This window comes from Solea solea, chromosome 21 (genome assembly GCF_958295425.1).
Source record: "Solea solea chromosome 21, fSolSol10.1, whole genome shotgun sequence".
Taxonomy (NCBI): Eukaryota; Metazoa; Chordata; class Actinopteri; order Pleuronectiformes; family Soleidae; genus Solea; species Solea solea.
This window is the reverse complement of record NC_081154.1, coordinates 22,048,568-22,192,746: the sequence shown is the minus strand read 5'-3', so window position 1 is coordinate 22,192,746 and position 144,179 is coordinate 22,048,568.

Sequence of the window (144,179 nt, the reverse complement as noted above, 5' to 3'; positions counted from 1 at the left end):
TCCGCGTCCAGTGGAAATCCAGGGTTAGACCCTTTTGGCCAGAGTGAAAGAGGAACTGTGAAATATTTGCATAATTAAACACTGAGGGTAAAGAAGTATATCTTATAAGATGTTAAGTTCATTTGTTAGGTTTATATTATGGGAAAGTAGAAAAATTAAAAAAATCCGAAAACAGCCTTATCTCAGCTGTATGCGCACACAAACAGACACCAATAGAAAAACACATCCAAACAGTGAAATCAATGCAAAATCAAACAGTAAGGGTACAGAACTAAATATTTTAAGATGTTAACTTCATTTGTGAGGTTTATGTTATGGGACAGCAGAAAAATGAAAAAAATCCGGAAACAGCCTTATCTCAGCTGAATGCGCACACAAACAGACACCAATAGAAAAACACATCCAAACAGTGAAATCATTGCAAAACTAAACAGTGAGTGTACAGAACTAAATCTTTTTAAGATGTTAACTTCATTTGTGAGGTTTATGTTATGGGACAGCAGAAAAATTAAAAAAATCCGTAAACAGCCTTATCTCAGCTGAATGCGCACACAAACAGACACTTGTAGAAAAACACATCCAAACAGTGAAATCAATGCAAAATCAAACAGTGAGTGTACAGAACTAAATCTTTTAAGATGTTAACTTCATTTGTGAGGTTTATGTTATGGGACAGCAGAAAAATTAAAAAAATCCGTAAACAGCCTTATCTCAGCTGAATGCGCACACAAACAGACACCAATAGTGAAATCCAAACAGTGAAATCATTGCAAAATCAAACAGTGAGTGTACAGAACTAAATCTTTTAAGATGTTAACTTCATTTGTGAGGTTTATGTTATGGGACAGCAGAAAAATGAAAAAAATCCGGAAACAGCCTTATCTCAGCTGAATGCGCACACAAAACAGACACCAATAGAAAAACACATCCAAACAGTGAAATCAATGCAAAATCAAACAGTAAGTGTACAGAACTAAATCTTTTAAGATGTTAACTTCATTTGTGAGGTTTATGTTATGGGACAGCAGAAAAATTAAAAAAATCCGGAAACAGCCTTATCTCAGCTGAATGCGCACACAAACAGACACCAATAGAAAAACACATCCAAACAGTGAAATCTTTGCAAAATTAAACACTGAGGGTAAAGAAGTATATCTTATAAGATGTTAAGTTCATTTGTTAGGTTTATATTATGGGAAAGTAGAAAAATGAAAACATTTCGAAAATAGCCTTATCTCAGCTCAATGGGGCACAAACAGACTTCAATAGAAAAACACATCCAAACAGTGAAATCATTGCAAAATCAAACACTGAGGGTACAGAACTAAATCTTTTAAGATGTTAACTTCATTTGTGAGGTTTATGTTATGGGACAGCAGAAAAATAAAAAAAATCCGTAAACAGCCTTATCTCAGCTGAATGCGCACACAAACAGACACCAACAGAAAAACACATCCAAACAGTGAAATCTTTGCAAAATTAAACACTGAGGGTAAAGAAGTAAATCTTATAAGATGTTAAGTTCATTTGTTAGGTTTATATTATGGGAAAGTAGAAAAATGAAAAAAATCCGAAAACAGCCTTATCTCAGCTCAATGGGGCACAAACAGACACTTGTAGAAAAACACATCCAAACAGTGAAATCATTGCAAAATCAAACACTGAGGGTACAGAACTAAATATTTTAAGATGTTAACTTCATTTGTGAGGTTTATGTTATGGGACAGCAGAAAAATGAAAAAAATCCGGAAACAGCCTTATCTCAGCTGAATGCGCACACAAACAGACTTCAATAGAAAAACACATCCAAACAGTGAAATCTTTGCAAAATCAAACACTGAGGGTACAGAAATAAATCTTTTAAGATGTTAACTTCATTTGTGAGGTTTATGTTATGGGACAGTAGAAAAATTAAAAAAATCCGGAAACAGCCTTATCTCAGCTGAATGCGCACACAAAACAGACACCAATAGAAAAACACATCCAAACAGTGAAATCAATGCAAAATCAAACAGTGAGTGTACAGAACTAAATATTTTAAGATGTTAACTTCATTTGTGAGGTTTATGTTATGGGACAGCAGAAAAATTAAAAAAATCCGATAACAGCCTTATCTCAGCTGAATGCGCACACAAGCAGACACTTGTAGAAAAACACATCCCAACAGTGAAATCAATGCAAAATCAAACAGTAAGGGTACAGAACTGAATCTTTTAAGATGTTAACTTCATTTGTGAGGTTTATGTTATGGGACAGCAGAAAAATGAAAAAAATCCGGAAACAACCTTATCTCAGCTGAATGCGCACACAAACAGACACCAATAGAAAAACACATCCAAACAGTGAAATCATTGCAAAATCAAACAGTGAGTGTACAGAACTAAATCTTTTAAGATGTTAACTTCATTTGTGAGGTTTATGTTATGGGACAGCAGAAAAATTAAAAAAATCCGTAAACAGCCTTATCTCAGCTGAATGCGCACACAAACAGACACTTGTAGAAAAACACATCCAAACAGTGAAATCTTTGCAAAATTAAACACTGAGGGTTAAGAAGTATATCTTATAAGATGTTAAGTTCATTTGTTAGGTTTATATTATGGGAAAGTAGAAAAATGAAAAAAATCCGGAAACAGCCTTATCTCAGCTGTATGCGCACACAAACAGACACCAATAGAAAAACACATCCAAACAGTGAAATCATTGCAAAATCAAACACTGAGGGTAAAGAAGTATATCTTATAAGATGTTAAGTTCATTTGTGAGGTTTATGTTATGGGACAGCAGAAAAATGAAAAAAATCCGTAAACAGCCTTATCTCAGCCGAATGCGCACACAAACAGACACTTGTAGAAAAACACATCCAAACAGTGAAATCTTTGCAAAATTAAACAGTGAGTGTACAGAACTAAATCTTTTAAGATGTTAACTTCATTTGTGAGGTTTATGTTATGGGACAGCAGAAAAATGAAAAAAATCCGTAAACAGCCTTATCTCAGCTGAATGCGCACACAAACAGACACTTGTAGAAAAACACATCCCAACAGTGAAATCATTGCAAAATCAAACACTGAGGGTACAGAACTAAATCTTTTAAGATGTTAACTTCATTTGTGAGGTTTATGTTATGGGACAGCAGAAAAATTAAAAAAATCCGTAAACAGCCTTATCTCAGCTGAATGCGCACACAAACAGACACCAACAGAAAAACACATCCAAACAGTGAAATCTTTGCAAAATTAAACACTGAGGGTAAAGAAGTAAATCTTATAAGATGTTAAGTTCATTTGTTAGGTTTATATTATGGGAAAGTAGAAAAATGAAAAAAATCCGAAAACAGCCTTATCTCAGCTCAATGGGGCACAAACAGACACTTGTAGAAAAACACATCCAAACAGTGAAATCATTGCAAAATCAAACACTGAGGGTACAGAACTAAATATTTTAAGATGTTAACTTCATTTGTGAGGTTTATGTTATGGGACAGCAGAAAAATGAAAAAAATCCGGAAACAGCCTTATCTCAGCTGAATGCGCACACAAACAGACTTCAATAGAAAAACACATCCAAACAGTGAAATCTTTGCAAAATCAAACACTGAGGGTACAGAACTAAATCTTTTAAGATGTTAACTTCATTTGTGAGGTTTATGTTATGGGACAGCAGAAAAATGAAAAAAATCCGTAAACAGCCTTATCTCAGCTGAATGCGCACACAAACAGACACTTGTAGAAAAACACATCCAAACAGTGAAATCATTGCAAAATCAAACACTGAGGGTACAGAACTAAATATTTTAAGATGTTAACTTCATTTGTGAGGTTTATGTTATGGGACAGCAGAAAAATGAAAAAAATCCGGAAACAGCCTTATCTCAGCTGAATGCGCACACAAACAGACTTCAATAGAAAAACACATCCAAACAGTGAAATCTTTGCAAAATCAAACACTGAGGGTACAGAACTAAATCTTTTAAGATGTTAACTTCATTTGTGAGGTTTATGTTATGGGACAGCAGAAAAATTAAAAAAATCCGGAAACAGCCTTATCTCAGCTGAATGCGCACACAAAACAGACACCAATAGAAAAACACATCCAAACAGTGAAATCAATGCAAAATCAAACAGTGAGTGTACAGAACTAAATATTTTAAGATGTTAACTTCATTTGTGAGGTTTATGTTATGGGACAGCAGAAAAATTAAAAAAATCCGATAACAGCCTTATCTCAGCTGAATGCGCACACAAGCAGACACTTGTAGAAAAACACATCCCAACAGTGAAATCAATGCAAAATCAAACAGTAAGGGTACAGAACTAAATCTTTTAAGATGTTAACTTCATTTGTGAGGTTTATGTTATGGGACAGCAGAAAAATTAAAAAAATCCGTAAACAGCCTTATCTCAGCTGAATGCGCACACAAGCAGACACTTGTAGAAAAACACATCCCAACAGTGAAATCAATGCAAAATCAAACAGTAAGGGTACAGAACTGAATCTTTTAAGATGTTAACTTCATTTGTGAGGTTTATGTTATGGGACAGCAGAAAAATGAAAAAAATCCGGAAACAACCTTATCTCAGCTGAATGCGCACACAAACAGACACCAATAGAAAAACACATCCAAACAGTGAAATCATTGCAAAATCAAACAGTGAGTGTACAGAACTAAATCTTTTAAGATGTTAACTTCATTTGTGAGGTTTATGTTATGGGACAGCAGAAAAATTAAAAAAATCCGTAAACAGCCTTATCTCAGCTGAATGCGCACACAAACAGACACTTGTAGAAAAACACATCCAAACAGTGAAATCTTTGCAAAATTAAACACTGAGGGTTAAGAAGTATATCTTATAAGATGTTAAGTTCATTTGTTAGGTTTATATTATGGGAAAGTAGAAAAATGAAAAAAATCCGGAAACAGCCTTATCTCAGCTGTATGCGCACACAAACAGACACCAATAGAAAAACACATCCAAACAGTGAAATCATTGCAAAATCAAACACTGAGGGTAAAGAAGTATATCTTATAAGATGTTAAGTTCATTTGTGAGGTTTATGTTATGGGACAGCAGAAAAATGAAAAAAATCCGTAAACAGCCTTATCTCAGCCGAATGCGCACACAAACAGACACTTGTAGAAAAACACATCCAAACAGTGAAATCTTTGCAAAATTAAACAGTGAGTGTACAGAACTAAATCTTTTAAGATGTTAACTTCATTTGTGAGGTTTATGTTATGGGACAGCAGAAAAATGAAAAAAATCCGTAAACAGCCTTATCTCAGCTGAATGCGCACACAAACAGACACTTGTAGAAAAACACATCCCAACAGTGAAATCATTGCAAAATCAAACACTGAGGGTACAGAACTAAATCTTTTAAGATGTTAACTTCATTTGTGAGGTTTATGTTATGGGACAGCAGAAAAATTAAAAAAATCCGTAAACAGCCTTATCTCAGCTGAATGCGCACACAAACAGACACCAACAGAAAAACACATCCAAACAGTGAAATCTTTGCAAAATTAAACACTGAGGGTAAAGAAGTAAATCTTATAAGATGTTAAGTTCATTTGTTAGGTTTATATTATGGGAAAGTAGAAAAATGAAAAAAATCCGAAAACAGCCTTATCTCAGCTCAATGGGGCACAAACAGACACTTGTAGAAAAACACATCCAAACAGTGAAATCATTGCAAAATCAAACACTGAGGGTACAGAACTAAATATTTTAAGATGTTAACTTCATTTGTGAGGTTTATGTTATGGGACAGCAGAAAAATGATAAAAATCCGGAAACAGCCTTATCTCAGCTGAATGCGCACACAAACAGACTTCAATAGAAAAACACATCCAAACAGTGAAATCTTTGCAAAATCAAACACTGAGGGTACAGAACTAAATCTTTTAAGATGTTAACTTCATTTGTGAGGTTTATGTTATGGGACAGCAGAAAAATGAAAAAAATCCGTAAACAGCCTTATCTCAGCTGAATGCGCACACAAACAGACACTTGTAGAAAAACACATCCAAACAGTGAAATCATTGCAAAATCAAACACTGAGGGTACAGAACTAAATATTTTAAGATGTTAACTTCATTTGTGAGGTTAATGTTATGGGACAGCAGAAAAATGAAAAAAATCCGGAAACAGCCTTATCTCAGCTGAATGCGCACACAAACAGACTTCAATAGAAAAACACATCCAAACAGTGAAATCTTTGCAAAATCAAACACTGAGGGTACAGAACTAAATCTTTTAAGATGTTAACTTCATTTGTGAGGTTTATGTTATGGGACAGCAGAAAAATTAAAAAAATCCGGAAACAGCCTTATCTCAGCTGAATGCGCACACAAAACAGACACCAATAGAAAAACACATCCAAACAGTGAAATCAATGCAAAATCAAACAGTGAGTGTACAGAACTAAATATTTTAAGATGTTAACTTCATTTGTGAGGTTTATGTTATGGGACAGCAGAAAAATTAAAAAAATCCGATAACAGCCTTATCTCAGCTGAATGCGCACACAAGCAGACACTTGTAGAAAAACACATCCCAACAGTGAAATCAATGCAAAATCAAACAGTAAGGGTACAGAACTAAATCTTTTAAGATGTTAACTTCATTTGTGAGGTTTATGTTATGGGACAGCAGAAAAATTAAAAAAATCCGTAAACAGCCTTATCTCAGCTGAATGCGCACACAAACAGACACTTGTAGAAAAACACATCCAAACAGTGAAATCTTTGCAAAATTAAACACTGAGGGTTAAGAAGTATATCTTATAAGATGTTAAGTTCATTTGTTAGGTTTATATTATGGGAAAGTAGAAAAATGAAAAAAATCCGAAAACAGCCTTATCTCAGCTGTATGCGCACACAAACAGACACCAATAGAAAAACACATCCAAACAGTGAAATCATTGCAAAATCAAACACTGAGGGTAAAGAAGTATATCTTATAAGATGTTAAGTTCATTTGTTAGGTTTATATTATGGGAAAGTAGAAAAATGAAAAAAATCCGAAAACAGCCTTATCTCAGCTGTATGCGCACACAAACAGACACCAATAGAAAAACACATCCAAACAGTGAAATCAATGCAAAATCAAACAGTGAGTGTACAGAACTAAATCTTTTAAGATGTTAACTTCATTTGTGAGGTTTATGTTATGGGACAGCAGAAAAATGAAAAAAATCCGTAAACAGCCTTATCTCAGCTGAATGCGCACACAAACAGACACTTGTAGAAAAACACATCCCAACAGTGAAATCATTGCAAAATCAAACACTGAGGGTACAGAACTAAATCTTTTAAGATGTTAACTTCATTTGTGAGGTTTATGTTATGGGACAGAAGAAAAATAAAAAAAATCCGTAAACAGCCTTATCTCAGCTGAATGCGCACACAAACAGACACCAACAGAAAAACACATCCAAACAGTGAAATCTTTGCAAAATTAAACACTGAGGGTAAAAAAGTAAATCTTATAAGATGTTAAGTTCATTTGTTAGGTTTATATTATGGGAAAGTAGAAAAATGAAAAAAATCCGAAAACAGCCTTATCTCAGCTCAATGGGGCACAAACAGACACTTGTAGAAAAACACATCCAAACAGTGAAATCATTGCAAAATCAAACACTGAGGGTACAGAACTAAATATTTTAAGATGTTAACTTCATTTGTGAGGTTTATGTTATGGGACAGCAGAAAAATGAAAAAAATCCGGAAACAGCCTTATCTCAGCTGAATGCGCACACAAACAGACTTCAATAGAAAAACACATCCAAACAGTGAAATCTTTGCAAAATCAAACACTGAGGGTACAGAACTAAATCTTTTAAGATGTTAACTTCATTTGTGAGGTTTATGTTATGGGACAGCAGAAAAATGAGAAAAATCCGTAAACAGCCTTATCTCAGCTGAATGCGCACACAAGCAGACACTTGTAGAAAAACACATCCCAACAGTGAAATCAATGCAAAATCAAACAGTAAGGGTACAGAACTAAATCTTTTAAGATGTTAACTTCATTTGTGAGGTTTATGTTATGGGACAGCAGAAAAATGAAAAAAATCCGGAAACAACCTTATCTCAGCTGAATGCGCACACAAACAGACACCAATAGAAAAACACATCCAAACAGTGAAATCATTGCAAAATCAAACAGTGAGTGTACAGAACTAAATCTTTTAAGATGTTAACTTCATTTGTGAGGTTTATGTTATGGGACAGCAGAAAAATTAAAAAAATCCGTAAACAGCCTTATCTCAGCTGAATGCGCACACAAACAGACACTTGTAGAAAAACACATCCAAACAGTGAAATCTTTGCAAAATTAAACACTGAGGGTTAAGAAGTATATCTTATAAGATGTTAAGTTCATTTGTTAGGTTTATATTATGGGAAAGTAGAAAAATGAAAAAAATCCGAAAACAGCCTTATCTCAGCTGTATGCGCACACAAACAGACACCAATAGAAAAACACATCCAAACAGTGAAATCATTGCTAAATCAAACACTGAGGGTAAAGAAGTATATCTTATAAGATGTTAAGTTCATTTGTGAGGTTTATGTTATGGGACAGCAGAAAAATTAAAAAAATCCGTAAACAGCCTTATCTCAGCTGAATGCGCACACAAACAGACACTTGTAGAAAAACACATCCAAACAGTGAAATCTTTGCAAAATTAAACACTGAGGGTAAAGAAGTATATCTTATAAGATGTTAAGTTCATTTGTTAGGTTTATATTATGGGAAAGTAGAAAAATGAAAAAAATCCGAAAACAGCCTTATCTCAGCTGTATGCGCACACAAACAGACACCAATAGAAAAACACATCCAAACAGTGAAATCAATGCAAAATCAAACAGTGAGTGTACAGAACTAAATCTTTTAAGATGTTAACTTCATTTGTGAGGTTTATGTTATGGGACAGCAGAAAAATGAAAAAAATCCGTAAACAGCCTTATCTCAGCTGAATGCGCACACAAACAGACACTTGTAGAAAAACACATCCCAACAGTGAAATCATTGCAAAATCAAACACTGAGGGTACAGAACTAAATCTTTTAAGATGTTAACTTCATTTGTGAGGTTTATGTTATGGGACAGAAGAAAAATAAAAAAAATCCGTAAACAGCCTTATCTCAGCTGAATGCGCACACAAACAGACACCAACAGAAAAACACATCCAAACAGTGAAATCTTTGCAAAATTAAACACTGAGGGTAAAGAAGTAAATCTTATAAGATGTTAAGTTCATTTGTTAGGTTTATATTATGGGAAAGTAGAAAAATGAAAAAAATCCGAAAACAGCCTTATCTCAGCTCAATGGGGCACAAACAGACACTTGTAGAAAAACACATCCAAACAGTGAAATCATTGCAAAATCAAACACTGAGGGTACAGAACTAAATATTTTAAGATGTTAACTTCATTTGTGAGGTTTATGTTATGGGACAGCAGAAAAATGAAAAAAATCCGGAAACAGCCTTATCTCAGCTGAATGCGCACACAAACAGACACTTGTAGAAAAACACATCCAAACAGTGAAATCTTTGCAAAATTAAACACTGAGGGTTAAGAAGTATATCTTATAAGATGTTAAGTTCATTTGTTAGGTTTATATTATGGGAAAGTAGAAAAATGAAAAAAATCCGAAAACAGCCTTATCTCAGCTGTATGCGCACACAAACAGACACCAATAGAAAAACACATCCAAACAGTGAAATCATTGCAAAATCAAACACTGAGGGTAAAGAAGTATATCTTATAAGATGTTAAGTTCATTTGTGAGGTTTATGTTATGGGACAGCAGAAAAATTAAAAAAATCCGTAAACAGCCTTATCTCAGCTGAATGCGCACACAAACAGACACTTGTAGAAAAACACATCCAAACAGTGAAATCTTTGCAAAATTAAACACTGAGGGTAAAGAAGTATATCTTATAAGATGTTAAGTTCATTTGTTAGGTTTATATTATGGGAAAGTAGAAAAATGAAAAAAATCCGAAAACAGCCTTATCTCAGCTGTATGCGCACACAAACAGACACCAATAGAAAAACACATCCAAACAGTGAAATCAATGCAAAATCAAACAGTGAGTGTACAGAACTAAATCTTTTAAGATGTTAACTTCATTTGTGAGGTTTATGTTATGGGACAGCAGAAAAATGAAAAAAATCCGTAAACAGCCTTATCTCAGCTGAATGCGCACACAAACAGACACTTGTAGAAAAACACATCCCAACAGTGAAATCATTGCAAAATCAAACACTGAGGGTACAGAACTAAATCTTTTAAGATGTTAACTTCATTTGTGAGGTTTATGTTATGGGACAGAAGAAAAATAAAAAAAATCCGTAAACAGCCTTATCTCAGCTGAATGCGCACACAAACAGACACCAACAGAAAAACACATCCAAACAGTGAAATCTTTGCAAAATTAAACACTGAGGGTAAAGAAGTAAATCTTATAAGATGTTAAGTTCATTTGTTAGGTTTATATTATGGGAAAGTAGAAAAATGAAAAAAATCCGAAAACAGCCTTATCTCAGCTCAATGGGGCACAAACAGACACTTGTAGAAAAACACATCCAAACAGTGAAATCATTGCAAAATCAAACACTGAGGGTACAGAACTAAATATTTTAAGATGTTAACTTCATTTGTGAGGTTTATGTTATGGGACAGCAGAAAAATGAAAAAAATCCGGAAACAGCCTTATCTCAGCTGAATGCGCACACAAACAGACTTCAATAGAAAAACACATCCAAACAGTGAAATCTTTGCAAAATCAAACACTGAGGGTACAGAACTAAATATTTTAAGATGTTAAGTTCATTTGTGAGGTTTATGTTATGGGACAGCAGAAAAATTAAAAAAATCCGGAAACAGCCTTATCTCAGCTGAATGCGCACACAAACAGACTTCAATAGAAAAACACATCCAAACAGTGAAATCATTGCAAAATCAAACACTGAGGGTAAAGAAGTATATCTTATAAGATGTTAAGTTCATTTGTGAGGTTTATGTTATGGGACAGCAGAAAAATTAAAAAAATCCGTAAACAGCCTTATCTCAGCTGAATGCGCACACAAACAGACACTTGTAGAAAAACACATCCCAACAGTGAAATCATTGCAAAATCAAACACTGAGGGTACAGAACTAAATCTTTTAAGATGTTAACTTCATTTGTGAGGTTTATGTTATGGGACAGCAGAAAAATTAAAAAAATCCGTAAACAGCCTTATCTCAGCTGAATGCGCACACAAACAGACACCAATAGAAAAACACATCCAAACAGTGAAATCTTTGCAAAATTAAACACTGAGGGTAAAGAAGTATATCTTATAAGATGTTAAGTTCATTTGTTAGGTTTATATTATGGGAAAGTAGAAAAATTAAAAAAATCCGGAAACAGCCTTATCTCAGCTGAATGCGCACACAAAACAGACACCAATAGAAAAACACATCCAAACAGTGAAATCAATGCAAAATCAAACAGTGAGTGTACAGAACTAAATATTTTAAGATGTTAACTTCATTTGTGAGGTTTATGTTATGGGACAGCAGAAAAATTAAAAAAATCCGGAAACAGCCTTATCTCAGCTGAATGCGCACACAAACAGACACCAATAGAAAAACACATCCAAACAGTGAAATCGTTGCAAAATCAAACAGTGAGTGTACAGAACTAAATATTTTAAGATGTTAAGTTCATTTGTGAGGTTTATGTTATGGGACAGCAGAAAAATTAAAAAAATCCGGAAACAGCCTTATCTCAGCTGAATGCGCACACAAACAGACTTCAATAGAAAAACACATCCAAACAGTGAAATCATTGCAAAATCAAACACTGAGGGTAAAGAAGTATATCTTATAAGATGTTAAGTTCATTTGTGAGGTTTATGTTATGGGACAGCAGAAAAATTAAAAAAATCCGTAAACAGCCTTATCTCAGCTGAAATGCGCACACAAACAGACACTTGTAGAAAAACACATCCGTGAAATCATTGCAAAATCAAACACTGAGAGTACAGAAGTATATCTTATAAGATGTACATTTCATTTGTTCAGTTAACTGTATGGTTATTTGTCATAATCAAACTTCCAAAAAATATTTCTACACTGTTTTTTTCAACAAATGTTGCTTTCACAGCACACATTATTGTTGTAATCATATCATTATTATTAATATTATTATTATTATCGCTGTTAATATTATTATTGTTATCATCACCATCATTATATTTATATCATTAATACATTGACATTATATTAACATAAAAAAACAAAAACTCGCGCACTCATTCTATTGGGAACAATGACATGATGATGCTGTAGGGCCACCTTCAGCATTCGCTTCCGATTTTCATTAAGTTTCGATTCCACCTTAAAAAAAATGCACGTTTCGGCCAGTAGGGAGAAGTGCAAATTCAGGAATGGTTGCAATAGAATTCAGTCAGCATTCATATTTGAGATGGACTTTCTCCTATAGTCCAAAGTAGATATGGACATATAGGGGATCACTGGAAAAATAAGGAGCTGTAGCATGCAAAGCAGGTGACATATTTCATGTGAAATCATATTAGGCCACTAGAGGGCAGTGCAAAGTCACAAATTGTTGCAAAATAATTGTCAAAATCTTGACTTTTGAGCTTGATTTTCTCCAAAATTCTCAAACCAGGAAAATTCATCACAAATACCCGATCACGATATGACAATATCAAAATTCTAAGATCATATCTTGTCTCATGTCATGATATAGCTATAATATTGTCATGCCTTCCTCATCATAGTTCACATTCCATTTGTCAGAGATAAAATATGAATCCATAACCCATTTTGAGAGGCAGGTTCTCATAAGGTTGGGATGTGTCAACTATTTGGGTTGCCACTAGACTCCCCTGTTTAAATGTAGGAGTTTAGTATTTTGGGCAACACCATGTTAGTTTTTGAAACCAGAAACAACCATAGTTATAAGAGAAGGGATGGATACTGATAGCTTGTCCACTACAAATCCACCTATAACTGCAACTTTGCAAACATGAAATGCAGAGCTGTCAATCACACACTGACAGCTCTGCATTTAAATGTAAAATTAAATTTACATTGTGGACATGCAGCTCTACTGAAGAGGAACTAAGACCATAAACCCTTTAGAACAATGTATGCAGGGCACCAGACTAACTTTTTACTAGGAGCACAGTAGCCCCCCTTATAACTGAATGTTTTAGGAGAGCAAGCAGAACATTTAGGGGCGCACACCTTAAACATTTCCTCTCATTTTCACTGTATTACTGATCAATACTCTGATAATAATTGAATAAATTGCAATGTGCTGTTTAGAATTCCCAGTGAATTTTTATTGTGCACTTGTTTGTTAAAGAATAACATCACATAAGAGACATTAAGTGTACATAAAATACCATCACTGTCACTACAGTACAATTATTAACTAGAAGTGGCCCGGTACTGTCCAGTACACAGAAACGGCACTTTTATTTGTGTACTGGCACATTTCACAAGATGCCGGTAATCTCTTATCAGTCCACTTGATTATGGTCCAGAGCAATAATGTCTCAGGGTACACTATGTGACGTTCACCTGTTCTCGCAAAAGTCAAAGTGTTTATTCCTTGAGTTTGGAGTTTTTATTTTCTATCTAATCTCTATCTGGAAGACGACCGCTGTGGCGACCATCATCATGCTTCAAAAGCATGAGTTAGCTCATCCACACACTCATACTTTCTGATATAATAAAAATAAACATGGAGCTGGCAAGTTGAGGCTTGAAAATATCAGAGGAAGATGCACAGAAGGGATTAAGCTGGGCAATAGCCCGGTATCCTGGACTCTTGCTCAAAAATTAATAAATTGATAAAGTTGAACCTGAATTTTCCTTAACACTAAAACAAGGCCAGACCAAAAGTTTCACTCCCAGGGCTGGAGTATGCCAGGTGTAATATTATTAGATATTAATGTAGATGTGATGCAATAATTTGATGCACAAGCCTGTTTTCTTTGTGTATTACCTTAATGACTCTGTCCTGGCAGTGCTGGATGATCTTACACAGCTCCTCTGTACCCTGAGACTCGAGACTCTGATGAAGGATCTGCTCAAACATCTAGTAAAACACAATTTGTAGTTTTGTACCTAACTTTGTGACATACATGCATGTAACACCAGACAAACTGACTCATATAGGAATATCCCATGAAATAATGTGATAATGTTATTTATCACATGTGGACCCAGGTCCATAGTCTGTATTGTGGCATGTTTAACTGTTTAACTGTCCACTGAGTTATCAAACCGCCAAAAGATGTTCGCCTTTAGTTCTACTGTGTCCTTGATCAATGCCACAGTCAGAACCTCATCATTCAACTATTTGACAAACTCTAGTCAAACAAGAGCTACAGTGTAGGAAAATGATCAAGCAATATAATGAGTGTCAATAAAATGATTAGCTCTCATAGAAACTTCCTATTGTGTTAACCAGTTAACCAATAACCTATATCAGACTGGTTAGTCAGTAGTTGAGGTTTCACCTCTCTCATGGGGATCTGGGCCCTTTGGACAAACACTGACGGGCTGCTCACGTCAAACTGTTGCTGCAGACCCTCAAGGCTCAGGTTCACCACCTTCTCATAGCAGCTGTGCATCTTAACTGGATGGAAAGCCAGCATGGAGATCTTCTCCATGTGCTGAGGAGGAAGACAAGAAGGGAGAGGAAGAGATGGATGAGGCATGGACAGATTTGGGAAAAATGTATAATTGTGTCTCACAATAAATATACTACTGCAAAAGTATCACTAATGTTACACTAGACAAATGCTGTTTAAATCACAAACATATTTGGAATAGGAGTATAGGAATTGCGGATAGATAACATTTGTTTTGTAAAGATCCAGATTCTTGTGCTTCAACTGCGAAAATCAGAGTGCATTTTCTATACATAATCATTATATATTGTGCTTCAATTTAAGCACATTCTCATGTTATGGGTTTTATTTAAAGCAACACAATTTTCAACCTTCACGTAATGTCTCTAAGCAGGGATGGGAAGTATTTCTGATACATGTATTAAAAAAAATACATATTTAAAATACGAAATATGCTCTTTTCTGGAGATGATGAAAAATTCCTTCAGATTTTGTACCAATATATTTCCATTATGTGTATTTTATTTAAAATACTGTAACATACATCCTTTGAAAAAAAGTGATGACATAAGAAGACAAATTGCAGGATGCTGCTTCAGATTGGACGTCATGGTGCTTGTGCCTACTTTAATTTGCCAGGACTTGTTAAGATCACAATTAGTCTACATAAGAATTGAATTGAGTCAAGCGATTACCATCAGAGCTGAGTTTCAAGACTTTAGAGCTCACTCTGTCGTTTACATCGATGACAGTGTTAAAGTCGCCACATAAAATAATTTTGTATCCGACCAATAGGGGTTCTTTAAGTCTTTTAAAAAGTTGAAAAATGTTTGTTCTCTCATGAGAGGTGTACACGTGTATCGTTCGTATTTTTTCTCCTCGGTAAAAACAATCCAACATGAGCAATCTACAAGGAATTAAATTAGGAAATCATTCGTTTTACGAATAATAGTGACATCACCAGTTTTAGAAAAAAGATCCCACCATCAGCTTTACTTTCGCCAATAGAAATTACACTTAGACCTTTGTTCCACATGCTGGATACCGTTACTCTTTACTTGTGTTCAGTCTCAGTTCTTGACAACATAATATGTCAAAGTCAGTTTTCAACAAGAATTTAATTTGTTGGGCTCTAAAAGAATTTGATTGGAAGCCATGGGCATTCCAAGATGAAACTTTGGGGAAGGTCATAAATGTTTGGGGGGTTATGGTGTGGGTTTGTCGTGATTTTATAATATATATATATATATATATATATATATATATATATATTTATATATATTTATTTTAAAATAAGTTGTTGCCAAAGTTGTTGCTGTAAGGGGGGCTCTCTGCTACAGCCTGCGGGTAAAGCGGGGTGCTGCCAACTCGCTGACCCTGACCCTTATACCTATTCCAAGCCCTACCAGTAGAGGTCCCCCAAGCCCCAATTTATGAGCTGGAATAAAATGATATCAAAGTTTAGTTGGGGTGGCAAAAGACCCACGATAAGACTGGAAACTCTCCAGCTGCCAAAAGAAGAAGGAGGGATGAGACTTCCAAAATTAAAGGAATACTACCATGCGGCCCAATTGAGATATATTGTAGGTTGGTGCAAACCAGACACAGTGAAATGAAATAGAAAAAGAGTTTGGAGAAAACCCAGTACAGAATATAATTGGGGATAAAGAAACATACAAGAAGATTCAAAACCAAATAGACACAATCACGATGTTCATATACAAAATATGGTTCAGCATAATAAAAAAATATAAGATACAGAAAGACACTAATTTATTGAATATGATAGCAATTTTACACCGACTAGGTACGATATAGGATTTAAACAGTGGACAACCAAGGGAATCACAGCATGGTGTGTTTTGGTGAAAGATGGACAGCTTGAGAGTTTCCAAAATATGACAGAAAAAAAGGATTTAGATAATCAATCATGAATTCTGTGGATTCCTGCAACTTAGAGACTACTATATGAAAGAGATCAGGATGGACCCCTCCTGAGAAGTGAATAGTGTGATCCAGATCATCATAATCAACGCATACAAAGAAACCACAATTAGAATTATATTGGGACTATATAAAAAAAATGCTACAAAATACATAAAAAAAAAGATGGGAATCAGGATTTAACATAAAACTTAGTGATGAAGATTGGCTAAGATTGGTATAATCTGCCAGACATTAGCCTCATGTATGAAACAAAGTGATTTTGAAGCAGAAACATATTTAGGTTACAAGGTCAGAGCTGCAGTGACTTCCTGACAAGTACAAATGAGCATTTCATGGGTTGTACTGGCAACAGATATGACAAATGTTGGGTGGCTGGGAGATTTTTTTTTAATCAGTCTTGAATATGTCAAAGATTACCCACAATATTAACTTTGAAGCATTGTTAGTTTTGTGTAGCATCAGCTAAAACATGTACTCCCTCCCCTCTTAATTTGAAAAGAGGACATTTGTAATATGGAAATGATTGAATATTTGGTGGTTTTGAGGAGGACTGATGCAGGACAAAAGTATTAATCTTTTATGACAACAATTCTTGGGAGTGAACATTCCTGCCATATACTCAAGTGTATGGTGAAAACAATGTTCAGTGTTCTATTGATCTATTAATAAAATGTTTTCATTTGAATTCCAATTTGCCAAGAGACCTTCTTACAAGAAAGTGTGCCATATGCACTAACACAGTGGAAATGAATCATAATGAAGCCTGAGGGTTAAGGAAACAGTTTGTCATCAACTAAATACTGTAGGTGTCCAAAGCCTCTTTCCCCGGATGAAGCAGAATCCAGTCACGTTAACTGTGCGTTGTAAGAATGGAAAAGACTGTCATAAAAAAAAAATAATAATTACAACACCCACACTGTATCAACATTCAGAGTGGACCTAATTTTTAAGAATAGAGGGATAGATTTAGTGTATAGCCTACTTGTTAAATAGACAGGACAGTGCAGCAGCAGCACCAGCGAAGCTCTCTGAACAGATCAGCAATGTGACCCACAGTCCTCACAACCGAAGACGCAGCCGAAACACAGCAAGCGGTTCCGCGAAAACGGGAGCTTTGCAGCTGCGGGTCCGGGTGAGAGGACATCGGTTCTCACAGTGGAACTGTTCAGACAGCAAGTCTGGCTCCCGTGTAACGTCGCAGACAACACCATCTCAGAGATAGGATACTGACTGCATTTAAACACTAAACTTTCGAAAAAAACAGCAAAGCGAAAAAGAAAAAAAAGAGCATGGAACATTTACATGTGCATATATTAGTATTAACTATATTTCGATTAATGCGTGTGTGTTTAAATGCATGTGTATGTATGTAGTGAAAAGACGTAGTTACTGTAATTAACGAACACATTTTAGCAATGGCCTGCTGTTTAGCTCATTATAATAATGTAAAATTTCACTTACCTCTACATTTTTGAGCATCTTCCTGTGACATGTCAATAGCCTCCCTCTACCACCAACTTCCCCAGTAATTCCTTGGTCAGCGACTGATGCTGCAACTCCATTACATGTTCATCCACCTGCTGAGCAGACACTAACCTGTTCACGTTTTGGATATTAATCCGCTGCTGCTGTGGTGGGGAACTACGTTGCGTTGGAGTGTGACGATGGTCGATAATTATCTTAAAGCTACAGTAGTAGTTGAAATAAACTGCCCCTTTGTTTCACCACACATGCATGGCAGAAATGTTCGCTTCCAAGATTTTTTGTAATAAAAACATAACAGATTAATCCTCTGCATTCTTTGTGCGTTTGGATTTTTTTTTGAGGATATCTTACACCAAATTGCTTCAAATTTGGTGTAGGTGAAGTTATTTTCCACTGTCAGGGAATATCAACATTTTTCATTATCATATAACACACTATTCAATCAATATCTGAAGCTAAAATGATGTGGGTGTATTTTAGGGATATCATAGTATGGTGTGAATGTGGGTTTAGGAATAAATGTGTGTGTGTGTGTCTGTGTCTGTGTGTCTGTGTGTATGTGCAACTCCAGGCACTTCTTGTTCTCACATCAAGTTCAAATCGACATGATACACAGGCACCTACACCTACAAAGAGGCTCATACACACATTCACTCCTTTGAGTAAAAAAAAGAAACAGGCATCTTGAGGGACTTCAAAGACTTGCCCTCTACGTGAACCCAAACAAAAGTCTGGTTTTGTTTACACAGGTGCAATTACAGGTAAACACAATGTTTCACTTTGTTTGGGGCTCAATTCATCCTGACTGTCAAAGACACAGCCTCAGACGCTGAAGACCTCGACCTCATCAACATCAGTCACAATGTACTGAAAAAGAAAAAGGTTAAATAATTTATCAAAACTAACCCTAACCCTATCATATTATAGTGATTACATGTAAAATAATTACATCAAATCAAACATAAGCTAGATGTTTTGTATGACCTGTGTGATCATCCGTTTTTGATGAAGTTTAAAATCCATAATTTGTATTAGTAGTGTATGATTTCACTTTCACTGAACTCAGTACCACTTATACTTCATATACTAGTAGTATGGAGTACTTTTACTGTATACGTTTTGGAGGAATATAGGGTCAAAGTTCACTTTTTGCAACAAACAATAGGGTAACATTTTTTGATGAAGTATAAAATCCTTATTTTTTATCAGTAGTTTATGATTTAACTTTCACTGGACGTATTCAGCTGAGGTTAGGCTGTTTTCGGATTTTTTTCTTTTTTCTACTGTCCCATAATATAAACCTCACTAATGAAGTTAACATCATATAAGATATACTTCTGTACCCTCAGTGTTTGATTTTGCAATGATTTCACTGTTGGGATGTGTTTTTCTATTGGTGTCTGTTTGTGTGCGCATCCAGCCGAGATAAGGCTGTTTTCGGATTTTTTTCTACTGTCCACAGTACTGTGCAAAGGTTTTAGGCAGTTGTGAAAAAAATGAATCAATCATCAATCAACAAAATGCAGTGAATAAACAAAAGAGAAATCTAAATCACCCTTTGTGAGGTTTATGTTATGGGACAGTAGAAAAATGAAAAAAATCAGAAAACAGCCGTATCCCTGCTGAATGCGCACAAAAACAGAGACAAATAGAAAAACACATCCAAACAGTGAAATCATTGCAAAATCAAACACTGAAGGTATATAACTATATCTTATGAGATGTTAACTTTATTTGTGAGGTTTATGTTATGGGACAGTAGAAAAATGAAAAAAATTGCGAAAACAGCCGTATCCATGCTGAATGCGCACAAAAACAGAGACAAATAGAAAAACACATCCAAACAGTGAAATCATTGCAAAATCAAACACTGAGGGTACATCAATATACCTTATAAGATGTTAACTTCATATTATAGGACGGTAGAAAAAAGATTAAAATACCCTCGATCAGCCTTAGTCCCTGATACACATACGGAAAAATCAGACTCCTGGCTTAATGCCTTTAGGAATTATTACAAAAAACACACCCGAACGGCTGACCAATGACCTTTTCCGAACGTTGCACAGGTCTGAAACTCGGCAACCGGGATAAGCTTTAGTCCCTGATACACATACGGAAAAATCAGACTCCTGGCTTAATGCCTTTAGGAATTATTACAAAAAACACACCCGAACGGCTGACCAATGACCTTTTCCGAACGTTGCACAGGTCTGAAACTCGGCAACCGGGATAAGCTTTAGTCCCTGATACACATACGGAAAAATCAGACTCCTGACTCAATGCCTTTAGGAATTATTACAAAAAACACACCACAGCGGCTGACCTTTGACCTTTCCAAAGGTTGCACGGGTCTGAAACTCGGCACCCTGGATCAGCCAGGAGTCCCTGATACACATACGGAGAAATCAGCATCCGGGCTCATTGCCTTTAGGAATTATTGAAGAAAAGACAGTTTCCCACCTTTCTTACGTTTGAATTTACAGACTGTGTTTTTGGCAGTTTTTTTTGGCCAGGGGGAAAAAAGCCCAAAGTCCTGTGACCAAAAACTGAAAATCAGGTCATGTCAGACTCTATACAGTCTTAGACTCTTTGGCCAGAGTGGAAGTTTTGGAGGAACTACATTTCTACAGGTCGCAGGAGTGTGAATATTTCATATGTCGTTTGGGGTCCCAAGACGAGCGGAACGACCAGGGTACTTAGTATATCTTATAAGATGTTAACTTTATTTGTGAGGTTTATGTTATGGGACAGTAGAAAAATGAAAAAAAATCAGAAAAAAGTCGTATTCCAGCTGAATGCGCACAAAAACAGACAAAAATAGAAAAACACATTCAAACAGTGAAATCATTGCAAAATCAAACACTGAAGGTATATAACAATATCTTATAAGATGTTAACTTTATTTCTGAGGTTTATGTTATGGGACAGTAGAAAAATGAAAAAAAATCAGAAAACAGTCGTACTCCAGCTGAATGCGCACAAAAACAGACAAAAATAGAAAAACACATTCAAACAGTGAAATCATTGCAAAATCAAACACTGAAGGTATATAACTATATCTTATAAGATTTTAACTTTATTTGTGAGGTTTATGTTATGGGACAGTAGAAAAATGAAAAAAATTGCGAAAACAGCCGTATTCCTTCTGAATGCGCACAAAAACAGACACAAATAGAAAAACACATCCAAACAGTGAAATCATTATAAATTTAAACACTGAGGGTACATCAATATACCTTATAAGATGTTAACTTCATATTATAGGACAGTAGAAAAAAGATTAAAATACCCTCGATCAGCCTTAGTCCCTGATACACATACGGAAAAATCAGACTCCTGGCTTAATGCCTTTAGGAATTATTCCAAAAAACACACCCAAATGGCTGACCTTTGACCTTTCCAAAGGTTGCACGGGTCTTAAACTCGGCACCCTAGATACACATACGGAAAAATCAGACTCCTGGCTCAATGCCTTTAGGAATTATTACAAAAAACACACCCGAACGGCTAACCATTGACCTTTTCCGAAAGTTGCACAGGTCTGAAACTCGGCAACCGGGATAAGCTTTAGTCCCTGATACACATACGGAAAAATCAGACTCCTGACTCACTGCCTTTAGGAATTATTACAAAAAATACACCACAGTGGCTGACCTTTGACCTTTCCAAAGGTTGCACAGATCTGAAACTCAGCACCCTGGATCAGCCAGGAGTCCCTGATACACATACGGAGAAATCAGCATCCGGGCTCATTGCCTTTAGGAATTATTGAAGAAAAGACAGTTTCCCACCTTTCTTACATTTGAATTTTACAGACTGTGTTTTTGGCAGTTTTTTTTGGCCAGGGGGAAAAAAGCCCAAAGTCCTGTGTCCAAAAACTGAAAATCAGGTCATGTCAGACTCTATACAGTCTTAGTCTCTTTGGCCAGACTCCTGGCTTAATGCCTTTAGGAATTATTACAAAAAACACACCCGAACGGCTGACCTTTGACCTTTCCAAAGGTTGCACGGGTCTGAAACTCGGCACCCTGGATTAGCCTTAGTCCCTGATACACATACAGAAAAATCAGACTCCTGGCTTAATGCCTTTAGGAATTATTACAAAAAACACACCCGAACGGCTAACCATTGACCTTTTCCGAAAGTTGCACAGGTCTGAAACTCGGCAACCGGGATAAGCTTTAGTCCCTGATACATATACGGAAAAATCAGACTCCTGACTCAATGCCTTTAGGAATTATTACAAAAAATACACCACAGTGGCTGACCTTTGACCTTTCCAAAGGTTGCACAGATCTGAAACTCAGCACCCTGGATCAGCCAGGAGTCCCTGATACACATACGGAGAAATCAGCATCCGGGCTCATTGCCTTTAGGAATTATTGAAGAAAAGACAGTTTCCCACCTTTCTTACGTTTGAATTTTACAGACTGTGTTTTTGGCAGTTTTTTTTGGCCAGGGGGAAAAAAAGCCCAAAGTCCTGTGTCCAAAAACTGAAAATCAGGTCATGTCAGACTCTATACAGTCTTAGACTCTTTGGCCAGAGTGGAAGTTTTGGAGGAACTACATTTCTACAGGTCGCAGGAGTGTGAATATTTCATATGTCGTTTGGGGTCCCAAGATGAGCGGAACGACGAGGGTACATTAGTATATCTTATAAGATGTTAACTTTATTTGTGAGGTTTATGTTATGGGACAGTAGAAAATGAAAAAAAATCAGAAAACAGTCGTATTCCAGCTGAATGCGCACAAAAACAGACACAAATAGAAAAACACATCCAAACAGTGAAATCATTGCAAAATCAAACACTGAGGGTACCGAAGAATATCTTATAAGATGTTAACTTTATTTGTGAGGTTTATGTTATGGGACAGTAGAAAAATGAAAAAAAAATCAGAAAACAGTCGTATTCCAGCTTACTGCACACAAAAACAGACAAAAATAGAAAAACACATTCAAACAGTGAAATCATTGCAAAATCAAACACTGAAGGTATATAACTATATCTTATAAGATGTTACATTTATTTGTGAGGTTTATGTTATGGGACAGTAGAAAAATGAAAAAAAATCAGAAAACAGCCGTATCCCTGCTGAATGCACACAAAAACAGAGACAAATAGAAAAACACATCCAAACAGTGAAATCATTGCAAAATCAAACACTGAAGGTATATAACTATATCTTATAAGATTTTAACTTTATTTGTGAGGTTTATGTTATGGGACAGTAGAAAAATGAAAAAAATTGCGAAAACAGCCGTATCCCTGCTGAATGCGCACAAAAACAGACACAAATAGAAAAACAGATCCAAACAGTAAAATCATTATAAATTCAAACACTGAGGGTACATCAATATACCTTATAAGATGTTAACTTCATATTATAGGACAGTAGAAAAAAGATTAAAATACCCTCGATCAGCCTTAGTCCCTGATACACATACGGAAAAATCAGACTCCTGGCTTAATGCCTTTAGGAATTATTACAAAAAACACACCTAAACGGCTGACCTTTGACCTATCCGAAGGTTACACAGGTCTGAAACTCGGCACCCTAGATTAGCCTTAGTCCCTGATACACATACGGAAAAATCAGACTCCTGGCTCAATGCCTTTAGGAATTATTACAAAAAACACACCCGAACGGCTGACCATTGACCTTTCCGAAGGTTGCACAGGTCTGAAACTCGGCACCCTGGATCAACCTTAGTCCCTGATACACACACGGAAAAATCAGACTCCTGGCTCAATGCCTTTAGGAATTATTACAAAAAACACACCCGAACGGCTGACCTTTGACCTTTCAAAAGGTTGCACGGGTCTGAAACTCGGCACCCTGGATAAGCCTTAGTCCCTGATACACATACGGAAAAATCAGACTCCTGGCTTAATGCCTTTAGGAATTATTACAAAAAACACACCCGAACAGCTGACCTTTGACCTTTCCAAAGCTTGCACGGGTCTGAAACTCGGCACCCTGGATTAGCCTTAGTCCCTGATACACATACGGAAAAATCAGACTCCTGGCTTAATGCCTTTAGGAATTATTACAAAAAACACACCCGAACGGCTGACCATTGACCTTTTCCGAAAGTTGCACAAGTCTGAAACTCGGCAACCGGGATAAGCTTTAGTCCCTGATACACATACGGAAAAATCAGACTCCTGACTCAATGCCTTTAGGAATTATTACAAAAACACACCACAGCGGCTGACCTTTGACCTTTCCAAAGGTTGCACGGGTCTGAAACTCGGCACCCTGGATCAGCCAGGAGTCCCTGATACACATACGGAGAAATCAGCATCCGGGCTCATTGCCTTTAGGAATTATTGAAGAAAAGACAGTTTCCCACCTTTCTTACATTTGAATTTTACAGACTGTGTTTTTGGCAGTTTTTTTTGGCCAGGGGGAAAAAAGCCCACAGTCCTGTGTCCAAAAACTGAAGACTCTATACAGTCTTAGACTCTTTGGCCAGAGTGGAAGTTTTGGAGGAACTACATTTCTACAGGTCGCAGGAGTGTGAATATTTCATATGTCGTTTGGGGTCCCAAGACGAGCGGAACGACGAGGGTACATTAGTATATCTTATAAGATGTTAACTTTATTTGTGAGGTTTATGTTATGGGACAGTAGAAAAATGAAAAAAAAATCAGAAAACAGTCGTATTCCAGCTGAATGCGCACAAAAACAGACAAAAATAGAAAAACACATCCAAACAGTGAAATCAATATAAATTTAAACACTGAGGGTACATCAATATACCTAATAAGATGTTAACTTCATATTATAGGACAGTAGAAAAAAGATTAAAATACCCTCGATCAGCCTTAGTCCCTGATACACATACGGAAAAATCAGACTCCTGGCTTAATGCCTTTAGGAATTATTACAAAAAACACACCCGAACGGTTGACCTTTGACCTTTCGAAGGTTGCACAGGTCTGAAACTCGGCACCCTAGATCAGCCTTAGTCCCTGATACACACACGGAAAAATCAGACTCCTGGCTCAATGCCTTTAGGAATTATTACAAAAAACACACCCGAACGGCTGACCTTTGACCTTTCCAAAGGTTGCACGGGTCTGAAACTCGACACCCTGGATTAGCCTTAGTCCCTGATACACATACGGAAAAATCAGACTCCTGGCTTAATGCCTTTAGGAATTATTACAAAAAACACACCCGAACGGCTGACCTTTGACCTTTCCAAAGGTTGCACGGGTCTGAAACTCGGCATCCTGGATTAGCCTTAGTCCCTGATACACATACAGAAAAATCAGACTCCTGGCTAAATGCCTTAAGGAATTATTACAAAAAACACACCCGAACGGCTGACCATTGACCTTTTCCGAAAGTTGCACAGGTCTGAAACTCTGCAACCGGGATAAGCTTTAGTCCCTGATACACATACGGAAAAATCAGACTCCTGACTCAATGCCTTTAGGAATATTACAAAAAACACACCACAGCGGCTGACCTTTGACCTTTCCAAAGGTTGCACGGGTCTGAAACTCGGCACCCTGGATTAGCCTTAGTCCCTGATACACATACAGAAAAATCAGACTCCTGGCTTAATGCCTTTAGGAATTATTACAAAAAACACACCCGAACGGCTGACCATTGACCTTTTCCGAAAGTTGCACAGGTCTGTAACTCGGCAACCGGGATAAGCTTTAGTCCCTGATACACATACGGAAAAATCAGACTCCTGACTCAATGCCTTTAGGAATTATTACAAAAAACACACCACAGCGGCTGACCTTTGACCTTTCCAAAGGTTGCACAGGTCTGAAACTCAGCACCTTGGATCAGCCAGGAGTCCCTGATACACATACGGAGAAATCAGCATCCGGGCTCATTGCCTTTAGGAATTATTGAAGAAAAGACAGTTTCCCACCTTTCTTACGTTTGAATTTTACAGACTGTGTTTTTGGCAGTTTTTTTTGGCCAGGGGGAAAAAAGCCCAAAGTCCTGTGTCCAAAAACTGAAAATCAGGTCATGTCAGACTCTATACAGTCTTAGACTCTTTGGCCAGAGTGGAAGTTTTGGAGGAACTACATTTCTACAGGTCGCAGGAGTGTGAATATTTCATATGTCGTTTGGGGTCCCAAGACGAGCGGAACGACGAGGGTACATTAGTATATCTTATAAGATGTTAACTTTATTTGTGAGGTTTATGTTATGGGACAGTAGAAAAATGAAAAAAAATCAGAAAACAGTCGTATTCCAGCTGAATGCGCACAAAAACAGACAAAAATAGAAAAACACATTCAAACAGTGAAATCATTGCAAAATCAAACACTGAAGGTATATAACTATATCTTATAAGATGTTAACTTTATTTGTGAGGTTTATGTTATGGGACAGTAGAAAAATGAAAAAAAATCAGAAAACAGTCGTATTCCAGCTGAATGCGCACAAAAACAGACAAAAATAGAAAAACACATTCAAACAGTGAAATCATTGCAAAATCAAACACTGAAGGTATATAACTATATCTTATAAGATGTTAACTTTATTTGTGAGGTTTATGTTATGGGACAGTAGAAAAATGAAAAGAAATCAGAAAACAGTCGTATTCCAGCTGAATGCGCACAAAAACAGACAAAAATAGAAAAACACATTCAAACAGTGAGATCATTGCAAAATCAAACACTGAAGGTATATAACTATATCTTATGAGATGTTAACTTCATTTGTGAGGTTTATGTTATGGGAAAGTAGAAAAATGAAAGAAATCCGGAAACAGCCTTATCTCAGCTGAATGCGCACACAAACAGACACCAATAGAAAAACACATCCCAACAGTGAAATCTTTGCAAAATCAAACACTGAGGGTACAGAACTAAATCTTTTAAGAAGTTAACTTCATTTGTGAGGTTTATGTTATGGGACAGTAGAAAAATGAAAAAAAATCAGAAAACAGTCGTATTCCAGCTGAATGCGCACAAAAACAGACAAAAATAGAAAAACACATTCAAACAGTGAGATCATTGCAAAATCAAACACTGAAGGTATATAACTATATCTTATGAGATGTTAACTTTATTTGTGAGGTTTATGTTATGGGACAATAAAAAAATGAAAAAACATCAGAAAACAGCCGTATCCCTGCTGAATGCACACAAAAACAGAGACAAATAGAAAAACACATCCAAACAGTGAAATCATTATAAATTCAAACACTGAGGGTACATCAATATACCTTATAAGATGTTAACTTCATATTATAGGACAGTAGAAAAAAGATTAAAATACCCTCGATCAGCCTTAGTCCCTGATACACATACGGAAAAATCAGACTCCTGGCTTAATGCCTTTAGGAATTATTACAAAAAACACACCCGAACGGCTGACCTTTGACCTTTCCGAAGGTTGCACAGGTCTGAAACTCGGCACCCTAGATCAGCCTTAGTCCCTGATACACACACGGAAAAATCAGACTCCTGGCTTAATGCCTTTAGGAATTATTACAAAAAACACACCACAGCGGCTGACCTTTGACCTTTCCAAAGGTTGCATGGGTCTGAAACTCGGCACCCTGGATTAGCCTTAGTCCCTGATACACATACAGAAAAACCAGACTCCTGGCTTAATGCCTTTAGGAATTATTACAAAAAACACACCCGAACGGCTGACCATTGACCTTTTCCGAAAGTTGCACAGGTCTGTAACTCGGCAACCGGGATAAGCTTTAGTCCCTGATACAAATACGGAAAAATCAGACTCCTGACTCAATGCCTTTAGGAATTATTACAAAAAACACACCACAGCGGCTGACCTTTGACCTTTCCAAAGGTTGCACAGGTCTGAAACTCAGCACCCTGGATCAGCCAGGAGTCCCTGATACACATACGGAGAAATCAGCATCCGGGCTCATTGCCTTTAGGAATTATTGAAGAAAAGACAGTTTCCCACCTTTCTTACGTTTGAATTTTACAGACTGTGTTTTTGGCAGTTTTTTTTGGCCAGGGGGAAAAAAGCCCAAAGTCCTGTGTCCAAAAACTGAAAATCAGGTCATGTCAGCCTCTATACAGTCTTAGACTCTTTGGCCAGAGTGGAAGTTTTGGAGGAACTACATTTCTACAGGTCGCAGGAGTGTGAATATTTCATATGTCGTTTGGGGTCCCAAGACGAGCGGAACGACGAGGGTACATTAGTATATCTTATAAGATGTTAACTTTATTTGTGAGGTGTATGTTATGGGACAGTAGAAAAATGAAAAAAAATCAGAAAACAGTCGTATTCCAGCTGAATGCGCACAAAAACAGACAAAAATAGAAAAACACATTCAAACAGTGAAATCACTGCAAAATCAAACACTGAAGGTATATAACTATATCTTATGAGATGTTAATTTTATTTGTGAGGTTTATGTTATGGGACAATAAAAAAATGAAAAAAATCAGAAAACAGTCGTATCCCTGCTGAATGCACACAAAAACAGAGACAAATAGAAAAACACATCCAAACAGTGAAATCATTGCAAAATCAAACACTGAAGGTATATAACTATATCCTATAAGATTTTAACTTTATTTGTGAGGTTTATGTTATGGGACAGTAGAAAAATGAAAAAAATTCCGAAAACAGCCGTATCCCTGCTGAATGCGCACAAAAACAGACACAAATAGAAAAACACATCCAAACAGTGAAATCATTATAAATTCAAACACTGAGGGTACATCAATATACCTTATAAGATGTTAACTTCATATTATAGGACAGTAGAAAAAAGATTAAAATACCCTCGATCAGCCTTAGTCCCTGAAACACATACGGAAAAATCAGACTCCTGGCTTAATGCCTTTAGGAATTATTACAAAAAACACACCACAGCGGCTGACCTTTGACCTTTCCAAAGGTTGCATGGGTCTGAAACTCGGCACCCTGGATTAGCCTTAGTCCCTGATACACATACAGAAAAACCAGACTCCTGGCTTAATGCCTTTAGGAATTATTACAAAAAACACACCCGAACGGCTGACCATTGACCTTTTCCGAAAGTTGCACAGGTCTGTAACTCGGCAACCGGGATAAGCTTTAGTCCCTGATACAAATACGGAAAAATCAGACTCCTGACTCAATGCCTTTAGGAATTATTACAAAAAACACACCACAGCGGCTGACCTTTGACCTTTCCAAAGGTTGCACAGGTCTGAAACTCAGCACCCTGGATCAGCCAGGAGTCCCTGATACACATACGGAGAAATCAGCATCCGGGCTCATTGCCTTTAGGAATTATTGAAGAAAAGACAGTTTCCCACCTTTCTTACGTTTGAATTTTACAGACTGTGTTTTTGGCAGTTTTTTTTGGCCAGGGGGAAAAAAGCCCAAAGTCCTGTGTCCAAAAACTGAAAATCAGGTCATGTCAGCCTCTATACAGTCTTAGACTCTTTGGCCAGAGTGGAAGTTTTGGAGGAACTACATTTCTACAGGTCGCAGGAGTGTGAATATTTCATATGTCGTTTGGGGTCCCAAGACGAGCGGAACGACGAGGGTACATTAGTATATCTTATAAGATGTTAACTTTATTTGTGAGGTGTATGTTATGGGACAGTAGAAAAATGAAAAAAAATCAGAAAACAGTCGTATTCCAGCTGAATGCGCACAAAAACAGACAAAAATAGAAAAACACATTCAAACAGTGAAATCACTGCAAAATCAAACACTGAAGGTATATAACTATATCTTATGAGATGTTAATTTTATTTGTGAGGTTTATGTTATGGGACAATAAAAAAATGAAAAAAATCAGAAAACAGTCGTATCCCTGCTGAATGCACACAAAAACAGAGACAAATAGAAAAACACATCCAAACAGTGAAATCATTGCAAAATCAAACACTGAAGGTATATAACTATATCCTATAAGATTTTAACTTTATTTGTGAGGTTTATGTTATGGGACAGTAGAAAAATGAAAAAAATTCCGAAAACAGCCGTATCCCTGCTGAATGCGCACAAAAACAGACACAAATAGAAAAACACATCCAAACAGTGAAATCATTATAAATTCAAACACTGAGGGTACATCAATATACCTTATAAGATGTTAACTTCATATTATAGGACAGTAGAAAAAAGATTAAAATACCCTCGATCAGCCTTAGTCCCTGATACACATACGGAAAAATCAGACTCCTGGCTTAATGCCTTTAGGAATTATTACAAAAAACACACCACAGCGGCTGACCTTTGACCTTTCCAAAGGTTGCATGGGTCTGAAACTCGGCACCCTGGATTAGCCTTAGTCCCTGATACACATACAGAAAAATCAGACTCCTGGCTTAATGCCTTTAGGAATTATTACAAAAAACACACCCGAACGGCTGACCATTGACCTTTTCCGAAAGTTGCACAGGTCTGTAACTCGGCAACCGGGATAAGCTTTAGTCCCTGATACAAATACGGAAAAATCAGACTCCTGACTCAATGCCTTTAGGAATTATTACAAAAAACACACCACAGTGGCTGACCTTTGACCTTTCCAAAGGTTGCACAGGTCTGAAACTCAGCACCCTGGATCAGCCAGGAGTCCCTGATACACATACGGAGAAATCAGCATCCGTGCTCATTGCCTTTAGGAATTATTGAAGAAAAGACAGTTTCCCACCTTTCTTACGTTTGAATTTTACAGACTGTGTTTTTGGCAGTTTTTTTTGGCCAGGGGGAAAAAAGCCCAAAGTCCTGTGTCCAAAAACTGAAAATCAGGTCATGTCAGACTCTATACAGTCTTAGACTCTTTGGCCAGAGTGGAAGTTTTGGAGGAACTACATTTCTACAGGTCGCAGGAGTGTGAATATTTCATATGTCGTTTGGGGTCCCAAGACGAGCGGAACGACGAGGGTACATTAGTATATCTTATAAGATGTTAACTTTATTTGTGAGGTGTATGTTATGGGACAGTAGAAAATGAAAAAAAATCAGAAAACAGTCGTATTCCAGCTGAATGCGCACAAAAACAGACACAAATAGAAAAACACATCCAAACAGTGAAATCATTGCAAAATCAAACACTGAGGGTACCGAAGAATATCTTATAAGATGTTAACTTTATTTGTGAGGTTTATGTTATGGGACAGTAGAAAAATGAAAAAAAAATCAGAAAACAGTCGTATTCCAGCTTACTGCGCACAAAAACAGACAAAAATAGAAAAACACATTCAAACAGTGAAATCATTGCAAAATCAAACACTGAAGGTATATAACTATATCTTATAAGATTTTAACTTTATTTGTGAGGTTTATGTTATGGGACAGTAGAAAAATGAAAAAATTTCCGAAAACAGCCGTATCCCTGCTGAATGCGCACAAAAACAGACACAAATAGACAAACACATCCAAACAGTAAAATCATTATAAATTCAAACACTGAGGGTACATCAATATACCTTATAAGATGTTAACTTCATATTATAGGACAGTAGAAAAAAGATTAAAATACCCTCGATCAGCCTTAGTCCCTGATACACATACGGAAAAATCAGACTCCTGGCTTAATGCCTTTAGGAATTATTACAAAAAACACACCCTTTGACCTTTCCAAAGGTTGCACGGGTCTGAAACTCGGCACCCTAGATACACATACGGAAAAATCAGACTTCTGGCTTAATGCCTTTAGGAATTATTACAAAAAACACATCCGAACGGCTGACCTTTGACCTTTCCTAAGATTGCACAGATCTGAAACTCGGCACCCTAGATCAGCCTTAGTCCCTGATACACATAAGGAAAAATCAGACTCCTGGCTCAATGCCTTTAGGAATTATTACAAAAAACACACCCGAACGGCTGACCTTTGACCTTTCCAAAGGTTGCACGGGTCTGAAACTCGGCACCCTGGATTAGCCTTAGTCCCTGATACACATACGGAAAAATCAGACTCCTGGCTTAATGCCTTTAGGAATTATTACAAAAAACACACCCGAACAGCTGACCATTGACCTTTTCCGAAAGTTGCACAGGTCTGTAACTCGGCAACCGGGATAAGCTTTAGTCCCTGATACAAATACGGAAAAATCAGACTCCTGACTCAATGCCTTTAGGAATTATTACAAAAAACACACCACAGCGGCTGACCTTTGACCTTTCCAAAGGTTGCACAGGTCTGAAACTCAGCACCCTGGATCAGCCAGGAGTCCCTGATACACATACGGAGAAATCAGCATCCGGGCTCATTGCCTTTAGGAATTATTGAAGAAAAGACAGTTTCCCACCTTTCTTACGTTTGAATTTTACAGACTGTGTTTTTGGCAGTTTTTTTTGGCCAGGGGGAAAAAAGCCCAAAGTCCTGTGTCCAAAAACTGAAAATCAGGTCATGTCAGCCTCTATACAGTCTTAGACTCTTTGGCCAGAGTGGAAGTTTTGGAGGAACTACATTTCTACAGGTCGCAGGAGTGTGAATATTTCATATGTCGTTTGGGGTCCCAAGACGAGCGGAACGACGAGGGTACATTAGTATATCTTATAAGATGTTAACTTTATTTGTGAGGTGTATGTTATGGGACAGTAGAAAATGAAAAAAAATCAGAAAACAGTCGTATTCCAGCTGAATGCGCACAAAAACAGACACAAATAGAAAAACACATCCAAACAGTGAAATCATTGCAAAATCAAACACTGAGGGTACCGAAGAATATCTTATAAGATGTTAACTTTATTTGTGAGGTTTATGTTATGGGACAGTAGAAAAATGAAAAAAAAATCAGAAAACAGTCGTATTCCAGCTTACTGCGCACAAAAACAGACAAAAATAGAAAAACACATTCAAACAGTGAAATCATTGCAAAATCAAACACTGAAGGTATATAACTATATCTTATAAGATTTTAACTTTATTTGTGAGGTTTATGTTATGGGACAGTAGAAAAATTAAAAAATTTCCGAAAACAGCCGTATCCCTGCTGAATGCGCACAAAAACAGACACAAATAGACAAACACATCCAAACAGTAAAATCATTATAAATTCAAACACTGAGGGTACATCAATATACCTTATAAGATGTTAACTTCATATTATAGGACAGTAGAAAAAAGATTAAAATACCCTCGATCAGCCTTAGTCCCTGATACACATACGGAAAAATCAGACTCCTGGCTTAATGCCTTTAGGAATTATTACAAAAAACACACCCTTTGACCTTTCCAAAGGTTGCACGGGTCTGAAACTCGGCACCCTAGATACACATACGGAAAAATCAGACTTCTGGCTTAATGCCTTTAGGAATTATTACTAAAAACACACCCGAACGGCTGACCTTTGACCTTTCCTAAGATTGCACAGATCTGAAACTCGGCACCCTAGATCAGCCTTAGTCCCTGATACACATAAGGAAAAATCAGACTCCTGGCTCAATGCCTTTAGGAATTATTACAAAAAACACACCCGAACGGCTGACCTTTGACCTTTCCAAAGGTTGCACGGGTCTGAAACTCGGCACCCTGGATTAGCCTTAGTCCCTGATACACATACGGAAAAATCAGACTCCTGGCTTAATGCCTTTAGGAATTATTACAAAAAACACACCCGAACAGCTGACCATTGACCTTTTCCGAAAGTTGCACAGGTCTGAAACTTGGCAACCGGGATAAGCTTTAGTCCCTGATACACATACGGAAAAATCAGACTCCTGACTCAATGCCTTTAGGAATTATTACAAAAAACACACCACAGCGGCTGACCTTTGACCTTTCCAAAGGTTGCACGGGTCTGAAACTCGGCACCCTGGATCAGCCAGGAGTCCCTGATACACATACAGAGAAATCAGCATCCGGGCTCATTGCCTTTAGGAATTATTGAAGAAAAGACAGTTTCCCACCTTTCTTACATTTGAATTTTACAGACTGTGTTTTTGGCAGTTTTTTTTGGCCAGGGGGAAAAAAGCCCAAAGTCCTGTGTCCAAAAACTGAAAATCAGGTCATGTCAGACTCTATACAGTCTTAGACTCTTTGGCCAGAGTGGAAGTTTTGGAGGAACCACATTTCTACAGGTCGCAGGAGTGTGAATATTTCATATGTCGTTTGGGGTCCCAAGACGAGCGGAACGACGAGGGTACATTAGTATATCTTATAAGATGTTAACTATATTTGTGAGGTTTTCTTATGGGACAGTAGAAAAATGAAAAAAAATCAGAAAACAGTCGTATTCCAGCTGAATGCGCACAAAAACAGACAAAAATAGAAAAACACATTCAAACAGTGAAATCACTGCAAAATCAAACACTGAAGGTATATAACTATATCTTATGAGATGTTAATTTTATTTGTGAGGTTTATGTTATGGGACAATAAAAAAATGAAAAAAATCAGAAAACAGCCGTATCCCTGCTGAATGCACACAAAAACAGAGACAAATAGAAAAACACATCCAAACAGTGAAATCATTGCAAAATCAAACACTGAAGGTATATAACTATATCCTATAAGATTTTAACTTTATTTGTGAGGTTTATGTTATGGGACAGTAGAAAAATGAAAAAAATTCCGAAAACAGCCGTATCCCTGCTGAATGCGCACAAAAACAGACACAAATAGAAAAACACATCCAAACAGTGAAATCATTATAAATTCAAACACTGAGGGTACATCAATATACCTTATAAGATGTTAACTTCATATTATAGGACAGTAGAAAAAAGATTAAAATACCCTCGATCAGCCTTAGTCCCTGATACACATACGGAAAAATCAGACTCCTGGCTTAATGCCTTTAGGAATTATTACAAAAAACACACCTAAACGGCTGACCTTTGACCTTTCCGAAGGTTGCACAGGTCTGAAACTCGGCACCCTAGATTAGCCTTAGTCCCTGATACACACACGGAAAAATCAGACTCCTGGCTTAATGCCTTTAGGAATTATTACAAAAAAAACACCCGAACGGCTGACCTTTGACCTTTCCAAAGGTTGCACGGGTATGAAACTCGGCAACCTGGATTAGCCTTATTCCCTGATACACATACGGAAAAATCAGACTCCGGGCTCATTGCCTTTAGGAATTATTGAAGAAAAGACAGTTTCCCACCTTTCTTATGTTTGAATTTTACAGACTGTGTTTTTGGCAGTTTTTTTTGGCCAGGGGGAAAAAAGCCCAAAGTCCTGTGTCCAAAAACTGAAAATCAGGTCATGTCAGACTCTATACAGTCTTAGACTCTTTGGCCAGAGTGGAAGTTTTGGAGGAACTACATTTCTACAGGTCGCAGGAGTGTGAATATTTCATATGTCGTTTGGGGTCCCAAGACGAGCGGAACGACGAGGGTACATTAGTATATCTTATAAGATGTTAACTTTATTTGTGAGGTTGATGTTATGGGACAGTAGAAAATGAAAAAAAATCAGAAAACAGTCGTATTCCAGCTGAATGCGCACAAAAACAGACACAAATAGAAAAACACATCCAAACAGTGAAATCATTGCAAAATCAAACACTGAGGGTACCGAAGAATATCTTATAAGATGTTAACTTTATTTGTGAGGTTTATGTTATGGGACAGTAGAAAAATGAAAAAAAATCCGAAAACAGTCGTATTCCAGCTGAATGCGCACAAAAACAGACAAAAATAGAAAAACACATTCAAACAGTGAAATCATTGCAAAATCAAACACTGAAGGTATATAACTATATCTTATACGATGTTAACTTTATTTGTGAGGTTTATGTTATGGGACAGTAGAAAAATGAAAAAAAATCAGAAAACAGTCGTATTCCAGCTGAATGCGCACAAAAACAGACAAAAATAGAAAAACACATTCAAACAGTGAAATCATTGCAAAATCAAACACTGAAGGTATATAACTATATCTTATACGATGTTAACTTTATTTGTGAGGTTTATGTTATGGGACAGTAGAAAAATGAAAAAAAATCAGAAAACAGTCGTATTCCAGCTGAATGCGCACAAAAACAGACAAAAATAGAAAAACACATTCAAACAGTGAAATCATTGCAAAATCAAACACTGAAGGTATATAACTACATCTTATGAGATGTTAACTTTATTTGTGAGGTTTATGTTATGGGACAATAAAAAAATGAAAAAAAATCAGAAAACAGCCGTATCCCTGCTGAATGCACACAAAAACAGAGACAAATAGAAAAACACATCCAAACAGTGAAATCATTGCAAAATCAAACACTGAAGGTATATAACTATATCCTATAAGATTTTAACTTTATTTGTGAGGTTTATGTTATGGGACAGTAGAAAATTGAAAAAAATTCCGAAAACAGCCGTATCCCTGCTGAATGCGCACAAAAACAGACACAAATAGAAAAACACATCCAAACAGTGAAATCATTATAAATTCAAACACTGAGGGTACATCAATATACCTTATAAGATGTTAACTTCATATTATAGGACAGTAGAAAAAAGATTAAAATACCCTCGATCAGCCATAGTCCCTGATACACATACGGAAAAATCAAACTCCTGGCTTAATGCCTTTAGGAATTATTACAAAAAACACACCTAAACGGCTGACCTTTGACCTTTCCGAAGGTTACACAGGTCTGAAACTCGGCACCCTAGATTAGCCTTAGTCCCTGATACACATACGGAAAAATCAGACTCCTGGCTCAATGCCTTTAGGAATTATTACAAAAAACACACCTGAACGGCTGACCTTTGACCTTTCCAAAGGTTGCACGGGTCTGAAACTCGGCACCCTGGATTAGCCTTAGTCCCTGATACACATACGGAAAAAAATCAGACTCCTGGCTTAATGCCTTTAGGAATTATTACAAAAAACACACCCGAACGGCTGACCATTGACCTTTTCCGAAAGTTGCACAGGTCTGAAACTCGGCAACCGGGATAAGCTTTAGTCCCTGATACACATACGGAAAAATCAGACTCCTGACTCAATGCCTTTAGGAATTATTACAAAAAACACACCACAGCGGCTGACCTTTGACCTTTCCAAAAGTTGCACGGGTCTGAAACTCGGCACCCTGGATCAGCCAGGAGTCCCTGATACACATACAGAGAAATCAGCATCCGGGCTCATTGCCTTTAGGAATTATTGAAGAAAAGACAGTTTCCCACCTTTCTTACGTTTGAATTTTACAGACTGTGTTTTTGGCAGTTTTTTTTGGCCAGGGGGAAAAAAGCCCAAAGTCCTGTGTCCAAAAACTGAAAATCAGGTCATGTCAGACTCTATACAGTCTTAGACTCTTTGGCCAGAGTGGAAGTTTTGGAGGAACTACATTTCTACAGGTCGCAGGAGTGTGAATATTTCATATGTCGTTTGGGGTCCCAAGACGAGCGGAACGACGAGGGTACATTAGTATATCTTATAAGATGTTAACTTTATTTGTGAGGTTGATGTTATGGGACAGTAGAAAATGAAAAAAAATCAGAAAACAGTCGTATTCCAGCTGAATGCGCACAAAAACAGACACAAATAGAAAAACACATCCAAACAGTGAAATCATTGCAAAATCAAACACTGAGGGTACCGAAGAATATCTTATAAGATGTTAACTTTATTTGTGAGGTTTATGTTATGGGACAGTAGAAAAATGAAAAAAAATCTGAAAACAGTCGTATTCCAGCTGAATGCGCACAAAAACAGACAAAAATAGAAAAACACATTCAAACAGTGAAATCATTGCAAAATCAAACACTGAAGGTAAATAACTATATCTTATACGATGTTAACTTTATTTGTGAGGTTTATGTTATGGGACAGTAGAAAAATGAAAAAAATCAGAAAACAGCCGTATCCCTGCTGAATGCACACAAAAACAGAGACAAATAGAAAAACACATCCAAACAGTGAAATCATTATAAATTCAAACACTGAGGGTACATCAATATACCTTATAAGATGTTAACTTCATATTATAGGACAGTAGAAAAAAGATTAAAATACCCTCGATCAGCCTTAGTCCCTGATACACATACGGAAAAATCAGACTCCTGGCTTAATGCCTTTAGGAATTATTACAAAAAACACACCTAAACGGCTGACCTTTGACCTTTCCGAAGGTTGCACAGGTCTGAAACTCGGCACCCTAGATTAGCCTTAGTCCCTGATACACATACGGAAAAATCAGACTCCTGGCTTAATGCCTTTAGGAATTATTACAAAAAAAACACCCGAACGGCTGACCTTTGACCTTTCCAAAGGTTGCACGGGTATGAAACTCGGCAACCTGGATTAGCCTTATTCCCTGATACACATACGGAAAAATCAGACTCCGGGCTCATTGCCTTTAGGAATTATTGAAGAAAAGACAGTTTCCCACCTTTCTTATGTTTGAATTTTACAGACTGTGTTTTTGGCAGTTTTTTTTGGCCAGGGGGAAAAAAGCCCAAAGTCCTGTGTCCAAAAACTGAAAATCAGGTCATGTCAGACTCTATACAGTCTTAGACTCTTTGGCCAGAGTGGAAGTTTTGGAGGAACTACATTTCTACAGGTCGCAGGAGTGTGAATATTTCATATGTCGTTTGGGGTCCCAAGACGAGCGGAACGACGAGGGTACATTAGTATATCTTATAAGATGTTAACTTTATTTGTGAGGTTGATGTTATGGGACAGTAGAAAATGAAAAAAAATCAGAAAACAGTCGTATTCCAGCTGAATGCGCACAAAAACAGACACAAATAGAAAAACACATCCAAACAGTGAAATCATTGCAAAATCAAACACTGAGGGTACCGAAGAATATCTTATAAGATGTTAACTTTATTTGTGAGGTTTATGTTATGGGACAGTAGAAAAATGAAAAAAAATCCGAAAACAGTCGTATTCCAGCTGAATGCGCACAAAAACAGACAAAAATAGAAAAACACATTCAAACAGTGAAATCATTGCAAAATCAAACACTGAAGGTATATAACTATATCTTATACGATGTTAACTTTATTTGTGAGGTTTATGTTATGGGACAGTAGAAAAATGAAAAAAAATCAGAAAACAGTCGTATTCCAGCTGAATGCGCACAAAAACAGACAAAAATAGAAAAACACATTCAAACAGTGAAATCATTGCAAAATCAAACACTGAAGGTATATAACTATATCTTATAAGATTTTAACTTTATTTGTGAGGTTTATGTTATGGGACAGTAGAAAATTGAAAAAAATTCCGAAAACAGCCGTATCCCTGCTGAATGCGCACAAAAACAGACACAAATAGAAAAACACATCCAAACAGTGAAATCATTATAAATTCAAACACTGAGGGTACATCAATATACCTTATAAGATGTTAACTTCATATTATAGGACAGTAGAAAAAAGATTAAAATACCCTCGATCAGCCATAGTCCCTGATACACATACGGAAAAATCAAACTCCTGGCTTAATGCCTTTAGGAATTATTACAAAAAACACACCTAAACGGCTGACCTTTGACCTTTCCGAAGGTTACACAGGTCTGAAACTCGGCACCCTAGATTAGCCTTAGTCCCTGATACACATACGGAAAAATCAGACTCCTGGCTCAATGCCTTTAGGAATTATTACAAAAAACACACCTGAACGGCTGACCTTTGACCTTTCCAAAGGTTGCACGGGTCTGAAACTCGGCACCCTGGATTAGCCTTAGTCCCTGATACACATACGGAAAAAAATCAGACTCCTGGCTTAATGCCTTTAGGAATTATTACAAAAAACACACCCGAACGGCTGACCATTGACCTTTTCCGAAAGTTGCACAGGTCTGAAACTCGGCAACCGGGATAAGCTTTAGTCCCTGATACACATACGGAAAAATCAGACTCCTGACTCAATGCCTTTAGGAATTATTACAAAAAACACACCACAGCGGCTGACCTTTGACCTTTCCAAAAGTTGCACGGGTCTGAAACTCGGCACCCTGGATCAGCCAGGAGTCCCTGATACACATACGGAGAAATCAGACTCCTGGCTTAATGCCTTTAGGAATTATTACAAAAAAAACACCCGAACGGCTGACCTTTGACCTTTCCGAAGGTTGCACAGGTCTGAAACTCGGCACCCTGGATCAGCCTTAGTCCCTATACACACACGGAAAAATCAGACTCCTGGCTCAATGCCTTTAGGAATTATTACAAAAAACACACCACAGCGGCTGACCTTTGACCTTTCCAAAGGTTGCACGGGTCTGAAACTCGGCACCCTGGATCAGCCAGGAGTCCCTGATACACATACGGAGAAATCAGCATCCGGGCTCATTGCCTTTAGGAATTATTGAAGAAAAGACAGTTTCCCACCTTTCTTACGTTTGAATTTTACAGACTGTGTTTTTGGCAGTTTTTTTTGGCCAGGGGGAAAAAAGCCCAAAGTCCTGTGTCCAAAAACTGAAAATCAGGTCATGTCAGACTCTATACAGTCTTAGACTCTTTGGCCAGAGTGGAAGTTTTGGAGGAACTACATTTCTACAGGTCGCAGGAGTGTGAATATTTCATATGTCGTTTGGGGTCCCAAGACGAGCGGAACGACGAGGGTACATTAGTATATCTTATAAGATGTTAACTTTATTTGTGAGGTTGATGTTATGGGACAGTAGAAAATGAAAAAAAATCAGAAAACAGTCGTATTCCAGCTGAATGCGCACAAAAACAGACACAAATAGAAAAACACATCCAAACAGTGAAATCATTGCAAAATCAAACACTGAGGGTACCGAAGAATATCTTATAAGATGTTAACTTTATTTGTGAGGTTTATGTTATGGGACAGTAGAAAAATGAAAAAAAATCTGAAAACAGTCGTATTCCAGCTGAATGCGCACAAAAACAGACAAAAATAGAAAAACACATTCAAACAGTGAAATCATTGCAAAATCAAACACTGAAGGTAAATAACTATATCTTATACGATGTTAACTTTATTTGTGAGGTTTATGTTATGGGACAGTAGAAAAATGAAAAAAATCAGAAAACAGCCGTATCCCTGCTGAATGCACACAAAAACAGAGACAAATAGAAAAACACATCCAAACAGTGAAATCATTGCAAAATCAAACACTGAAGGTATATAACTATATCCTATAAGATTTTAACTTTATTTGTGAGGTTTATGTTATGGGACAGTAGAAAAATGAAAAAAATTCCGAAAACAGCTGTATCCCTGCTGAATGCGCACAAAAACAGACACAAATAGAAAAACACATCCAAACAGTGAAATCATTATAAATTCAAACACTGAGGGTACATCAATATACCTTATAAGATGTTAACTTCATATTATAGGACAGTAGAAAAAAGATTAAAATACCCTCGATCAGCCTTAGTCCCTGATACACATACGGAAAAATCAGACTCCTGGCTCGATGCCTTTAGGAATTATTACAAAAAACACACCCGAACGGCTGACCATTGACCTTTCCGAAGGTTGCACAGGTCTGAAACTCGGCACCCTGGATCAGCCTTAGTCCCTATACACACACGGAAAAATCAGACTCCTGGCTCAATGCCTTTAGGAATTATTACAAAAAACACACCCGAACGGCTGACCTTTGACCTTTCCAAAGCTTGCACGGGTCTGAAACTCGGCACCCTGGATTAGCCTTAGTCCCTGATACACATACGGAAAAATCAGACTCCTGGCTTAATGCCTTTAGGAATTATTACAAAAAACACACCCGAACGGCTGACCTTTGACCTTTCCAAAGGTTGCACGGGTCTGAAACTTGGCATCCTGGATAAGCCTTAGTCCCTGATACAGATACGGAAAAATCGTCCGGTGATGCAGCTGAGCTAGGAAGACGTGTGCTCCGGAGCTCTTCAGGAAAACTCGGTTTTAATTTATAAATAACGCCCGCTGTACCTGAAACTTTATCCAACTGGTGAAATATGGACTTGAGATCTCGAAATAAGATGCAAAGCTCAATTATCGACCATTTTTCTTCTCAAGCCGCAACACGTGAAACGAGCACCGAGCACAACATGGCTGCGGAAGAGCAACGTGAAGTGGAAGGAAGCCACGCCATACTACAAGAAATAAAACGCGGTAATGAAGCACTCTCACAGAAGCTCGATGCCAAAACTGCCGAGATTAATCATTCTATTTCGGGGTTGAAAACTGTGGTAGACGGGATGTGCTCACGCATCACGGAGGCAGAGGAGCGAATTAGCACAGCTGAAGATAAGCTAACTGAATTAGACTCCCATGTCCTCCGTCTGATGAAGGAGAAGGACTTTCTCGTGGACAAAGTAGACCAACTAGAGAATCAAAGCCGACGCAATAATGTCCGCATCGTTAACCTGCAGGAGGGCGGAGAGGGAAACGACCCGGTGCGGTTCTTTACAGATTGGATCCCCTCTGTGCTGGGACGACAGCACTTTCCCGAGCCGCTGATTATTGAAAGAGCGCATCGGTCCGCGACATTCCGCACGCCAGGAGATAAGCGACCCAGACCCATTCTCACCCGCCTACTCAAGTACCAGGACCGGGATAAAATCCTCCGAATGGCTGCTAAGACATCCAGAGAAAAAGGTGGGCCGATCACTTTCAAGGGAGAGGCAGTGATGTTTTTCCCAGATCTGAGTGCAAACCTGGTGAAGCAAAGAGAGGAATACAATCATGTTAAGAAGGAGTTGCACGCAAAGAAGCTCCAATTCAGCCTCCTCCACCCAGCGACCTTGAGAGTCATCCTACCTAATGGAGAGAAAAAGTTCTTCAAATCACCAGAAGCAGCGGCATCTTTTCTCCGAGACTTCCCGGGAGGTGATTAATCCTGCGTCTCACAGGTGACTACAGGTGCAGCACCACAACTCCTCTAACTCTGAGGGAGAGCGATTCCTGCATATCCTTGAACTATCCAGTGACTCTTATGTAAGTGCAACGATCCCCCGCCATATTTATTTATTTTTTCTTTTCACGTATTTTTTCATTTATTTTTATTTTATTTTTACTTTTATTTTATTTTGAAATAATTTATTTTTGGACATTATGGACAAAAAGCTAACTTATCCTATTGCTGTGAGGTTGCACTTGAACTTTCATTTACTTCTGGTTAAAGCAGGTGTTAACAATGTTTACATTTGAGGTTGTTTATATACCGAGTGATTACAAACTTATATACAAGAGAGCTCCGGGCCCAAGGTATTAGTTGGGTATGATAGTTTTAGGGAGCATTCAACGGAGGTCCCGATTGGTGTTTTTGGATGGCGCCGAGTGTTCAGGGGGTCGGTGCCTGGGGGAACGGGGAGGTTTTGTTTTATTTGTTTTTTTTCTGTTTGTTTCCAGAGAGGCATTTTCTTTAAGCTTATTGTTGAAAGACTACTAAGTCACTGTCAAATCCTTAATCTTTTTACATGAATAAGGTGTTGAAATTTGTCAGTTTTAATGTCAATGGTCTTAACGGACCCGTTAAAAGGAAGAGGGTGTTAACATATTTAAAAAAGATTCAAACAGATATAGCCTTTATCCAGGAGACTCATCTGACAGCGCAGGAACATAATAAATTAAAAAGAGGATGGATCGGCCAAGTCTTCTCTTCATCTCTCAGCTCTAAAGCCAGAGGAGTTGCTATTTTGATAAACAAAAACATTCCCATCACTGTTCAGGAAACAATAAGTGATCCACTAGGCCGCTATGTCTTAATAAACTGTCTAATTTACTCTGAACAATGGACCTTGCTAAACCTTTACGCCCCTAATTATGATGACACTTCCTTTATTCAAGACATTTTTCTTAAAGTATCAGGGGGTCGTGAACATATTCTTATGGGAGGAGATTTTAATTTCTGTTTAGACCCGATTTTGGATAAATCAGTAACCTCCACTGCAAAGTCTAAGTCAGCCTCAACTACTCTATCATTTATGAAAGATTTAAATCTAACAGATGTTTGGAGGCAAATACATCCCCAAACCATAGACTATTCTTTTTATTCAAACCGTCATAATTCACATACTAGAATTGATCTTTTCTTACTGTCAACACATGTGGCTTACAGAGCATTAGAGTCTGATTATCTGCCAAGGATACTTTCTGATCATTCTCCACTCACTCTATCTATATAGTAATGCCTGAGAAAATGGCCAGCATGTACAGGTGACGTTTGAATCCGACCCTCCTTAAAAAAAGTGACTTCTGTAAATTTGTCAGGGATCAAATCAAACTATTCTGTGAAACAAACTGTCCTTCTTCCCCTAATAGTTTCATACTATGGGATACATTAAAAGCTTATTTAAGAGGACAAATAATCTCATATACAAAAGGACTTAAAAAATCATATGTAGCAGAAGTGGAAAAATTTGAAAAAGAAATTCTTGGGCTGGAAAAAGACTTTCAGCAACATAGGGATAAGAAGATATACAGTTTATTGGTAAAAAGAAAACTCAAGTATAATACACTATGCACTTATAGGGCTGAGAAAGACATTTTGAGAACGAAACAAAGGTACTACGAACTGGGGGAGAAGGCTCATAAAGTCCTATCCTGGCAATTAAAGAAAGAGGAGAGTTCAAAAACAATTAACCAAATTGAAGACGAACATGGCTGTATTACACAGAACCCAAAAGAAATAAATGAAACTTTTAAAAAGTTTTATGTTAATTTATACAAGTCGGAATCACCAGAAGATCTGTCCACAATAGATACATTCTTAAATAATATTGATTTGCCTAAACTGAGTCAAGACGACCAGAGGTATTTAGATTCACCATTTACCTCCAAAGAGATCGAAAACGCTCTAGCAACGCTGCAATCTAATAAATCACCAGGGGAGGATGGGTTTCCCCCTGAATTTTATAAAGAGTTTAAGGATTTGCTTATACCTCTCCTTATGGATGTAATTAATCTAGCATCTAAAACACAAAGCCTCCCTGATTCATTTTCAATGGCTATAATTACAGTGATCCATAAAAAAAACAAAGACCCCTTAAAATGCTCCTCTTTCCGACCAATTTCACTCTTGAATGCGGATTATAAATTGTTTTCTAAAGCTATAGCAAACAGGTTGAGTGAATTCTTACCAAAATTGATAAACCGAGACCAGGTTGGCTTTATCCAGAAGAGATCCTCTGCCAATAACATGTGTAGGTTACTTAACGTTATTCATATGGCAACCTCCAGTACTGAACCTAGTATAGCCGTTACGCTGGACGCGGAAAAGGCCTTTGATAGGCTTGAGTGGCCCTATCTATTCAAGGTTCTATCTAAATTTGGATTTGGCTCCTATTTTATTAATTGGGTCAGAATGCTGTATAAGAATCCACAGGCCAGAATAATTACTAATGGACAAATGTCCACTGTCTTCCCCCTCAGTAGATCGAGCAGACAAGGGTGTCCCTTATCCCCTGGGCTTTTCGTTATAGCTATTGAACCTCTGGCCGAGACAATCAGACACGATTCAGAGATAAAAGGTGTGAAAGTGGACCAGACGATACATAAAATCAATCTGATGGCAGATGATATAATTCTGTATTTAACAAAACCATCTGATTCCCTTGCTAAATTGAAAACCGTTTTGCATGCATTTGGATATGTCTCTGGATATAAGGTAAATTACGATAAATGTGAAATTCTTCCACTTTCAAATTTTGACTACACTGAACATCAGCAAAGAGGTCCATTTAAATGGTCTCCAAGCGGGATAAGATACCTTGGAATTATGGTGGATAACAACCTTAAAAATGTGTACAAACTCAACTACTCACCACTAGTTAGTCGAATAATAGAGGATTTACAGAAATGGATGAGCTTACCTATCACTTTGATCGGCCGAATAAATTGCATTAAAATGAATATATTACCAAGGCTGCAGTACCTCTTTCAGTCCTTACCAATCCCAGTGCCATCCAGCTTTTTTAAAAACCTGAATAAACATATTAGACAATTCATATGGAATGGTAAGACTCCAAGGGTTTCAATGGAAAAACTTACATGGGATTATAAACTGGGGGGTCTTCGACTGCCTAACCTTGAAAAGCATTATTTGGCTGCCCAGATGCGACTTGTTTCTTTTTTATTTGAAAGGGAAAATGTCCCACCTTGGGTTTCAATTGGAATGTATGCTGTTAAAGAAAAGGTTCCTGCAGACTTCAGCTATAAATGGACACCTACAACCATCTCCAGAAGAACTGACAACCCTGTTTTGACCCATATCATCAAAACATGGCATGAAGTCCGGAAAAATACTGGACTAAAAAATATATTTTCACCCAGGACACCATTGAAACAGAACGAACTCATACCTATGTCAGTGGATAATAAGATCCTGGAAACGTGGCACCAGAAAGGGATTCATCATTTGGAGGACTGTTATAAGGATGGATGCCTGATGTCTTTTGAGGACCTAAGGAGGAAATATGATCTGTCCAGTAGAAACTTTTTTTGTTATTTACAGTTAAGATCATTTCTTAAATCTGTTTTGGGATCTGAAATGACTTTACCCATGCTCAGCGATCTGGAAAAACTGCTTCAGGAGGGTAACGCACCCCGTCTTATTGCAAAAGTCTACTCCCTCTTGATGGATGATGCTCCAAAACCAGGTTTACATAAATCAAGGGAGAAATGGGAGTCTGACTTGGGTGTGACAATGGGTACAGAGCTCTGGGCTGAATTGTGTCAAAAAAGTCTAACTGCCACTCTTACTTCTAGATACAGGCTGACTTATTATAACTTTCTTCATCAAACCTATCTTACGCCACAGAAATTACATAAATATAAACCTGAGATATCCAACCTGTGCTTTAGATGTAGTATAGAAGAGGGTTCATTCCTACACTGCACTTGGTTATGCACAAAACTTAACACATTCTGGCATGATTTCTCTGGCATCATGACAAAACTCCTAGGACTACATCTCCCATTAGATCCTCAAACCTGCTTATTAGGAGATACTACAAATATTAATGCACGATTAAGAAAAGCTCAAAAGAGGTTCCTCTCTTAGCCTTAGTCCCTGATGCACATATGGAAAAATCAGACTCCTGGCTCAATGCCTTTAGGAATTATTACAAAAAAAACACCCGAACGGCTGACCTTTGACCTTTCCGAGGGTTGCACAGGTCTGAAACTCGGCAACCGGGATAAGCTTTAGTCCCTGATACACATACGGAAAAATCAGACTCCTGGCTTAAGGCCTTTAGGAATTATTACAAAAAACACACCCGAACGGCTGACCTTTGACCTTTCCAAAGGTTGCACGGGTCTGAAACTTGGCACCCTGGATAAGCCTTAGTCCCTGATACAGATACGGAAAAATCAGACCACTGGCTGAATGCCTTTAGGAATTATTACAAAAAACACACCCGAACGGCTGACCATTGACCTTTCCGAAGGTTGCACAGGCCTGAAACTCTGCACCCGGGATAAGCCTAAATCCCTGATACACATACGGAAAAATCAGACTCCTGGCTCAATGCCTTTAGGAATTATTACAAAAAACACACCCGAACGGCTGACCATTGACCTTTCCGAAGGTTGCACAGGTCTGAAACTCGGCTACCGGGATCCGAGTCCTGTATCCAAAAACTGAAAATCAGGTCATGTCAGACTCTATACAGTCTTACCCTGGATTTCCACTGGACGCGGAACGGCCGCGGAACGGCCGCGGCGCGGTTCTGCTTCGTCCTCTCCCAAACGTCAATCCCCACCGGGCGCGTTACGGCAGCGGCACGGAGCCTTGGGAGCCAGCGGTATTCACGGAAGATCGCGCGATAATCTCGAACGGACGCGAGATCCCGCGATAGACTGTGTGTATAAAGGAAACAACAACAACAACACAGCTTCTTTCATTTCTCCACTTCCATAATCAGTCTCTCGTCGTCCATTGTCTCCGAGACCCTCGGATCAAAAGACTGTTGACCTGGGAGCACCGTGACGTTGAGGTGAAGTTGTGACCTGCGTATTGTGTTTTATTTTGAAAGGGGGGCGGAAAATGTTTTACTTTGATACTGTGTCGGACTTCCTGTCTTGTGCGATCTGCTTCGTTGAAATTTACGAGGTTCAGCAGCGGCAACGGAAAAAATAGAACTGATTCCCATCGATAGCGCTGCGGCGCGGCAAGCCGCTTCTGGGCCGCTGCTGATCCGGGCCGCAGTGCGGCCGGTGGGAATGCTCACATTGATTAGAATGGAAGCGATTAGCAACGGCTACCGTTCCGCGGCCGTTCCGCGGCCGTTCCGCGTCCAGTGGAAATCCAGGGTTAGACCCTTTTGGCCAGAGTGAAAGAGGAACTACAGGTCGCAGGAGTGTGAATATTTCATATGTCGTTTGGGGTCCCAAGACGAGCGGAACGACGAGGGTACATTAGTATATCTTATAAGATGTTAACTTTATTTGTGAGGTTTATGTTATGGGACAGCAGAAAAATTAAAAAAATCCGGAAACAACCTTATCTCAGCTGAATGCGCACACAAACAGACACCAATAGAAAAACACATCCAAACAGTGAAATCATTGCAAAATCAAACAGTGAGTGTACAGAACTAAATCTTTTAAGATGTTAACTTCATTTGTGAGGTTTATGTTATGGGACAGCAGAAAAATTAAAAAAATCCGGAAACAGCCTTATTTCAGCTGAATGCGCACACAAACAGACACCAATAGAAAAACACATCCAAACAGTGAAATCTTTGCAAAATTAAACACTGAGGGTAAAGAAGTATATCTTATAAAATGTTAAGTTCATTTGTTAGGTTTATATTATGGGAAAGTAGAAAAATGAAAAAATTTCGAAAATAGCCTTATCTCAGCTCAATGGGGCACAAACAGACACCAATAGAAAAACACATCCCAACAGTGAAATCATTGCAAAATCAAACACTGAGGGTACAGAACTAAATCTTTTAAGATGTTAACTTCATTTGTGGGGTTTATGTTATGGGACAGCAGAAAAATTAAAAAAATCCGGAAACAGCCTTATCTCAGCTGAATGCGCACACAAAACAGACACCAATAGAAAAACACATCCAAACAGTGAAATCAATGCAAAATCAAACAGTGAGGGTACAGAACTAAATCTTTTAAGATGTTAACTTCATTTGTGGGGTTTATGTTATGGGACAGCAGAAAAATTAAAAAAATCCGATAACAGCCTTATCTCAGCTGAATGCGCACACAAGCAGACACTTGTAGAAAAACACATCCCAACAGTGAAATCAATGCAAAATCAAACAGTAAGGGTACAGAACTAAATCTTTTAAGATGTTAACTACATTTGTGAGGTTTATGTTATGGGACAGCAGAAAAATGAAAAAAATCCGGAAACAACCTTATCTCAGCTGAATGCGCACACAAACAGACACCAATAGAAAAACACATCCAAACAGTGAAATCATTGCAAAATCAAACAGTGAGTGTACAGAACTAAATCTTTTAAGATGTTAACTTCATTTGTGAGGTTTATGTTATGGGACAGCAGAAAAATTAAAAAAATCCGTAAACAGCCTTATCTCAGCTGAATGCGCACACAAACAGACACTTGTAGAAAAACACATCCAAACAGTGAAATCTTTGCAAAATTAAACACTGAGGGTAAAGAAGTATATCTTATAAGATGTTAAGTTCATTTGTTAGGTTTATATTATGGGAAAGTAGAAAAATGAAAAAAATCCGAAAACAGCCTTATCTCAGCTGTATGCGCACACAAACAGACACCAATAGAAAAACACATCCAAACAGTGAAATCAATGCAAAATCAAACAGTGAGTGTACAGAACTAAATCTTTTAAAATGTTAAGTTCATTTGTGAGGTTTATGTTATGGGACAGCAGAAAAATTAAAAAAATCCGTAAACAGCCTTATCTCAGCTGAATGCGCACACAAACAGACACTTGTAGAAAAACACATCCCAACAGTGAAATCATTGCAAAATCAAACACTGAGGGTACAGAACTAAATCTTTTAAGATGTTAACTTCATTTGTGAGGTTTATGTTATGGGACAGCAGAAAAATTAAAAAAATCCGTAAACAGCCTTATCTCAGCTGAATGCGCACACAAACAGACACCAATAGAAAAACACATCCAAACAGTGAAATCTTTGCAAAATTAAACACTGAGGGTAAAGAAGTATATCTTATAAGATGTTAAGTTCATTTGTTAGGTTTATATTATGGGAAAGTAGAAAAATGAAAAAAATCCGAAAACAGCCTTATCTCAGCTGTATGCGCACACAAACAGACACCAATAGAAAAACACATCCAAACAGTGAAATCTTTGCAAAATTAAACACTGAGGGTAAAGAAGTATATCTTATAAAATGTTAAGTTAATTTGTTAGGTTTATATTATGGGAAAGTAGAAAAATGAAAAAATTTCGAAAATAGCCTTATCTCAGCTCAATGGGGCACAAACAGACACCAATAGAAAAACACATCCCAACAGTGAAATCATTGCAAAATCAAACACTGAGGGTACAGAACTAAATCTTTTAAGATGTTAACTTCATTTGTGGGGTTTATGTTATGGGACAGCAGAAAAATTAAAAAAATCCGGAAACAGCCTTATCTCAGCTGAATGCGCACACAAAACAGACACCAATAGAAAAACACATCCAAACAGTGAAATCAATGCAAAATCAAACAGTGAGTGTACAGAACTAAATATTTTAAGATGTTAACTTCATTTGTGAGGTTTATGTTATGGGACAGCAGAAAAATGAAAAAAATCCGGAAACAACCTTATCTCAGCTGAATGCGCACACAAACAGACACCAATAGAAAAACACATCCAAACAGTGAAATCATTGCAAAATCAAACAGTGAGTGTACAGAACTAAATCTTTTAAGATGTTAACTTCATTTGTGAGGTTTATGTTATGGGACAGCAGAAAAATTAAAAAAATCCGTAAACAGCCTTATCTCAGCTGAATGCGCACACAAACAGACACTTGTAGAAAAACACATCCCAACAGTGAAATCATTGCAAAATCAAACACTGAGGGTACAGAACTAAATCTTTTAAGATGTTAACTTCATTTGTGAGGTTTATGTTATGGGACAGCAGAAAAATTCAAAAAATCCGGAAACAGCCTTATCTCAGCTGAATGCGCACACAAACAGACACCAATAGAAAAACACATCCAAACAGTGAAATCTTTGCAAAATTAAACACTGAGGGTAAAGAAGTATATCTTATAAGATGTTAAGTTCATTTGTTAGGTTTATATTATGGGAAAGTAGAAAAATGAAAAAAATCCGAAAACAGCCTTATCTCAGCTGTATGCGCACACAAACATACACCAATAGAAAAACACATCCAAACAGTGAAATCTTTGCAAAATTAAACACTGAGTGTAAAGAAGTATATCTTATAAGATGTTAAGTTCATTTGTTAGGTTTATATTATGGGACAGCAGAAAAATTAAAAAAATCCGTAAACAGCCTTATCTCAGCTGAATGCGCACACAAACAGACACTTGTAGAAAAACACATCCCAACAGTGAAATCATTGCAAAATCAAACACTGAGGGTACAGAACTAAATCTTTTAAGATGTTAACTTCATTTGTGAGGTTTATGTTATGGGACAGCAGAAAAATTAAAAAAATCCGTAAACAGCCTTATCTCAGCTGAATGCGCACACAAACAGACACCAATAGAAAAACACATCCAAACAGTGAAATCTTTGCAAAATTAAACACTGAGGGTAAAGAAGTATATCTTATAAGATGTTAAGTTCATTTGTTAGGTTTATATTATGGGAAAGTAGAAAAATGAAAAAAATCCGAAAACAGCCTTATCTCAGCTGTATGCGCACACAAACATACACCAATAGAAAAACACATCCAAACAGTGAAATCTTTGCAAAATTAAACACTGAGTGTAAAGAAGTATATCTTATAAGATGTTAAGTTCATTTGTTAGGTTTATATTATGGGAAAGTAGAAAAATTTAAAAAATCCGGAAACAGCCTTATCTCAGCTGAATGCGCACACAAAACAGACACCAATAGAAAAACACATCCAAACAGTGAAATCAATGCAAAATCAAACAGTGAGTGTACAGAACTAAATCTTTTAAGATGATAACTTCATTTGTGAGGTTTATGTTATGGGACAGCAGAAAAATTAAAAAAATCCGGAAACAGCCTTATCTCAGCTGACTGCGCACACAAACAGACACCAATAGAAAAACACATCCAAACAGTGAAATCGTTGCAAAATCAAACAGTGAGTGTACAGAACTAAATATTTTAAGATGTTAAGTTCATTTGTGAGGTTTATGTTATGGGACAGCAGAAAAATTAAAAAAATCCGTAAACAGCCTTATCTCAGCTGAATGCGCACACAAACAGACACTTGTAGAAAAACACATCCCAACAGTGAAATCATTGCAAAATCAAACAGTGAGTGTACAGAACTAAATCTTTTAAGATGTTAACTTCATTTGTGAGGTTTATGTTATGGGACAGCAGAAAAATTAAAAAAATCCGTAAACAGCCTTATCTCAGCTGAATGCGCACACAAACAGACACTTGTAGAAAAACACATCCAAACAGTGAAATCTTTGCAAAATTAAATACTGAGGGTAAAGAAGTATATCTTATAAGATGTTAAGTTCATTTGTTAGGTTTATATTATGGGAAAGTAGAAAAATGAAAAAAATCCGAAAACAGCCTTATCTCAGCTGTATGCGCACACAAACAGACACCAATAGAAAAACACATCCAAACAGTGAAATCATTGCAAAATCAAACACTGAGGGTACAGAACTAAATCTTTTAAGATGTTAACTTCATTTGTGAGGTTTATGTTATGGGACAGCAGAAAAATTAAAAAAATCCGTAAACAGCCTTATCTCAGCTGAATGCGCACACAAACCGACACCAATAGAAAAACACATCCAAACAGTGAAATCTTTGCAAAATTAAACACTGAGGGTAAAGAAGTATATCTTATAATATGTTAAGTTCATTTGTTAGGTTTATATTATGGGAAAGTAGAAAAATGAAAAAAATCCGAAAACAGCCTTATCTCAGCTGTATGCGCACACAAACATACACCAATAGAAAAACACATCCAAACAGTGAAATCTTTGCAAAATTAAACACTGAGGGTAAAGAAGTATATCTTATAAGATGTTAAGTTCATTTGTTAGGTTTATATTATGGGAAAGTAGAAAAATTAAAAAAATCCGGAAACAGCCTTATCTCAGCTGAATGCGCACACAAAACAGACACCAATAGAAAAACACATCCAAACAGTGAAATCAATGCAAAATCAAACAGTGAGTGTACAGAACTAAATCTTTTAAGATGATAACTTCATTTGTGAGGTTTATGTTATGGGACAGCAGAAAAATTAAAAAAATCCGGAAACAGCCTTATCTCAGCTGACTGCGCACACAAACAGACACCAATAGAAAAACACATCCAAACAGTGAAATCGTTGCAAAATCAAACAGTGAGTGTACAGAACTAAATATTTTAAGATGTTAAGTTCATTTGTGAGGTTTATGTTATGGGACAGCAGAAAAATTAAAAAAATCCGTAAACAGCCTTATCTCAGCTGAATGCGCACACAAACAGACACTTGTAGAAAAACACATCCCAACAGTGAAATCATTGCAAAATCAAACAGTGAGTGTACAGAACTAAATCTTTTAAGATGTTAACTTCATTTGTGAGGTTTATGTTATGGGACAGCAGAAAAATTTAAAAAATCCGTAAACAGCCTTATCTCAGCTGAATGCGCACACAAACAGACACTTGTAGAAAAACACATCCAAACAGTGAAATCTTTGCAAAATTAAATACTGAGGGTAAAGAAGTATATCTTATAAGATGTTAAGTTCATTTGTTAGGTTTATATTATGGGAAAGTAGAAAAATGAAAAAAATCCGAAAACAGCCTTATCTCAGCTGTATGCGCACACAAACAGACACCAATAGAAAAACACATCCAAACAGTGAAATCATTGCAAAATCAAACACTGAGGGTACAGAACTAAATCTTTTAAGATGTTAACTTCATTTGTGAGGTTTATGTTATGGGACAGCAGAAAAATTAAAAAAATCCGTAAACAGCCTTATCTCAGCTGAATGCGCACACAAACCGACACCAATAGAAAAACACATCCAAACAGTGAAATCTTTGCAAAATTAAACACTGAGGGTAAAGAAGTATATCTTATAATATGTTAAGTTCATTTGTTAGGTTTATATTATGGGAAAGTAGAAAAATGAAAAAAATCCGAAAACAGCCTTATCTCAGCTGTATGCGCACACAAACATACACCAATAGAAAAACACATCCAAACAGTGAAATCTTTGCAAAATTAAACACTGAGGGTAAAGAAGTATATCTTATAAGATGTTAAGTTCATTTGTTAGGTTTATATTATGGGAAAGTAGAAAAATTAAAAAAATCCGGAAACAGCCTTATCTCAGCTGAATGCGCACACAAAACAGACACCAATAGAAAAACACATCCAAACAGTGAAATCAATGCAAAATCAAACAGTGAGTGTACAGAACTAAATATTTTAAGATGTTAACTTCATTTGTGAGGTTTATGTTATGGGACAGCAGAAAAATTAAAAAAATCCGGAAACAGCCTTATCTCAGCTGAATGCGCACACAAACAGACACCAATAGAAAAACACATCCAAACAGTGAAATCGTTGCAAAATCAAACAGTGAGTGTACAGAACTAAATATTTTAAGATGTTAAGTTCATTTGTGAGGTTTATGTTATGGGACAGCAGAAAAATTAAAAAAATCCGGAAACAGCCTTATCTCAGCTGAATGCGCACACAAACAGACTTCAATAGAAAAACACATCCAAACAGTGAAATCATTGCAAAATCAAACACTGAGGGTAAAGAAGTATATCTTATAAGATGTTAAGTTCATTTGTGAGGTTTATGTTATGGGACAGCAGAAAAATTAAAAAAATCCGTAAACAGCCTTATCTCAGCTGAATGCGCACACAAACAGACACCAATAGAAAAACACATCCCAACAGTGAAATCATTGCAAAATCAAACACTGAGGGTACAGAACTAAATCTTTTAAGATGTTAACTTCATTTGTGAGGTTTATGTTATGGGACAGCAGAAAAATTAAAAAAATCCGTAAACAGCCTTATCTCAGCTGAATGCGCACACAAACAGACACCAATAGAAAAACACATCCAAACAGTGAAATCAATGCAAAATCAAACAGTGAGTGTACAGAACTAAATATTTTAAGATGTTAACTTCATTTGTGAGGTTTATGTTATGGGACAGCAGAAAAATTAAAAAAATCCGGAAACAGCCTTATCTCAGCTGAATGCGCACACAAACAGACACCAATAGAAAAACACATCCAAACAGTGAAATCGTTGCAAAATCAAACAGTGAGTGTACAGAACTAAATATTTTAAGATGTTAAGTTCATTTGTGAGGTTTATGTTATGGGACAGCAGAAAAATTAAAAAAATCCGGAAACAGCCTTATCTCAGCTGAATGCGCACACAAACAGACTTCAATAGAAAAACACATCCAAACAGTGAAATCATTGCAAAATCAAACACTGAGGGTAAAGAAGTATATCTTATAAGATGTTAAGTTCATTTGTGAGGTTTATGTTATGGGACAGCAGAAAAATTAAAAAAATCCGTAAACAGCCTTATCTCAGCTGAAATGCGCACACAAACAGACACTTGTAGAAAAACACATCCGTGAAATCATTGCAAAATCAAACACTGAGAGTACAGAAGTATATCTTATAAGATGTACATTTCATTTGTTCAGTTAACTGTATGGTTATTTGTCATAATCAAACTTCAAAAAAATATTTCTACACTGTTTTTTTCAACAAATGTTGCTTTCACAGCACACATTATTGTTGTAATCATATCATTATTATTAATATTATTATTATTATCGCTGTTAATATTATTATTGTTATCATCACCATCATTATATTTATATCATTAATACATTGACATTATATTAACATAAAAAAACAAAAACTCGCGCACTCATTCTATTGGGAACAATGACATGATGATGCTGTAGGGCCACCTTCAGCATTCGCTTCCGATTTTCATTAAGTTTCGATTCCACCTTAAAAAAAATGCACGTTTCGGCCAGTAGGGAGAAGTGCAAATTCAGGAATGGTTGCAATAGAATTCAGTCAGCATTCATATTTGAGATGGACTTTCTCCTATAGTCCAAAGTAGATATGGACATATAGGGGATCACTGGAAAAATAAGGAGCTGTAGCATGCAAAGCAGGTGACATATTTCATGTGAAATCATATTAGGCCACTAGAGGGCAGTGCAAAGTCACAAATTGTTGCAAAATAATTGTCAAAATCTTGACTTTTGAGCTTGATTTTCTCCAAAATTCTCAAACCAGGAAAATTCATCACAAATACCCGATCACGATATGACAATATCAAAATTCTAAGATCATATCTTGTCTCATGTCATGATATAGCTATAATATTGTCATGCCTTCCTCATCATAGTTCACATTCCATTTGTCAGAGATAAAATATGAATCCATAACCCATTTTGAGAGGCAGGTTCTCATAAGGTTGGGATGTGTCAACTATTTGGGTTGCCACTAGACTCCCCTGTTTAAATGTAGGAGTTTAGTATTTTGGGCAACACCATGTTAGTTTTTGAAACCAGAAACAACCATAGTTATAAGAGAAGGGATGGATACTGATAGCTTGTCCACTACAAATCCACCTATAACTGCAACTTTGCAAACATGAAATGCAGAGCTGTCAATCACACACTGACAGCTCTGCATTTAAATGTAAAATTAAATTTACATTGTGGACATGCAGCTCTACTGAAGAGGAACTAAGACCATAAACCCTTTAGAACAATGTATGCAGGGCACCAGACTAACTTTTTACTAGGAGCACAGTAGCCCCCCCTATAACTGAATGTTTTAGGAGAGCAAGCAGAACATTTAGGGGCGCACACCTTAAACATTTCCTCTCATTTTCACTGTATTACTGATCAATACTCTGATAATAATTGAATAAATTGCAATGTGCTGTTTAGAATTCCCAGTGAATTTTTATTGTGCACTTGTTTGTTAAAGAATAACATCACATAAGAGACATTAAGTGTACATAAAATACCATCACTGTCACTACAGTACAATTATTAACTAGAAGTGGCCCGGTACTGTCCAGTACACAGAAACGGCACTTTTATTTGTGTACTGGCACATTTCACAAGATGCCGGTAATCTCTTATCAGTCCACTTGATTATGGTCCAGAGCAATAATGTCTCAGGGTACACTATGTGACGTTCACCTGTTCTCGCAAAAGTCAAAGTGTTTATTCCTTGAGTTTGGAGTTTTTATTTTCTATCTAATCTCTATCTGGAAGACGACCGCTGTGGCGACCATCATCATGCTTCAAAAGCATGAGTTAGCTCATCCACACACTCATACTTTCTGATATAATAAAAATAAACATGGAGCTGGCAAGTTGAGGCTTGAAAATATCAGAGGAAGATGCACAGAAGGGATTAAGCTGGGCAATAGCCCGGTATCCTGGACTCTTGCTCAAAAATTAATAAATTGATAAAGTTGAACCTGAATTTTCCTTAACACTAAAACAAGGCCAGACCAAAAGTTTCACTCCCAGGGCTGGAGTATGCCAGGTGTAATATTATTAGATATTAATGTAGATGTGATGCAATAATTTGATGCACAAGCCTGTTTTCTTTGTGTATTACCTTAATGACTCTGTCCTGGCAGTGCTGGATGATCTTACACAGCTCCTCTGTACCCTGAGACTCGAGACTCTGATGAAGGATCTGCTCAAACATCTAGTAAAACACAATTTGTAGTTTTGTACCTAACTTTGTGACATACATGCATGTAACACCAGACAAACTGACTCATATAGGAATATCCCATGAAATAATGTGATAATGTTATTTATCACATGTGGACCCAGGTCCACAGTCTGTATTGTGGCATGTTTAACTGTTTAACTGTCCACTGAGTTATCAAACCGCCAAAAGATGTTCGCCTTTAGTTCTACTGTGTCCTTGATCAATGCCACAGTCAGAACCTCATCATTCAACTATTTGACAAACTCTAGTCAAACAAGAGCTACAGTGTAGGAAAATGATCAAGCAATATAATGAGTGTCAATAAAATGATTAGCTCTCATAGAAACTTCCTATTGTGTTAACCAGTTAACCAATAACCTATATCAGACTGGTTAGTCAGTAGTTGAGGTTTCACCTCTCTCATGGGGATCTGGGCCCTTTGGACAAACACTGACGGGCTGCTCACGTCAAACTGTTGCTGCAGACCCTCAAGGCTCAGGTTCACCACCTTCTCATAGCAGCTGTGCATCTTAACTGGATGGAAAGCCAGCATGGAGATCTTCTCCATGTGCTGAGGAGGAAGACAAGAAGGGAGAGGAAGAGATGGATGAGGCATGGACAGATTTGGGAAAAATGTATAATTGTGTCTCACAATAAATATACTACTGCAAAAGTATCACTAATGTTACACTAGACAAATGCTGTTTAAATCACAAACATATTTGGAATAGGAGTATAGGAATTGCGGATAGATAACATTTGTTTTGTAAAGATCCAGATTCTTGTGCTTCAACTGCGAAAATCAGAGTGCATTTTCTATACATAATCATTATATATTGTGCTTCAATTTAAGCACATTCTCATGTTATGGGTTTTATTTAAAGCAACACAATTTTCAACCTTCACGTAATGTCTCTAAGCAGGGATGGGAAGTATTTCTGATACATGTATTAAAAAAAATACATATTTAAAAAAATATGCTCTTTTCTGGAGATGATGAAAAATTCCTTCAGATTTTGTACCAATATATTTCCATTATGTGTATTTTATTTAAAATACTGTAACATACATCCTTTGAAAAAAAGTGATGACATAAGAAGACAAATTGCAGGATGCTGCTTCAGATTGGACGTCATGGTGCTTGTGCCTACTTTAATTTGCCAGGACTTGTTAAGATCACAATTAGTCTACATAAGAATTGAATTGAGTCAAGCGATTACCATCAGAGCTGAGTTTCAAGACTTTAGAGCTCACTCTGTCGTTTACATCGATGACAGTGTTAAAGTCGCCACATAAAATAATTTTGTATCCGACCAATAGGGGTTCTTTAAGTCTTTTAAAAAGTTGAAAAATGTTTGTTCTCTCATGAGAGGTGTACACGTGTATCGTTCGTATTTTTTCTCCTCGGTAAAAACAATCCAACATGAGCAATCTACAAGGAATTAAATTAGGAAATCATTCGTTTTACGAATAATAGTGACATCACCAGTTTTAGAAAAAAGATCCCACCATCAGCTTTACTTTCGCCAATAGAAATTACACTTAGACCTTTGTTCCACATGCTGGATACCGTTACTCTTTACTTGTGTTCAGTCTCAGTTCTTGACAACATAATATGTCAAAGTCAGTTTTCAACAAGAATTTAATTTGTTGGGCTCTAAAAGAATTTGATTGGATGCCATGGGCATTCCAAGATGAAACTTTGGGGAAGGTCATAAATGTTTGGGGGGTTATGGTGTGGGTTTGTCGTGATTTTATAATATATATATATATATATATATTTATATATATTTATTTTAAAATAAGTTGTTGCCAAAGTTGTTGCTGTAAGGGGGGCTCTCTGCTACAGCCTGCGGGTAAAGCGGGGTGCTGCCAACTCGCTGACCCTGACCCTTATACCTATTCCAAGCCCTACCAGTAGAGGTCCCCCAAGCCCCAATTTATGAGCTGGAATAAAATGATATCAAAGTTTAGTTGGGGTGGCAAAAGACCCACGATAAGACTGGAAACTCTCCAGCTGCCAAAAGAAGAAGGAGGGATGAGACTTCCAAAATTAAAGGAATACTACCATGCGGCCCAATTGAGATATATTGTAGGTTGGTGCAAACCAGACACAGTGAAATGAAATAGAAAAAGAGTTTGGAGAAAACCCAGTACAGAATATAATTGGGGATAAAGAAACATACAAGAAGATTCAAAACCAAATAGACACAATCACGATGTTCACATACAAAATATGGTTCAGCATAATAAAAAAATATAAGATACAGAAAGACACTAATTTATTGAATATGATAGCAATTTTACACCGACTAGGTACGATATAGGATTTAAACAGTGGACAACCAAGGGAATCACAGCATGGTGTGTTTTGGTGAAAGATGGACAGCTTGAGAGTTTCCAAAATATGACAGAAAAAAAGGATTTAGATAATCAATCATGAATTCTGTGGATTCCTGCAACTTAGAGACTACTATATGAAAGAGATCAGGATGGACCCCTCCTGAGAAGTGAATAGTGTGATCCAGATCATCATAATCAACGCATACAAAGAAACCACAATTAGAATTATATTGGGACTATATAAAAAAAATGCTACAAAATACATAAAAAAAAAGATGGGAATCAGGATTTAACATAAAACTTAGTGATGAAGATTGGCTAAGATTGGTATAATCTGCCAGACATTAGCCTCATGTATGAAACAAAGTGATTTTGAAGCAGAAACATATTTAGGTTACAAGGTCAGAGCTGCAGTGACTTCCTGACAAGTACAAATGAGCATTTCATGGGTTGTACTGGCAACAGATATGACAAATGTTGGGTGGCTGGGAGATTTTTTTTTAATCAGTCTTGAATATGTCAAAGATTACCCACAATATTAACTTTGAAGCATTGTTAGTTTTGTGTAGCATCAGCTAAAACATGTACTCCCTCCCCTCTTAATTTGAAAAGAGGACATTTGTAATATGGAAATGATTGAATATTTGGTGGTTTTGAGGAGGACTGATGCAGGACAAAAGTATTAATCTTTTATGACAACAATTCTTGGGAGTGAACATTCCTGCCATATACTCAAGTGTATGGTGAAAACAATGTTCAGTGTTCTATTGATCTATTAATAAAATGTTTTCATTTGAATTCCAATTTGCCAAGAGACCTTCTTACAAGAAAGTGTGCCATATGCACTAACACAGTGGAAATGAATCATAATGAAGCCTGAGGGTTAAGGAAACAGTTTGTCATCAACTAAATACTGTAGGTGTCCAAAGCCTGAGGGTCAGCCTCTTTCCCCGGATGAAGCAGAATCCAGTCACGTTAACTGTGTGTTGTAAGAATGGAAAAGACTGTCATAAAAAAAAAATAATAATTACAACACCCACACTGTATCAACATTCAGAGTGGACCTAATTTTTAAGAATAGAGGGATAGATTTAGTGTATAGCCTACTTGTTAAATAGACAGGACAGTGCAGCAGCAGCACCAGCGAAGCTCTCTGAACAGATCAGCAATGTGACCCACAGTCCTCACAACCGAAGACGCAGCCGAAACACAGCAAGCGGTTCCGCGAAAACGGGAGCTTTGCAGCTGCGGGTCCGGGTGAGAGGACATCGGTTCTCACAGTGGAACTGTTCAGACAGCAAGTCTGGCTCCCGTGTAACGTCGCAGACAACACCATCTCAGAGATAGGATACTGACTGCATTTAAACACTAAACTTTCGAAAAAAACAGCAAAGCGAAAAAGAAAAAAAAGAGCATGGAACATTTACATGTGCATATATTAGTATTAACTTTATTTCGATTAATGCGTGTGTGTTTAAATGCATGTGTATGTATGTAGTGAAAAGACGTAGTTACTGTAATTAACGAACACATTTTAGCAATGGCCTGCTGTTTAGCTCATTATAATAATGTAAAATTTCACTTACCTCTACATTTTTGAGCATCTTCCTGTGACATGTCAATAGCCTCCCTCTACCACCAACTTCCCCAGTAATTCCTTGGTCAGCGACTGATGCTGCAACTCCATTACATGTTCATCCACCTGCTGAGCAGACACTAACCTGTTCACGTTTTGGATATTAATCCGCTGCTGCTGTGGTGGGGAACTACGTTGCGTTGGAGTGTGACGATGGTCGATAATTATCTTAAAGCTACAGTAGTAGTTGAAATAAACTGCCCCTTTGTTTCACCACACATGCATGGCAGAAATGTTCGCTTCCAAGATTTTTTGTAATAAAAACATAACAGATTAATCCTCTGCATTCTTTGTGCGTTTGGATTTTTTTTTGAGGATATCTTACACCAAATTGCTTCAAATTTGGTGTAGGTGAAGTTATTTTCCACTGTCAGGGAATATCAACATTTTTCATTATCATATAACACACTATTCAATCAATATCTGAAGCTAAAATGATGTGGGTGTATTTTAGGGATATCATAGTATGGTGTGAATGTGGGTTTAGGAATAAATGTGTGTGTGTGTGTCTGTGTCTGTGTGTCTGTGTGTATGTGCAACTCCAGGCACTTCTTGTTCTCACATCAAGTTCAAATCGACATGATACACAGGCACCTACACCTACAAAGAGGCTCATACACACATTCACTCCTTTGAGTAAAAAAAAGAAACAGGCATCTTGAGGGACTTCAAAGACTTGCCCTCTACGTGAACCCAAACAAAAGTCTGATTTTGTTTACACAGGTGCAATTACAGGTAAACACAATGTTTCACTTTGTTTGGGGCTCAATTCATCCTGACTGTCAAAGACACAGCCTCAGACGCTGAAGACCTCGACCTCATCAACATCAGTCACAATGTACTGAAAAAGAAAAAGGTTAAATAATTTATCAAAACTAACCCTAACCCTATCATATTATAGTGATTACATGTAAAATAATTACATCAAATCAAACATAAGCTAGATGTTTTGTATGACCTGTGTGATCATCCGTTTTTGATGAAGTTTAAAATCCATAATTTGTATTAGTAGTGTATGATTTCACTTTCACTGAACTCAGTACCACTTATACTTCATATACTAGTAGTATGGAGTACTTTTACTGTATACGTTTTGGAGGAATATAGGGTCAAAGTTCACTTTTTGCAACAAACAATAGGGTAACATTTTTTGATGAAGTATAAAATCCTTATTTTTTATCAGTAGTTTATGATTTAACTTTCACTGGACGTATTCAGCTGAGGTTAGGCTGTTTTCGGATTTTTTTCTTTTTTCTACTGTCCCATAATATAAACCTCACTAATGAAGTTAACATCATATAAGATATACTTCTGTACCCTCAGTGTTTGATTTTGCAATGATTTCACTGTTGGGATGTGTTTTTCTATTGGTGTCTGTTTGTGTGCGCATCCAGCCGAGATAAGGCTGTTTTCGGATTTTTTTCTACTGTCCACAGTACTGTGCAAAGGTTTTAGGCAGTTGTGAAAAAAATGAATCAATCATCAATCAACAAAATGCAGTGAATAAACAAAAGAGAAATCTAAATCACCCTTTGTGAGGTTTATGTTATGGGACAGTAGAAAAATGAAAAAAATCAGAAAACAGCCGTATCCCTGCTGAATGCGCACAAAAACAGAGACAAATAGAAAAACACATCCAAACAGTGAAATCATTGCAAAATCAAACACTGAAGGTATATAACTATATCTTATGAGATGTTAACTTTATTTGTGAGGTTTATGTTATGGGACAGTAGAAAAATGAAAAAAATTGCGAAAACAGCCGTATCCATGCTGAATGCCCACAAAAACAGAGACAAATAGAAAAACACATCCAAACAGTGAAATCATTGCAAAATCAAACACTGAGGGTACATCAATATACCTTATAAGATGTTAACTTCATATTATAGGACGGTAGAAAAAAGATTAAAATACCCTCGATCAGCCTTAGTCCCTGATACACATACGGAGAAATCAGCATCCGGGCTCATTGCCTTTAGGAATTATTGAAGAAAAGACAGTTTCCCACCTTTCTTACGTTTGAATTTTACAGACTGTGTTTTTGGCAGTTTTTTTTGGCCAGGGGGAAAAAAGCCCAAAGTCCTGTGTCCAAAAACTGAAAATCAGGTCATGTCAGACTCTATACAGTCTTAGACTCTTTGGCCAGAGTGGAAGTTTTGGAGGAACTACATTTCTACAGGTCGCAGGAGTGTGAATATTTCATATGTCGTTTGGGGTCCCAAGACGAGCGGAACGACGAGGGTACATTAGTATATCTTATAAGATGTTAACTTTATTTGTGAGGTTTATGTTATGGGACAGTAGAAAATGAAAAAAAATCAGAAAACAGTCGTATTCCAGCTGAATGCGCACAAAAACAGACACAAATAGAAAAACACATCCAAACAGTGAAACTATTGCAAAATCAAACACTGAGGGTACCGAAGAATATCTTATAAGATGTTAACTTTATTTGTGAGGTTTATGTTATGGGACAGTAGAAAAATGAAAAAAAAATCAGAAAACAGTCGTATTCCAGCTTACTGCAAACAAAAACAGACAAAAATAGAAAAACACATTCAAACAGTGAAATCATTGCAAAATCAAACACTGAAGGTATATAACTATATCTTATAAGATGTTAAATTTATTTGTGAGGTTTATGTTATGGGACAGTAGAAAAATGAAAAAAAATCAGAAAACAGCCGTATCCCTGCTGAATGCACACAAAAACAGAGACAAATAGAAAAACACATCCAAACAGTGAAATCATTGCAAAATCAAACACTGAAGGTATATAACTATATCTTATAAGATTTTAACTTTATTTGTGAGGTTTATGTTATGGGACAGTAGAAAAATGAAAAAAATTGCGAAAACAGCCGTATCCCTGCTGAATGCGCACAAAAACAGACACAAATAGAAAAACACATCCAAACAGTAAAATCATTATAAATTCAAACACTGAGGGTACATCAATATACCTTATAAGATGTTAACTTCATATTATAGGACAGTAGAAAAAAGATTAAAATACCCTCGATCAGCCTTAGTCCCTGATGCACATACGGAAAAATCAGACTCCTGGCTTAATGCCTTTAGGAATTATTACAAAAAACACACCTAAACGGCTGACCTTTGACCTTTCCTAAGGTTACACAGGTCTGAAACTCGGCACCCTAGATTAGCCTTAGTCCCTGATACACATACGGAAAAATCAGACTCCTGGCTCGATGCCTTTAGGAATTATTACAAAAAACACACCCGAACGGCTGACCATTGACCTTTCCGAAGGTTGCACAGGTCTGAAACTCGGCACCCTGGATCAGCCTTAGTCCCTATACACACACGGAAAAATCAGACTCCTGGCTCAATGCCTTTAGGAATTATTACAAAAAACACACCCGAACGGCTGACCTTTGACCTTTCCAAAGCTTGCACGGGTCTGAAACTCGGCACCCTGGATTAGCCTTAGTCCCTGATACACATACGGAAAAATCAGACTCCTGGCTTAATGCCTTTAGGAATTATTACAAAAAACACACCCGAACGGCTGACCTTTGACCTTTCCAAAGGTTGCACGGGTCTGAAACTTGGCATCCTGGATAAGCCTTAGTCCCTGATACAGATACGGAAAAATCGTCCGGTGATGCAGCTGAGCTAGGAAGACGTGTGCTCCGGAGCTCTTCAGGAAAACTCGGTTTTAAGTTATAAATAACGCCCACTGTACCTGAAACTTTATCCAACTGGTGAAATATGGACTTGAGATCTCGAAATATGATGCAAAGCTCAATTATCGACCATTTTTCTTCTCAAGCCGCACCAAGCACAACATGGCTGCGGAAGAGCAACGTGAAGTGGAAGGAAGCCACGCCATACTACAAGAAATAAAACGCGGTAATGAAGCACTCTCACAGAAGCTCGATGCCAAAACTGCCGAGATTAATCATTCTATTTCGGGGTTGAAAACTGTGGTAGACTGGATGTGCTCACGCATCACGGAGGCAGAGGAGCGAATTAGCACAGCTGAAGATAAGCTAACTGAATTAGACTCCCATGTCCTCCGTCTGATGAAGGAGAAGGACTTTCTCGTGGACAAAGTAGACCAACTAGAGAATCAAAGCCGACGCAATAATGTCCGCATCGTTAACCTGCAGGAGGGCGGAGAGGGAAACGACCCGGTGCGGTTCTTTACAGATTGGATCCCCTCTGTGCTGGGACGACAGCACTTTCCCGAGCCGCTGATTATTGAAAGAGCGCATCGGTCCCCGACATTCCGCACGCCAGGAGATAAGCGACCCAGACCCATTCTCATCCGCCTACTCAAGTACCAGGACCGGGATAAAATCCCCTGAATGGCCGCTAAGACATCCAGAGAAAAAGGTGGGCCGATCACTTTCAAGGGAGAGGCAGTGATGTTTTTCCCAGATCTGAGTGCAAACCTGGTGAAGCGAAGAAAGGAATACAATCATGTTAAGAAGGAGTTGCACGCAAAGAAGCTCCAATTCAGCCTCCTCCACCCAGCGACCTTGAGAGTCATCCTACCTAATGGAGAGAAAAAGTTCTTCAAATCACCAGAAGCAGCGGCATCTTTTCTCCGAGACTTCCCGGGAGGTGATTAATCCTGCGTCTCACAGGTGACTACAGGTGCAGCACCACAACTCCTCTAACTCTGAGGGAGAGCGATTCCTGCATATCCTTGAACTATCCAGTGACTCTTATGTAAGTGCAACGATCCCCCGCCATATTTATTTATTTTTTCTTTTCACGTATTTTTTCATTTATTTTTATTTTATTTTTACTTTTATTTTATTTTGAAATAATTTATTTTTGGACATTATGGACAAAAAGCTAACTTATCCTATTGCTGTGAGGTTGCACTTGAACTTTCATTTACTTCTGGTTAAAGCGGGTGTTAACAATGTTTACATTTGAGGTTGTTTATATACCGAGTGATTACAAACTTATATACAAGAGAGCTCCGGGCCCAAGGTATTAGTTGGGTATGATAGTTTTAGGGAGCATTCAACGGAGGTCCCGATTGGTGTTTTTGGATGGCGCCGAGTGTTCAGGGGGTCGGTGCCTGGGGGAACGGGGAGGTTTTGTTTCTATTTGTTTTTTTTCTGTTTGTTTCCAGAGAGGCATTTTCTTTAAGCTTATTGTTGAAAGATTTCTAAGTCACTGTCAAATCCTTAATCTTTTTACATGAATAAGGTGTTGAAATTTGTCAGTTTTAATGTCAATGGTCTTAACGGACCCGTTAAAAGGAAGAGGGTGTTAACATATTTAAAAAAGATTCAAACAGATATAGCCTTTATCCAGGAGACTCATCTGACAGCGCAGGAACATAATAAATTAAAAAGAGGATGGATCGGCCAAGTCTTCTCTTCATCTCTCAGCTCTAAAGCCAGAGGAGTTGCTATTTTGATAAACAAAAACATTCCCATCACTGTTCAGGAAACAATAAGTGATCCACTAGGCCGCTTTGTCTTAATAAACTGTCTAATTTACTCTGAACAATGGACCTTGCTAAACCTTTACGCCCCTAATTATGATGACACTTCCTTTATTCAAGACATTTTTCTTAAAGTATCAGGGGGTCGTGAACATATTCTTATGGGAGGAGATTTTAATTTCTGTTTAGACCCGATTTTGGATAAATCAGCAACCTCCACTGCAAAGTCTAAGTCAGCCTCAACTACTCTATCATTTATGAAAGATTTAAATCTAACAGATGTTTGGAGGCAAATACATCCCCAAACCATAGACTATTCTTTTTATTCAAACCGTCATAATTCACATACTAGAATTGATCTTTTCTTACTGTCAACACATGTGGCTTACAGAGCATTAGAGTCTGATTATCTGCCAAGGATACTTTCTGATCATTCTCCACTCACTCTATCTATAGTAATGCCTGAGAAAATGGCCAGCATGTACAGGTGGCGTTTGAATCCGACCCTCCTTAAAAAAAGTGACTTCTGTAAATTTGTCAGGGATCAAATCAAACTATTCTGTGAAACAAACTGTCCTTCTTCCCCTAATAGTTTCATACTATGGGATACATTAAAAACTTATTAAAGAGGACAAATAATCTCATATACAAAAGGACTTAAAAAATCATATGTAGCAGAAGTGGAAAAATTTGAAAAAGAAATTCTTGGGCTGGAAAAAGACTTTCAGCAACATAGGGATAAGAAGATATACAGTTTATTGGTAAAAAGAAAACTCAAGTATAATACACTATGCACTTATAGGGCTGAGAAAGACATTTTGAGAACGAAACAAAGGTACTACGAACTGGGGGAGAAGGCTCATAAAGTCCTATCCTGGCAATTAAAGAAAGAGGAGAGTTCAAAAACAATTAACCAAATTGAAGACGAACATGGCTGTATTACACAGAACCCAAAAGAAATAAATGAAACTTTTAAAAAGTTTTATGTTAATTTATACAAGTCGGAATCACCAGAAGATCTGTCCACAATAGATACATTCTTAAATAATATTGATTTGCCTAAACTGAGTCAAGACGACCAGAGGTATTTAGATTCACCATTTACCTCCAAAGAGATCGAAAACGCTCTAGCAACGCTGCAATCTAATAAATCACCAGGGGAGGATGGGTTTCCCCCCGAATTTTATAAAGAGTTTAAGGATTTGCTTATACCTCTCCTTATGGATGTAATTAATCTAGCATCTAAAACACAAAGCCTCCCAGATTCATTTTCAATGGCTATAATTACAGTGATCCATAAAAAAAACAAAGACCTCTTAAAATGCTCCTCTTTCCGACCAATTTCACTCTTGAATGCGGATTATAAATTGTTTTCTAAAGCTATAGCAAACAGGTTGAGTGAATTCTTACCAAAATTGATAAACCGAGACCAGGTTGGCTTTATCCAGAAGAGATCCTCTGCCAATAACATGTGTAGGTTACTTAACGTTATTCATATGGCAACCTCCAGTACTGAACCTAGTATAGCCGTTACGCTGGACGCGGAAAAGGCCTTTGATAGGCTTGAGTGGCCCTATCTATTCAAGGTTCTATCTAAATTTGGATTTGGCTCCTATTTTATTAATTGGGTCAGAATGCTGTATAAGAATCCACAGGCCAGAATAATTACTAATGGACAAATGTCCACTGTCTTCCCCCTCAGTAGATCGAGCAGACAAGGGTGTCCCTTATCCCCTGGGCTTTTCGTTATAGCTATTGAACCTCTGGCCGAGACAATCAGACACGATTCAGAGATAAAAGGTGTGAAAGTGGACCAGACGATACATAAAATCAATCTGATGGCAGATGATATAATTCTGTATTTAACAAAACCATCTGATTCCCTTGCTAAATTGAAAACCGTTTTGCATGCATTTGGATATGTCTCTGGATATAAGGTAAATTACGATAAATGTGAAATTCTTCCACTTTCAAATTTTGACTACACTGAACATCAGCAAAGAGGTCCATTTAAATGGTCTCCAAGCGGGATAAGATACCTTGGAATTATGGTGGATAACAACCTTAAAAATGTGTACAAACTCAACTACTCACCACTAGTTAGTCGAATAATAGAGGATTTACAGAAATGGATGAGCTTACCTATCACTTTGATCGGCCGAATAAATTGCATTAAAATGAATATATTACCAAGGCTGCAGTACCTCTTTCAGTCCTTACCAATCCCAGTGCCATCCAGCTTTTTTAAAAACCTGAATAAACATATTAGACAATTCATATGGAATGGTAAGACTCCAAGGGTTTCAATGGAAAAACTTACATGGGATTATAAACTGGGGGGTCTTCGACTGCCTAACCTTGAAAAGCATTATTTGGCTGCCCAGATGCGACTTGTTTCTTTTTTATTTGAAAGGGAAAATGTCCCACCTTGGGTTTCAATTGGAATGTATGCTGTTAAAGAAAAGGTTCCTGCAGACTTTATCTATAAATGGACACCTACAACCATCTCCAGAAGAACTGACAACCCTGTTTTGACCCATATCATCAAAACATGGCATGAAGTCCGGAAAAATACTGGACTAAAAAATATATTTTCACCCAGGACACCATTGAAACAGAACGAACTCATACCTATGTCAGTGGATAATAAGATCCTGGAAACGTGGCACCAGAAAGGGATTCATCATTTGGAGGACTGTTATAAGGATGGATGCCTGATGTCTTTTGAGGACCTAAGGAGGAAATATGATCTGTCCAGTAGAAACTTTTTTTGTTATTTACAGTTAAGATCATTTCTTAAATCTGTTTTGGGATCTGAAATGACTTTACCCATGCTCAGCGATCTGGAAAAACTGCTTCAGGAGGGTAACGCACCCCGTCTTATTGCAAAAGTCTACTCCCTCTTGATGGATGATGCTCCAAAACCAGGTTTACATAAATCAAGGGAGAAATGGGAGTCTGACTTGGGTGTGACAATGGGTACAGAGCTCTGGGCTGAATTGTGTCAAAAAAGTCTAACTGCCACTCTTAATTCTAGATGCAGGCTGACTTATTATAACTTTCTTCATCAAACCTATCTTACGCCACAGAAATTACATAAATATAAACCTGAGATATCCAACCTGTGCTTTAGATGTAGTATAGAAGAGGGTTCATTCCTACACTGCACTTGGTTATGCACAAAACTTAACACATTCTGGCATGATTTCTCTGGCATCATGACAAAACTCCTAGGACTACATCTCCCATTAGATCCTCAAACCTGCTTATTAGGAGATACTACAAATATTAATGCACGATTAAGAAAAGCTCAAAAGAGGTTCCTCTCACTTGCCTTGTGCGTTGCCAGGAAGTGCATTGCTATCACGTGGAAGTCTGACTCCCAGCTTTCTATAGGAAGATGGGTTTCAGAAATGAATAGCTGTGCTCCACTTGAAAAAATTACATATACACTCAGGAATGACTATAATACTTTTACAGAGATGTGTCAGCCCTATTTAGCATATATGGACACATTGCCAGCTTCTATGGTGGACGGGTTGTAGTTTTTTGCAAGCTCTTTGTTGTCAGTGCATACTGTTGTCTTCCTTGCCTCTCGACAGTGTATTTTTTTTTTTTTTAATTAATTAATTTTATATCATTATTACTAATATTATTTTCATTATTTATTAATTTTATTTCTCTATTTATTTTTTCCTCCCTCTCTCTCTTTCCAGTTTGTGGGTGGGTTGGGGAAGGGGTTTCGTGTTGTGTGTTTTCATGTATATCTTGAAATTGAAAACTGAAAAATAAAATATTCAGATAAAAATCAGACCACTGGCTGAATGCCTTTAGGAATTATTACAAAAAACACACCCGAACGGCTGACCATTGACCTTTCCGAAGGTTGCACAGGCCTGAAACTCTGCACCCGGGATAAGCCTAAATCCCTGATACACATACGGAAAAATCAGACTCCTGGCTCAATGCCTTTAGGAATTATTACAAAAAACACACCCGAACGGCTGACCATTGACCTTTCCGAAGGTTGCACAGGTCTGAAACTCGGCTACCGGGATAAGCCTAAATCCCTGATACACATACGGAAAAATCAGACTCCTGACTCAATGCCTTTAGGAATTATTACAAAAAACACACCCGAACGACTGACTATTGACCTTTCCGAAGGTTGTACAGGTCTGAAACTCTGCACCCGGGATAAACCTAAATCCCTGATACACATACGGAAAAATCAGACTCCTGGCTTAATGCCTTTAGGAATTATTACAAAAAACACACCCGAACGGCTGAATTTTGACCTTTCCAAAGGTTGCACGGGTCTGAAACTCGGCACCCTGGATTAGCCTTAGTCCCTGATACACATACGGAAAAATCAGACTCCTGGCTTAATGCCTTTAGGAATTATTACAAAAAACACACCCGAACGGCTGAATTTTGACCTTTCCAAAGGTTGCACGGGTCTGAAACTCGACACCCTGGATTAGCCTTAGTCCCTGATACACATACGGAAAAATCAGACTCCTGGCTTAATGCCTTTAGGAATTATTACAAAAAACACACCCGAACGGCTGACCTTTGACCTTTCCAAAGGTTGCACGGGTCTGAAACTCGGCACCCTGGATCAGCCAGGAGTCCCTGATACACATACGGAGAAATCAGCATCCGGGCTCATTGCCTTTAGGAATTATTGAAGAAAAGACAGTTTCCCACCTTTCTTACGTTTGAATTTTACAGACTGTGTTTTTGGCAGTTTTTTTTGGCCAGGGGGAAAAAAGCCCAAAGTCCTGTGTCCAAAAACTGAAAATCAGGTCATGTCAGACTCTATACAGTCTTAGACTCTTTGGCCAGAGTGGAAGTTTTGGAGGAACTACATTTCTACAGGTCGCAGGAGTGTGAATATTTCATATGTCGTTTGGGGTCCCAAGACGAGCGGAACGACGAGGGTACATTAGTATATCTTATAAGATGTTAACTTTATTTGTGAGGTTTATGTTATGGGACAGTAGAAAAATGAAAAAAAAATCAGAAAACAGTCGTATTCCAGCTGAATGCGCACAAAAACAGACAAAAATAGAAAAACACATTCAAACAGTGAAATCATTGCAAAATCAAACACTGAAGGTATATAACTATATCTTATAAGATATTAACTTTATTTCTGAGGTTTATGTTATGGGACAGTAGAAAAATGAAAAAAAATCAGAAAACAGTCATATTCCAGCTGAATGCGCACAAAAACAGACAAAAATAGAAAAACACATTCAAACAGTGAAATCATTGCAAAATCAAACACTGAAGGTATATAACTATATCTTATGAGATGTTAACTTTATTTGTGAGGTTTATGTTATGGGACAATAAAAAAATGAATAAAATCAGAAAACAGCCATATCCCTGCTGAATGCACACAAAAACAGAGACAAATAGAAAAACACATCCAAACAGTGAAATCATTGCAATATTTCAATATAAATTTAAACACTGAGGGTACATCAATATACCTTATAAGATGTTAACTTCATATTATAGGACAGTAGAAAAAAGATTAAAATACCCTCGATCAGCCTTAGTCCCTGATACACATACGGAAAAATCAGACTCCTGGCTTAATGCCTTTAGGAATTATTACAAAAAACACACCCGAACGGCTGAATTTTGACCTTTCCAAAGGTTGCACGGGTCTGAAACTCGACACCCTGGATTAGCCTTAGTCCCTGATACACATACAGAAAAATCAGACTCCTGGCTTAATGCCTTTAGGAATTATTACAAAAAACACACCCGAACGGCTGACCATTGACCTTTTCCGAAAGTTGCACAGGTCTGTAACTCGGCAACCGGGATAAGCTTTAGTCCCTGATACACATACGGAAAAATCAGACTCCTGACTCAATGCCTTTAGGAATTATTACAAAAAACACACCACAGCGGCTGACCTTTGACCTTTCCAAAGGTTGCACAGGTCTGAAACTCAGCACCCTGGATCAGCCAGGAGTCCCTGATACACATACGGAGAAATCAGCATCCGGGCTCATTGCCTTTAGGAATTATTGAAGAAAAGACAGTTTCCCACCTTTCTTACGTTTGAATTTTACAGACTGTGTTTTTGGCAGTTTTTTTTGGCCAGGGGGAAAAAAGCCCAAAGTCCTGTGTCCAAAAACTGAAAATCAGGTCATGTCAGACTCTATACAGTCTTAGACTCTTTGGCCAGAGTGGAAGTTTTGGAGGAACTACATTTCTACAGGTCGCAGGAGTGTGAATATTTCATATGTCGTTTGGGGTCCCAAGACGAGCGGAACGACGAGGGTACATTAGTATATCTTATAAGATGTTAACTTTATTTGTGAGGTTTATGTTATGGGACAGTAGAAAATGAAAAAAAATCAGAAAACAGTCGTATTCCAGCTGAATGCTCACAAAAACAGACAAAAATAGAAAAACACATCCAAACAGTGAAATCATTGCAAAATCAAACACTGAAGGTATATAACTATATCTTATAAGATGTTAACTTTGTTTGTGAGGTTTATGTTATGGGACAATAAAAAAATGAAAAAAATCCGAAAACAGCCGTATCCCTGCTGAATGCGCACAAAAACAGACACAAATAGAAAAACACATCCAAACAGTGAAATCATTATAAATTCAAACACTGAGGGTACATCAATATACCTTATAAGATGTTAGTTTCATATTATAGGACAGTAGAAAAAAGATTAAAATACCCTCTATCAGCCTTAGTCCCTGATACACATACGGAAAAATCAGACTCCTGACTCAATGCCTTTAGGAATTATTACAAAAAACACACCACAGCGGCTGACCTTTGACCTTTCCAAAGGTTGCACAGGTCTGAAACTCAGCACCCTGGATCAGCCAGGAGTCCCTGATACACATACGGAGAAATCAGCATCCGGGCTCATTGCCTTTAGGAATTATTGAAGAAAAGACAATTTCCCACCTTTCTTACGTTTGAATTTTACAGACTGTGTTTTTGGCAGTTTTTTTTGGCCAGGGGGAAAAAAGCCCAAAGTCCTGTGTCCAAAAACTGAAAATCAGGTCATGTCAGACTCTATACAGTCTTAGACTCTTTGGCCAGAGTGGAAGTTTTGGAGGAACTACATTTCTACAGGTCGCAGGAGTGTGAATATTTCATATGTCGTTTGGGGTCCCAAGACGAGCGGAACGACGAGGGTACATTAGTATATCTTATAAGATGTTAACTTTATTTGTGAGGTTTATGTTATGGGACAGTAGAAAAATGAAAAAAAATCAGAAAACAGTCGTATTCCAGCTGAATGCGCACAAAAACAGACAAAAATAGAAAAACACATTCAAACAGTGAAATCATTGCAAAATCAAACACTGAAGGTATATAACTATATCTTATAAGATGTTAACTTTATTTGTGAGGTTTATGTTATGGGACAGTAGAAAAATGAAAAAAAATCAGAAAACAGTCGTATTCCAGCTGAATGCGCACAAAAACAGACAAAAATAGAAAAACACATTCAAACAGTGAGATCATTGCAAAATCAAACACTGAAGGTATATAACTATATCTTATGAGATGTTAACTTCATTTGTGAGGTTTATGTTATGGGAAAGTAGAAAAATGAAAGAAATCCGGAAACAGCCTTATCTCAGCTGAATGCGCACACAAACAGACACCAATAGAAAAACACATCCCAACAGTGAAATCTTTGCAAAATCAAACACTGAGGGTACAGAACTAAATCTTTTAAGAAGTTAACTTCATTTGTGAGGTTTATGTTATGGGACAGTAGAAAAATGAAAAAAAATCAGAAAACAGTTGTATTCCAGCTGAATGCGCACAAAAACAGACAAAAATAGAAAAACACATTAAACAGTGAGATCATTGCAAAATCAAACACTGAAGGTATATAACTATATCTTATGAGATGTTAACTTCATTTGTGAGGTTTATGTTATGGGAAAGTAGAAAAATGAAAGAAATCCCGAAACAGCCTTATCTCAGCTGAATGCGCACACAAACAGACACCAATAGAAAAACACATCCCAACAGTGAAATCTTTGCAAAATCAAACACTGAGGGGACAGAATTAAATCTTTTAAGAAGTTAACTTCATTTGTGAGGTTTATGTTATGGGACAGTAGAAAAATGAAAAAAAATCAGAAAACAGTCGTATTCCAGCTGAATGCGCACAAAAACAGACAAAAATAGAAAAACACATTCAAACAGTGAGATCATTGCAAAATCAAACACTGAAGGTATATAACTATATCTTATGAGATGTTAACTTTATTTGTGAGGTTTATGTTATGGGACAATAAAAAAATGAAAAAACATCAGAAAACAGCCGTATCCCTGCTGAATGCACACAAAAACAGACACAAATAGAAAAACACATCCAAACAGTGAAATCATTGCAAAATCAAACACTGAGGGTACCGAAGAATATCTTATAAGATGTTAACTTTATTTGTGAGGTTTATGTTATGGGACAGTAGAAAAATGAAAAAAAAATCAGAAAACAGTCGTATTCCAGCTTACTGCGCACAAAAACAGACAAAAATAGAAAAACACATTCAAACAGTGAAATCATTGCAAAATCAAACACTGAAGGTATATAACTATATCTTATAAGATTTTAACTTTATTTGTGAGGTTTATGTTATGGGACAGTAGAAAAATGAAAAAATTTCCGAAAACAGCCGTATCCCTGCTGAATGCGCACAAAAACAGACACAAATAGACAAACACATCCAAACAGTAAAATCATTATAAATTCAAACACTGAGGGTACATCAATATACCTTATAAGATGTTAACTTCATATTATAGGACAGTAGAAAAAAGATTAAAATACCCTCGATCAGCCTTAGTCCCTGATACACATACGGAAAAATCAGACTCCTGGCTTAATGCCTTTAGGAATTATTACAAAAAACACACCTAAACGGCTGACCTTTGACCTTTCCGAAGGTTGCACAGGTCTGAAACTCGGCACCCTAGATTAGCCTTAGTCCCTGATACACACGGAAAAATCAGACTCCTGGCTTAATGCCTTTAGGAATTATTACAAAAAAAACACCCGAACGGCTGACCTTTGACCTTTCCAAAGGTTGCACGGGTATGAAACTCGGCAACCTGGATTAGCCTTATTCCCTGATACACATACGGAAAAATCCGACTCCGGGCTCATTGCCTTTAGGAATTATTGAAGAAAAGACAGTTTCCCACCTTTCTTACGTTTGAATTTTACAGACTGTGTTTTTGGCAGTTTTTTTTGGCCAGGGGGAAAAAAGCCCAAAGTCCTGTGTCCAAAAACTGAAAATCAGGTCATGTCAGACTCTATACAGTCTTAGACTCTTTGGCCAGAGTGGAAGTTTTGGAGGAACTACATTTCTACAGGTCGCAGGAGTGTGAATATTTCATATGTCGTTTGGGGTCCCAAGACGAGCGGAACGACGAGGGTACATTAGTATATCTTATAAGATGTTAACTTTATTTGTGAGGTTGATGTTATGGGACAGTAGAAAATGAAAAAAAATCAGAAAACAGTCGTATTCCAGCTGAATGCGCACAAAAACAGACATAAATAGAAAAACACATCCAAACAGTGAAATCATTGCTAAATCAAACACTGAGGGTACCGAAGAATATCTTATAAGATGTTAACTTTATTTGTGAGGTTTATGTTATGGGACAGTAGAAAAATGAAAAAAAATCTGAAAACAGTCGTATTCCAGCTGAATGCGCACAAAAACAGACAAAATAGAAAAACACATTCAAACAGTGAAATCATTGCAAAATCAAACACTGAAGGTAAATAACTATATCTTATACGATGTTAACTTTATTTGTGAGGTTTATGTTATGGGACAGTAGAAAAATGAAAAAAATCAGAAAACAGCCGTATCCCTGCTGAATGCACACAAAAACAGAGACAAATAGAAAAACACATCCAAACAGTGAAATCATTGCAAAATCAAACACTGAAGGTATATAACTATATCCTATAAGATTTTAACTTTATTTGTGAGGTTTATGTTATGGGACAGTAGAAAAATGAAAAAAATTCCGAAAACAGCTGTATCCCTGCTGAATGCGCACAAAAACAGACACAAATAGAAAAACACATCCAAACAGTGAAATCATTATAAATTCAAACACTGAGGGTACATCAATATACCTTATAAGATGTTAACTTCATATTATAGGACAGTAGAAAAAAGATTAAAATACCCTCGATCAGCCTTAGTCCCTGATACACATACGGAAAAATCAGACTCCTGGCTCGATGCCTTTAGGAATTATTACAAAAAACACACCCGAACGGCTGACCATTGACCTTTCCGAAGGTTGCACAGGTCTGAAACTCGGCACCCTGGATCAGCCTTAGTCCCTATACACACACGGAAAAATCAGACTCCTGGCTCAATGCCTTTAGGAATTATTACAAAAAACACACCTGAACGGCTGACCTTTGACCTTTCCAAAGGTTGCACGGGTCTGAAACTCGGCACCCTGGATTAGCCTTAGTCCCTGATACACATACGGAAAAATCAGACTCCTGGCTTAATGCCTTTAGGAATTATTACAAAAAACACAGCCGAACGGCTGACCTTTGACCTTTCCAAAGGTTGCACGGGTCTGAAACTTGGCATCCTGGATAAGCCTTAGTCCCTGATACAGATACGGAAAAATCGTCCGGTGATGCAGCTGAGCTAGGAAGACGTGTGCTTCGGAGCTCTTCAGGAAAACTCGGTTTTAAGTTATAAATAACGCCCACTGTACCTGAAACTTTATCCAACTGGTGAAATATGGACTTGAGATCTCGAAATAAGATGCAAAGCTCAATTATCGACCATTTTTCTTCTCAAGCCGCAACACGTGAAACGAGCACCGAGCACAACATGGCTGCGGAAGAGCAACGTGAAGTGGAAGGAAGCCACGCCATACTACAAGAAATAAAACGCGGTAATGAAGCACTCTCACAGAAGCTCGATGCCAAAACTGCCGAGATTAATCATTCTATTTCGGGGTTGAAAACTGTGGTAGACTGGATGTGCTCACGCATCACGGAGGCAGAGGAGCGAATTAGCACAGCTGAAGATAAGCTAACTGAATTAGACTCCCATGTCCTCCGTCTGATGAAGGAGAAGGACTTTCTCGTGGACAAAGTAGACCAACTAGAGAATCAAAGCCGACGCAATAATGTCCGCATCGTTAACCTGCAGGAGGGCGGAGAGGGAAACGACCCGGTGCGGTTCTTTACAGATTGGATCCCCTCTGTGCTGGGACGACAGCACTTTCCCGAGCCGCTGATTATTGAAAGAGCGCATCGGTCCCCGACATTCCGCACGCCAGGAGATAAGCGACCCAGACCCATTCTCATCCGCCTACTCAAGTACCAGGACCGGGATAAAATCCCCTGAATGGCCGCTAAGACATCCAGAGAAAAAGGTGGGCCGATCACTTTCAAGGGAGAGGCAGTGATGTTTTTCCCAGATCTGAGTGCAAACCTGGTGAAGCGAAGAAAGGAATACAATCATGTTAAGAAGGAGTTGCATGCAAAGAAGCTCCAATTCAGCCTCCTCCACCCAGCGACCTTGAGAGTCATCCTACCTAATGGAGAGAAAAAGTTCTTCAAATCACCAGAAGCAGCGGCATCTTTTCTCCGAGACTTCCCGGGAGGTGATTAATCCTGCGTCTCACAGGTGACTACAGGTGCAGCACCACAACTCCTCTAACTCTGAGGGAGAGCGATTCCTGCATATCCTTGAACTATCCAGTGACTCTTATGTAAGTGCAACGATCCCCCGCCATATTTATTTATTTTTTCTTTTCACGTATTTTTTCATTTATTTTTATTTTATTTTTACTTTTATTTTATTTTGAAATAATTTATTTTTGGACATTATGGACAAAAAGCTAACTTATCCTATTGCTGTGAGGTTGCACTTGAACTTTCATTTACTTCTGGTTAAAGCGGGTGTTAACAATGTTTACATTTGAGGTTGTTTATATACCGAGTGATTACAAACTTATATACAAGAGAGCTCCGGGCCCAAGGTATTAGTTGGGTATGATAGTTTTAGGGAGCATTCAACGGAGGTCCCGATTGGTGTTTTTGGATGGCGCCGAGTGTTCAGGGGGTCGGTGCCTGGGGGAACGGGGAGGTTTTGTTTCTATTTGTTTTTTTTCTGTTTGTTTCCAGAGAGGCATTTTCTTTAAGCTTATTGTTGAAAGATTACTAAGTCACTGTCAAATCCTTAATCTTTTTACATGAATAAGGTGTTGAAATTTGTCAGTTTTAATGTCAATGGTCTTAACGGACCCGTTAAAAGGAAGAGGGTGTTAACATATTTAAAAAAGATTCAAACAGATATAGCCTTTATCCAGGAGACTCATCTGACAGCGCAGAAACATAATAAATTAAAAAGAGGATGGATCGGCCAAGTCTTCTCTTCATCTCTCAGCTCTAAAGCCAGAGGAGTTGCTATTTTGATAAACAAAAACATTCCCATCACTGTTCAGGAAACAATAAGTGATCCACTAGGCCGCTATGTCTTAATAAACTGTCTAATTTACTCTGAACAATGGACCTTGCTAAACCTTTACGCCCCTAATTATGATGACACTTCCTTTATTCAAGACATTTTTCTTAAAGTATCAGGGGGTCGTGAACATATTCTTATGGGAGGAGATTTTAATTTCTGTTTAGACCCGATTTTGGATAAATCAGCAACCTCCACTGCAAAGTCTAAGTCAGCCTCAACTACTCTATCATTTATGAAAGATTTAAATCTAACAGATGTTTGGAGGCAAATACATCCCCAAACCATAGACTATTCTTTTTATTCAAACCGTCATAATTCACATACTAGAATTGATCTTTTCTTACTGTCAACACATGTGGCTTACAGAGCATTAGAGTCTGATTATCTGCCAAGGATACTTTCTGATCATTCTCCACTCACTCTATCTATAGTAATGCCTGAGAAAATGGCCAGCATGTACAGGTGGCGTTTGAATCCGACCCTCCTTAAAAAAAGTGACTTCTGTAAATTTGTCAGGGATCAAATCAAACTATTCTGTGAAACAAACTGTCCTTCTTCCCCTAAGAGTTTCATACTATGGGATACATTAAAAGCTTATTTAAGAGGACAAATAATCTCATATACAAAAGGACTTAAAAAATCATATGTAGCAGAAGTGGAAAAATTTGAAAAAGAAATTCTTGGGCTGGAAAAAGACTTTCAGCAACATAGGGATAAGAAGATATACAGTTTATTGGTAAAAAGAAAACTCAAATATAATACACTATGCACTTATAGGGCTGAGAAAGACATTTTGAGAACGAAACAAAGGTACTACGAACTGGGGGAGAAGGCTCATAAAGTCCTATCCTGGCAATTAAAGAAAGAGGAGAGTTCAAAAACAATTAACCAAATTGAAGACGAACATGGCTGTATTACACAGAACCCAAAAGAAATAAATGAAACTTTTAAAAAGTTTTATGTTAATTTATACAAGTCGGAATCACCAGAAGATCTGTCCACAATAGATACATTCTTAAATAATATTGATTTGCCTAAACTGAGTCAAGACGACCAGAGGTATTTAGATTCACCATTTACCTCCAAAGAGATCGAAAACGCTCTAGCAACGCTGCAATCTAATAAATCACCAGGGGAGGATGGGTTTCCCCCCGAATTTTATAAAGAGTTTAAGGATTTGCTTATACCTCTCCTTATGGATGTAATTAATCTAGCATCTAAAACACAAAGCCTCCCTGATTCATTTTCAATGGCTATAATTACAGTGATCCATAAAAAAAACAAAGACCCCTTAAAATGCTCCTCTTTCCGACCAATTTCACTCTTGAATGCGGATTATAAATTGTTTTCTAAAGCTATAGCAAACAGGTTGAGTGAATTCTTACCAAAATTGATAAACCGAGACCAGGTTGGCTTTATCCAGAAGAGATCCTCTGCCAATAACATGTGTAGGTTACTTAACGTTATTCATATGGCAACCTCCAGTACTGAACCTAGTATAGCCGTTACGCTGGACGCGGAAAAGGCCTTTGATAGGCTTGAGTGGCCCTATCTATTCAAGGTTCTATCTAAATTTGGATTTGGCTCCTATTTTATTAATTGGGTCAGAATGCTGTATAAGAATCCACAGGCCAGAATAATTACTAATGGACAAATGTCCACTGTCTTCCCCCTCAGTAGATCGAGCAGACAAGGGTGTCCCTTATCCCCTGGGCTTTTCGTTATAGCTATTGAACCTCTGGCCGAGACAATCAGACACGATTCAGAGATAAAAGGTGTGAAAGTGGACCAGACGATACATAAAATCAATCTGATGGCAGATGATATAATTCTGTATTTAACAAAACCATCTGATTCCCTTGCTAAATTGAAAACCGTTTTGCATGCATTTGGATATGTCTCTGGATATAAGGTAAATTACGATAAATGTGAAATTCTTCCACTTTCAAATTTTGACTACACTGAACATCAGCAAAGAGGTCCATTTAAATGGTCTCCAAGCGGGATAAGATACCTTGGAATTATGGTGGATAACAACCTTAAAAATGTGTACAAACTCAACTACTCACCACTAGTTAGTCGAATAATAGAGGATTTACAGAAATGGATGAGCTTACCTATCACTTTGATCGGCCGAATAAATTGCATTAAAATGAATATATTACCAAGGCTGCAGTACCTCTTTCAGTCCTTACCAATCCCAGTGCCATCCAGCTTTTTTAAAAACCTGAATAAACATATTAGACAATTCATATGGAATGGTAAGACTCCAAGGGTTTCAATGGAAAAACTTACATGGGATTATAAACTGGGGGGTCTTCGACTGCCTAACCTTGAAAAGCATTATTTGGCTGCCCAGATGCGACTTGTTTCTTTTTTATTTGAAAGGGAAAATGTCCCACCTTGGGTTTCAATTGGAATGTATGCTGTTAAAGAAAAGGTTCCTGCAGACTTCAGCTATAAATGGACACCTACAACCATCTCCAGAAGAACTGACAACCCTGTTTTGACCCATATCATCAAAACATGGCATGAAGTCCGGAAAAATACTGGACTAAAAAATATATTTTCACCCAGGACACCATTGAAACAGAACGAACTCATACCTATGTCAGTGGATAATAAGATCCTGGAAACGTGGCACCAGAAAGGGATTCATCATTTGGAGGACTGTTATAAGGATGGATGCCTGATGTCTTTTGAGGACCTAAGGAGGAAATATGATCTGTCCAGTAGAAACTTTTTTTGTTATTTACAGTTAAGATCATTTCTTAAATCTGTTTTGGGATCTGAAATGACTTTACCCATGCTCAGCGATCTGGAAAAACTGCTTCAGGAGGGTAACGCACCCCGTCTTATTGCAAAAGTCTACTCCCTCTTGATGGATGATGCTCCAAAACCAGGTTTACATAAATCAAGGGAGAAATGGGAGTCTGACTTGGGTGTGACAATGGGTACAGAGCTCTGGGCTGAATTGTGTCAAAAAAGTCTAACTGCCACTCTTACTTCTAGATACAGGCTGACTTATTATAACTTTCTTCATCAAACCTATCTTACGCCACAGAAATTACATAAATATAAACCTGAGATATCCAACCTGTGCTTTAGATGTAGTATAGAAGAGGGTTCATTCCTACACTGCACTTGGTTATGCACAAAACTTAACACATTCTGGCATGATTTCTCTGGCATCATGACAAAACTCCTAGGACTACATCTCCCATTAGATCCTCAAACCTGCTTATTAGGAGATACTACAAATATTAATGCACGATTAAGAAAAGCTCAAAAGAGGTTCCTCTCTTAGCCTTAGTCCCTGATGCACATACGGAAAAATCAGACTCCTGGCTCAATGCCTTTAGGAATTATTACAAAAAAAACACCCGAACGGCTGACCTTTGACCTTTCCGAGGGTTGCACAGGTCTGAAACTCGGCAACCGGGATAAGCTTTAGTCCCTGATACACATACGGAAAAATCAGACTCCTGGCTTAAGGCCTTTAGGAATTATTACAAAAAACACACCCGAACGGCTGACCTTTGACCTTTCCAAAGGTTGCACGGGTCTGAAACTTGGCACCCTGGATAAGCCTTAGTCCCTGATACAGATACGGAAAAATCAGACCACTGGCTGAATGCCTTTAGGAATTATTACAAAAAACACACCCGAACGGCTGACCATTGACCTTTCCGAAGGTTGCACAGGCCTGAAACTCTGCACCCGGGATAAGCCTAAATCCCTGATACACATACGGAAAAATCAGACTCCTGGCTCAATGCCTTTAGGAATTATTACAAAAAACACACCCGAACGGCTGACCATTGACCTTTCCGAAGGTTGCACAGGTCTGAAACTCGGCTACCGGGATCCGAGTCCTGTATCCAAAAACTGAAAATCAGGTCATGTCAGACTCTATACAGTCTTACCCTGGATTTCCACTGGACGCGGAACGGCCGCGGAACGGCCGCGGCGCGGTTCTGCTTCGTCCTCTCCCAAACGTCAATCCCCACCGGGCGCGTTACGGCAGCGGCACGGAGCCTTGGGAGCCAGCGGTATTCACGGAAGATCGCGCGATAATCTCGAACGGACGCGAGATCCCGCGATAGACTGTGTGTATAAAGGAAACAACAACAACAACACAGCTTCTTTCATTTCTCCACTTCCATAATCAGTCTCTCGTCGTCCATTGTCTCCGAGACCCTCGGATCAAAAGACTGTTGACCTGGGAGCACCGTGACGTTGAGGTGAAGTTGTGACCTGCGTATTGTGTTTTATTTTGAAAGGGGGGCGGAAAATGTTTTACTTTGATACTGTGTCGGACTTCCTGTCTTGTGCGATCTGCTTCAACGGAAAAAATAGAACTGATTCCCATCGATAGCGCTGCGGCGCGGCAAGCCGCTTCTGGGCCGCTGCTGATCCGGGCCGCAGTGCGGCCGGTGGGAATGCTCACATTGATTAGAATGGAAGCGATTAGCAACGGCTACCGTTCCGCGGCCGTTCCGCGTCCAGTGGAAATCCAGGGTTAGACCCTTTTGGCCAGAGTGAAAGAGGAACTGTGAATATTTGCATAATTAAACACTGAGGGTAAAGAAGTATATCTTATAAGATGTTAAGTTCATTTGTTAGGTTTATATTATGGGAAAGTAGAAAAATTAAAAAAATCCGAAAACAGCCTTATCTCAGCTGTATGCGCACACAAACAGACACCAATAGAAAAACACATCCAAACAGTGAAATCAATGCAAAATCAAACAGTAAGGGTACAGAACTAAATATTTTAAGATGTTAACTTCATTTGTGAGGTTTATGTTATGGGACAGCAGAAAAATGAAAAAAATCCGGAAACAGCCTTATCTCAGCTGAATGCGCACACAAACAGACACCAATAGAAAAACACATCCAAACAGTGAAATCATTGCAAAACTAAACAGTGAGTGTACAGAACTAAATCTTTTTAAGATGTTAACTTCATTTGTGAGGTTTATGTTATGGGACAGCAGAAAAATTAAAAAAATCCGTAAACAGCCTTATCTCAGCTGAATGCCCACACAAACAGACACCAATAGAAAAGCACATCCAAACAGTGAAATATTTGCAAAATTAAACACTGAGGGTAAAGAAGTATATCTTATAAGATGTTAAGTTCATTTGTGAGGTTTATGTTATGGGACAGCAGAAAAATGAAAAAAATCCGGAAACAGCCTTATCTCAGCTGAATGTGCACACAAACAGACATCAATAGAAAAACCAGAAAGGGATTCATCATTTGGAGGACTGTTATAAGGATGGATGCCTGATGTCTTTTGAGGACCTAAGGAGGAAATATGATCTGTCCAGTAGAAACTTTTTTTGTTATTTACAGTTAAGATCATTTCTTAAATCTGTTTTGGGATCTGAAATGACTTTACCCATGCTCAGCGATCTGGAAAAACTGCTTCAGGAGGGTAACGCACCCCGTCTTATTGCAAAAGTCTACTCCCTCTTGATGGATGATGCTCCAAAACCAGGTTTACATAAATCAAGGGAGAAATGGGAGTCTGACTTGGGTGTGACAATGGGTACAGAGCTCTGGGCTGAATTGTGTCAAAAAAGTCTAACTGCCACTCTTACTTCTAGATACAGGCTGACTTATTATAACTTTCTTCATCAAACCTATCTTACGCCACAGAAATTACATAAATATAAACCTGAGATATCCAACCTGTGCTTTAGATGTAGTATAGAAGAGGGTTCATTCCTACACTGCACTTGGTTATGCACAAAACTTAACACATTCTGGCATGATTTCTCTGGCATCATGACAAAACTCCTAGGACTACATCTCCCATTAGATCCTCAAACCTGCTTATTAGGAGATACTACAAATATTAATGCACGATTAAGAAAAGCTCAAAAGAGGTTCCTCTCTTAGCCTTAGTCCCTGATGCACATACGGAAAAATCAGACTCCTGGCTCAATGCCTTTAGGAATTATTACAAAAAAAACACCCGAACGGCTGACCTTTGACCTTTCCGAGGGTTGCACAGGTCTGAAACTCGGCAACCGGGATAAGCTTTAGTCCCTGATACACATACGGAAAAATCAGACTCCTGGCTTAAGGCCTTTAGGAATTATTACAAAAAACACACCCGAACGGCTGACCTTTGACCTTTCCAAAGGTTGCACGGGTCTGAAACTTGGCACCCTGGATAAGCCTTAGTCCCTGATACAGATACGGAAAAATCAGACCACTGGCTGAATGCCTTTAGGAATTATTACAAAAAACACACCCGAACGGCTGACCATTGACCTTTCCGAAGGTTGCACAGGCCTGAAACTCTGCACCCGGGATAAGCCTAAATCCCTGATACACATACGGAAAAATCAGACTCCTGGCTCAATGCCTTTAGGAATTATTACAAAAAACACACCCGAACGGCTGACCATTGACCTTTCCGAAGGTTGCACAGGTCTGAAACTCGGCTACCGGGATCCGAGTCCTGTATCCAAAAACTGAAAATCAGGTCATGTCAGACTCTATACAGTCTTACCCTGGATTTCCACTGGACGCGGAACGGCCGCGGAACGGCCGCGGCGCGTTCTGCTTCGTCCTCTCCCAAACGTCAATCCCCACCAGGCGCGTTACGGCAGCGGCACGGAGCCTTGGGAGCCAGCGGTATTCACGGAAGATCGCGCGATAATCTCGAACGGACGCGAGATCCCGCGATAGACTGTGTGTATAAAGGAAACAACAACAACAACACAGCTTCTTTCATTTCTCCACTTCCATAATCAGTCTCTCGTCGTCCATTGTCTCCGAGACCCTCGGATCAAAAGACTGTTGACCTGGGAGCACCGTGACGTTGAGGTGAAGTTGTGACCTGCGTATTGTGTTTTATTTTGAAAGGGGGGCGGAAAATGTTTTACTTTGATACTGTGTCGGACTTCCTGTCTTGTGCGATCTGCTTCGTTGAAATTTACGAGGTTCAGCAGCGGCAACGGAAAAAATAGAACTGATTCCCATCGATAGCGCTGCGGCGCGGCAAGCCGCTTCTGGGCCGCTGCTGATCCGGGCCGCAGTGCGGCCGGTGGGAATGCTCACATTGATTAGAATGGAAGCGATTAGCAACGGCTACCGTTCCGCGGCCGTTCCGCGGCCGTTCCGCGTCCAGTGGAAATCCAGGGTTAGACCCTTTTGGCCAGAGTGAAAGAGGAACTGTGAAATATTTGCATAATTAAACACTGAGGGTAAAGAAGTATATCTTATAAGATGTTAAGTTCATTTGTTAGGTTTATATTATGGGAAAGTAGAAAAATTAAAAAAATCCGAAAACAGCCTTATCTCAGCTGTATGCGCACACAAACAGACACCAATAGAAGAACACATCCAAACAGTGAAATCAATGCAAAATCAAACAGTAAGGGTACAGAACTAAATATTTTAAGATGTTAACTTCATTTGTGAGGTTTATGTTATGGGACAGCAGAAAAATGAAAAAAATCCGGAAACAGCCTTATCTCAGCTGAATGCGCACACAAACAGACACCAATAGAAAAACACATCCAAACAGTGAAATCATTGCAAAACTAAACAGTGAGTGTACAGAACTAAATCTTTTTAAGATGTTAACTTCATTTGTGAGGTTTATGTTATGGGACAGCAGAAAAATTAAAAAAATCCGTAAACAGCCTTATCTCAGCTGAATGCCCACACAAACAGACACCAATAGAAAAGCACATCCAAACAGTGAAATATTTGCAAAATTAAACACTGAGGGTAAAGAAGTATATCTTATAAGATGTTAAGTTCATTTGTGAGGTTTATGTTATGGGACAGCAGAAAAATGAAAAATATCCGGAAACAGCCTTATCTCAGCTGAATGTGCACACAAACAGACACCAATAGAAAAACACATCCAAACAGTGAAATCATTGCAAAATCAAACAGTGAGTGTACAGAACTAAATCTTTTAAGATGTTAACTTCATTTGTGAGGTTTATGTTATGGGACAGCAGAAAAATTAAAAAAATCCGTAAACAGCCTTATCTCAGCTGAATGCGCACACAAGCAGACACTTGTAGAAAACACATCCCAACAGTGAAATCAATGCAAAATCAAACACTGAGGGTACAGAACTAAATCTTTTAAGTTCTTAACTTCATTTGTGAGGTTTATGTTATGGGACAGCAGAAAAATTAAAAAAATCCGGAAGAGCCTTATCTCAGCTGTATGCGCACACAAACAGACACCAATAGAAAAACACATCCAAACAGTGAAATCAATGCAAAATCAAACAGTGAGTGTACAGAACTAAATCTTTTAAGATGTTAACTTCATTTGTGAGGTTTATGTTATGGGACAGCAGAAAAATTAAAAAAATCCGTAAACAGCCTTATCTCAGCTGAATGCGCACACAAACAGACACTAATAGAAAAACACATCCAAACAGTGAAATCATTGCAAAATCAAACAGTGAGTGTACAGAACTAAATCTTTTAAGATGTTAACTTCATTTGTGAGGTTTATGTTATGGGACAGCAGAAAAATTTAAAAAATCCGTAAACAGCCTTATCTCAGCTGAATGCGCACACAAACAGACACTTGTAGAAAAACACATCCAAACGGTGAAATCTTTGCAAAATTAAACACTGAGGGTAAAGAAGTATATCTTATAAGATGTTAAGTTCATTTGTTAGGTTTATATTATGGGAAAGTAGAAAAATGAAAAAAATCCGGAAACAGCCTTATCTCAGCTGTATGCGCACACAAACAGACACCAATAGAAAAACACATCCAAACAGTGAAATCAATGCAAAATCAAACAGTGAGTGTACAGAACTAAATCTTTTAAGAAGTTAACTTCATTTGTGAGGTTTATGTTATGGGACAGCAGAAAAATTAAAAAAAATCCGTAAACAGCCTTATCTCAGCTGAATGCGCACACAAACAGACACTTGTAGAAAAACACATCCCAACAGTGAAACCATTGCAAAATCAAACACTGAGGGTACAGAACTAAATATTTTAAGATGTTAACTTCATTTGTGAGGTTTATGTTATGGGACAGCAGAAAAATGAAAAAAATCCGTAAACAGCCTTATCTCAGCTGAATGCGCACACAAACAGACACTTGTAGAAAAACATATCCCAACAGTGAAATCATTGCAAAATCAAACACTGAGGGTACAGAACTAAATCTTTTAAGATGTTAAGTTCATTTGTTAGGTTTATATTATGGGAAAGTAGAAAAATGAAAAAAATCCGAAAACAGCCTTATCTCAGCTGAATGCGCACACAAACAGACACTTGTAGAAAAACACATCCCAACAGTGAAACCATTGCAAAATCAAACACTGAGGGTACAGAACTAAATATTTTAAGATGTTAACTTCATTTGTTAGGTTTATATTATGGGAAAGTAGAAAAATGAAAAAAATCCGAAAACAGCCTTATCTCAGCTGTATGCGCACACAAACAGACACCAATAGAAAAACACATCCAAACAGTGAAATCTTTGCAAAATTAAACACTGAGGGTAAAGAAGTATATCTTATAAGATGTTAAGTTCATTTGTTAGGTTTATATTTTGGGAAAGTAGAAAAATGAAAAAAATTCGAAAACAGCCTTATCTCAGCTGTATGCGCACACAAACAGACACCAATAGAAAAACACATCCAAACAGTGAAATCTTTGCAAAATTAAACACTGAGGGTAAAGAAGTATATCTTATAAGATGTTAAGTTCATTTGTGAGGTTTATGTTATGGGACAGCAGAAAAATGAAAAAAATCCGGAAACAGCCTTATCTCAGCTGAATGCGCACACAAGCAGACACTTGTAGAAAACACATCCCAACAGTGAAATCAATGCAAAATCAAACACTGAGGGTACAGAACTAAATCTTTTAAGTTCTTAACTTCATTTGTGAGGTTTATGTTATGGGACAGCAGAAAAATTAAAAAAATCCGGAAGAGCCTTATCTCAGCTGTATGCGCACACAAACAGACACCAATAGAAAAACACATCCAAACAGTGAAATCAATGCAAAATCAAACAGTGAGTGTACAGAACTAAATCTTTTAAGATGTTAACTTCATTTGTGAGGTTTATGTTATGGGACAGCAGAAAAATTAAAAAAATCCGTAAACAGCCTTATCTCAGCTGAATGCGCACACAAACAGACACTAATAGAAAAACACATCCAAACAGTGAAATCATTGCAAAATCAAACAGTGAGTGTACAGAACTAAATCTTTTAAGATGTTAACTTCATTTGTGAGGTTTATGTTATGGGACAGCAGAAAAATTTAAAAAATCCGTAAACAGCCTTATCTCAGCTGAATGCGCACACAAACAGACACTTGTAGAAAAACACATCCAAACGGTGAAATCTTTGCAAAATTAAACACTGAGGGTAAAGAAGTATATCTTATAAGATGTTAAGTTCATTTGTTAGGTTTATATTATGGGAAAGTAGAAAAATGAAAAAAATCCGGAAACAGCCTTATCTCAGCTGTATGCGCACACAAACAGACACCAATAGAAAAACACATCCAAACAGTGAAATCAATGCAAAATCAAACAGTGAGTGTACAGAACTAAATCTTTTAAGAAGTTAACTTCATTTGTGAGGTTTATGTTATGGGACAGCAGAAAAATTAAAAAAATCCGTAAACAGCCTTATCTCAGCTGAATGCGCACACAAACAGACACTTGTAGAAAAACACATCCCAACAGTGAAACCATTGCAAAATCAAACACTGAGGGTACAGAACTAAATATTTTAAGATGTTAACTTCATTTGTGAGGTTTATGTTATGGGACAGCAGAAAAATGAAAAAAATCCGTAAACAGCCTTATCTCAGCTGAATGCGCACACAAACAGACACTTGTAGAAAAACATATCCCAACAGTGAAATCATTGCAAAATCAAACACTGAGGGTACAGAACTAAATCTTTTAAGATGTTAAGTTCATTTGTTAGGTTTATATTATGGGAAAGTAGAAAAATGAAAAAAATCCGAAAACAGCCTTATCTCAGCTGAATGCGCACACAAACAGACACTTGTAGAAAAACACATCCCAACAGTGAAACCATTGCAAAATCAAACACTGAGGGTACAGAACTAAATATTTTAAGATGTTAACTTCATTTGTTAGGTTTATATTATGGGAAAGTAGAAAAATGAAAAAAATCCGAAAACAGCCTTATCTCAGCTGTATGCGCACACAAACAGACACCAATAGAAAAACACATCCAAACAGTGAAATCTTTGCAAAATTAAACACTGAGGGTAAAGAAGTATATCTTATAAGATGTTAAGTTCATTTGTTAGGTTTATATTTTGGGAAAGTAGAAAAATGAAAAAAATTCGAAAACAGCCTTATCTCAGCTGTATGCGCACACAAACAGACACCAATAGAAAAACACATCCAAACAGTGAAATCTTTGCAAAATTAAACACTGAGGGTAAAGAAGTATATCTTATAAGATGTTAAGTTCATTTGTGAGGTTTATGTTATGGGACAGCAGAAAAATGAAAAAAATCCGGAAACAGCCTTATCTCAGCTGAATGCGCACACAAACAGACACTTGTAGAAAAACACATCCAAACAGTGAAATCAATGCAAAATCAAACAGTGAGTGTACAGAACTAAATCTTTTAAGATGTTAACTTCATTTGTGAGGTTTATGTTATGGGACAGCAGAAAAATTAAAAAAATCCGTAAACAGCCTTATCTCAGCTGAATGCGCACACAAACAGACACCAATAGAAAAACACATCCAAACAGTGAAATCAATGCAAAATCAAACAGTGAGTGTACAGAACTAAATCTTTTAAGATGTTAACTTCATTTGTGAGGTTTATGTTATGGGACAGCAGAAAAATTAAAAAAATCCGTAAACTGCCTTATCTCAGCTGAATGCGCACACAAACAGACACCAATAGAAAAACACATCCAAACAGTGAAATCATTGCAAAATCAAACAGTGAGTGTACAGAACTAAATCTTTTAAGATGTTAACTTCATTTGTGAGGTTTATGTTATGGGACAGCAGAAAAATTAAAAAAATCCGTAAACAGCCTTATCTCAGCTGAATGCGCACACAAACAGACACCAATAGAAAAATACATCCAAACAGTGAAATCATTGCAAAATCAAACAGTGAGTGTACAGAACTAAATCTTTTAAGATGTTAACTTCATTTGTGAGGTTTATGTTATGGGACAGCAGAAAAATTAAAAAAATCCGTAAACAGCCTTATCTCAGCTGAATGCGCACACAAACAGACACTTGTAGAAAAACACATCCCAACAGTGAAACCATTGCAAAATCAAACACTGAGGGTACAGAACTAAATATTTTAAGATGTTAACTTCATTTGTTAGGTTTATATTATGGGAAAGTAGAAAAATGAAAAAAATCCGGAAACAGCCTTATCTCAGCTGAATGCGCACACAAACAGACACCAATAGAAAAACACATCCCAACAGTGAAATCTTTGCAAAATCAAACACTGAGGGTACAGAACTAAATCTTTTAAGTTATTAACTTCATTTGTTAGGTTTATATTATGGGAAAGTAGAAAAATGAAAAAAATCCGAAAACAGCCTTATCTCAGCTGTATGCGCACACAAACAGACACCAATAGAAAAACACATCCAAACAGTGAAATCAATGCAAAATCAAACAGTGAGTGTACAGAACTAAATCTTTTAAGATGTTAACTTCATTTGTGAGGTTTATGTTATGGGACAGCAGAAAAATTTAAAAAATCCGTAAACAGCCTTATCTCAGCTGAATGCGCACACAAACAGACACTTGTAGAAAAACACATCCAAACAGTGAAATCAATGCAAAATCAAACAGTGAGTGTACAGAACTAAATCTTTTAAGATGTTAACTTCATTTGTGAGGTTTATGTTATGGGACAGCAGAAAAATTAAAAAAATCCGTAAACAGCCTTATCTCAGCTGAATGCGCACACAAACAGACACCAATAGAAAAACACATCCAAACAGTGAAATCTTTGCAAAATTAAACACTGAGGGTAAAGAAGTATATCTTATAAGATGTTAAGTTCATTTGTTAGGTTTATATTATGGGAAAGTAGAAAAATGAAAACATTTCGAAAATAGCCTTATCTCAGCTCAATGGGGCACAAACAGACACTTGTAGAAAAACACATCCAAACAGTGAAATCATTGCAAAATCAAACAGTGAGTGTACAGATCTAAATATTTTAAGATGTTAACTTCATTTGTGAGGTTTATGTTATGGGACAGCAGAAAAATTTAAAAAATCCGGAAACAGCCTTATCTCAGCTGAATGCGCACACAAACAGACACTTGTAGAAAAACACATCCCAACAGTGAAACCATTGCAAAATCAAACACTGAGGGTACAGAACTAAATCTTTTAAGATGTTAACTTCATTTGTGAGGTTTATGTTATGGGACAGCTGAAAAATTAAAAAAATCCGTAAACAGCCTTATCTCAGCTGAATGCGCACACAAACAGACACCAATAGAAAAACACATCCAAACAGTGAAATCTTTGCAAAATTAAACACTAAGGGTAAAGAAGTATATCTTATAATATGTTAAGTTCATTTGTTAGGTTTATATTATGGGAAAGTAGAAAAATGAAAAAAATCCGGAAACAGCCTTATCTCAGCTGAATGCGCACACAAACAGACACCAATAGAAAAACACATCCCAACAGTGAAATCTTTGCAAAATCAAACACTGAGGGTACAGAACTAAATCTTTTAAGTTATTAACTTCATTTGTTAGGTTTATATTATGGGAAAGTAGAAAAATGAAAAAAATCCGAAAACAGCCTTATCTCAGCTGTATGCGCACACAAACAGACACCAATAGAAAAACACATCCAAACAGTGAAATCAATGCAAAATCAAACAGTGAGTGTACAGAACTAAATCTTTTAAGATGTTAACTTCATTTGTGAGGTTTATGTTATGGGACAGCAGAAAAATTTAAAAAATCCGTAAACAGCCTTATCTCAGCTGAATGCGCACACAAACAGACACTTGTAGAAAAACACATCCAAACAGTGAAATCAATGCAAAATCAAACAGTGAGTGTACAGAACTAAATCTTTTAAGATGTTAACTTCATTTGTGAGGTTTATGTTATGGGACAGCAGAAAAATTAAAAAAATCCGTAAACAGCCTTATCTCAGCTGAATGCGCACACAAACAGACACCAATAGAAAAACACATCCAAACAGTGTAATCAATGCAAAATCAAACAGTGAGTGTACAGAACTAAATCTTTGAAGATGTTAACTTCATTTGTGAGGTTTATGTTATGGGACAGCAGAAAAATTAAAAAAATCCGTAAACAGCCTTATCTCAGCTGAATGCGCACACAAACAGACACCAATAGAAAAACACATCCAAACAGTGAAATCTTTGCAAAATTAAACACTGAGGGTAAAGAAGTATATCTTATAAGATGTTAAGTTCATTTGTTAGGTTTATATTATGGGAAAGTAGAAAAATGAAATAAATCCGAAAACAGCCTTATCTCAGCTGTATGCGCACACAAACAGACACCAATAGAAAAACACATCCAAACAGTGAAATCTTTGCAAAATTAAACACTGAGGGTAAAGAAGTATATCTTATAAGATGTTAAGTTCATTTGTTAGGTTTATATTATGGGAAAGTAGAAAAATGAAAAAAATCCGAAAACAGCCTATGAAGCACATGCGCACACAAACAGACACCAATAGAAAAACACATCCCAACAGTGAAACCATTGCAAAATCAAACACTGAGGGTACAGAAGTATATCTTATAAGATGTTCACTTCATTTGTTAGGTTTATATTATGGGAAAGTAGAAAAATGAAAAAAATCCGAAAACAGCCTTATCTCAGCTGTATGCGCACACAAACAGACACCAATAGAAAAACACATCCAAACAGTGAAATCAATGCAAAATCAAACAGTGAGTGTACAGAACTAAATATTTTAAGATGTTAACTTCATTTGTGAGGTTTATCTTATGGGACAGCAGAAAAATGAAAAAAATCCGTAAACAGCCTTATCTCAGCTGAATGCGCACACAAACAGACACCAATAGAAAAACACATCCAAACAGTGAAATCTTTGCAAAATTAAACACTGAGGGTAAAGAAGTATATCTTATAAGATGTTAAGTTCATTTGTTAGGTTTATATTATGGGAAAGTAGAAAAATGAAAACATTTCGAAAATAGCCTTATCTCAGCTCAATGGGGCACAAACAGACACTTGTAGAAAAACACATCCAAACAGTGAAATCATTGCAAAATCAAACAGTGAGTGTACAGATCTAAATATTTTAAGATGTTAACTTCATTTGTGAGGTTTATGTTATGGGACAGCAGAAAAATTTAAAAAATCCGGAAACAGCCTTATCTCAGCTGAATGCGCACACAAACAGACACTTGTAGAAAAACACATCCCAACAGTGAAACCATTGCAAAATCAAACACTGAGGGTACAGAACTAAATCTTTTAAGATGTTAACTTCATTTGTGAGGTTTATGTTATGGGACAGCTGAAAAATTAAAAAAATCCGTAAACAGCCTTATCTCAGCTGAATGCGCACACAAACAGACACCAATAGAAAAACACATCCAAACAGTGAAATCTTTGCAAAATTAAACACTAAGGGTAAAGAAGTATATCTTATAATATGTTAAGTTCATTTGTTAGGTTTATATTATGGGAAAGTAGAAAAATGAAAAAAATCCGGAAACAGCCTTATCTCAGCTGAATGCGCACACAAACAGACACCAATAGAAAAACACATCCCAACAGTGAAATCTTTGCAAAATCAAACACTGAGGGTACAGAACTAAATCTTTTAAGTTATTAACTTCATTTGTGAGGTTTATGTTATGGGACAGCAGAAAAATTAAAAAAATCCGGAAGAGCCTTATCTCAGCTGAATGCGCACACAAACAGACACCAATAGAAAAACACATCCCAACAGTTAAATCTTTGCAAAATCAAACAGTGAGTGTACAGAACTAAATCTTTTAAGATGTGAACTTCATTTGTGAGGTTTATATTATGGGACAGCAGAAAAATTAAAAAAAATCCGGAAACAGCCATATCTCAGCAGAATGCGCTTACAAACAGACACCAATAGAAAAACACATCCGTGAAATCATTGCAAAATCAAACACTGAGAGTACAGAAGTATATCTTATAAGATGTACATTTCATTTGTTCAGTTAACTGTATGGTTATTTGTCATAATCAAACTTCAAAAAAATATTTCTACACTGTTTTTTTCAACAAATGTTGCTTTCACAGCACACATTATTGTTGTAATCATATCATTATTATTAATATTATTATTATTATCGCTGTTAATATTATTATTGTTATCATCACCATCATTATATTTATATCATTAATACATTGACATTATATTAACATAAAAAAACAAAAACTCGCGCACTCATTCTATTGGGAACAATGACATGATGATGCTGTAGGGCCACCTTCAGCATTCGCTTCCGATTTTCATTAAGTTTCGATTCCACCTTAAAAAAAATGCACGTTTCGGCCAGTAGGGAGAAGTGCAAATTCAGGAATGGTTGCAATAGAATTCAGTCAGCATTCATATTTGAGATGGACTTTCTCCTATAGTCCAAAGTAGATATGGACATATAGGGGATCACTGGAAAAATAAGGAGCTGTAGCATGCAAAGCAGGTGACATATTTCATGTGAAATCATATTAGGCCACTAGAGGGCAGTGCAAAGTCACAAATTGTTGCAAAATAATTGTCAAAATCTTGACTTTTGAGCTTGATTTTCTCCAAAATTCTCAAACCAGGAAAATTCATCACAAATACCCGATCACGATATGACAATATCAAAATTCTAAGATCATATCTTGTCTCATGTCATGATATAGCTATAATATTGTCATGCCTTCCTCATCATAGTTCACATTCCATTTGTCAGAGATAAAATATGAATCCATAACCCATTTTGAGAGGCAGGTTCTCATAAGGTTGGGATGTGTCAACTATTTGGGTTGCCACTAGACTCCCCTGTTTAAATGTAGGAGTTTAGTATTTTGGGCAACACCATGTTAGTTTTTGAAACCAGAAACAACCATAGTTATAAGAGAAGGGATGGATACTGATAGCTTGTCCACTACAAATCCACCTATAACTGCAACTTTGCAAACATGAAATGCAGAGCTGTCAATCACACACTGACAGCTCTGCATTTAAATGTAAAATTAAATTTACATTGTGGACATGCAGCTCTACTGAAGAGGAACTAAGACCATAAACCCTTTAGAACAATGTATGCAGGGCACCAGACTAACTTTTTACTAGGAGCACAGTAGCCCCCCCTATAACTGAATGTTTTAGGAGAGCAAGCAGAACATTTAGGGGCGCACACCTTAAACATTTCCTCTCATTTTCACTGTATTACTGATCAATACTCTGATAATAATTGAATAAATTGCAATGTGCTGTTTAGAATTCCCAGTGAATTTTTATTGTGCACTTGTTTGTTAAAGAATAACATCACATAAGAGACATTAAGTGTACATAAAATACCATCACTGTCACTACAGTACAATTATTAACTAGAAGTGGCCCGGTACTGTCCAGTACACAGAAACGGCACTTTTATTTGTGTACTGGCACATTTCACAAGATGCCGGTAATCTCTTATCAGTCCACTTGATTATGGTCCAGAGCAATAATGTCTCAGGGTACACTATGTGACGTTCACCTGTTCTCGCAAAAGTCAAAGTGTTTATTCCTTGAGTTTGGAGTTTTTATTTTCTATCTAATCTCTATCTGGAAGACGACCGCTGTGGCGACCATCATCATGCTTCAAAAGCATGAGTTAGCTCATCCACACACTCATACTTTATGATATAATAAAAATAAACATGGAGCTGGCAAGTTGAGGCTTGAAAATATCAGAGGACGCTGCACAGAAGGGATTAAGCTGGGCAATAGCCCGGTATCCTGGACTCTTGCTCAAAAATTAATAAATTGATAAAGTTGAACCTGAATTTTCCTTAACACTAAAACAAGGCCAGACCAAAAGTTTCACTCCCAGGGCTGGAGTATGCCAGGTGTAATATTATTAGATATTAATGTAGATGTGATGCAATAATTTGATGCACAAGCCTGTTTTCTTTGTGTATTACCTTAATGACTCTGTCCTGGCAGTGCTGGATGATCTTACACAGCTCCTCTGTACCCTGAGACTCGAGACTCTGATGAAGGATCTGCTCAAACATCTAGTAAAACACAATTTGTAGTTTTGTACCTAACTTTGTGACATACATGCATGTAACACCAGACAAACTGACTCATATAGGAATATCCCATGAAATAATGTGATAATGTTATTTATCACATGTGGACCCAGGTCCATAGTCTGTATTGTGGCATGTTTAACTGTTTAACTGTCCACTGAGTTATCAAACCGCCAAAAGATGTTCGCCTTTAGTTCTACTGTGTCCTTGATCAATGCCACAGTCAGAACCTCATCATTCAACTATTTGACAAACTCTAGTCAAACAGGAGCTACAGTGTAGGAAAATGATCAAGCAATATAATGAGTGTCAATAAAATGATTAGCTCTCATAGAAACTTCCCATTGTGTTAACCAGTTAACCAATAACCTATATCAGACTGGTTAGTCAGTAGTTGAGGTTTCACCTCTCTCATGGGGATCTGGGCCCTTTGGACAAACACTGACGGGCTGCTCACGTCAAACTGTTGCTGCAGACCCTCAAGGCTCAGGTTCACCACCTTCTCATAGCAGCTGTGCATCTTAACTGGATGGAAAGCCAGCATGGAGATCTTCTCCATGTGCTGAGGAGGAAGACAAGAAGGGAGAGGAAGAGATGGATGAGGCATGGACAGATTTGGGAAAAATGTATAATTGTGTCTCACAATAAATATACTACTGCAAAAGTATCACTAATGTTACACTAGACAAATGCTGTTTAAATCACAAACATATTTGGAATAGGAGTATAGGAATTGCGGATAGATAACATTTGTTTTGTAAAGATCCAGATTCTTGTGCTTCAACTGCGAAAATCAGAGTGCATTTTCTATACATAATCATTATATATTGTGCTTCAATTTAAGCACATTCTCATGTTATGGGTTTTATTTAAAGCAACACAATTTTCAACCTTCACGTAATGTCTCTAAGCAGGGATGGGAAGTATTTCTGATACATGTATTAAAAAAAATACATATTTAAAAAAATATGCTCTTTTCTGGAGATGATGAAAAATTCCTTCAGATTTTGTACCAATATATTTCCATTATGTGTATTTTATTTAAAATACTGTAACATACATCCTTTGAAAAAAAGTGATGACATAAGAAGACAAATTGCAGGATGCTGCTTCAGATTGGCGACATGGTGCTTGTGCCTACTTTAATTTGCCAGGACTTGTTAAGATCACAATTAGTCTACATAAGAATTAAATTGAGTCAAGCGATTACCATCAGAGCTGAGTTTCAAGACTTTAGAGCTCACTCTGTCGTTTACATCGATGACAGTGTTAAAGTCGCCACATAAAATAATTTTGTATCCGACCAATAGGGGTTCTTTAAGTCTTTTAAAAAGTTGAAAAATGTTTGTTCTCTCATGAGAGGTGTACACGTGTATCGTTCGTATTTTTTCTCCTCGGTAAAAACAATCCAACATGGGCAATCTACAAGGAATTAAATTAGGAAATCATTCGTTTTACGAATAATAGTGACATCACCAGTTTTAGAAAAAAGATCCCACCATCAGCTTTACTTTCGCCAATAGAAATTACACTTAGACCTTTGTTCCACATGCTGGATACCGTTACTCTTTACTTGTGTTCAGTCTCAGTTCTTGACAACATAATATGTCAAAGTCAGTTTTCAACAAGAATTTAATTTGTTGGGCTCTAAAAGAATTTGATTGGATGCCATGGGCATTCCAAGATGAAACTTTGGGGAAGGTCATAAATGTTTGGGGGGTTATGGTGTGGGTTTGTCGTGATTTTATAATATATATATATATATATATTTATATATATTTATTTTAAAATAAGTTGTTGCCAAAGTTGTTGCTGTAAGGGGGGCTCTCTGCTACAGCCTGCGGGTAAAGCGGGGTGCTGCCAACTCGCTGACCCTGACCCTTATACCTATTCCAAGCCCTACCAGTAGAGGTCCCCCAAGCCCCAATTTATGAGCTGGAATAAAATGATATCAAAGTTTAGTTGGGGTGGCAAAAGACCCACGATAAGACTGGAAACTCTCCAGCTGCCAAAAGAAGAAGGAGGGATGAGACTTCCAAAATTAAAGGAATACTACCATGCGGCCCAATTGAGATATATTGTAGGTTGGTGCAAACCAGACACAGTGAAATGAAATAGAAAAAGAGTTTGGAGAAAACCCAGTACAGAATATAATTGGGGATAAAGAAACATACAAGAAGATTCAAAACCAAATAGACACAATCACGATGTTCACATACAAAATATGGTTCAGCATAATAAAAAAATATAAGATACAGAAAGACACTAATTTATTGAATATGATAGCAATTTTACACCGACTAGGTACGATATAGGATTTAAACAGTGGACAACCAAGGGAATCACAGCATGGTGTGTTTTGGTGAAAGATGGACAGCTTGAGAGTTTCCAAAATATGACAGAAAAAAAGGATTTAGATAATCAATCATGAATTCTGTGGATTCCTGCAACTTAGAGACTACTATATGAAAGAGATCAGGATGGACCCCTCCTGAGAAGTGAATAGTGTGATCCAGATCATCATAATCAACGCATACAAAGAAACCACAATTAGAATTATATTGGGACTATATAAAAAAAATGCTACAAAATACATAAAAAAAAAGATGGGAATCAGGATTTAACATAAAACTTAGTGATGAAGATTGGCTAAGATTGGTATAATCTGCCAGACATTAGCCTCATGTATGAAACAAAGTGATTTTGAAGCAGAAACATATTTAGGTTACAAGGTCAGAGCTGCAGTGACTTCCTGACAAGTACAAATGAGCATTTCATGGGTTGTACTGGCAACAGATATGACAAATGTTGGGTGGCTGGGAGATTTTTTTTTAATCAGTCTTGAATATGTCAAAGATTACCCACAATATTAACTTTGAAGCATTGTTAGTTTTGTGTAGCATCAGCTAAAACATGTACTCCCTCCCCTCTTAATTTGAAAAGAGGACATTTGTAATATGGAAATGATTGAATATTTGGTGGTTTTGAGGAGGACTGATGCAGGACAAAAGTATTAATCTTTTATGACAACAATTCTTGGGAGTGAACATTCCTGCCATATACTCAAGTGTATGGTGAAAACAATGTTCAGTGTTCTATTGATCTATTAATAAAATGTTTTCATTTGAATTCCAATTTGCCAAGAGACCTTCTTACAAGAAAGTGTGCCATATGTACACAGTATATAACACAGTGGAAATGAATCATAATGAAGCCTGAGGGTTAAGGAAACAGTTTGTCATCAACTAAATACTGTAGGTGTCCAAAGCCTGAGGGTCAGCCTCTTTCCCCGGATGAAGCAGAATCCAGTCACGTTAACTGTGCGTTGTAAGAATGGAAAAGACTGTCATAAAAAAAAAATAATAATTACAACACCCACACTGTATCAACATTCAGAGTGGACCTACTTTTTAAGAATAGAGGGATAGATTTAGTGTATAGCCTACTTGTTAAATAGACAGGACAGTGCAGCAGCAGCACCAGCGAAGCTCTCTGAACAGATCAGCAATGTGACCCACAGTCCTCACAACCGAAGACGCAGCCGAAACACAGCAAGCGGTTCCGCGAAAACGGGAGCTTTGCAGCTGCGGGTCCGGGTGAGAGGACATCGGTTCTCACAGTGGAACTGTTCAGACAGCAAGTCTGGCTCCCGTGTAACGTCGCGGACAACACCATCTCAGAGATAGGATACTGACTGCATTTAAACACTAAACTTTCGAAAAAAACAGCAAAGCGAAAAAGAAAAAAAAGAGCATGGAACATTTACATGTGCATATATTAGTATTAACTATATTTCGATTAATGCGTGTGTGTTTAAATGCATGTGTATGTATGTAGTGAAAAGACGTAGTTACTGTAATTAACGAACACATTTTAGCAATGGCCTGCTGTTTAGCTCATTATAATAATGTAAAATTTCACTTACCTCTACATTTTTGAGCATCTTCCTGTGACATGTCAATAGCCTCCCTCTACCACCAACTTCCCCAGTAATTCCTTGGTCAGCGACTGATGCTGCAACTCCATTACATGTTCATCCACCTGCTGAGCAGACACTAACCTGTTCACGTTTTGGATATTAATCCGCTGCTGCTGTGGTGGGGAACTACGTTGCGTTGGAGTGTGACGATGGTCGATAATTATCTTAAAGCTACAGTAGTAGTTGAAATAAACTGCCCCTTTGTTTCACCACACATGCATGGCAGAAATGTTCGCTTCCAAGATTTTTTGTAATAAAAACATAACAGATTAATCCTCTGCATTCTTTGTGCGTTTTTTTTGAGGATATCTTACACCAAATTGCTTCAAATTTGGTGTAGGTGAAGTTATTTTCCACTGTCAGGGAATATCAACATTTTTCATTATCATATAACACACTATTCAATCAATATCTGAAGCTAAAATGATGTGGGTGTATTTTAGGGATATCATAGTATGGTGTGAATGTGGGTTTAGGAATAAATGTGTGTGTGTGTGTCTGTGTCTGTGTGTCTGTGTGTATGTGCAACTCCAGGCACTTCTTGTTCTCACATCAAGTTCAAATCGACATGATACACAGGCACCTACACCTACAAAGAGGCTCATACACACATTCACTCCTTTGAGTAAAAAAAAGAAACAGGCATCTTGAGGGACTTCAAAGACTTGCCCTCTACGTGAACCCAAACAAAAGTCTGGTTTTGTTTACACAGGTGCAATTACAGGTAAACACAATGTTTCACTTTGTTTGGGGCTCAATTCATCCTGACTGTCAAAGACACAGCCTCAGACGCTGAAGACCTCGACCTCATCAACATCAGTCACAATGTACTGAAAAAGAAAAAGGTTAAATAATTTATCAAAACTAACCCTAACCCTATCATATTATAGTGATTACATGTAAAATAATTACATCAAATCAAACATAAGCTAGATGTTTTGTATGACCTGTGTGATCATCCGTTTTTGATGAAGTTTAAAATCCATAATTTGTATTAGTAGTGTATGATTTCACTTTCACTGAACTCAGTACCACTTATACTTCATATACTAGTAGTATGGAGTACTTTTACTGTATACGTTTTGGAGGAATATAGGGTCAAAGTTCACTTTTTGCAACAAACAATAGGGTAACATTTTTTGATGAAGTATAAAATCCTTATTTTTTATCAGTAGTTTATGATTTAACTTTCACTGGACGTATTCAGCTGAGGTTAGGCTGTTTTCGGATTTTTTTCTTTTTTCTACTGTCCCATAATATAAACCTCACTAATGAAGTTAACATCATATAAGATATACTTCTGTACCCTCAGTGTTTGATTTTGCAATGATTTCACTGTTGGGATGTGTTTTTCTATTGGTGTCTGTTTGTGTGCGCATCCAGCCGAGATAAGGCTGTTTTCGGATTTTTTTCTACTGTCCACAGTACTGTGCAAAGGTTTTAGGCAGTTGTGAAAAAAATGAATCAATCATCAATCAACAAAATGCAGTGAATAAACAAAGGAGAAATCTAAATCACCCTTTGTGAGGTTTATGTTATGGGACAGTAGAAAAATGAAAAAAATCAGAAAACAGCCGTATCCCTGCTGAATGCGCACAAAAACAGAGACAAATAGAAAAACACATCCAAACAGTGAAATCATTGCAAAATCAAACACTGAAGGTATATAACTATATCTTATGAGATGTTAACTTTATTTGTGAGGTTTATGTTATGGGACAGTAGAAAAATGAAAAAAATTGCGAAAACAGCCGTATCCATGCTGAATGCGCACAAAAACAGAGACAAATAGAAAAACACATCCAAACAGTGAAATCATTGCAAAATCAAACACTGAGGGTACATCAATATACCTTATAAGATGTTAACTTCATATTATAGGACGGTAGAAAAAAGATTAAAATACCCTCGATCAGCCTTAGTCCCTGATACACACACGGAAAAATCAGACTCCTGGCTCAATGCCTTTAGGAATTATTACAAAAAACACACCCGAACGGCTGACCTTTGACCTTTCCAAAGGTTGCACGGGTCTGAAACTCGGCACCCTGGATAAGCCTTAGTCCCTGATACACATACGGAAAAATCAGACTCCTGGCTTAATGCCTTTAGGAATTATTACAAAAAACACACCCGAACGGCTGACCATTGACCTTTTCCGAAAGTTGCACAGGTCTGAAACTCGGCAACCGGGATAAGCTTTAGTCCCTGATACACATACGGAAAAATCAGACTCCTGACTCAATGCCTTTAGGAATTAATACAAAAAACACACCACAGCGGCTGACCTTTGACCTTTCCAAAGGTTGCACGGGTCTGAAACTCGGCACCCTTGATCAGCCAGGAGTCCCTGATACACATACGGAGAAATCAGCATCCGGGCTCATTGCCTTTAGGAATTATTGAAGAAAAGACAGTTTCCCACCTTTCTTACGTTTGAATTTTACAGACTGTGTTTTTGGCAGTTTTTTTTGGCAAGGGGGAAAAAAAGCCCAAAGTCCTGTGTCCAAAAACTGAAAATCAGGTCATGTCAGACTCTATACAGTCTTAGACTCTTTGGCCAGAGTGGAAGTTTTGGAGGAACTACATTTCTACAGGTCGCAGGAGTGTGAATATTTCATATGTCGTTTGGGGTCCCAAGACGAGTGGAACGACGAGGGTACATTAGTATATCTTATAAGATGTTAACTTTATTTGTGAGGTTTATGTTATGGGACAGTAGAAAATGAAAAAAAATCAGAAAACAGTCGTATTCCAGCTGAATGCTCACAAAAACAGACACAAATAGAAAAACACATCCAAACAGTGAAATCATTGCAAAATCAAACACTGAGGGTACCGAAGAATATCTTATAAGATGTTAACTTTATTTGTGAGGTTTATGTTATGGGACAGTAGAAAAATGAAAAAAAATCAGAAAACAGTCGTATTCCAGCTGAATGCGCACAAAAACAGACAAAAATAGAAAAACACATTCAAACAGTGAAATCATTGCAAAATCAAACACTGAAGGTATATAACAATATCTTATAAGATGTTAACTTTATTTCTGAGGTTTATGTTATGGGACAGTAGAAAAATGAAAAAAAAATCAGAAAACAGTCGTATTCCACCTGAATGCGCACAAAAACAGACAAAAATAGAAAAACACATTCAAACAGTGAAATCATTGCAAAATCAAACACTGAAGGTATATAACTATATCTTATAAGATTTTAACTTTATTTGTGAGGTTTATGTTATGGGACAGTAGAAAAATGAAAAAAATTGCGAAAACAGCCGTATCCCTGCTGAATGCGCACAAAAACAGACACAAATAGAAAAACACATCCAAACAGTGAAATCATTATAAATTTAAACACTGAGGGTACATCAATATACCTTATAAGATGTTAACTTCATATTATAGGACAGTAGAAAAAAGATTAAAATACCCTCGATCAGCCTTAGTCCCTGATACACATACGGAAAAATCAGACTCCTGGCTTAATGCCTTTAGGAATTATTACAAAAAACACACCCGAACGGCTGACCTTTGACCTTTCCAAAGGTTGCACTGGTCTGAAACTCGGCACCCGGGATTAGCCTTAGTCCCTGATACACATACAGAAAAATCAGACTCCTGGCTTAATGCCTTTAGGAATTATTACAAAAAACACACCCGCACGGCTAACCATTGACCTTTTCCGAAAGTTGCACAGGTCTGAAACTCGGCAACCGGGATAAGCTTTAGTCCCTGATACACATACGGAAAAATCAGACTCCTGACTCAATGCCTTTAGGAATTATTACAAAAAATACACCACAGTGGCTGACCTTTGACCTTTCCAAAGGTTGCACAGATCTGAAACTCAGCACCCTGGATCAGCCAGGAGTCCCTGATACACATACGGAGAAATCAGCATCCAGGCTCATTGCCTTTAGGAATTATTGAAGAAAAGACAGTTTCCCACCTTTCTTACATTTGAATTTTACGGACTGTGTTTTTGGCAGTTTTTTTTGGCCAGGGGGAAAAAAGCCCACAGTCCTGTGTCCAAAAACTGAAGACTCTATACAGTCTTAGACTCTTTGGCCAGAGTGGAAGTTTTGGAGGAACTACATTTCTACAGGTCCCAGGAGTGTGAATATTTCATATGTCGTTTGGGGTCCCAAGACGAGCGGAACGACGAGGGTACATTAGTATATCTTATAAGATGTTAACTTTATTTGTGAGGTTTATGTTATGGGACAGTAGAAAAATGAATAAAATCAGAAAACAGCCGTATCCCTGCTGAATGCACACAAAAACAGAGACAAATAGAAAAACACATCCAAACAGTGAAATCATTGCAAAATCAAACACTGAAGGTATATAACTATATCTTACAAGATTTTAACTTTATTTGTAAGGTTTATGTTATGGGAGAGTAGAACAATGAAAAAAATTGCGAAAACAGCCGTATCCCTGCTGAATGCGCACAAAAACAGACACAAATAGAAAAACACATCCAAACAGTGAAATCAATATAAATTTAAACACTGAGGGTACATCAATATACCTTATAAGATGTTAACTTCATATTATAGGACAGTAGAAAAAAGATTAAAATACCCTCGATCAGCCTTAGTCCCTGATACACATACGGAAAAATCAGACTCCTGGCTTAATGCCTTTAGGAATTATTACAAAAAACACACCCGAACGGCTGACCTTTGACCTTTCCGAAGGTTGCACAGGTCTGAAACTCGGCACCCTAGATCAGCCTTAGTCCCTGATACACACACGGAAAAATCAGACTCCTGGCTCAGTGCCTTTAGGAATTATTACAAAAAACACACCCGAACGGCTGACCTTTGACCTTTCCAAAGGTTGCACGGGTCTGAAACTCGACACCCTGGATTAGCCTTAGTCCCTGATACACATACGGAAAAATCAGACTCCTGGCTTAATGCCTTTAGGAATTATTACAAAAAACACAACCGAACGGCTGACCTTTGACCTTTCCAAAGGTTGCACGGGTCTGAAACTCGGCACCCTAGATTAGCCTTAGTCCCTGATACACAAACAGAAAAATCTGACTCCTGGCTAAATGCCTTTAGGAATTATTACAAAAAACACACCCGAACGGCTGACCATTGACCTTTCCGAAGGTTGCACAGGTCTGAAACTCGGCACCCTGGATCAGCCTTAGTCCCTGATACACACACGGAAAAATCAGACTCCTGGCTCAATGCCTTTAGGAATTATTACAAAAAACACACCCGAACGGCTAACCATTGACCTTTTTCGAAAGTTGCACAGGTCTGAAACTCGGCAACCGGGATAAGCTTTAGTCCCTGATACACATACGGAAAAATCAGACTCCTGACTCAATGCCTTTAGGAATTATTACAAAAAATACACCACAGTGGCTGACCTTTGACCTTTCCAAAAGTTGCACAGATCTGAAACTCAGCATCCTGGATCAGCCAGGAGTCCCTGATACACATACGGAGAAATCAGCATCCGGGCTCATTGCCTTTAGGAATTATTGAAGAAAAGACAGTTTCCCACCTTTCTTACGTTTGAATTTTACAGACTGTGTTTTTGGCAGTTTTTTTTGGCCAGGGGGAAAAAAGCCCAAAGTCCTGTGTCCAAAACTGAAAATCAGGTCATGTCAGACTCTATACAGTCTTAGACTCTTTGGCCAGACTCCTGGCTTAATGCCTTTAGGAATTATTACAAAAAACACACCCGAACGGCTGACCTTTGACCTTTCCAAAGGTTGCACGGGTCTGAAACTCGGCACCCTGGATTAGCCTTAGTCCCTGATACACATACAGAAAAATCAGACTCCTGGCTTAATGCCTTTAGGAATTATTACAAAAAACACACCCGAACGGCTAACCATTGACCTTTTCCGAAAGTTGCACAGGTCTGAAACTCGGCAACCGGGATAAGCTTTAGTCCCTGATACACATACGGAAAAATCAGACTCCTGACTCAATGCCTTTAGGAATTATTACAAAAAATACACCACAGTGGCTGACCTTTGACCTTTCCAAAGGTTGCACAGATCTGAAACTCAGCACCCTGGATCAGCCAGGAGTCCCTGATACACATACGGAGAAATCAGCATCCGGGCTCATTGCCTTTAGGAATTATTGAAGAAAAGACAGTTTCCCACCTTTCTTACGTTTGAATTTTACAGACTGTGTTTTTGGCAGTTTTTTTTGGCCAGGGGGAAAAAAGCCCAAAGTCCTGTGTCCAAAAACTGAAAATCAGGTCATGTCAGACTCTATACAGTCTTAGACTCTTTGGCCAGAGTGGAAGTTTTGGAGGAACTACATTTCTACAGGTCGCAGGAGTGTGAATTTTTCATATGTCGTTTGGGGTCCCAAGACGAGCGGAACGACGAGGGTACATTAGTATATATTATACGATGTTAACTTTATTTGTGAGGTTTATGTTATGGGACAGTAGAAAATGAAAAAAAATCAGAAAACAGTCGTATTCCAGCTGAATGCGCACAAAAACAGACACAAATAGAAAAACACATCCGAACAGTGAAACTATTGCAAAATCAAACACTGAGGGTACCGAAGAATATCTTATAAGATGTTAACTTTATTTGTGAGGTTTATGTTATGGGACAGTAGAAAAATGAAAATAAAATCAGAAAACAGTCGTATTCCAGCTTACTGCAAACAAAAACAGACAAAAATAGAAAAACACATTCAAACAGTGAAATCATTGCAAAATCAAACACTGAAGGTATATAACTATATCTTATAAGATGTTAAATTTATTTGTGAGGTTTATGTTATGGGACAGTAGAAAAATGAAAAAAAATCAGAAAACAGCCGTATCCCTGCTGAATGCACACAAAAACAGAGACAAATAGAAACACACATCCAAACAGTGAAATCATTGCAAAATCAAACACTGAAGGTATATAACTATATCTTATAAGATGTTAACTTTATTTGTGAGGTTTATGTTATGGGACAGTAGAAAATGAAAAAAAATCAGAAAACAGTCGTATTCCAGCTGAATGCGCACAAAAACAGACAAAAATAGAAAAACACATTCAAACAGTGAAATCATTGCAAAATCAAACACTGAAGGTATATAACTATATCTTATGAGATGTTAACTTTATTTGTGAGGTTTATGTTATGGGACAGTTAAAAAATGAAAAAAAAACAGAAAACAGTCGTATTCCAGCTGAATGCGCACAAAAACAGACAAAAATAGAAAAACACATTCAAACAGTGAGATCATTGCAAAATCAAACACTGAAGGTATATAACTATATCTTATGAGATGTTAACTTTATTTGTGAGGTTTATGTTATGGGACAATAAAAAAATGAATAAAATCAGAAAACAGCCGTATCCCTGCTGAATGCACACAAAAACAGAGACAAATAGAAAAACACATCCAAACAGTGAGATCATTGCAAAATCAAACACTGAAGGTATATAACTATATCTTATGAGATGTTAACTTGATTTGTGAGGTTTATGTTATGGGACAATAAAAAAATGAAAAAACATCAGAAAACAGCCGTTTCCCTGCTGAATGCACACAAAAACAGAGACAAATAGAAAAACACATCCAAACAGTGAAATCATTATAAATTCAAACACTGAGGGTACATCAATATACCTTATAAGATGTTAACTTCATATTATAGGACAGTAGAAAAAAGATTAAAATACCCTCGATCAGCCTTAGTCCCTGATACACATACGGAAAAATCAGACTCCTGGCTTAATGCCTTTAGGAATTATTACAAAAAACACACCTAAACGGCTGACCTTTGACCCTTCCGAAGGGTACACAGGTCTGAAACTCGGCACCCTAGATTAGCCTTAGTCCCTGATACACATACGGAAAAATCAGACTCCTGGCTCGATGCCTTTATGAATTATTACAAAAAACACACCCGAACGGCTGACCATTGACCTTTCCGAAGGTTGCACAGGTCTGAAACTCGGCACCCTGGATCAGCCTTAGTCCCTATACACACACGGAAAAATCAGACTCCTGGCTCAATGCCTTTAGGAATTATTACAAAAAACACACCACAGCGGCTGACCTTTGACCTTTCCAAAGGTTGCACGGGTCTGAAACTCGGCACCCTGGATCAGCCAGGAGTCCCTGATACACATACGGAGAAATCAGCATCCGGGCTCATTGCCTTTAGGAATTATTGAAGAAAAGACAGTTTCCCACCTTTCTTACGTTTGAATTTTACAGACTGTGTTTTTGGCAGTTTTTTTTGGCCAGGGGGAAAAAAGCCCAAAGTCCTGTGTCCAAAAACTGAAAATCAGGTCATGTCAGACTCTATACAGTCTTAGACTCTTTGGCCAGAGTGGAAGTTTCGGAGGAACTACATTTCTACAGGTCGCAGGAGTGTGAATATTTCATATGTCGTTTGGGGTCCCAAGACGAGCGGAACGACAAGGGTACATTAGTATATCTTATAAGATGTTAACTTTATTTGTGAGGTTTATGTTATGGGACAGTAGAAAATGAAAAAAAATCAGAAAACAGTCCTATTCCAGCTGAATGCTCACAAAAACAGACACAAATAGAAAAACACATCCAAACAGTGAAATCATTGCAAAATCAAACACTGAGGGTACCGAAGAATATCTTATAAGATGTTAACTTTATTTGTGAGGTTTATGTTATGGGACAGTAGAAAAATGAAAAAAAATCAGAAAACAGTCGTATTCCAGCTGAATGCGCACAAAAACAGACAAAAATAGAAAAACACATTCAAACAGTGAAATCATTGCAAAATCAAACACTGAAGGTATATAACTATATCTTATAAGATTTTAACTTTATTTGTGAGGTTTATGTTATGGGGCAGTAGAAAAATGAAAAAAATTGTGAAAACAGCCGTATTCCTTCTGAATGCGCACAAAAACAGACACAAATAGAAAAACACATCCAAACAGTGAAATCATTATAAATTTAAACACTGAGGGTACATCAATATACCTTATAAGATGTTAACTTCATATTATAGGACAGTAGAAAAAAGATTAAAATACCCTCGATCAGCCTTAGTCCCTGATACACATACGGAAAAATCAGACTCCTGGCTTAATGCCTTTAGGAATTATTACAAAAAACACACCCAAATGGCTGACCTTTGACCTTTCCAAAGGTTGCACGGGTCTTAAACTCGGCACCCTAGATACACATACGGAAAAATCAGACTTCTGGCTTAATGCCTTTAGGAATTATTACAAAAAACACACCTGAACGGCTGACCATTGACCTTTCCGAAGGTTGCACAGGCCTGAAACTTTGCACCCGGGATAAGCCTAAATCCCTGATACACATACGGAAAAATCAGACTCCTGGCTCAATGCCTTTAGGAATTATTACAAAAAACACACCCGAACGGCTGACCATTGACCTTTCCGAAGGTTGCACAGGTCTGAAACTCTGCACCGGGGATAAGCCTAAATCCCTGATACACATACGGAAAAATCAGACTCCTGGCTCAATGCCTTTAGGAATTATTACAAAAAACACACCCGAACAGCTGACCATTGACCTTTCCGAAGGTTGCACAGGTCTGAAACTCGGCACCCTGGATCAGCCTTAGTCCCTGATACACATACGGAAAAATCAGACTCCTGGCTTAATGCCTTTAGGAATTATTACAAAAAACACACCCGAACGGCTGACCTTTGACCTTTCCAAAGGTTGCACGGGTCTGAAACTTGGCATCCTGGATAAGCCTTAGTCCCTGATACAGATACGGAAAAATCGTCCGGTGATGCAGCTGAGCTAGGAAGACGTGTGCTCCGGAGCTCTTCAGGAAAACTCGGTTTTAATTTATAAATAACGCCCGCTGTACCTGAAACTTTATCCAACTGGTGAAATATGGACTTGAGATCTCGAAATAAGATGCAAAGCTCAATTATCGACCATTTTTCTTCTCAAGCCGCAACACGTGAAACGAGCACCGAGCACAACATGGCTGCGGAAGAGCAACGTGAAGTGGAAGGAAGCCACGCCATACTACAAGAAATAAAACGCGGTAATGAAGCACTCTCACAGAAGCTCGATGCCAAAACTGCCGAGATTAATCATTCTATTTCGGGGTTGAAAACTGTGGTAGACGGGATGTGCTCACGCATCACGGAGGCAGAGGAGCGAATTAGCACAGCTGAAGATAAGCTAACTGAATTAGACTCCCATGTCCTCCGTCTGATGAAGGAGAAGGACTTTCTCGTGGACAAAGTAGACCAACTAGAGAATCAAAGCCGACGCAATAATGTCCGCATCGTTAACCTGCAGGAGGGCGGAGAGGGAAACGACCCGGTGCGGTTCTTTACAGATTGGATCCCCTCTGTGCTGGGACGACAGCACTTTCCCGAGCCGCTGATTATTGAAAGAGCGCATCGGTCCGCGACATTCCGCACGCCAGGAGATAAGCGACCCAGACCCATTCTCACCCGCCTACTCAAGTACCAGGACCGGGATAAAATCCTCCGAATGGCTGCTAAGACATCCAGAGAAAAAGGTGGGCCGATCACTTTCAAGGGAGAGGCAGTGATGTTTTTCCCAGATCTGAGTGCAAACCTGGTGAAGCAAAGAGAGGAATACAATCATGTTAAGAAGGAGTTGCACGCAAAGAAGCTCCAATTCAGCCTCCTCCACCCAGCGACCTTGAGAGTCATCCTACCTAATGGAGAGAAAAAGTTCTTCAAATCACCAGAAGCAGCGGCATCTTTTCTCCGAGACTTCCCGGGAGGTGATTAATCCTGCGTCTCACAGGTGACTACAGGTGCAGCACCACAACTCCTCTAACTCTGAGGGAGAGCGATTCCTGCATATCCTTGAACTATCCAGTGACTCTTATGTAAGTGCAACGATCCCCCGCCATATTTATTTATTTTTTCTTTTCACGTATTTTTTCATTTATTTTTATTTTATTTTTACTTTTATTTTATTTTGAAATAATTTATTTTTGGACATTATGGACAAAAAGCTAACTTATCCTATTGCTGTGAGGTTGCACTTGAACTTTCATTTACTTCTGGTTAAAGCAGGTGTTAACAATGTTTACATTTGAGGTTGTTTATATACCGAGTGATTACAAACTTATATACAAGAGAGCTCCGGGCCCAAGGTATTAGTTGGGTATGATAGTTTTAGGGAGCATTCAACGGAGGTCCCGATTGGTGTTTTTGGATGGCGCCGAGTGTTCAGGGGGTCGGTGCCTGGGGGAACGGGGAGGTTTTGTTTTATTTGTTTTTTTTCTGTTTGTTTCCAGAGAGGCATTTTCTTTAAGCTTATTGTTGAAAGACTACTAAGTCACTGTCAAATCCTTAATCTTTTTACATGAATAAGGTGTTGAAATTTGTCAGTTTTAATGTCAATGGTCTTAACGGACCCGTTAAAAGGAAGAGGGTGTTAACATATTTAAAAAAGATTCAAACAGATATAGCCTTTATCCAGGAGACTCATCTGACAGCGCAGGAACATAATAAATTAAAAAGAGGATGGATCGGCCAAGTCTTCTCTTCATCTCTCAGCTCTAAAGCCAGAGGAGTTGCTATTTTGATAAACAAAAACATTCCCATCACTGTTCAGGAAACAATAAGTGATCCACTAGGCCGCTATGTCTTAATAAACTGTCTAATTTACTCTGAACAATGGACCTTGCTAAACCTTTACGCCCCTAATTATGATGACACTTCCTTTATTCAAGACATTTTTCTTAAAGTATCAGGGGGTCGTGAACATATTCTTATGGGAGGAGATTTTAATTTCTGTTTAGACCCGATTTTGGATAAATCAGTAACCTCCACTGCAAAGTCTAAGTCAGCCTCAACTACTCTATCATTTATGAAAGATTTAAATCTAACAGATGTTTGGAGGCAAATACATCCCCAAACCATAGACTATTCTTTTTATTCAAACCGTCATAATTCACATACTAGAATTGATCTTTTCTTACTGTCAACACATGTGGCTTACAGAGCATTAGAGTCTGATTATCTGCCAAGGATACTTTCTGATCATTCTCCACTCACTCTATCTATATAGTAATGCCTGAGAAAATGGCCAGCATGTACAGGTGACGTTTGAATCCGACCCTCCTTAAAAAAAGTGACTTCTGTAAATTTGTCAGGGATCAAATCAAACTATTCTGTGAAACAAACTGTCCTTCTTCCCCTAATAGTTTCATACTATGGGATACATTAAAAGCTTATTTAAGAGGACAAATAATCTCATATACAAAAGGACTTAAAAAATCATATGTAGCAGAAGTGGAAAAATTTGAAAAAGAAATTCTTGGGCTGGAAAAAGACTTTCAGCAACATAGGGATAAGAAGATATACAGTTTATTGGTAAAAAGAAAACTCAAGTATAATACACTATGCACTTATAGGGCTGAGAAAGACATTTTGAGAACGAAACAAAGGTACTACGAACTGGGGGAGAAGGCTCATAAAGTCCTATCCTGGCAATTAAAGAAAGAGGAGAGTTCAAAAACAATTAACCAAATTGAAGACGAACATGGCTGTATTACACAGAACCCAAAAGAAATAAATGAAACTTTTAAAAAGTTTTATGTTAATTTATACAAGTCGGAATCACCAGAAGATCTGTCCACAATAGATACATTCTTAAATAATATTGATTTGCCTAAACTGAGTCAAGACGACCAGAGGTATTTAGATTCACCATTTACCTCCAAAGAGATCGAAAACGCTCTAGCAACGCTGCAATCTAATAAATCACCAGGGGAGGATGGGTTTCCCCCTGAATTTTATAAAGAGTTTAAGGATTTGCTTATACCTCTCCTTATGGATGTAATTAATCTAGCATCTAAAACACAAAGCCTCCCTGATTCATTTTCAATGGCTATAATTACAGTGATCCATAAAAAAAACAAAGACCCCTTAAAATGCTCCTCTTTCCGACCAATTTCACTCTTGAATGCGGATTATAAATTGTTTTCTAAAGCTATAGCAAACAGGTTGAGTGAATTCTTACCAAAATTGATAAACCGAGACCAGGTTGGCTTTATCCAGAAGAGATCCTCTGCCAATAACATGTGTAGGTTACTTAACGTTATTCATATGGCAACCTCCAGTACTGAACCTAGTATAGCCGTTACGCTGGACGCGGAAAAGGCCTTTGATAGGCTTGAGTGGCCCTATCTATTCAAGGTTCTATCTAAATTTGGATTTGGCTCCTATTTTATTAATTGGGTCAGAATGCTGTATAAGAATCCACAGGCCAGAATAATTACTAATGGACAAATGTCCACTGTCTTCCCCCTCAGTAGATCGAGCAGACAAGGGTGTCCCTTATCCCCTGGGCTTTTCGTTATAGCTATTGAACCTCTGGCCGAGACAATCAGACACGATTCAGAGATAAAAGGTGTGAAAGTGGACCAGACGATACATAAAATCAATCTGATGGCAGATGATATAATTCTGTATTTAACAAAACCATCTGATTCCCTTGCTAAATTGAAAACCGTTTTGCATGCATTTGGATATGTCTCTGGATATAAGGTAAATTACGATAAATGTGAAATTCTTCCACTTTCAAATTTTGACTACACTGAACATCAGCAAAGAGGTCCATTTAAATGGTCTCCAAGCGGGATAAGATACCTTGGAATTATGGTGGATAACAACCTTAAAAATGTGTACAAACTCAACTACTCACCACTAGTTAGTCGAATAATAGAGGATTTACAGAAATGGATGAGCTTACCTATCACTTTGATCGGCCGAATAAATTGCATTAAAATGAATATATTACCAAGGCTGCAGTACCTCTTTCAGTCCTTACCAATCCCAGTGCCATCCAGCTTTTTTAAAAACCTGAATAAACATATTAGACAATTCATATGGAATGGTAAGACTCCAAGGGTTTCAATGGAAAAACTTACATGGGATTATAAACTGGGGGGTCTTCGACTGCCTAACCTTGAAAAGCATTATTTGGCTGCCCAGATGCGACTTGTTTCTTTTTTATTTGAAAGGGAAAATGTCCCACCTTGGGTTTCAATTGGAATGTATGCTGTTAAAGAAAAGGTTCCTGCAGACTTCAGCTATAAATGGACACCTACAACCATCTCCAGAAGAACTGACAACCCTGTTTTGACCCATATCATCAAAACATGGCATGAAGTCCGGAAAAATACTGGACTAAAAAATATATTTTCACCCAGGACACCATTGAAACAGAACGAACTCATACCTATGTCAGTGGATAATAAGATCCTGGAAACGTGGCACCAGAAAGGGATTCATCATTTGGAGGACTGTTATAAGGATGGATGCCTGATGTCTTTTGAGGACCTAAGGAGGAAATATGATCTGTCCAGTAGAAACTTTTTTTGTTATTTACAGTTAAGATCATTTCTTAAATCTGTTTTGGGATCTGAAATGACTTTACCCATGCTCAGCGATCTGGAAAAACTGCTTCAGGAGGGTAACGCACCCCGTCTTATTGCAAAAGTCTACTCCCTCTTGATGGATGATGCTCCAAAACCAGGTTTACATAAATCAAGGGAGAAATGGGAGTCTGACTTGGGTGTGACAATGGGTACAGAGCTCTGGGCTGAATTGTGTCAAAAAAGTCTAACTGCCACTCTTACTTCTAGATACAGGCTGACTTATTATAACTTTCTTCATCAAACCTATCTTACGCCACAGAAATTACATAAATATAAACCTGAGATATCCAACCTGTGCTTTAGATGTAGTATAGAAGAGGGTTCATTCCTACACTGCACTTGGTTATGCACAAAACTTAACACATTCTGGCATGATTTCTCTGGCATCATGACAAAACTCCTAGGACTACATCTCCCATTAGATCCTCAAACCTGCTTATTAGGAGATACTACAAATATTAATGCACGATTAAGAAAAGCTCAAAAGAGGTTCCTCTCTTAGCCTTAGTCCCTGATGCACATACGGAAAAATCAGACTCCTGGCTCAATGCCTTTAGGAATTATTACAAAAAAAACACCCGAACGGCTGACCTTTGACCTTTCCGAGGGTTGCACAGGTCTGAAACTCGGCAACCGGGATAAGCTTTAGTCCCTGATACACATACGGAAAAATCAGACTCCTGGCTTAAGGCCTTTAGGAATTATTACAAAAAATACACCCGAACGGCTGACCTTTGACCTTTCCAAAGGTTGCACGGGTCTGAAACTTGGCACTCTGGATAAGCCTTCGTCCCTGATACAGATACGGAAAAATCAGACCACTGGCTGAATGCCTTTAGGAATTATTACAAAAAACACACCCGAACGGCTGACCATTGACCTTTCCCAAGGTTGCACAGGTCTGAAACTCTGCACCCGGGATAAGCCTAAATCCCTGATACACATACGGAAAAATCAGACTCCTGGCTCAATGCCTTTAGGAATTATTACAAAAAACACACCAGAGCGGCTGACCTTTGACCTTTCCAAAGGTTGCACAGGTCTGAAACTCGGCACCCTGGATCAGCCAGGAGTCCCTGATACACATACGGAGAAATCAGCCTCCGGGCTCATTGCCTTTAGGAATTATTGAAGAAAAGACAGTTTCCCACCTTTCTTACGTTTGAATTTTACAGACTGTGTTTTTGGCAGTTTTTTTTGGCCGGGGGAAAAAAGCCCAAAGTCCTGTATCCAAAAACTGAAAATCAGGTCATGTCAGACTCTATACAGTCTTACCCTGGATTTCCACTGGACGCGGAACGGCCGCGGAACGGCCGCGGCGCGGTTCTGCTTCGTCCTCTCCCAAACGTCAATCCCCACTGGGCGCGTTACGGCAGCGGCGCGGAGCCTTGGGAAGATCGCGCGATAATCTCGAACGGACGCGAGATCCCGCGATAGACTGTGTGTATAAAGGAAACAACAACACAGCTTCTTTCATTTCTCCACTTCCATAATCAGTCTCTCGTCGTCCATTGTCTCCGAGACGCTCGGATCAAATGACTGTTGACCTGGGAGCACCGTAACGTTGAGGTGAAGTTGTGACCTGCGTATTGTGTTTTATTTTGAAAGGGGGGCGGAAAGTGTTTTACTTTGATACTGTGTCGGACTTCCTGTCTTGTGCGATCTGCTTCGTTGAAATTTACGAGGTTCAGCAGCGGCAACGGAAAAAATAGAACTGATTCCCATCGATAGCGCTGCGGCGCGGCGAGCCGCTTCTGGGCCGCTGCTGATCCGGGCCGCAGTGCGGCCGGTGGGAATGCTCACATTGATTAGAATGGAAGCGATTAGCAACGGCTACCGTTCCGCGGCCGTTCCGCGTCCAGTGGAAATCCAGGGTTAGACCCTTTTGGCCAGAGTGAAAGAGGAACTACAGGTCGCAGGAGTGTGGATATTTCATATGTCGTTTGGGGTCCCAAGACGAGCGGAACGACGAGGGTACATTAGTATATCTTATAAGATGTTAACTTTATTTGTGAGGTTTATGTTATGGGACAGTAGAAAATGAAAAAAAATCAGAAAACAGCCTTATCTCAGCTGAATGCGAACACAAACAGACACAAATAGAAAAACACATCCAAACAGTGAAATCATTGCAAAATCAAACAGTGAGTGTACAGAACTAAATATTTTAAGATGTTAACTTCATTTGTGAGGTTTATGTTATGGGACAGCAGAAAAATTAAAAAAATCCGGAAACAGCCTTATCTCAGCTGAATGCGCACACAAACAGACACCAATAGTGAAATCCAAACAGTGAAATCATTGCAAAATCAAACAGTGAGTGTACAGAACTAAATCTTTTAAGATGTTAACTTCATTTGTGAGGTTTATGTTATGGGACAGCAGAAAAATGAAAAAAATCCGGAAACAGCCTTATCTCAGCTGAATGCGCACACAAAACAGACACCAATAGAAAAACACATCCAAACAGTGAAATCAATGCAAAATCAAACAGTAAGTGTACAGAACTAAATCTTTTAAGATGTTAACTTCATTTGTGAGGTTTATGTTATGGGACAGCAGAAAAATTAAAAAAATCCGGAAACAGCCTTATCTCAGCTGAATGCGCACACAAACAGACACCAATAGAAAAACACATCCAAACAGTGAAATCTTTGCAAAATTAAACACTGACGGTAAAGAAGTATATCTTATAAGATGTTAAGTTCATTTGTTAGGTTTATATTATGGGAAAGTAGAAAAATGAAAACATTTCGAAAATAGCCTTATCTCAGCTCAATGGGGCACAAACAGACTTCAATAGAAAAACACATCCAAACAGTGAAATCTTTGCAAAATCAAACACTGAGGGTACAGAACTAAATCTTTTAAGATGTTAACTTCATTTGTGAGGTTTATGTTATGGGACAGCAGAAAAATGAAAAAAATCCGTAAACAGCCTTATCTCAGCTGAATGCGCACACAAACAGACACTTGTAGAAAAACACATCCCAACAGTGAAATCATTGCAAAATCAAACACTGAGGGTACAGAACTAAATCTTTTAAGATGTTAACTTCATTTGTGAGGTTTATGTTATGGGACAGCAGAAAAATAAAAAAAATCCGTAAACAGCCTTATCTCAGCTGAATGCGCACACAAAACAGACACCAACAGAAAAACACATCCAAACAGTGAAATCTTTGCAAAATTAAACACTGAGGGTAAAGAAGTAAATCTTATAAGATGTTAAGTTCATTTGTTAGGTTTATATTATGGGAAAGTAGAAAAATGAAAAAAATCCGAAAACAGCCTTATCTCAGCTCAATGGGGCACAAACAGACACTTGTAGAAAAACACATCCAAACAGTGAAATCATTGCAAAATCAAACACTGAGGGTACAGAACTAAATATTTTAAGATGTTAACTTCATTTGTGAGGTTTATGTTATGGGACAGCAGAAAAATGAAAAAAATCCGGAAACAGCCTTATCTCAGCTGAATGCGCACACAAACAGACTTCAATAGAAAAACACATCCAAACAGTGAAATCTTTGCAAAATCAAACACTGAGGGTACAGAAATAAATCTTTTAAGATGTTAACTTCATTTGTGAGGTTTATGTTATGGGACAGTAGAAAAATTAAAAAAATCCGGAAACAGCCTTATCTCAGCTGAATGCGCACACAAAACAGACACCAATAGAAAAACACATCCAAACAGTGAAATCAATGCAAAATCAAACAGTGAGTGTACAGAACTAAATATTTTAAGATGTTAACTTCATTTGTGAGGTTTATGTTATGGGACAGCAGAAAAATTTAAAAAATCCGATAACAGCCTTATCTCAGCTGAATGCGCACACAAGCAGACACTTGTAGAAAAACACATCCCAACAGTGAAATCAATGCAAAATCAAACAGTAAGGGTACAGAACTGAATCTTTTAAGATGTTAACTTCATTTGTGAGGTTTATGTTATGGGACAGCAGAAAAATGAAAAAAATCCGGAAACAACCTTATCTCAGCTGAATGCGCACACAAACAGACACCAATAGAAAAACACATCCAAACAGTGAAATCATTGCAAAATCAAACAGTGAGTGTACAGAACTAAATCTTTTAAGATGTTAACTTCATTTGTGAGGTTTATGTTATGGGACAGCAGAAAAATTAAAAAAATCCGTAAACAGCCTTATCTCAGCTGAATGCGCACACAAACAGACACTTGTAGAAAAACACATCCAAACAGTGAAATCTTTGCAAAATTAAACACTGAGGGTTAAGAAGTATATCTTATAAGATGTTAAGTTCATTTGTTAGGTTTATATTATGGGAAAGTAGAAAAATTAAAAAAATCCGTAAACAGCCTTATCTCAGCTGAATGCGCACACAAACAGACACTTGTAGAAAAACACATCCAAACAGTGAAATCTTTGCAAAATTAAACACTGAGGGTAAAGAATTATATCTTATAAGATGTTAAGTTCATTTGTTAGGTTTATATTATGGGAAAGTAGAAAAATGAAAAAAATCCGAAAACAGCCTTATCTCAGCTGTATGCGCACACAAACAGACACCAATAGAAAAACACATCCAAACAGTGAAATCAATGCAAAATCAAACAGTGAGTGTACAGAACTAAATCTTTTAAGATGTTAACTTCATTTGTGAGGTTTATGTTATGGGACAGCAGAAAAATTAAAAAAATCTGTAAACAGCCTTATCTCAGCTGAATGCGCACACAAACAGACACTTGTAGAAAAAAACATCCCAACAGTGAAACCATTGCAAAATCAAACAGTGAGTGTACAGAACTAAATATTTTAAGATGTTAAGTTCATTTGTGAGGTTTATGTTATGGGACAGCAGAAAAATTAAAAAAATCCGGAAACAGCCTTATCTCAGCTGAATGCGCACACAAACAGACTTCAATAGAAAAACACATCCAAACAGTGAAATCATTGCAAAATCAAACACTGAGGGTAAAGAAGTATATCTTATAAGATGTTAAGTTCATTTGTGAGGTTTATGTTATGGGACAGCAGAAAAATTAAAAAAATCCGTAAACAGCCTTATCTCAGCTGAATGCGCACACAAACAGACACTTGTAGAAAAACACATCCCAACAGTGAAATCATTGCAAAATCAAACACTGAGGGTACAGAACTAAATCTTTTAAGATGTTAACTTCATTTGTGAGGTTTATGTTATGGGACAGCAGAAAAATTAAAAAAATCCGATAACAGCCTTATCTCAGCTGAATGCGCACACAAGCAGACACTTGTAGAAAAACACATCCCAACAGTGAAATCAATGCAAAATCAAACAGTAAGGGTACAGAACTAAATCTTTTAAGATGTTAACTTCATTTGTGAGGTTTATGTTATGGGACAGCAGAAAAATTAAAAAAATCCGTAAACAGCCTTATCTCAGCTGAATGCGCACACAAACAGACACTTGTAGAAAAACACATCCAAACAGTGAAATCTTTGCAAAATTAAACACTGAGGGTTAAGAAGTATATCTTATAAGATGTTAAGTTCATTTGTTAGGTTTATATTATGGGAAAGTAGAAAAATGAAAAAAATCCGAAAACAGCCTTATCTCAGCTGTATGCGCACACAAACAGACACCAATAGAAAAACACATCCAAACAGTGAAATCATTGCAAAATCAAACACTGAGGGTAAAGAAGTATATCTTATAAGATGTTAAGTTCATTTGTTAGGTTTATATTATGGGAAAGTAGAAAAATGAAAAAAATCCGAAAACAGCCTTATCTCAGCTGTATGCGCACACAAACAGACACCAATAGAAAAACACATCCAAACAGTGAAATCAATGCAAAATCAAACAGTGAGTGTACAGAACTAAATCTTTTAAGATGTTAACTTCATTTGTGAGGTTTATGTTATGGGACAGCAGAAAAATGAAAAAAATCCGTAAACAGCCTTATCTCAGCTGAATGCGCACACAAACAGACACTTGTAGAAAAACACATCCCAACAGTGAAATCATTGCAAAATCAAACACTGAGGGTACAGAACTAAATCTTTTAAGATGTTAACTTCATTTGTGAGGTTTATGTTATGGGACAGAAGAAAAATAAAAAAAATCCGTAAACAGCCTTATCTCAGCTGAATGCGCACACAAACAGACACCAACAGAAAAACACATCCAAACAGTGAAATCTTTGCAAAATTAAACACTGAGGGTAAAGAAGTAAATCTTATAAGATGTTAAGTTCATTTGTTAGGTTTATATTATGGGAAAGTAGAAAAATGAAAAAAATCCGAAAACAGCCTTATCTCAGCTCAATGGGGCACAAACAGACACTTGTAGAAAAACACATCCAAACAGTGAAATCATTGCAAAATCAAACACTGAGGGTACAGAACTAAATATTTTAAGATGTTAACTTCATTTGTGAGGTTTATGTTATGGGACAGCAGAAAAATGAAAAAAATCCGGAAACAGCCTTATCTCAGCTGAATGCGCACACAAACAGACTTCAATAGAAAAACACATCCAAACAGTGAAATCTTTGCAAAATCAAACACTGAGGGTACAGAACTAAATCTTTTAAGATGTTAACTTCATTTGTGAGGTTTATGTTATGGGACAGCAGAAAAATGAGAAAAATCCGTAAACAGCCTTATCTCAGCTGAATGCGCACACAAGCAGACACTTGTAGAAAAACACATCCCAACAGTGAAATCAATGCAAAATCAAACAGTAAGGGTACAGAACTAAATCTTTTAAGATGTTAACTTCATTTGTGAGGTTTATGTTATGGGACAGCAGAAAAATGAAAAAAATCCGGAAACAACCTTATCTCAGCTGAATGCGCACACAAACAGACACCAATAGAAAAACACATCCAAACAGTGAAATCATTGCAAAATCAAACAGTGAGTGTACAGAACTAAATCTTTTAAGATGTTAACTTCATTTGTGAGGTTTATGTTATGGGACAGCAGAAAAATTAAAAAAATCCGTAAACAGCCTTATCTCAGCTGAATGCGCACACAAACAGACACTTGTAGAAAAACACATCCAAACAGTGAAATCTTTGCAAAATTAAACACTGAGGGTTAAGAAGTATATCTTATAAGATGTTAAGTTCATTTGTTAGGTTTATATTATGGGAAAGTAGAAAAATGAAAAAAATCCGAAAACAGCCTTATCTCAGCTGTATGCGCACACAAACAGACACCAATAGAAAAACACATCCAAACAGTGAAATCATTGCAAAATCAAACACTGAGGGTAAAGAAGTATATCTTATAAGATGTTAAGTTCATTTGTGAGGTTTATGTTATGGGACAGCAGAAAAATTAAAAAAATCCGTAAACAGCCTTATCTCAGCTGAATGCGCACACAAACAGACACTTGTAGAAAAACACATCCAAACAGTGAAATCTTTGCAAAATCAAACACTGAGGGTAAAGAAGTATATCTTATAAGATGTTAAGTTCATTTGTTAGGTTTATATTATGGGAAAGTAGAAAAATGAAAAAAATCCGAAAACAGCCTTATCTCAGCTGTATGCGCACACAAACAGACACCAATAGAAAAACACATCCAAACAGTGAAATCAATGCAAAATCAAACAGTGAGTGTACAGAACTAAATCTTTTAAGATGTTAACTTCATTTGTGAGGTTTATGTTATGGGACAGCAGAAAAATGAAAAAAATCCGTAAACAGCCTTATCTCAGCTGAATGCGCACACAAACAGACACTTGTAGAAAAACACATCCCAACAGTGAAATCATTGCAAAATCAAACACTGAGGGTACAGAACTAAATCTTTTAAGATGTTAACTTCATTTGTGAGGTTTATGTTATGGGACAGAAGAAAAATAAAAAAAATCCGTAAACAGCCTTATCTCAGCTGAATGCGCACACAAACAGACACCAACAGAAAAACACATCCAAACAGTGAAATCTTTGCAAAATTAAACACTGAGGGTTAAGAAGTAAATCTTATAAGATGTTAAGTTCATTTGTTAGGTTTATATTATGGGAAAGTAGAAAAATGAAAAAAATCCGAAAACAGCCTTATCTCAGCTCAATGGGGCACAAACAGACACTTGTAGAAAAACACATCCAAAAAGTGAAATCATTGCAAAATCAAACACTGAGGGTACAGAACTAAATATTTTAAGATGTTAACTTCATTTGTGAGGTTTATGTTATGGGACAGCAGAAAAATGAAAAAAATCCGGAAACAGCCTTATCTCAGCTGAATGCGCACACAAACAGACACTTGTAGAAAAACACATCCAAACAGTGAAATCTTTGCAAAATTAAACACTGAGGGTTAAGAAGTATATCTTATAAGATGTTAAGTTCATTTGTTAGGTTTATATTATGGGAAAGTAGAAAAATGAAAAAAATCCGAAAACAGCCTTATCTCAGCTGTATGCGCACACAAACAGACACCAATAGAAAAACACATCCAAACAGTGAAATCATTGCAAAATCAAACACTGAGGGTAAAGAAGTATATCTTATAAGATGTTAAGTTCATTTGTTAGGTTTATATTATGGGAAAGTAGAAAAATGAAAAAAATCCGAAAACAGCCTTATCTCAGCTCAATGGGGCACAAACAGACACTTGTAGAAAAACACATCCAAACAGTGAAATCATTGCAAAATCAAACACTGAGGGTACAGAACTAAATATTTTAAGATGTTAACTTCATTTGTGAGGTTTATGTTATGGGACAGCAGAAAAATGAAAAAAATCCGGAAACAGCCTTATCTCAGCTGAATGCGCACACAAACAGACACTTGTAGAAAAACACATCCAAACAGTGAAATCTTTGCAAAATTAAACACTGAGGGTTAAGAAGTATATCTTATAAGATGTTAAGTTCATTTGTTAGGTTTATATTATGGGAAAGTAGAAAAATGAAAAAAATCCGAAAACAGCCTTATCTCAGCTGTATGCGCACACAAACAGACACCAATAGAAAAACACATCCAAACAGTGAAATCATTGCAAAATCAAACACTGAGGGTAAAGAAGTATATCTTATAAGATGTTAAGTTCATTTGTGAGGTTTATGTTATGGGACAGCAGAAAAATTAAAAAAATCCGTAAACAGCCTTATCTCAGCTGAATGCGCACACAAACAGACACTTGTAGAAAAACACATCCCAACAGTGAAATCATTGCAAAATCAAACACTGAGGGTACAGAACTAAATCTTTTAAGATGTTAACTTCATTTGTGAGGTTTATGTTATGGGACAGAAGAAAAATAAAAAAAATCCGTAAACAGCCTTATCTCAGCTGAATGCGCACACAAACAGACACTTGTAGAAAAACACATCCAAACAGTGAAATCTTTGCAAAATTAAACACTGAGGGTTAAGAAGTAAATCTTATAAGATGTTAAGTTCATTTGTTAGGTTTATATTATGGGAAAGTAGAAAAATGAAAAAAATCCGAAAACAGCCTTATCTCAGCTCAATGGGGCACAAACAGACACTTGTAGAAAAACACATCCAAAAAGTGAAATCATTGCAAAATCAAACACTGAGGGTACAGAACTAAATATTTTAAGATGTTAACTTCATTTGTGAGGTTTATGTTATGGGACAGCAGAAAAATGAAAAAAATCCGGAAACAGCCTTATCTCAGCTGAATGCGCACACAAACAGACACTTGTAGAAAAACACATCCAAACAGTGAAATCTTTGCAAAATTAAACACTGAGGGTTAAGAAGTATATCTTATAAGATGTTAAGTTCATTTGTTAGGTTTATATTATGGGAAAGTAGAAAAGTGAAAAAAATCCGAAAACAGCCTTATCTCAGCTCAATGGGGCACAAACAGACACTTGTAGAAAAACACATCCAAACAGTGAAATCATTGCAAAATCAAACACTGAGGGTACAGAACTAAATATTTTAAGATGTTAACTTCATTTGTGAGGTTTATGTTATGGGACAGCAGAAAAATGAAAAAAATCCGGAAACAGCCTTATCTCAGCTGAATGCGCACACAAACAGACTTCAATAGAAAAACACATCCAAACAGTGAAATCTTTGCAAAATCAAACACTGAGGGTACAGAACTAAATCTTTTAAGATGTTAACTTCATTTGTGAGGTTTATGTTATGGGACAGCAGAAAAATGAGAAAAATCCGTAAACAGCCTTATCTCAGCTGAATGCGCACACAAGCAGACACTTGTAGAAAAACACATCCCAACAGTGAAATCAATGCAAAATCAAACAGTAAGGGTACAGAACTAAATCTTTTAAGATGTTAACTTCATTTGTGAGGTTTATGTTATGGGACAGCAGAAAAATGAAAAAAATCCGGAAACAACCTTATCTCAGCTGAATGCGCACACAAACAGACACCAATAGAAAAACACATCCAAACAGTGAAATCATTGCAAAATCAAACAGTGAGTGTACAGAACTAAATCTTTTAAGATGTTAACTTCATTTGTGAGGTTTATGTTATGGGACAGCAGAAAAATTAAAAAAATCCGTAAACAGCCTTATCTCAGCTGAATGCGCACACAAACAGACACTTGTAGAAAAACACATCCAAACAGTGAAATCTTTGCAAAATTAAACACTGAGGGTTAAGAAGTATATCTTATAAGATGTTAAGTTCATTTGTTAGGTTTATATTATGGGAAAGTAGAAAAATGAAAAAAATCCGAAAACAGCCTTATCTCAGCTGTATGCGCACACAAACAGACACCAATAGAAAAACACATCCAAACAGTGAAATCATTGCAAAATCAAACACTGAGGGTAAAGAAGTATATCTTATAAGATGTTAAGTTCATTTGTGAGGTTTATGTTATGGGACAGCAGAAAAATTAAAAAAATCCGTAAACAGCCTTATCTCAGCTGAATGCGCACACAAACAGACACTTGTAGAAAAACACATCGAAACAGTGAAATCTTTGCAAAATCAAACACTGAGGGTAAAGAAGTATATCTTATAAGATGTTAAGTTCATTTGTTAGGTTTATATTATGGGAAAGTAGAAAAATGAAAAAAATCCGAAAACAGCCTTATCTCAGCTGTATGCGCACACAAACAGACACCAATAGAAAAACACATCCAAACAGTGAAATCAATGCAAAATCAAACAGTGAGTGTACAGAACTAAATCTTTTAAGATGTTAACTTCATTTGTGAGGTTTATGTTATGGGACAGCAGAAAAATGAAAAAAATCCGTAAACAGCCTTATCTCAGCTGAATGCGCACACAAACAGACACTTGTAGAAAAACACATCCCAACAGTGAAATCATTGCAAAATCAAACACTGAGGGTACAGAACTAAATCTTTTAAGATGTTAACTTCATTTGTGAGGTTTATGTTATGGGACAGCAGAAAAATGAAAAAAATCCGGAAACAGCCTTATCTCAGCTGAATGCGCACACAAACAGACACTTGTAGAAAAACACATCCAAACAGTGAAATCTTTGCAAAATTAAACACTGAGGGTTAAGAAGTATATCTTATAAGATGTTAAGTTCATTTGTTAGGTTTATATTATGGGAAAGTAGAAAAATGAAAAAAATCCGAAAACAGCCTTATCTCAGCTGTATGCGCACACAAACAGACACCAATAGAAAAACACATCCAAACAGTGAAATCATTGCAAAATCAAACACTGAGGGTAAAGAAGTATATCTTATAAGATGTTAAGTTCATTTGTTAGGTTTATATTATGGGAAAGTAGAAAAATGAAAAAAATCCGAAAACAGCCTTATCTCAGCTCAATGGGGCACAAACAGACACTTGTAGAAAAACACATCCAAACAGTGAAATCATTGCAAAATCAAACACTGAGGGTACAGAACTAAATATTTTAAGATGTTAACTTCATTTGTGAGGTTTATGTTATGGGACAGCAGAAAAATGAAAAAAATCCGGAAACAGCCTTATCTCAGCTGAATGCGCACACAAACAGACACTTGTAGAAAAACACATCCAAACAGTGAAATCTTTGCAAAATTAAACACTGAGGGTTAAGAAGTATATCTTATAAGATGTTAAGTTCATTTGTTAGGTTTATATTATGGGAAAGTAGAAAAATGAAAAAAATCCGAAAACAGCCTTATCTCAGCTGTATGCGCACACAAACAGACACCAATAGAAAAACACATCCAAACAGTGAAATCATTGCAAAATCAAACACTGAGGGTAAAGAAGTATATCTTATAAGATGTTAAGTTCATTTGTGAGGTTTATGTTATGGGACAGCAGAAAAATTAAAAAAATCCGTAAACAGCCTTATCTCAGCTGAATGCGCACACAAACAGACACTTGTAGAAAAACACATCCAAACAGTGAAATCTTTGCAAAATTAAACACTGAGGGTAAAGAAGTATATCTTATAAGATGTTAAGTTCATTTGTTAGGTTTATATTATGGGAAAGTAGAAAAATGAAAAAAATCCGAAAACAGCCTTATCTCAGCTGTATGCGCACACAAACAGACACCAATAGAAAAACACATCCAAACAGTGAAATCAATGCAAAATCAAACAGTGAGTGTACAGAACTAAATCTTTTAAGATGTTAACTTCATTTGTGAGGTTTATGTTATGGGACAGCAGAAAAATGAAAAAAATCCGTAACAGCCTTATCTCAGCTGAATGCGCACACAAACAGACACTTGTAGAAAAACACATCCCAACAGTGAAATCATTGCAAAATCAAACACTGAGGGTACAGAACTAAATCTTTTAAGATGTTAACTTCATTTGTGAGGTTTATGTTATGGGACAGAAGAAAAATAAAAAAAATCCGTAAACAGCCTTATCTCAGCTGAATGCGCACACAAACAGACACTTGTAGAAAAACACATCCAAACAGTGAAATCTTTGCAAAATTAAACACTGAGGGTTAAGAAGTAAATCTTATAAGATGTTAAGTTCATTTGTTAGGTTTATATTATGGGAAAGTAGAAAAATGAAAAAAATCCGAAAACAGCCTTATCTCAGCTCAATGGGGCACAAACAGACACTTGTAGAAAAACACATCCAAAAAGTGAAATCATTGCAAAATCAAACACTGAGGGTACAGAACTAAATATTTTAAGATGTTAACTTCATTTGTGAGGTTTATGTTATGGGACAGCAGAAAAATGAAAAAAATCCGGAAACAGCCTTATCTCAGCTGAATGCGCACACAAACAGACACTTGTAGAAAAACACATCCAAACAGTGAAATCTTTGCAAAATTAAACACTGAGGGTTAAGAAGTATATCTTATAAGATGTTAAGTTCATTTGTTAGGTTTATATTATGGGAAAGTAGAAAAATGAAAAAAATCCGAAAACAGCCTTATCTCAGCTGTATGCGCACACAAACAGACACCAATAGAAAAACACATCCAAACAGTGAAATCATTGCAAAATCAAACACTGAGGGTAAAGAAGTATATCTTATAAGATGTTAAGTTCATTTGTTAGGTTTATATTATGGGAAAGTAGAAAAATGAAAAAAATCCGAAAACAGCCTTATCTCAGCTCAATGGGGCACAAACAGACACTTGTAGAAAAACACATCCAAACAGTGAAATCATTGCAAAATCAAACACTGAGGGTAAAGAAGTATATCTTATAAGATGTTAAGTTCATTTGTGAGGTTTATATTATGGGACAGCAGAAAAATTAAAAAAATCCGTAAACAGCCTTATCTCAGCTGAATGCGCACACAAACAGACACTTGTAGAAAAACACATCCCAACAGTGAAATCATTGCAAAATCAAACACTGAGGGTACAGAACTAAATCTTTTAAGATGTTAACTTCATTTGTGAGGTTTATGTTATGGGACAGCAGAAAAATTAAAAAAATCCGTAAACAGCCTTATCTCAGCTGAATGCGCACACAAACAGACACCAATAGAAAAACACATCCAAACAGTGAAATCTTTGCAAAATTAAACACTGAGGGTAAAGAAGTATATCTTATAAGATGTTAAGTTCATTTGTTAGGTTTATATTATGGGAAAGTAGAAAAATTAAAAAAATCCGGAAACAGCCTTATCTCAGCTGAATGCGCACACAAAACAGACACCAATAGAAAAACACATCCAAACAGTGAAATCAATGCAAAATCAAACAGTGAGTGTACAGAACTAAATATTTTAAGATGTTAACTTCATTTGTGAGGTTTATGTTATGGGACAGCAGAAAAATTAAAAAAATCCGGAAACAGCCTTATCTCAGCTGAATGCGCACACAAACAGACACCAATAGAAAAACACATCCAAACAGTGAAATCGTTGCAAAATCAAACAGTGAGTGTACAGAACTAAATATTTTAAGATGTTAAGTTCATTTGTGAGGTTTATGTTATGGGACAGCAGAAAAATTAAAAAAATCCGGAAACAGCCTTATCTCAGCTGAATGCGCACACAAACAGACTTCAATAGAAAAACACATCCAAACAGTGAAATCATTGCAAAATCAAACACTGAGGGTAAAGAAGTATATCTTATAAGATGTTAAGTTCATTTGTGAGGTTTATGTTATGGGACAGCAGAAAAATTAAAAAAATCCGTAAACAGCCTTATCTCAGCTGAAATGCGCACACAAACAGACACTTGTAGAAAAACACATCCGTGAAATCATTGCAAAATCAAACACTGAGAGTACAGAAGTATATCTTATAAGATGTACATTTCATTTGTTCAGTTAACTGTATGGTTATTTGTCATAATCAAACTTCCAAAAAATATTTCTACACTGTTTTTTTCAACAAATGTTGCTTTCACAGCACACATTATTGTTGTAATCATATCATTATTATTAATATTATTATTATTATCGCTGTTAATATTATTATTGTTATCATCACCATCATTATATTTATATCATTAATACATTGACATTATATTAACATAAAAAAACAAAAACTCGCGCACTCATTCTATTGGGAACAATGACATGATGATGCTGTAGGGCCACCTTCAGCATTCGCTTCCGATTTTCATTAAGTTTCGATTCCACCTTAAAAAAAATGCACGTTTCGGCCAGTAGGGAGAAGTGCAAATTCAGGAATGGTTGCAATAGAATTCAGTCAGCATTCATATTTGAGATGGACTTTCTCCTATAGTCCAAAGTAGATATGGACATATAGGGGATCACTGGAAAAATAAGGAGCTGTAGCATGCAAAGCAGGTGACATATTTCATGTGAAATCATATTAGGCCACTAGAGGGCAGTGCAAAGTCACAAATTGTTGCAAAATAATTGTCAAAATCTTGACTTTTGAGCTTGATTTTCTCCAAAATTCTCAAACCAGGAAAATTCATCACAAATACCCGATCACGATATGACAATATCAAAATTCTAAGATCATATCTTGTCTCATGTCATGATATAGCTATAATATTGTCATGCCTTCCTCATCATAGTTCACATTCCATTTGTCAGAGATAAAATATGAATCCATAACCCATTTTGAGAGGCAGGTTCTCATAAGGTTGGGATGTGTCAACTATTTGGGTTGCCACTAGACTCCCCTGTTTAAATGTAGGAGTTTAGTATTTTGGGCAACACCATGTTAGTTTTTGAAACCAGAAACAACCATAGTTATAAGAGAAGGGATGGATACTGATAGCTTGTCCACTACAAATCCACCTATAACTGCAACTTTGCAAACATGAAATGCAGAGCTGTCAATCACACACTGACAGCTCTGCATTTAAATGTAAAATTAAATTTACATTGTGGACATGCAGCTCTACTGAAGAGGAACTAAGACCATAAACCCTTTAGAACAATGTATGCAGGGCACCAGACTAACTTTTTACTAGGAGCACAGTAGCCCCCCCTATAACTGAATGTTTTAGGAGAGCAAGCAGAACATTTAGGGGCGCACACCTTAAACATTTCCTCTCATTTTCACTGTATTACTGATCAATACTCTGATAATAATTGAATAAATTGCAATGTGCTGTTTAGAATTCCCAGTGAATTTTTATTGTGCACTTGTTTGTTAAAGAATAACATCACATAAGAGACATTAAGTGTACATAAAATACCATCACTGTCACTACAGTACAATTATTAACTAGAAGTGGCCCGGTACTGTCCAGTACACAGAAACGGCACTTTTATTTGTGTACTGGCACATTTCACAAGATGCCGGTAATCTCTTATCAGTCCACTTGATTATGGTCCAGAGCAATAATGTCTCAGGGTACACTATGTGACGTTCACCTGTTCTCGCAAAAGTCAAAGTGTTTATTCCTTGAGTTTGGAGTTTTTATTTTCTATCTAATCTCTATCTGGAAGACGACCGCTGTGGCGACCATCATCATGCTTCAAAAGCATGAGTTAGCTCATCCACACACTCATACTTTCTGATATAATAAAAATAAACATGGAGCTGGCAAGTTGAGGCTTGAAAATATCAGAGGAAGATGCACAGAAGGGATTAAGCTGGGCAATAGCCCGGTATCCTGGACTCTTGCTCAAAAATTAATAAATTGATAAAGTTGAACCTGAATTTTCCTTAACACTAAAACAAGGCCAGACCAAAAGTTTCACTCCCAGGGCTGGAGTATGCCAGGTGTAATATTATTAGATATTAATGTAGATGTGATGCAATAATTTGATGCACAAGCCTGTTTTCTTTGTGTATTACCTTAATGACTCTGTCCTGGCAGTGCTGGATGATCTTACACAGCTCCTCTGTACCCTGAGACTCGAGACTCTGATGAAGGATCTGCTCAAACATCTAGTAAAACACAATTTGTAGTTTTGTACCTAACTTTGTGACATACATGCATGTAACACCAGACAAACTGACTCATATAGGAATATCCCATGAAATAATGTGATAATGTTATTTATCACATGTGGACCCAGGTCCACAGTCTGTATTGTGGCATGTTTAACTGTTTAACTGTCCACTGAGTTATCAAACCGCCAAAAGATGTTCGCCTTTAGTTCTACTGTGTCCTTGATCAATGCCACAGTCAGAACCTCATCATTCAACTATTTGACAAACTCTAGTCAAACAAGAGCTACAGTGTAGGAAAATGATCAAGCAATATAATGAGTGTCAATAAAATGATTAGCTCTCATAGAAACTTCCTATTGTGTTAACCAGTTAACCAATAACCTATATCAGACTGGTTAGTCAGTAGTTGAGGTTTCACCTCTCTCATGGGGATCTGGGCCCTTTGGACAAACACTGACGGGCTGCTCACGTCAAACTGTTGCTGCAGACCCTCAAGGCTCAGGTTCACCACCTTCTCATAGCAGCTGTGCATCTTAACTGGATGGAAAGCCAGCATGGAGATCTTCTCCATGTGCTGAGGAGGAAGACAAGAAGGGAGAGGAAGAGATGGATGAGGCATGGACAGATTTGGGAAAAATGTATAATTGTGTCTCACAATAAATATACTACTGCAAAAGTATCACTAATGTTACACTAGACAAATGCTGTTTAAATCACAAACATATTTGGAATAGGAGTATAGGAATTGCGGATAGATAACATTTGTTTTGTAAAGATCCAGATTCTTGTGCTTCAACTGCGAAAATCAGAGTGCATTTTCTATACATAATCATTATATATTGTGCTTCAATTTAAGCACATTCTCATGTTATGGGTTTTATTTAAAGCAACACAATTTTCAACCTTCACGTAATGTCTCTAAGCAGGGATGGGAAGTATTTCTGATACATGTATTAAAAAAAATACATATTTAAAATACGAAATATGCTCTTTTCTGGAGATGATGAAAAATTCCTTCAGATTTTGTACCAATATATTTCCATTATGTGTATTTTATTTAAAATACTGTAACATACATCCTTTGAAAAAAAGTGATGACATAAGAAGACAAATTGCAGGATGCTGCTTCAGATTGGACGTCATGGTGCTTGTGCCTACTTTAATTTGCCAGGACTTGTTAAGATCACAATTAGTCTACATAAGAATTGAATTGAGTCAAGCGATTACCATCAGAGCTGAGTTTCAAGACTTTAGAGCTCACTCTGTCGTTTACATCGATGACAGTGTTAAAGTCGCCACATAAAATAATTTTGTATCCGACCAATAGGGGTTCTTTAAGTCTTTTAAAAAGTTGAAAAATGTTTGTTCTCTCATGAGAGGTGTACACGTGTATCGTTCGTATTTTTTCTCCTCGGTAAAAACAATCCAACATGAGCAATCTACAAGGAATTAAATTAGGAAATCATTCGTTTTACGAATAATAGTGACATCACCAGTTTTAGAAAAAAGATCCCACCATCAGCTTTACTTTCGCCAATAGAAATTACACTTAGACCTTTGTTCCACATGCTGGATACCGTTACTCTTTACTTGTGTTCAGTCTCAGTTCTTGACAACATAATATGTCAAAGTCAGTTTTCAACAAGAATTTAATTTGTTGGGCTCTAAAAGAATTTGATTGGAAGCCATGGGCATTCCAAGATGAAACTTTGGGGAAGGTCATAAATGTTTGGGGGGTTATGGTGTGGGTTTGTCGTGATTTTATAATATATATATATATATATATATTTATATATATTTATTTTAAAATAAGTTGTTGCCAAAGTTGTTGCTGTAAGGGGGGCTCTCTGCTACAGCCTGCGGGTAAAGCGGGGTGCTGCCAACTCGCTGACCCTGACCCTTATACCTATTCCAAGCCCTACCAGTAGAGGTCCCCCAAGCCCCAATTTATGAGCTGGAATAAAATGATATCAAAGTTTAGTTGGGGTGGCAAAAGACCCACGATAAGACTGGAAACTCTCCAGCTGCCAAAAGAAGAAGGAGGGATGAGACTTCCAAAATTAAAGGAATACTACCATGCGGCCCAATTGAGATATATTGTAGGTTGGTGCAAACCAGACACAGTGAAATGAAATAGAAAAAGAGTTTGGAGAAAACCCAGTACAGAATATAATTGGGGATAAAGAAACATACAAGAAGATTCAAAACCAAATAGACACAATCACGATGTTCACATACAAAATATGGTTCAGCATAATAAAAAAATATAAGATACAGAAAGACACTAATTTATTGAATATGATAGCAATTTTACACCGACTAGGTACGATATAGGATTTAAACAGTGGACAACCAAGGGAATCACAGCATGGTGTGTTTTGGTGAAAGATGGACAGCTTGAGAGTTTCCAAAATATGACAGAAAAAAAGGATTTAGATAATCAATCATGAATTCTGTGGATTCCTGCAACTTAGAGACTACTATATGAAAGAGATCAGGATGGACCCCTCCTGAGAAGTGAATAGTGTGATCCAGATCATCATAATCAATGCATACAAAGAAACCACAATTAGAATTATATTGGGACTATATAAAAAAAATGCTACAAAATACATAAAAAAAAAGATGGGAATCAGGATTTAACATAAAACTTAGTGATGAAGATTGGCTAAGATTGGTATAATCTGCCAGACATTAGCCTCATGTATGAAACAAAGTGATTTTGAAGCAGAAACATATTTAGGTTACAAGGTCAGAGCTGCAGTGACTTCCTGACAAGTACAAATGAGCATTTCATGGGTTGTACTGGCAACAGATATGACAAATGTTGGGTGGCTGGGAGATTTTTTTTTAATCAGTCTTGAATATGTCAAAGATTACCCACAATATTAACTTTGAAGCATTGTTAGTTTTGTGTAGCATCAGCTAAAACATGTACTCCCTCCCCTCTTAATTTGAAAAGAGGACATTTGTAATATGGAAATGATTGAATATTTGGTGGTTTTGAGGAGGACTGATGCAGGACAAAAGTATTAATCTTTTATGACAACAATTCTTGGGAGTGAACATTCCTGCCATATACTCAAGTGTATGGTGAAAACAATGTTCAGTGTTCTATTGATCTATTAATAAAATGTTTTCATTTGAATTCCAATTTGCCAAGAGACCTTCTTACAAGAAAGTGTGCCATATGCACTAACACAGTGGAAATGAATCATAATGAAGCCTGAGGGTTAAGGAAACAGTTTGTCATCAACTAAATACTGTAGGTGTCCAAAGCCTGAGGGTCAGCCTCTTTCCCCGGATGAAGCAGAATCCAGTCACGTTAACTGTGTGTTGTAAGAATGGAAAAGACTGTCATAAAAAAAAAAAAATAATTACAACACCCACACTGTATCAACATTCAGAGTGGACCTAATTTTTAAGAATAGAGGGATAGATTTAGTGTATAGCCTACTTGTTAAATAGACAGGACAGTGCAGCAGCAGCACCAGCGAAGCTCTCTGAACAGATCAGCAATGTGACCCACAGTCCTCACAACCGAAGACGCAGCCGAAACACAGCAAGCGGTTCCGCGAAAACGGGAGCTTTGCAGCTGCGGGTCCGGGTGAGAGGACATCGGTTCTCACAGTGGAACTGTTCAGACAGCAAGTCTGGCTCCCGTGTAACGTCGCAGACAACACCATCTCAGAGATAGGATACTGACTGCATTTAAACACTAAACTTTCGAAAAAAACAGCAAAGCGAAAAAGAAAAAAAAGAGCATGGAACATTTACATGTGCATATATTAGTATTAACTTTATTTCGATTAATGCGTGTGTGTTTAAATGCATGTGTATGTATGTAGTGAAAAGACGTAGTTACTGTAATTAACGAACACATTTTAGCAATGGCCTGCTGTTTAGCTCATTATAATAATGTAAAATTTCACTTACCTCTACATTTTTGAGCATCTTCCTGTGACATGTCAATAGCCTCCCTCTACCACCAACTTCCCCAGTAATTCCTTGGTCAGCGACTGATGCTGCAACTCCATTACATGTTCATCCACCTGCTGAGCAGACACTAACCTGTTCACGTTTTGGATATTAATCCGCTGCTGCTGTGGTGGGGAACTACGTTGCGTTGGAGTGTGACGATGGTCGATAATTATCTTAAAGCTACAGTAGTAGTTGAAATAAACTGCCCCTTTGTTTCACCACACATGCATGGCAGAAATGTTCGCTTCCAAGATTTTTTGTAATAAAAACATAACAGATTAATCCTCTGCATTCTTTGTGCGTTTGGATTTTTTTTTGAGGATATCTTACACCAAATTGCTTCAAATTTGGTGTAGGTGAAGTTATTTTCCACTGTCAGGGAATATCAACATTTTTCATTATCATATAACACACTATTCAATCAATATCTGAAGCTAAAATGATGTGGGTGTATTTTAGGGATATCATAGTATGGTGTGAATGTGGGTTTAGGAATAAATGTGTGTGTGTGTGTCTGTGTCTGTGTGTCTGTGTGTATGTGCAACTCCAGGCACTTCTTGTTCTCACATCAAGTTCAAATCGACATGATACACAGGCACCTACACCTACAAAGAGGCTCATACACACATTCACTCCTTTGAGTAAAAAAAAGAAACAGGCATCTTGAGGGACTTCAAAGACTTGCCCTCTACGTGAACCCAAACAAAAGTCTGATTTTGTTTACACAGGTGCAATTACAGGTAAACACAATGTTTCACTTTGTTTGGGGCTCAATTCATCCTGACTGTCAAAGACACAGCCTCAGACGCTGAAGACCTCGACCTCATCAACATCAGTCACAATGTACTGAAAAAGAAAAAGGTTAAATAATTTATCAAAACTAACCCTAACCCTATCATATTATAGTGATTACATGTAAAATAATTACATCAAATCAAACATAAGCTAGATGTTTTGTATGACCTGTGTGATCATCCGTTTTTGATGAAGTTTAAAATCCATAATTTGTATTAGTAGTGTATGATTTCACTTTCACTGAACTCAGTACCACTTATACTTCATATACTAGTAGTATGGAGTACTTTTACTGTATACGTTTTGGAGGAATATAGGGTCAAAGTTCACTTTTTGCAACAAACAATAGGGTAACATTTTTTGATGAAGTATAAAATCCTTATTTTTTATCAGTAGTTTATGATTTAACTTTCACTGGACGTATTCAGCTGAGGTTAGGCTGTTTTCGGATTTTTTTCTTTTTTCTACTGTCCCATAATATAAACCTCACTAATGAAGTTAACATCATATAAGATATACTTCTGTACCCTCAGTGTTTGATTTTGCAATGATTTCACTGTTGGGATGTGTTTTTCTATTGGTGTCTGTTTGTGTGCGCATCCAGCCGAGATAAGGCTGTTTTCGGATTTTTTTCTACTGTCCACAGTACTGTGCAAAGGTTTTAGGCAGTTGTGAAAAAAATGAATCAATCATCAATCAACAAAATGCAGTGAATAAACAAAAGAGAAATCTAAATCACCCTTTGTGAGGTTTATGTTATGGGACAGTAGAAAAATGAAAAAAATCAGAAAACAGCCGTATCCCTGCTGAATGCGCACAAAAACAGAGACAAATAGAAAAACACATCCAAACAGTGAAATCATTGCAAATTCAAACACTGAAGGTATATAACTATATCTTATGAGATGTTAACTTTATTTGTGAGGTTTATGTTATGGGACAGTAGAAAAATGAAAAAAATTGCGAAAACAGCCGTATCCATGCTGAATGCCCACAAAAACAGAGACAAATAGAAAAACACATCCAAACAGTGAAATCATTGCAAAATCAAACACTGAGGGTACATCAATATACCTTATAAGATGTTAACTTCATATTATAGGACGGTAGAAAAAAGATTAAAATACCCTCGATCAGCCTTAGTCCCTGATACACATACGGAGAAATCAGCATCCGGGCTCATTGCCTTTAGGAATTATTGAAGAAAAGACAGTTTCCCACCTTTCTTACGTTTGAATTTTACAGACTGTGTTTTTGGCAGTTTTTTTTGGCCAGGGGGAAAAAAGCCCAAAGTCCTGTGTCCAAAAACTGAAAATCAGGTCATGTCAGACTCTATACAGTCTTAGACTCTTTGGCCAGAGTGGAAGTTTTGGAGGAACTACATTTCTACAGGTCGCAGGAGTGTGAATATTTCATATGTCGTTTGGGGTCCCAAGACGAGCGGAACGACGAGGGTACATTAGTATATCTTATAAGATGTTAACTTTATTTGTGAGGTTTATGTTATGGGACAGTAGAAAATGAAAAAAAATCAGAAAACAGTCGTATTCCAGCTGAATGCGCACAAAAACAGACACAAATAGAAAAACACATCCAAACAGTGAAACTATTGCAAAATCAAACACTGAGGGTACCGAAGAATATCTTATAAGATGTTAACTTTATTTGTGAGGTTTATGTTATGGGACAGTAGAAAAATGAAAAAAAAATCAGAAAACAGTCGTATTCCAGCTTACTGAAAACAAAAACAGACAAAAATAGAAAAACACATTCAAACAGTGAAATCATTGCAAAATCAAACACTGAAGGTATATAACTATATCTTATAAGATGTTAAATTTATTTGTGAGGTTTATGTTATGGGACAGTAGAAAAATGAAAAAAAATCAGAAAACAGCCGTATCCCTGCTGAATGCACACAAAAACAGAGACAAATAGAAAAACACATCCAAACAGTGAAATCATTGCAAAATCAAACACTGAAGGTATATAACTATATCTTATAAGATTTTAACTTTATTTGTGAGGTTTATGTTATGGGACAGTAGAAAAATGAAAAAAATTGCGAAAACAGCCGTATCCCTGCTGAATGCGCACAAAAACAGACACAAATAGAAAAACACATCCAAACAGTAAAATCATTATAAATTCAAACACTGAGGGTACATCAATATACCTTATAAGATGTTAACTTCATATTATAGGACAGTAGAAAAAAGATTAAAATACCCTCGATCAGCCTTAGTCCCTGATGCACATACGGAAAAATCAGACTCCTGGCTTAATGCCTTTAGGAATTATTACAAAAAACACACCTAAACGGCTGACCTTTGACCTTTCCTAAGGTTACACAGGTCTGAAACTCGGCACCCTAGATTAGCCTTAGTCCCTGATACACATACGGAAAAATCAGACTCCTGGCTCGATGCCTTTAGGAATTATTACAAAAAACACACCCGAACGGCTGACCATTGACCTTTCCGAAGGTTGCACAGGTCTGAAACTCGGCACCCTGGATCAGCCTTAGTCCCTATACACACACGGAAAAATCAGACTCCTGGCTCAATGCCTTTAGGAATTATTACAAAAAACACACCCGAACGGCTGACCTTTGACCTTTCCAAAGCTTGCACGGGTCTGAAACTCGGCACCCTGGATTAGCCTTAGTCCCTGATACACATACGGAAAAATCAGACTCCTGGCTTAATGCCTTTAGGAATTATTACAAAAAACACACCCGAACGGCTGACCTTTGACCTTTCCAAAGGTTGCACGGGTCTGAAACTTGGCATCCTGGATAAGCCTTAGTCCCTGATACAGATACGGAAAAATCGTCCGGTGATGCAGCTGAGCTAGGAAGACGTGTGCTCCGGAGCTCTTCAGGAAAACTCGGTTTTAAGTTATAAATAACGCCCACTGTACCTGAAACTTTATCCAACTGGTGAAATATGGACTTGAGATCTCGAAATATGATGCAAAGCTCAATTATCGACCATTTTTCTTCTCAAGCCGCACCAAGCACAACATGGCTGCGGAAGAGCAACGTGAAGTGGAAGGAAGCCACGCCATACTACAAGAAATAAAACGCGGTAATGAAGCACTCTCACAGAAGCTCGATGCCAAAACTGCCGAGATTAATCATTCTATTTCGGGGTTGAAAACTGTGGTAGACTGGATGTGCTCACGCATCACGGAGGCAGAGGAGCGAATTAGCACAGCTGAAGATAAGCTAACTGAATTAGACTCCCATGTCCTCCGTCTGATGAAGGAGAAGGACTTTCTCGTGGACAAAGTAGACCAACTAGAGAATCAAAGCCGACGCAATAATGTCCGCATCGTTAACCTGCAGGAGGGCGGAGAGGGAAACGACCCGGTGCGGTTCTTTACAGATTGGATCCCCTCTGTGCTGGGACGACAGCACTTTCCCGAGCCGCTGATTATTGAAAGAGCGCATCGGTCCCCGACATTCCGCACGCCAGGAGATAAGCGACCCAGACCCATTCTCATCCGCCTACTCAAGTACCAGGACCGGGATAAAATCCCCTGAATGGCCGCTAAGACATCCAGAGAAAAAGGTGGGCCGATCACTTTCAAGGGAGAGGCAGTGATGTTTTTCCCAGATCTGAGTGCAAACCTGGTGAAGCGAAGAAAGGAATACAATCATGTTAAGAAGGAGTTGCACGCAAAGAAGCTCCAATTCAGCCTCCTCCACCCAGCGACCTTGAGAGTCATCCTACCTAATGGAGAGAAAAAGTTCTTCAAATCACCAGAAGCAGCGGCATCTTTTCTCCGAGACTTCCCGGGAGGTGATTAATCCTGCGTCTCACAGGTGACTACAGGTGCAGCACCACAACTCCTCTAACTCTGAGGGAGAGCGATTCCTGCATATCCTTGAACTATCCAGTGACTCTTATGTAAGTGCAACGATCCCCCGCCATATTTATTTATTTTTTCTTTTCACGTATTTTTTCATTTATTTTTATTTTATTTTTACTTTTATTTTATTTTGAAATAATTTATTTTTGGACATTATGGACAAAAAGCTAACTTATCCTATTGCTGTGAGGTTGCACTTGAACTTTCATTTACTTCTGGTTAAAGCGGGTGTTAACAATGTTTACATTTGAGGTTGTTTATATACCGAGTGATTACAAACTTATATACAAGAGAGCTCCGGGCCCAAGGTATTAGTTGGGTATGATAGTTTTAGGGAGCATTCAACGGAGGTCCCGATTGGTGTTTTTGGATGGCGCCGAGTGTTCAGGGGGTCGGTGCCTGGGGGAACGGGGAGGTTTTGTTTCTATTTGTTTTTTTTCTGTTTGTTTCCAGAGAGGCATTTTCTTTAAGCTTATTGTTGAAAGATTTCTAAGTCACTGTCAAATCCTTAATCTTTTTACATGAATAAGGTGTTGAAATTTGTCAGTTTTAATGTCAATGGTCTTAACGGACCCGTTAAAAGGAAGAGGGTGTTAACATATTTAAAAAAGATTCAAACAGATATAGCCTTTATCCAGGAGACTCATCTGACAGCGCAGGAACATAATAAATTAAAAAGAGGATGGATCGGCCAAGTCTTCTCTTCATCTCTCAGCTCTAAAGCCAGAGGAGTTGCTATTTTGATAAACAAAAACATTCCCATCACTGTTCAGGAAACAATAAGTGATCCACTAGGCCGCTTTGTCTTAATAAACTGTCTAATTTACTCTGAACAATGGACCTTGCTAAACCTTTACGCCCCTAATTATGATGACACTTCCTTTATTCAAGACATTTTTCTTAAAGTATCAGGGGGTCGTGAACATATTCTTATGGGAGGAGATTTTAATTTCTGTTTAGACCCGATTTTGGATAAATCAGCAACCTCCACTGCAAAGTCTAAGTCAGCCTCAACTACTCTATCATTTATGAAAGATTTAAATCTAACAGATGTTTGGAGGCAAATACATCCCCAAACCATAGACTATTCTTTTTATTCAAACCGTCATAATTCACATACTAGAATTGATCTTTTCTTACTGTCAACACATGTGGCTTACAGAGCATTAGAGTCTGATTATCTGCCAAGGATACTTTCTGATCATTCTCCACTCACTCTATCTATAGTAATGCCTGAGAAAATGGCCAGCATGTACAGGTGGCGTTTGAATCCGACCCTCCTTAAAAAAAGTGACTTCTGTAAATTTGTCAGGGATCAAATCAAACTATTCTGTGAAACAAACTGTCCTTCTTCCCCTAATAGTTTCATACTATGGGATACATTAAAAACTTATTAAAGAGGACAAATAATCTCATATACAAAAGGACTTAAAAAATCATATGTAGCAGAAGTGGAAAAATTTGAAAAAGAAATTCTTGGGCTGGAAAAAGACTTTCAGCAACATAGGGATAAGAAGATATACAGTTTATTGGTAAAAAGAAAACTCAAATATAATACACTATGCACTTATAGGGCTGAGAAAGACATTTTGAGAACGAAACAAAGGTACTACGAACTGGGGGAGAAGGCTCATAAAGTCCTATCCTGGCAATTAAAGAAAGAGGAGAGTTCAAAAACAATTAACCAAATTGAAGACGAACATGGCTGTATTACACAGAACCCAAAAGAAATAAATGAAACTTTTAAAAAGTTTTATGTTAATTTATACAAGTCGGAATCACCAGAAGATCTGTCCACAATAGATACATTCTTAAATAATATTGATTTGCCTAAACTGAGTCAAGACGACCAGAGGTATTTAGATTCACCATTTACCTCCAAAGAGATCGAAAACGCTCTAGCAACGCTGCAATCTAATAAATCACCAGGGGAGGATGGGTTTCCCCCCGAATTTTATAAAGAGTTTAAGGATTTGCTTATACCTCTCCTTATGGATGTAATTAATCTAGCATCTAAAACACAAAGCCTCCCAGATTCATTTTCAATGGCTATAATTACAGTGATCCATAAAAAAAACAAAGACCTCTTAAAATGCTCCTCTTTCCGACCAATTTCACTCTTGAATGCGGATTATAAATTGTTTTCTAAAGCTATAGCAAACAGGTTGAGTGAATTCTTACCAAAATTGATAAACCGAGACCAGGTTGGCTTTATCCAGAAGAGATCCTCTGCCAATAACATGTGTAGGTTACTTAACGTTATTCATATGGCAACCTCCAGTACTGAACCTAGTATAGCCGTTACGCTGGACGCGGAAAAGGCCTTTGATAG